Source organism: Barbus barbus (genome assembly GCF_936440315.1).
Source record: "Barbus barbus genome assembly, chromosome: 1".
Taxonomy (NCBI): domain Eukaryota; kingdom Metazoa; phylum Chordata; class Actinopteri; order Cypriniformes; family Cyprinidae; genus Barbus; species Barbus barbus.
In genome coordinates, this window is record NC_136729.1 from 35,658,993 (window position 1) to 35,803,171 (window position 144,179).

Genomic DNA, 144,179 nt, shown 5'->3' on the forward strand with positions numbered 1-144,179 from the left:
CTATTTTTCTGACAAACTATCTTTCTTTACATTAGCAATTTGGTATTGCTTCAGTGATACTTGAGAAGATGACAGAATGATTAACACTTCTAATGTGCATTCCTGAGCTTTATGGAGTCATTTATAAAGAATCATCACATGAAAATGTTTTATCAACAGATTCAACAATAACCTAATGTTTCAGTTCAGAATACGACAGGATAACTAATTTTTCTCACTTTTCTTAAATTCATTGGCATAGCAACACACCTTAATTTGAATCAACTATTGAGAATTTTTATTTTCTTTAATCTGTCTGTGAATAAAGATGTTTAAATCTTCATTCTGAATTAGTAGAGTTTGTCCTTTAATGTTTAGAAAGTGATGGCCAAACCTTGGTGAAGTAGTACGCCAGGTTTGTTAGTAAATGGACTTGGAATACCTGTCTGTGTTTGCGCCTCTCTTTCTTTCTCTCTTTCCTGCTCCCTCTCTCTCTCTCCCTCCCTCATTTGCTGTAAGTCTGTGATATCTGAACCGTGCCCGGCTCTCATGTCTATGAAACTCCCCAGTCTTTGTTTGGGGAATATAATTCCCATTTGGGCCTCCCTTCATCAACATGAGGAGCGTATGGGGGAGGGGGGCCAAAATGTGTGTGTGTGTGTGTGTTTATGGGGGGTGGAGGGGTGGTTGGTCCAAAAACCATAATCAACAATATAGAACCAATGAAAATGCAAAAAAAAAAAACGTTGTAAACCGTCCTTGCACAGAGACACCTCATTGGTTACCCACTTGTTGTACTGTTCAGGATGCCAAAAAAAAAAAAAATTCATGCTCCTGTTCTGTGCAGCTTAAAAAATTTAGGTCCTGGCCGAGGTGGGGGGGCTTTCTCTGTGTGTGTGAGTGTGTGAGGGATTCAGATCCTGATCCTGTCATTATAGGCAGCACTGGAGGCTGGAGTCATCGTTGTAGCACAGGGCTGCTTAAGTGCGTGCGTGTGTGTGCGTGCACTTTTTTTCTCCCATAATGCAGTGTGATAAGGATTGGCCTACATGGGGCTGAGAGAGTGGCGTCTGATGAAGGCTTGATTAGTGTGTTATCTACTCCTGAGCTGCTCCTGATGAAAGCTACTGACGGGAGAATGGCTGGGAAAACGGCAGACAGCTCCATCAAATGGCAGCTATGTTATGACATGACAGCCAGGACCTGGTGGATGGTAAGTTTGGTGCTTTTTGGAGTTTTTTTTTTTCTTTGCTTTTTCCCACCAATTTTTTTGAGTGACGTAACTCCTCCTTCAGTGCGATTCATAGCATGTCTTACAGAAAAGGTTTTGCAGAGTAGTCGTTTGAATTTGAATTCTTTGTTTTATCATTTGAAAAAGTTATTTAGCAATATTTACATAATTATTAACAGCTCTTTTTGTGATGTGTAAAACCATATATGTGTACGTATGTATATATTTGCTTCATTTTTTTTGCTGCTGTACTTTTATTTCTTTTACATTTATTTTAGCATATTGCTGTTTGTGATCCTGCTTTATACCCGGTCTTCTAATGTGTTTATATTTAGCAAAATGTGTGTTGGATACGGATGTCACTGGTGTCAGGTGAGGTCAGGACCCTGCGTTAAACTCTGTGTCAGGAGGTCAAGGTTTTTTTTTTTTTTTCAGAGTCCCTCTTCTGTTTGCATACTGCGATCTATACTAATTCTAGGTTTTAACTCACCTTTAATAAGGTTTAAGGGGTCAATCCCAATTCTTGCTGTTATGGAGATTTTGGAAGTATATCGGCGACGATCCATGGCCACTTAAGATGAAAATTAAAAGAAGAAATATAAGAGATAAAGTGTTATTCCAGTTGCCGTTGCTTGGTTGATTTCTGATGATGTTTTTGATGTTGCTTGGTTGATTTCGTGACTAACTCCACTAGACACTGTCGCACAAGATGTGGACTTGCCCGGCACTTGCTGACATTTTTCTCTGTGTTTGTCTATTTTTCTACTTGGCAGACAAAAGCCTCTTGTTTGAGTGTCGCTTTCAATGAAGCTACTGCTGGTTCTCATTCCACTATGAATGTAAATGTTCTTTTATTTTTTTAAGTTAAATACTTTTTCCTTTTGCGAGCCATCTTGTGAGTGAACAGTTTATCATTGTGTTTTTAATAGGGCAGTTACAACAATTAGGGTATAAAGGGATGCTTCAAAATCAGTGTTTTAATTTGTCATTTTTATTTTATTATTAGCATTATAAACATAATTAGCATGATTTAGCATTATAAACACTTTATAGCTAAAACATTGTTTAGAAAGGAAACAACTTTGTTGTCCAAAATTTTATGATAACTTGCTTCGCTTATTTGTATACTATATAACACTTTTGTGTTTTCAGTTATAGTCATTAAGTAATTAGTCATTCATTTTGTGTAAAACTGTGGCTTCTGTCTGAGCCATTTGTCTACGAGTCTATAGGGCTCATCAACAAATTAAATAACAAATAGAAATTAAATTGTATAAGGATTATAAATTATTTAAAGTTACATTATTTTTATGTGTTTATTTTGAGGACGATTGCAGTGACCATCGTTCTTTGCTTATAAGGAATGTTAACATTTGTCTTTTCTGGTTGTAGACAGGGTATTGGTTAGGGTTTACACACTCATTAGTGTTTTATTGTGCACTATTAAAATAGTAATTTTTTAAATATTATGCATGTTGTATATTTTCTTACATGAACATTTGTAAATAAAAAGGCAGTAATTAAATCTGGAACACTGACACAACATTTATAGTTAATCATTTTCAGTACAAATGTGACTCTGTTGTGAAAACCCAGCTTTTTTTTTTACATAAAATCATGCTTTATAAGGTAAAGAACATTCTGTGAAAATGTAACCTTTATATATTCAATATTGACTGAGTAAGGCTGTGTCAAAGATTGAAATAATGAAATTAATGGTTGAAATCAAACTTTAATGCTTTGTTATCTCATAATTAGATTATAGACTTTGAGACTTTAGCCTGGATTTCACAGACAGGGTCACAAATGTTACAGTAAACATGAATATCATATAGTAGATATGTATACATTAATCAAATATTAAAATATGCCATGTGTTTACAGATGCAGTGTCCAATGGAATATCTGAGTTCAGTCGAGAATTTGGAACATTTCACAATATTTCTATTTCCTGTGTTTCACATAAAGAAAAAAAAAAAAGACATGGCTTAATTTGAAACACAAACCACTCAGACACTCAAGACTAAGAAACTGGCTCAAAATGTCAGAACTGTCAGCAGATGCTGGGGTGGGCTAGGAAAGAGAGGAAAGCAGCATTTATCGCTAATCCCTGTGGCCAACAGTCGTTCATTAAGGTACACACTACGGTCCCCCATTTTTTTTGTTTATTAAGGGCCTTTTTTTTTTTTTTTTTTTGCATAAGTCCCTCTGTCTGGCTTGCTTTGTGCAGCTGGGAGACTGATGTCAGTCTGCATGCCAGCCTCCCAGCAATCTGGCCTTCAGACGATGCTCCTGCTCTCCTGCCGAATGTGGGTCGAAGATTAGCATAATACCAACTAATCGTGAACAACATTAGCATTGAGTAAGGCAGTAATTAAAAGGATTAGCAGTAGGGGAAGAAATAAATGAGGAAATTCTGTGACAACGATGTCTATGATATTGATTGGATGACCACTGGGCTCTGATGTTCAGGGCTGTTGGTCAGATGATGATCAACATGGTGACCATGGCCAGACAAAGTAAGCGGTGTTTATGTTAGGACTTGTCTGTTTTTACGCCAGGTGTGGCGACTGTAAATCTAAATATAAATGGTCTGTAAATGTCAAGTCACCTTTATTTATATAGCACTTTTTACTATACAGATTGTATCAAAGCAGCTTTACAGTATTAAACAGGAAAATAGAGTGTCGATAATGCAAGAGGACAATAGTAAACACTCTGTATTAATGTAAATTTTTGTTAAAGGACATTCCTAAAAAGAGAAGAGTCATGAGGAGCTTAAGGTTTAACCCTTCAGTAACCAGTGTGAAACTTGATCACAACATGGGATTAGTGTCAGCTGACATTATGACAGTAGTGACGTTCTAGATAGGTCACCTTGCTGCTTTTGATTTAGACTCAAATCCTCAGACTGATCTAACAACTAAATGTTTTGTTTGTCTGGAAGCGAAACTCTCTTCATAATCACAGTGTTAATTATTCCGGCTGCTGGGCACACCTCAGGTTAGTTTGATCATTATCGTAGGGATCAAGCTCAACTTCCTCTAACTTGCTCTCAGCCAGCAATGTGTATCAGAGCAGCATGTGTCACCTTCATCTCACCATCAAACTCTAGTACCACTATTACTCTACCACCACTACTGCCATAATAATTATTCTAATAGTACAGTTTGTGTCATTGTGTATAACATATTCAATGACAATACATTTTATATTATTGTTGTTGTTGTTGTCCTTGCTGTTATTTGTTTAAAGTCTTTCCAAAGCTGAAGGACATGCTGCAATCAGATTAATACAGAGAATAAAACAAAAGTAAAATACCTAGTTGTTTTACTTTACATGAAGCAGGTCACTGCATGTGGACCGCCATTTTAAGATCATGTGACACCTAAATACTACTCACTTTATCTTTTATTGGACACTTACTCTTGAGAAATAAATTAGCTGACTGTGAGTAGAGCCTTTCTACAATGACAGCGGTACTAAACAGTATTTATTTTGCATGATATTGCACCCATAGGTGTCAGTATAAATCTGAGACAACTGTCACATCAGTTAAGACAATACTATTAAATATCATAGGTATTTTTGTTGAATCATTCATTACTTTGTGGCCATTTAAAAAGTATAGCCCTATATTCGGATGGGACTGAACAACCTTTGCTGAGTTTTCTGAATGATGTTTGAGTTTCTATAATTTATTATTAAGACATTATTTAAATAAACTTAACATGGGTTTATAGAAATGGCAGCTTGTAATTAACCCATGTAACTAAGCAGATAAATCTATACATATAGCTTACCTGATGCTGATATTAAAATTTTCAGTCTTAGAAATTTAAGCGATTTGGCGCTTCATAATGTTATATTTTTAAATTTGATATGTATTTTAAACTTCTATTTTCTATTTTTGTTTCATAAGATGCTGTTCATATTGAAAGGTGTGACATACGCTAGCACACACAGTAGGTCAGGTCAGTCAAAAACACACATGGCAGACACATTCTCAGAGGACCACAGAGTTTGCTGGAAAAAGAGTAGGAAATTTGCTCTGGATTTTTTTTTTTTCAGAAGATGTGTTTGAAAAACACAGACTTGGCAGATTCCGATGGGATTAAAATCGCAAAGAAAACTAGTCCTGTCCGAATAGGATTTATGTTCTATAGTATGAATGTAATCCAGATGTACTACATTTACCATGTTGTCATGCGACCTATCTTTGTCAGTGAGCAACAGTGCCTGCACACTTTTTCAGGTGCCTTGTTTCCAGAAGTATTTTTCCCATAGGGACTTTGCTAAGTTTTCGTTAAACATATATGTCAAGAACCAAACCAAACAGCAACAAGGTTAAACATTACATTGCAATCAAAACATTACTAGCTTTGATTAGATGCCTAAAAAGTATAAAAAAACAAAAAAACAGACAAAAAGACAAAGGTACAAGACTGTACTTAGCATCTCCAACGAGGAAAATAAATCCTGTACAAACGTGTGATGCATGGCAAACTTCATAATCAAATTAAAAATGGTTTACTTGTCTCTTACTTTGGTATATGGTAAACATAGTAAGAGTATTATGCTAAGTATGGTTCTGAATTCCTCAACCGTGAATTTGGACATCCTACTCTTTTTGCATACTTTTTCTTGCCTACTATATAGTAGGGAAGTATGCATATTCGGACGCAGCCTGAGTACTTATTGAATCCTTTTGGAATACTGACACTTATAATATGTGTACATGTGAGACTTCAAAAAAGCTGTGAAAAGGCGTATTAGTATGCTTACTATCTGTTGACTTATCTTTGAGAGATCAGATGGCGAGCATTGTGAAGAAAATGATCGACCAGGGGTTCTTTAACTGTTACAGCAATGTGTAGCCATGCCTGACAAAGATCTGCTTAGGGCAATTAGGAAACAAAAGGCCTCTTTGTTCTAAACAGGGTTGGGGGGTCGATGAGGGGACGTTAAGAAAGAAAGGAGCCTTGAGAGAGGAAAAAGGGAATCATCAAGGTATGGACCAGAACTGCTGCATGGGGGAATGTATTAATGTAACCTGGCCACTTATATTAACTGTTCTCATTAAATATAGGAGAATTAAGTATACATTGAGATTATGAATTAAGGTCATCAATAATAATTGTGTAAGGCTGAGTTTATTCTTGTTTACTGCTCCTCATGTTTCTCTTTGTTTTTTTTAATCTTTTTAAAACCTCATGAAACAAAGAAAAACTGTTGATTTTGTTTAAACCTTAATTCACTCAATGCAGACTAGTTTACACCCTAAATGTCTACCAGCAGAAGCAATGAGAGACCTGCAGATAAATTATGATTATATCATTTGTTGTTTACCAGCGGCATTAGTCCTAAACTGGTGCATGAGAAGAATCATTTATAGGAAGTATTAGAACTCTAAACTACAAGGTATTAAAACGCTAGACTATTGTTAAAAAAAAGTCTTTCTTCAAACAAACTAAAAAAAAATCTGCCTTCATTGACCCACCAGGTTGTTCCAAACCTGTGCGAGTTTCTTTCTTCTGCTCAACACAAAACTGAGCAGCTGATTGTCCCCACTGAATTCCATGGTAAGGAACACATTCTAAATTATCAGTTCAACACATTCTTCGAAATATCTTCTTTTGTGTTCAGCAGAAGAAAGAGATACAGGTTTGGAGCAACCTGCTGGGTAAATGATGACTGCATTTTCATTTTTTGGGTGAACAGTAACTTTAATGCATTTTAATGATTATTAATCTCACTGTAGCTGCTTACCTTCATTTATATGCTTTAGTGCTGAAACTATCCAGTGCCAACTGATAAGACAGAATTTAAATAAAAGTCATTAGATCCACAGACAGAAGAATCAAACACTTGAATGTAAATGGACTGCCGTACTGATGCATATGTGATACAGTTACATATTAGAATTGTGGTAACTGGCAGATTCTCATCACTATTACAGGGACGTCCCTACTCTAATTTCTTGGAGTATTAATAGGACTCAACTTTGCACATCCTAATATTATCGATTCGATATCCTTCAACATACCCTTCACACATACACTTTTAATGTGATGTGATCACAAGAAAACAACTTCAGTGTTTATGCCACTGTTTGTGGCGGAAACCCCCTCTTTAGCGAAGATGAAAGATAAATATCATGCTTCTATAGTTGTGGCTAATGAAGATGCACATTGTTACAGGAACATGTGTTCTGAGACCAGACAAAGGCCTGCAGGGATGCACATTTCATGCGACATAGGTGCATGCTTGTCCTGTCAATCAAGACCTATTGAAGTGAGGAGGGAGACAGACGCACATAGAGAGAGAAAGCAAGCACACAGCCGTTTTGCCTGGCTCTTCTGTGGAGGCCTGCTGCTTTTCTCGTAGCTGAAGGATTTGCGATGCATGGACGGGTGTGTGTGTGAGAGTGTGAATGGGACGCAGTGGTTTTGGCAGGATTCCATGTTTACTATAAGCTTTCTCCTTGTTTATTTGAGCGTGCATCTCGTTGTTGCTCTTGTTCTTGGTGGCTGGTTCGTAGTAGCGAGGAACAAGGACAGGCTTTCATGGTTGTCAACAGGTGCAAAAGAGCTCCTTCTGTGTGTCATTGAGTGTGGTTTTTGATGTGTAAGTGTGTGAGAGTTTTTGTTTTGTTTTACATTTAAAGATGAATCATTGGGCAAAAAAGACAGGAAATAAAAAAAACTAACATTAAAAATAAAATGACATTGTAACAAAAACAACACATGTATGTATCTAACTTTAATTGCATTTCGCTACATTTCACTAAGTGAATGTGTAAAAGAAATAAATTATTTGACCCACCTTTGATGGTAAATTCAACACTGGTAAAACACTGGTTTGGGCCATTGTTGATGCGTTTTCATTAATAACATTAGCTACACTTTTAGTAGTCTCTACCATCCAACAGTCAGAAATATCCGTGTCCAGAATTACTACAGGTGCGGTAATCTCAACTGGACACATTAAGGTAATTAATTAGTCTTTATCTCTGCCAAGTTTTCTTAATGATCCATTTGTAGCAGTGGTTTCATTTACATGGTCGTTTGCTGCCCTCTGGTGCCTAATTCGTCTGGTGCGTAAATATTAAAAACTGAGAGTGTCTTAAAATATCCTAAAAACATACAGATCAGTCAGATGCTGGATATGCTTGTCTCCTCTCTGTCGTCACTGTATATATATATATATATATATATATATATATATATATATATATATATATATATATATATATATATAGCCTATTTTTTGAGTTACAAGAATATAAATTGAAAGTAAATGTTTCAATTAAAGAGAAGTTTAGAAGTGTAAAAAGACACTAGGCTATATGGTAGACTACAATATCACCAATAAGCCTACTTGCAGACTTTTAGGCGATTTAGATTTTTTTCTTTAGCATTTTCAGAATATGAACATATGATTTTGTCACTCAAAATAGCAGCATTACATAGGAACGTTTGCCGTGACCCGTATTCGAACCGGCTTGCTGCGGCCACAACACAGAGTACTAACCACGGCTCGCTAACAGTCAGTTCCTACCGCATCCATGTGGGCTGAATGCAGACTGCGCTGTACGAACACTGCCTCATAACTTCTGGAAGAGTAAAACACCCAAGAGGTGCTGGGGGCGCCGCACATTCTGCCTTAGAAAACGGTATTTTGAAATTATTTACATAATAATATATATATATATATATATATATATAGATTTTTTTTTGTATAGGCCTAATTAAAAGTAATAATCACAATTATTTTACTGATTAAAAGTTTGATTTTTTAAGAAACTATTTTTTTTTCTGTGGAGGTTAAGTTATTATGTCAGCTTTATTTATACCGACACTCAGTATTATTTATTACACTTATTTATACCGAGTAGCTCACCGTTTTCGAACAGTATATTATGAACTAATCAGCTAACATGCTGCTGCTGCTTAATTTCTATCAAGTCAAATCAAGTAACAACGCTAAAGTAACTCTTCTATTTTCACTGTTGTGACCCGGATTCGAACCAAAGTGGCTGCGGCCACAACGCAGTGTAGGTTACTAACCACTATACAGTCACGGCGAAGGTTCATTGATACATATCTAAGGTTTTACTATTACTGTGGCATCGCAACAGCAGTCTCCGAAAGAATGCGTAGATATGACACGTCACGACTCTTGAGTGTTTTTTTTTTTTTTTTTTACATATAGCTGGACTATATTTCATGTGGCCTATTGATTCACGGATGGCTTTAAGTGGCTAATCTGTGGGCACTCTGTGGTCCTGTTAAGTATAAAACCACAAAATTAAAGTGATTAAAGGACATCCTTTGGTTAATAGACAAAACTGTTATTTGATGTCTAAGGTAGGTTGCAGGTTTCTAAGCCATTCTTAAACGATGTGCTCTTTTGGAACTACAGTAGCCTAAATGTAGGGGACTCGAAAACGTGGTCACTCCCTTACGAAAAATAACCATAGTTTTACCACAAATCAAAACCAAAAAAATTAAAATAAAAAACTATGGTTACTATTTGTAACCATAGTTTTTAATTTTTTTTTATTTGTGGTTACTAGTTAAACCACAAATTAACCATGGTTTTGCTACACTAACCATAATTTAACCATGGTATGTGTAGTAAAACTGGTTATACAAATGGTAATCAATACACCAAAAAAACCATGGTTACTACACTTTTACGACAATAAAACCGTGATTAATTTTCATAAGGGCTGGCATTCTTTGATGCAGTCTACACACGTTCTTTTGTAAATGACCAAAATGCAAAGATCTGAGTCTCATTTAACATTACCTGCTTGCAGTCTAGGCCCGCTGATACAAACATGGCCTTGTGGCGCGATATGAAAATGCATTGGATGTAATCAGGCCACATAAGAGCAAAGACCACTTACACTGCAAAACTAGACTACATATTATTATAAAACATAATAATAGTATAATACTCGACCAGCGTGCGCCTTGTGCGCTGAACAAAAACGGACTATGATGTCTAATTGTTAAACATTTGTGTTTTAGCACAATTGATTTAGAATTTAGCACTTCACAAAGATTCCAATTATGAAGCGGAATTACACGAAATCCATCCATTTCCCAAAACGCTTTATCCTCTTTAGGGTCACGGGGGCTGAAGCCAGATTCTTGGCCCACAGACGGGGGACACCCTGACAAGGTATTGTGTGGAAAATGTAATATGAAATTATTAATATGAATTTATTTTAAACTGAATAGACAAAACACGACCACACAATAATTATTGTTTTAAAAAAAGGAAAAGTGAGCCTACGTTATTCACCTGAAAAGCAGACTGAGAATATAAAATACAAATAAATAAATAAATGATTGATCAATTTCATATTCATACGTCGACCTGTATTCATGTTCATCTAACTTGAGCATGATGATAAAATTGATAAGCTAATAAAATAAATGGAAAATACAACACAGTTTTATTAATAGCTACAATAGGCTAGCTGCAGTTTTTACATTGGTCAAAGTGGCCGCCAAGAAACACGTGTTATATTTTAACACAAAACGGACATTCAAACCCAAGGTTGCTTGGTTAAAGAGAGAGTGTTATTAAAAACAATAAATGTCCATAGTCTTTTATTGTATTTTTATCTACATAAAAAGAGAAATATCCTACCATATAAGACTTGACTTGTGTAATCTAGACTAATTCATATAGGCTTATATGTAAATATGTAATTTATATATAAAAATATTACTACAATTTATAAATTATTGATTGACAATGCGTGCTCAAACGATTCAAAGCACTAGATTTTTTTTTTTCCATTAATGATATAAATGTAGAAATCCCACTAAAACATGGTAGAGAAGCGCTTCTAGGTCTCAGAATGAAAGGTATAAATGGAAATGATGGGCTGGCAGGCTATCAGTTGCTTATAATAATAATATTAATAACAATAACTTTTTAACATCGTTTGCGGAAAAAATATAACGTATAAGGAGACATGTAGAATAGATCAGACGGTAATGAGCTATGGTAGTCTTTTTATGGTAGCACTTTTTAGACGGTCGTATGTCCCTTTGCTGCCCGGTTAACTGATTTATGGTATAGACATAAAAAGGAGTGGCAAAGGCTATTTATTCAAAAGCCCCAGGTCACTGGTTTCCATTTAATAAAAACATTTCGCCACTCAACTGTTTGCCAGCTTTATAAATCAATTTGCACGTTGCAAGGCAAAGATGTTTTTTGAAACAATATGTATCATATTTAATACTCGAGTAATGTTCACTCGTAGGACTTGACGAATGCTTACTGAACAGCGAAATACTAGGTTTGCTAACCTATGAAAACACATTTTAATCGTTCACTCCCTGCTCTTCTTTACACCATGGTCTAAAAAGAATTAGAATTTGTATCATTTCTAGAGACATTTGAAACGAAATATCATCTTAATACAGCGACCCACATATCCATTCGCTGTATATAGCCTACGTACTGCACAAGTAAAACGAGAATTTATGACTTTAAAGTTTGGCGTTGAATGTCTCGATGCGAGAGACTAGAACACCTCTGTACATGAAATGAAGTGAACTTACGGAGGCAGTACCGGCTCGCTGTGCGCACGCGACACATATCCAAACTCATGTGAAACTTGACAGACACAAGCGAGCAGAATTAACTAAACTCTTCAACTGGACATCGCTGTTTATATACGTTAATAATGGTTTCCTGTCCTCCACTCACAACTGAGCTTGCCAAAGTTTACGTCTAAGAATTTAGAGCCCTTTCGCTTCATTTCGTATCACACTCCACCTCCTCGATAATGCTCCAACAAGCCCTGTGTTTTAACTACAAGTGTGCGATGTAAACCTGAATAAACGATTCATTCTGTAAAAGTTGTTTATCTTGGCAGGTTCATTTGGTGAGGCACGAGTACAGCCGAGGTGACGACTTATGTCGTGGAGAGCAAGGATGTCCCCAAAAAACATGTGTTTATTATGTGGGTGTTCGGATCGGCACGCTTCATTGTAGGTGAAAGAGTTTTAAAGTTCTTATATCTGACAGATAAAAAAATGCTTCCTATACATAACCATAACGTGATGCAATTTCTTCTGTTGAAATTCTAAAAAAAAGTCCTAGCCTACCGAACGATTAAACAATTTGTCACATTACATAGTGTTTCAAGTGACATTTCTCGATTGATTTTGTAACAACTGACCTAACTTAAAGACTCAAGGATCACAAAATTATTTTGTTTAACATCAACACATAAATTGCATGTCTTGTGGCATATATAAAAAATAAAATTCGTCAGAATAACTAATAGCTAATTCATATGTGTTGTTTGTATTTTCTGTTATAGACCATTATCGCAGTTCTTATCTAAATACGTGACATATAATTACTCCGTTTTAATACTTCTTGTCGCATGCTTTGATGACATCGATAAACATGCTCAAATGCGCGTTTCATTCTTATGCTGTTGGACTCGTGTGTGTGTGTGTGTGTGTGTGTGTGCGTGTGTGCGTGTGCTGCGCTCTGGTGTTCTGGGCTGGATCAGTGCCATCATTGTGCTCCCGAACAGTGGTATCTTTATTTGCTATATCATAGAATATCTTAATGTTTTAGTGATATGTATATATATATATATATATAGACGGTCTGTATTATTAGAACTGGGGTGTCCAATATTACAGTGTTAAGATTATGTATCAAAATAGGACATACACCAACAAACAACAGTGTGAATGAGAGTATGAGAACCGTTATTATCAATTTAATTAAAATAAAAATTTATTTTCTTTTCTTTTCTTTTCTTTTCTTTTAATAATACTAATTGATTTAGTAGTAATTTATTTGCTTTCATGCCGGTGCACAAGGAATTCTTAATACCCAAAGCCAAAATGCTCACAGGAATTTGACCTATCTTCAGCCACTAGTCTAAATTTCTCTCGGTCTCTGTTTGATGGGACTTGGTCAGTGTTAATATGCAAATAGTGACACTGCCTGCCGAGCGGAAGTGAGGGGCCTAGGGCATGGAACGCAGAGCGGAGCTCCGCCGGTGCGCCAGCCAATCAGAAACGAGGATGTAATTCCAAATGCGCAGCTACGTTTGGCTGCTGCCTGCGAGCAACAGCGACGACAGACAGAGAAAGTGAAGGCGCAGACCTACCCACTTCCAAAAACTCAGCCCATTCTGGACCGCGTTCAACTTAACCACCAAGCTATCCAAAAAGACTGACTTGCAGAGGAAGGAAGATAAAAAAAATATCAGAGGTGCTCGCTGAGTTGATATTGCCGACTGTCTGCCAAGAATTCTCTTCCGGTGTTCATTTTTGTAAGCACTACAACGTGAAACGAAGAGAGAGAGAAAAAAAATAAAAAGCAAAATTTTGGGGCATGTGAGCGTACCGGCTTCAGTTTCATCCGGCCTCCAGGAACCCCCTTCAATTCCATGCAATACAGTGCAATGGTACGTTACGATGGAAAACACTGTCTTACTAATATTTGTGAATATTTTTCTCGAGTTGCTGTGTTGCGCGTATGTACCCTCAAAAGGGCAATAGCGTTACGTTTCACAGTTGAAATGAACAAGACACTTTAAAACTGCAGAAAAAAATGATAGTAATGTTGGATTGTTTATGTCATGCATTGGCAAACGTCCCATATGGGTCATATCATTGTGTCAGAAGTCGAGTTTGTGCCTCTTCGCTAAAACTCTCCCCCTATTGAATAGCAGTGCACTTCTGGCACGGAGCAGCAGCGCGAATACCTGGACAAGTCGTGTTGATATTTACTCACACTGTTCTGCTGTTATTTAAATGCGTGTCTCGGACTGTTTTACGCAACGGCACTTGCTGTGTCTATTTTTACATTGTATCAACTGTTTTTTCCGACAAATGATAACGTTGCTGTATGTAGGCGTCGATGTTTGTCTGCAGAATAGTTTACGTCCACGAACCGATCAATTGTTTTACTATTAACATGTTTGGAGTTTGTTGCATTGCGCTTTTGTCTTGGTCCATTGTGGTTAATCTTAGTAATTGATTCAGTCTTCATAAAGTCATTGTTGAACGTTTTGGACTTCTGAGTTGGACGGAGGGGGTGGGCTTAAGATGCCGATGTAAAGCGAAAGGAATCATTATCTGTCCAGCAAACAAACTGGCCCTGTGCTCATCTCTCACTGGTATGCGTAATAGAACCGTGCACTACCGCAGACTGTTGTCCTTTCTCCCAAAATTAAACTGTCCTACTTTTAAATCGCACTGAAATCACAGTGGATATAAGTCATTTATTCAGTTTTGACTTCTTTTGCGAGCGCTGCAGGCCCAAACTTGCATTCGCATCTGTAATAATCCGCGCATTTCCAAGCGTATGATGTAATAAAAGAGCCTTGATGTTTTAAAAGTAATGCCCTGTACTGGTTTATAATAGCTGACAGTGAAAGTAAACTTAAACCAATAAAATAGGCTAGTCAAAAATTACTTTCTTTGTGTACCCTAATATCATGATTTGATCATATAAGCAATTTTGTTTTTATTAAGACAACGCATAAAATGTAGCTAATCAAAGTCAAAGGCATATTTGTAATACAAATTCAGATATATAACTAAAGCATGTAATATATGGACGCAAAATAAGGTCAACGAATAAGCTTTGTGTATTTGTTGTTTCTTTTGTGTGAACAGATATGAATGGCCTAAATGGTTTTAATTTTTAATGGAAGAAACCAGCGAAAATCTTTACATAGGCTACTGTATTGTGCTCGTACGCTGTGTTTCATAGTTCTGCATGCCTGAAGTGCTTTCCACGGAAAACAAAGACACTTGTATAAAAAGTGGGAAATTGCTTAAATCTTTGTGAGTGTCACGGAGGTGCAGTCGAGGTGGGCTGGAAATATGGTATATGCGCTTGCTGGAAGAGGAGGAGTATGACTGTGTAATTAAAGGCGAAAAAAAAATCATCTTCAGACTGATTTGTTAGGCTCCAGCAGACTAGAGGGTGTTACCGGCCCATATTATATCAAGTTTGAAAATCAAACACATGATCAGAAATTAGGCGCCTTCAAGTTTTCTTATTGCACGTGCGATATAATATTGAAGATTCCTCTTTAAAACTCAACTCAGATTCCGGTAGCTTTTTACTCCGCGGCGGGCTGTGGATGTGTCTAGATTCACTCCGTTTACAGTCTTTTGTGCTCTTAAACAGCGGCCAGGATCGGTTAAATGCTTATCTCTCTGGTGCCGGATAAGAGCGTGTTTTTTGAATGAGGATATCAGGTCTTAGTCAAACGTGCACGGAGCAGCACGAGCTCTGAAGAATGAAGCGATAATATCAATCATCTGTGATACCCTTCAGGACTTTGAATAACAGCGCGATCCACGATGTATTCGCCGATTTGTCTCACACAGGTATATTATATATTTTTGAATTATCACTCTGTAGGTGATTTCTGATTTCTGTGAAGAACTACTGCAGTTACATAGTCTATATGCGCATTTATTGTACACTTCCCTCTTGTCTTTTGAAGTATCGTAGTTCAGCAACTTCTTCGACGTCGTGCCTTATAAAATACATTTAAATCGATGCATTGAAACATAGCATGCAACCTTTAAATAAAGATTCAAATTAGAACGAAGAAGCCGTTTTGAAGAACCTTTTTTAAATTCAGTAAATAATATTTACTCTAGTTTTTAGGAAAACCATCTACATTCTGGCACTTTAAATTACCACAAATCAGTACCCTAATCTGACAAACCTATAGGTTAATGTACACGCACTTTTTTTACCTTCACAGAGCCATATAATCAATTTACACAGCAATACATTGTGTTTCTTTGAAGAAACATTGAAGAACTCTTTTTATAAAAAAGATAAAATTATTTTAATTTGATGTCGTCCGTAAAGTACTCAATTTATTTTGCTGCAGAAATGAACTTGATTAAACAAAGCAATATTATATGAGATGAACAACAGGGAGATATCTCAATACTGTTAATCTCGAAAGCGAGGTTAGGACAGTGAGTTTGAATTCATTTATGGAGAGCTCACTGTTTGGCCTTACCTTCAACTAAAGAAAACTTGCTGTAGTTTGAACTGGGAGATCCTCTCATAGAGTGAATTAAGATTAAAACAATGATAAGGTTGATTCAGTGGTTGGACAGAGTCCGCCGGCTTTGGCTGACACAATTTTACTGTTTATATTTTCCTTGGCATCAGAGAGTGATTGACTGAGATATGGTGAGAGGACCTCGAGCCTGAGCAGCCCACAACCTCGTGTTACTCTTATCAAATCCTAACATGGACCAGTTTGCATAACAGCTATATGACAACAGATAAATGTAATGTTTTAAGTTCACATTACATTTACTATGATTTTAATTTTACATCGTTGGGATATGAGATCTTTCAAGGCCTCAGTAATGTATTTTAATGCAATATGACAAAAATAGTAATGGCTTTTTTCAGTCAAATACATTTTTTTTCTTAACATTAAGTTTATAGTAGAACAAAACGATTGAACAAAGATCCTTTTTGCATATTGTCTGAATTGTTATTTGACTGTGTATATTTTTTGTTGAGTGGACTATTCAGTGTGCATTTGGTTGTAATACAATTTTCATTACAAATTTACAACAGCTTTTCACACACACACATTTGTCTTGAGCAACACACACTATTGCACATTGTCGCGTTATAGATTTCACATGCATTTCAAAGTTGTGTAGTTTGTTTGTATTTATACAGTGGTTGAGTGTGGGCTATCTGTGTGGAGCTGTCACTGAAATACGGGCAGTGGTGTGCTGGTTGTGGTTTCCCAAAGAGCTGCTGCCCGCCTGCACACAGAACAATATGTGGTTTAACTCTTCTTAGATCTATTCACTGCAGTCCTTGTTCATATTTCAATGTGCAAGTGGAAAAAATGACAGAAGTTTGCAGAGTGTGTGCGTAAAGGTGGTCTTCTCTTTTTCATTGTGTTGAGATTCTCACACATTGCTCTCATTGTCTTTTTACGTCTTAAACCTTCTTGTCCTTTAATAAGAATTTACAAAGTTTATGGAAATTTTGACCGTAGAAGAATAGTCTTTTTTTCTTACATTAAAAATTATAATGTGGACTCAGAAAGTGGTGGTATTTGTCTTTCACTGTTTAGTGTGAAAAGTTATCCTGTTCAGTTTTATATCTTAAAACATGATTGAAATTTCTCAGTAATATTAAATCATTTTCTTTTGCTGAGAGGATGAGGAGATTATGTGTGAAAAAAAAAAAACTGAGCAAATGTTACTCAATGGTCTGTAAAATTGGCAACTGCGTTTGCTAAGTTTGTTGTGTAAAGCTATATAACAAGTTGAGGCATATGAAGACAAAAAGCCTTACGCTGAATAAGGCAAGTGTGAATTAGCTGTGCCGCTTGCTTGAGGAGTCAGGCCACTTTAGTTTTGGTTTGGCATTTTAGTGCCACACTTACCCAAACGGGTCTGAGGCCTGAAGAATGTGACTTTTGTGCCAAGATGCCATTTTCATTGTCCATCTTGGTTTGATTTTTGAGGGCCTTGGAATAATTGTGGTACATTAATGCTAGAAAATTAAGTGATTCCCAAGGACCGCAAACACCTTCTCATAGTTAAGAGTAAAAGGTGAAGGTGTAAAACAGATTTTTTTCCCCCGCCGCTTTTTCACTTTTCCATGTTTAGTTAAAAGCTTTAACCAATACTTCTGACCTTGGGTATGTTTGTACTTTCATTTTCGACAAAAGACATGTTCCCATTTTTCTTGATGTCTTTGCAAGTGTGGTGGATGATCGTGCCCTCAGTTATCCTGGTCTAAGGCATTTAGTGACACATTTTTCCTTGATTCTAAGAGGTTCTGCAGGGCTCTGTGGTAGGGGCTGTTTTAGGAATGCAGGACGCTTTGATAAGAGATCTGGAAGTATGGGGGATGCATGCTCTCCTGTGCCAACACACGGACTGGTGCTTTGAGCATGGCTGGAGAAGGAGAGTGAGTGAGTGAGAGAAGGGGGTTAGAGAGAGAGAAGGGGAGAGAGTGATTGGTGATTCTAGAACTGTCTGCTCTACGCTGGCACGGCGCGGGCAGACGCAGTAAACAGTGGCGTCCTTTTTCAGCGTGCCTTCGACACCTGCAGGCAGGCCAGTGCTGCCTGCAATCACAGTGGAGATGGTAGATAAACGTGTCAAGTTGATGCTTTAAAATCTCATTTTAAAAAACTTTAGTGCTTAAAAGTTATTTAAAAGCAGGAAATGGAATAGTAGAGTTAGAAAAATATATTTGTAACTGTAACTCTGTTTAATGATTTTTCTGGACCATTAAATGGTCACTTTTATCTACTTATAAATGATTTTTATCTGAATTGACGTTTAAACCGCTTTTTTCCTCTTTCGTTTCTGGCTGCACAGGCTGTTGGCTAATTCAGACGGGAACCCATGCCAAAAGGTCACTTCTGCTCCTGCTCAATTTTTCTCCTTTTTCTCTCCTTCTCTCTTCTCAGGATGAGTTTCATCCCTTTATCGAGGCACTGCTCCCTCATGTCCGTGCCATAGCCTACACCTGGTTCAACCTACAGGCACGAAAGCGCAAGTACTTCAAGAAGCACGAAAAGCGGATGTCCAAGGATGAGGAACGGGCCGTGAAAGATGAGCTGCTCAGCGAGAAGCCTGAAATCAAACAGAAGTGGGCATCCCGTCTCCTGGCCAAGCTGCGCAAGGACATCCGGCAAGAGTACCGGGAGGACTTTGTGCTCAGTGTAACGGGCAAGAAGCACCCGTGCTGCGTTCTCTCCAACCCCGATCAGAAGGGCAAGATCCGCCGAATCGACTGCCTGAGGCAGGCTGATAAAGTGTGGCGGCTGGACCTGGTGATGGTCATCCTGTTTAAAGGTATTCCGCTGGAGAGCACAGATGGGGAGCGGCTAGTCAAGTCCCCGCACTGCACCAACCCGGCACTTTGCGTCCAACCCCACCACATCACTGTCTCGGTGAAAGAGCTGGACTTGTTTCTGGCATACTACGTCCAGGACCAAGGTAAGTCTGATGAGAGGTTGGGAAATAATAATTACTGAATAATAATTACTGAATAATAATCTTTAATTACTGAATTTAGGTGCTACTCTTAACTAGCAGATTGAAGGGTGTAGAGACAGAATAAAATGAATGCAATTTCCAGTTGTTATGTTATGTACATAAGACTAAGGGCATACATTTCTTGTGTTGCATGCAAAGAACGTTTCAAAAAGATCTCATTTGGTACATTTAAATAGTAATAAAATAGTTGTATTAGAAGATTTTGCATTTCACAAATTTGTTGGCATATAAAAGTGACAAATATTTCAGCATAATTCATGTAAACAAATAAATTCCCCTCATTATGCTAAATATATATTCCCTAAGGTGGAGAATTTCTGCAAATGGCACAATTACACAATAACGTTCTAATATAAATCTTTTTTCTCTCTTTTCTTGTCTTCTAAAATTTCTCTCTCGTTTTTTTTTATTGCCATATTCCCAGCTAGATTTGTTCTGGTAATTTTCACAGTTATTTAACTCTCTTGTTTTTCTTCTTTTGTTTGAGTACTTGTTTATTTTAGCAAAGTAAATGGAAAATTAAGTCGGCACACTTACATGTACCTTCACATTTATTCATTTAACATGCAATATCCAATTTATCCAAAATGATTTACAAATGAGGAACGCTGCCACTTAAACTATTCCTTTTATTTATTTCGACGTCATCCATATTTTGTTATTTTAATAATATCAAAGTGTTGCTTTTGTGACTCTGAATGTTTTCACAAAGAGTTGGTTTATCGTCAGGCACGGCACCTCCATTTTGTGAAACTGATGTGCCAGGGTAAGCAGAAGGCAGAGTGGAGGGACAATAATGGTTGCCACTGGCACCATGGTTGGCATCAGAATCTCTTTTGTGTCTTTGTAAGATGGCGTGCATTCGCCTGTTGGCACTCACACGCCAACCTAAATCTCTCATGCACTTAATAGACCATAGTCTCTACTTTTGTTTATAAAAAAACAAAACCCAAAACAAATATATACAAATATATATATATATATATATATATACACACACATGATATTTTTAACATATGCAGTTTGTATATATATATATATATATATATATATATATATATAGTTTGTATATATATTCTAACAGTTTCAAATTATTTTACCCGTTTGTGTAACAATTACTCGCTGCTTGCTGACTGATGTTATAAATTTTCTCATTAAAGATATTTCTGACCTTTTTATAATCTGAAAAAAAAAGAAGAGTATGGAAGAAACTAATCATGTAAATTAGTGTCAACAAATGAATATTGGGTTCTCTGTTAAGGACTTAACCATGGCATTGAGGGGTGTTTTGCCTCTAGTATCCAGCGCCCATCTCTAGACAATGCTCTCACATTGTGCCAGTGCACCCAGGGGCGGCCATTTTGTTAGCGTTGTGCCAGGAGAGTGGTAGGGAGAGTGCCAGTGACTGAGGATTTGGTATCAAACGCTCTTTGTCTGCTTGCTGCATGCCTTTGATTCGTTAGTTGGCATCCGCAATGCAGTGGGCACGGAGGAAAGTTTCCTGATGGCAGCGGAATAGCAGTTGACATTATTCACATTTATAAAATCCAGCAAAAGAAAACCGAATGTAAAGCAAAAGGAAAATCTTTAAACACATCATAAAGGAAATTGTGGTTGTGGTCCCTGGCTGTGAACTGAAAAAGTACATTTTCATGTCTGTATGTCAGCGAAAGGTCTTTTGTAAGGTGACTGCAAACCATGTTCTATTACATTAACTGTTTTACGTTTTCACAGTATGATTTAGTATGTATTTTTATACTACAACACAGCTACTGTTGTTTGTGTACAATTTGTAATTGATTGCATTTTCTGGTTTAAATTTGAGGTGTGTTAACTGCTAGCAACAGCACCTGGCATCTGTAGGGACATCAAACAGTTTGTCTTGGGTTTAGGCTGACTCGTCTGTGTTTGTAATAGCACCTTAGTAAATGCCCAGCTGAATACTCATTGAAAAGGTGGTTGAGAGGACAGGAATGAGGGGTGGCAGGCTTGTTGGTGGGCATCGTGCCATGCCCTGCCTCTGCACTTCACCAAGTCTGGCCATGCCATTGTGCCTGCGCTTCTACGAGCGCTATTCAACTCCATTCTCTCGTGAAATAATTCTAACATTATCCAGATCAGTTATTCTCTGTGAAAACAGTTCAGCAAAATTCACTTTTGATTATTTGCATTGCTAGCAAATGAGAAAGTAATGAGAAGATATTTTGAATCTGTTTTGTGTGATTGTCCACATTGGCCCCTTCAAATCAAGTCTGTTCATGTGAAGTGATGCTCTTTTCACTTCAGAACTCATGAATCATAACTCTCACTTACCAGCCTCCTTTTAGACAGGGAAAGATTCCTAATAGTTTGTATTGTATGATGATGATGTGCTTCATTAATGTAACTTTGTTTTTGAGTCTGTTGCATTTTATACTTTAAAGGCTTTTATACTAGAACAGTGACTAGGCAGAAATAGATTTGAAAAGTGACCAGCCGGTTTATATCAAACGAGCATTTTTCATTTTAACCCAAGCTATTTATTTTCCATCCCATGGTGGAATATGTTCACAACCTTTATATCAGTGTTTACACTATCCTAAACATATGACATTACACAAAACCTCAAAAATGCCCGTGTAAGTGCTGGTTCAAACCTCTAATAAATATTTACATTGGTCTGGCAGTTGGTTTGTTTAAAACACCTAGCTGTCATTTTGTAAAGCTAAATCATTTAAGGAAATTAATTAACATTTAATATGTAGATTTTACTTTTTCTTATGGTTTCCAGTTATTGAATACAAAAACAAATGGTCATGTTTTGTGCAGGCACAGCAAGCGTTACTCAACAACTAGAAGGTGTTACACAATCACAAGAGCTCAATGTATCAATAACAATTTAAAGGTGCTGTGATTTCCTGCCTCAAACTTGCTTTATTTTGGTCCCTTGTGAAGTAGGCAGTGTTTTATTGGCTGCTTTTCTGGTGTCGGCCGGATTATTTCTCATTTGTTCTAGCATGTTAAAGAGGTCTTGTTTTACGACTGCGGGACATAGCTTTTGCCCCTCGTGTCAAGATCTCGCCAAAGATGCGGAAGGTGTCACATGAAGTTTAATTGAGCACAACAGATCTTTGAAAACAAGGTGGCGGCCTGCGGCACGTGGGGGCAGGCCAGGGGGTCATTTCAGGGGGCACCTGGACCCCCAGCTTGCTCATGACATTTGGATGCCTGGGTCAGTGGAGCGGTTGCCAACTCCTTGTGCAGAGCTGGTCATTCATCAAACTCCCTCTCTCAACTTGCCAGAACCCCCAACACAAAAATACACACACACACACACACACACACACACACACACACACACACACACACACTGAGTTCCCTATTGGGCCTTTATTAGCCGTGTGTGTGCGCTCTGTAGAAGAGCTGTTTGTGCCTAGTTTTCCAGCTGGCTGAGTATACGGCAGGGTCAGGATGAGCCACATGACCACCCCTGTCGGTGACTAAGTACAGATTGTGGTTTCTCCACTTGTCACTTTTTCTTGCTGTTTGTCTCCTCCTATATAATTCACTTTGTCCCTGATGTCCACATACATGGAAAGTTAGACCAGAATTATTCTCGAAACCACCATGTGATTTTTCTTCCTGATTAAGGGCACTAGAGAAAACTCTGATGGAGCGCTGGACAGTTTGTGTAATTTTATTGTGTAAGCGTAAGAGGTATTTAGGGTTATGGCAAGATTTTAAATGAAACTAAAATACAGCACTCTGGATTTGTATCTATTACACAACCAGTGTAGTTCTGTTCCTGAATAAAAAATTCTTCAGTTTTTTTTTATGTTTTTAAATTGAGTCAAACACCCAAAGTTTGCATCTTAAATCCATGCACTTGACTGCTTTATAACAGTGTGTAGTTAAAAGTGCACATCCTGAGTAATAGTTTATAAAAATAAATGAATAAAATATGTTACCACATTTTTGGTTGTTTAATATATAGTAAAGGACAGTATTGACATGTATTGATGGTGCCTTTAAAAAGGCTGTTTAAATGCACCTTTTGTGAGAAGTGATTTAAATGTGTTTTTATTGAAATTATCTTACAATTTCACTGTGGAATTGTATTTCTTTTTCTTTTTTTCCCCAAATATTTACTTTTTACAAGTACTAATGAATCATTAATGGAATTAACTGGAGCTGTTAACGTCTTTACAATTACCATCCCTATTCTCAACTTTTGATTTCTATGGAGCTCCGCTTTTGTAAACCCTTGTATTTTTCCTTTACGTCCATGTGACATTGTTCCCATCGGCAGTGTTTGCAGACGCAATATAAACTCCAGTGTGCTGTAATAGTGAGAATTAAAGGGGCAGCTGGCTGGGACGAAACACACACACACACACACACACACACTTACACAAACCTATTGATAATTTGGGGCCCTAGCTGAAACTTGTAGGAAAAGAGTTACGGAACTACGAGTGTATGGAATGCAACAGGGCCACAGCATTTGTTTTTGTCTAGTCATTTATTTATTTGCTGATTGTTTCCAGTGGGTCCTTGTGGCAGAGGCAGTCAAGAGTTTGTCGTTTTGGAGAGAGACAAAAAAGTGTTCAGCACATCCACTTGATGGCCCGCAGCTACTGACTCGCTCCCAAAAATCAGTACAGATGGTCTCTTTTTCCATTCCCTCTTTTTCTCTCCTTTGCGCTCGGTTTCTCCTCTGAACCACGCATTTGTTGGTGCTTTGCTTTCAAAAAAGAACTACAACGCACGACTTGGTTTCAGTTGTGGAAATGAAAGGCAATAGCTTCTGTTTGATGTTTTAGTACACTGGTGTACCGCTACATTAAACATAAAGAGGGAAAGAGAAGGAAGAAGGGGGGTAGCGGTGGAGGAGCGGTGAAAGGATTTGCCACTACGACTTCAATCCAGACGATGATCTTAGTGGCCTGTGGGTGTTGTGAGTTCTTTTCTGCTGAGTTTGCTCTGATTAAAGAGCCCGAATGACTAAAACACACATTTCTTTGCATCTCTATTTTTTCTCGGTTGAGAAATCTGTACTAAAAGGTGGATTAAGCAGGTTTTTATTCCAGAAACACCCTTTTCTTTAGCTACTAGTGCATTTCAAAGTATGTAAGCTGCAATTTTATGGTGGCATATGTGTAGAGCAGCTCATGCAGGCTGTTGAATACCAAAACAGAGATAAAGACGCTGGCCTTATTTAACCTCTGCCATCAATTTGGTTTTCTTTTGAAGGAACTTGATCCCCTTCTACTCCAAGCAGCGCAGCGGTACAAGGCCATCTGATCGCATCGCTTTGGACAAGTTTATGATGTAAGCATCACAGGAATGTTACTGGAAAACTTTGGGATCCACAACAATACTGCAGACAAATCTGCTGTACAAATCTACAGATGCTTCTATGATCTCAGAGCTGGAGCAGAGAGGGGGATGAGGTCGCTGTGCGTTTGTGCTGAGTATGCAGTCAGGTCTCTGAAGCTGAGACTGCAGCACTGATTAGTATTCTGCATGGCCCGCGGTGACTAGCTCACGCAAAAGCCATAACCTATCGAACACATTCCCTTAGTCTAATCCATTTAGAGCTCCCTCCAGCTCTCTGGCCTCCCTTATTGATTTCCCCCCCTCCCCGTGCTCAGTCTCTCCTCTCAGCCTCGGTGTTGGTTCAATTCAGCGGTGTACTGTTACTCCACATGCTGCCGCAAAGGAAATCTCCCCCCACCCTTTCATTTGTTCTCTCTCTCTTTCCTTTCTGTCATGCTGTCTTTTGCTCTGCACTTTGTTTCTCTTCTACCTTGTCGCCTGTTGCTTTTCTTTCTTTCTTACTTTTTCTTTTTGTCTTTCATCTTGTGTTTGTTCTTTTTACCTTTCATTTTTTCCTTTCTTATGTTTTTTCATTTATTATTTCTTTTTTTTTGAATGAATGAATTCTTACTTGAGTTCTTCCTTCGTTGTTTGTCTTTTTGTTTTTTTTTCTTCATTGTTTCTGTCTTTTCTTTTAAGTAATAAGTTGCTTTTGAAGAAAGTAAGTTGAGGGAAAAACAAATCTTGAATTCTTTTGCTTTTGATTGTTTTTTGCTTGGTTTCTTTTGTTTTCTTTTCTTTCTTTGTTTCTTTCTTCCTCCCTCACCACACAATTTCTGTCTAAGGTGCTGCTAGATTTTATAAACAGTTGATGTGTGTGTTGGAGACTGTGTTTGTGTACGCTATCTCTGGGACTCTTTGTTGACTGAATACCCTCAGGCTCAAGCACACTATAACCTCCCTTGTCTTTTTTCACACACTGTAATGTGTACATAAATCTCCATGGTTGCGTGGAGTGTGGAAGGGTCCGTGCTGCAGTGTGGGTGCAACTTCACCCCGTGTGTGAGTGTCTGAGTGTGTGGTCGGGAGAAGGGATATTCCCTTTGGAATGTTTTATCAAAAGTGGTGGAAACGCAGCCTATCATTTATGTTGACTTAAATGCCAGAGTCTACTATCATGAAAAAATGGGAAAGTATGTTGGAAAATGAACTCTCTTTTCAGGGGTCACAGACTTTCCTGCTTTGCCTCTTGCCTTTTTTTTTTTTTAAACAAAGACTTATCTTGCATTACTCAAAGCCGCTTCCATACATCCCCACATCATCGGTGCAGACGGAGGCTTTATGAGAACCCGGAATACATTGCTTATCCCTGGGGCCCACTTGACAAGAGAACCAGCATTGACCCCTCCTTCTCTCCAAATGAAGACGGATGGCCTCATCCTCCCTTACTGTATCTCACTGTATGGGGTGTCTGGGTCTTCCCCAACCCCAGACTGGACCAGCACCACTCCATAATGGCCTCTTCGCCATTAACCAAACGTGCTTATCTTGCAGCTGCGCCAATGGAGATCATCCAGAGAGGGCCAGACAAAAGGGAAAGACAGAGGGGGCTTAGGGTGAAGGTAGCAGAGAAACTCATATTGAGGCTTGGGGAGCTGAAGAGGGCACGAGACAGACATGAAGAGAGAGAGTCTGGATTCCTCCGTGGTGGGACATTCAGTGTCTTTCACATCTCTACACTGATGGGCATCCTTCATTAGGGGGACGGGCCCGATGAATAGCTGCCAGGGAAGGCCAGAGACAATCGAGGAGGTTGCCATGGGAGACAGTGACTTCTCCCCCCTCGGCCCACAGTTGAGGTCTTTTCATGGCAGACAGGATTCAGAGTGATGGCCATCTATTCTTTTGTGGTGTCTGGTACAGTACCCCCCGCCAATGAGACAGACGACTCGGAGGTAACAGTGTGGAAGAGTTGGGAAGCCACAGTGGGGTCAAGTCTGTCAAAAAGATGGCCCCCAAGACGTAAAATACTTTATGAATAACTTTGTGTGGGGTTAAAAGCTTCTCCAGAAGCATTATTCATAGCACAATATGTCACACACTCTTTACTGGGCTTATTGGATGCCTACATCTAGAATAACCTTCCTATACAATCAGGCATAGAATTGTAACCTGGATGATAAAAAACTGCATAAAGAAGGGACCCAAGTCATATCTAGGGTCCAGAACACCTTTTCAACCTCAGAGGAACAGAGTAAAAACCACTCAGAGGACCTCAACATGTATAACACCCTAGGATCATGGTTTCATGGGTTTTTCATGGGCAGGCACCACTCACATTTTCTTCGGATAATGTAAAACTGTCGTTTTTCTAAAGAAAATAAGTAAGCTTCTGTCCAGGTCAGCAGTTATTTCGAGTCCCTTACGTTCAGTCACACAAGTGCTCTAGTTCTCTATAGCTGAGTGCCCAGTGGGTCCTGTATGGACATCCTGTGAGGTAGATCAACATAAGAACTAACCCTCTGCAATCATGGGAACGACAGATGTCAAAACTTTGCTTTTCCAGCCGCTTTCCCCTAGTGATAATAGCATCCTGTTTTCACATGGCTTCATTGTACATGGGCAGATTTGAGTAAAAAAGAAAGAGCAGGATAGAACAAGAAGATCGTTGATAGACCTGATAGTAAAGAGAGCGAAGCTGCCTGGAAAATAAGCTAGTGAGTTCAGGTAACACAAGGTTTATTTCTGAGTCAGGTTTGAGTTAGCAGTTTCTTTCATTTCACTAGTAATCCACCCACAGAACAAATATTTGCCACAATTTAGTGTTAATCGACAAAGTTGAGCAGAGATATTATAGTCCTATTAAATCAGTGATTCTAAGTAACATTTTCTTACTTGAGTAGTTTGTGTATTAGTGTTTGCATGATACCACAATTTCAGCAGTGAGATTTCACAATTCATGAGACATGGTTCGATTTAAGGCTAGTAAACTGTACTACAGTTCCAGCTATTTTGATTGTAGATTGTAGACTTAATAATTTATCTTAAGTATAAATGTCTTTTATTTTATTAATGTCTCGGCAGTAAAATATCGCTCTTTCTTGACGTGCCCATAGTAGGGCAGGAAGAATAGGTTCCCATGCACCTGCTTGGCAGTTTTTTTGTAACCTGGTTTGTTGGAACCCTAATGGTGTCTAGTTAAGAATTTTTGATGTTGCCGACGTCAATTAATGTCCCATGGGGTTCGTTTGGTAGCCATCTTGAAATTATGTCATCTGAGTGGCGAGTGACACCAGGAATATAAAATATAACTATACAAATCTACACAAATCAAAGTAGAAATTGGCATGAACAGCATCCCAATGCTGCTACATTCTAACTCCTCATTTGGTTACTTTTAACTGCTACTTACGCATTTCGGATATCAATCGTCACCACTCAGCAAGATACAGCAAGAAGATTTTACATCTGATATGTATCATCTTCCTTTTGTACAACTGGAAATATGTCACTACTGTACATTGATAATAAGTATATAAATATTAATACCATCAAATGAACTTACCTGCTAGCCTAACACTAGGTAAAAGCTAAAAGTACTCATTGCGCAGTAAAATGGTCCCTGTCAGTGTTTTACTATGATACAGTATGATGTGTTTGGATTAATATTACTGCTGTATTAATGTGTTGCATTTTATTGCTGTAGATGTTTAAGTTTGAGCTAATTTTATCTACTTTATATGCTGTTGGGTTATTCTACAGAAATGCATCATATTCTATAAGATCATTTGTTTTTAGTGCTACTGTCCTGTGAGAACCCCGTATCTCTAAAATGTCAATTTTTCATGAGCTCAGCAAAACAGCCCTGTTTTGAGCTTTGTGACAACTCATTTTCAAGCTAATTCAAGAAGATTTTAAACAGTTTATTTAATTTTAGAAATAGGAGAATTTTCTCAACCCGAATAGGAAAACTTCAGCCTTCAGTTCATGAAACTTCATCAAACGTGGAGATACGTGGTTTTCACTGGACGCGTGGGATATCAAAAATTATAATCCGAAAAATAATACCTAAAGCTGTCAGATAACGTTAATGGAGTAAAAATTAACATACTGTATTTGTCTCTGAGATGTAGCGCAATAGACGTATGAAGTTGCATAAATAGAAATACTCAAATACAAGTACCTTGAATTTGTAATTAAGTACATTACTTGAGTAAATGTACTTAGTTACATTTCACTACTGGCTAGTAAGTACTCTACCAGAAATTACAGTTCCATGAAACAAATTTCTTGTTAATAGCCTGAAACAGGGTTTTGAAGGTTCATGCTTTCAGTTAGCTAGTATTATCAGATTGCCATCTATGTTACTTGTAGTGATTTAAATCCGAAAAACAACCTTGCAATTGACATTAGAGAAAATCTAGTGTCATCTGGCTAATGCAGGAAACTATTGCAGAAAATAGCAAAAGTTACATTGTTTTGAGCCGAAAAATATTTAATTTGTCTGTTTTTCACCAATAAAGAGTGGTTGTATCATGTCAATCTTTCCATTTGATTCCTGGTGTCAGAATTATATGAAAAAGTGGGTTCATTTGTGTTTGTATGTTGTACAGTTCAGGAGTTATCAAAATATGTGGGGGGTTTTTTGCGCGATGACACAATTTCAAGATGGCCGCCAAACGAACCCCATGGGACATTAGTTGACCTTGACAACATGGAAAAATTTTAAATGGACACCATTAGGGTTCCAAAAAACCAGGTTCCAAAATACTGCCAAGCGGGTACATGGGAACGTATTCTTCCTTCCCTACTGCCAGTGGGTATCCACCTGTCGCTGATTGCGAATTTGTTGCTGCTTTCAGCTCTTCGTTTTTGAAGAAGTCTGTTCCTGTAATTTGCCCTATCCGGTGACAGTTCAGGGCTGAGGGTTCTGGGAAGTTGGTGTGTTAAACGCAGAGCACTTCGGAACTAGCAGTTGGGCGGCTGTGATTAAACGCACTCTGCCGGCAACAGGGCTGCTAATGAATACAGGGCTTTAACGGCTACGTATGTGCCTCATTATGAAAGCCTGCACTGAAAGGATATACGCATTGGCTCCAGATTACTGGAATTTTTCTCAAATTGGCCTGCCTTTCTGCTGGCCAAGGAATCTAGCTGCTGTTTTTTCCCTCTCTCCTTCTCCCCCGTTGTGTCTCTCTGACTTTAGTAGAACATGTACCCACCTACATGCATACTCTCTCACACACACATGCAGAAACACACATGCTCGCCCACACTTCAGTTCTTGAAGCCTGCATTTAGACAAAATCGAGCGTACAGCCTTGATAACCGCAGCTCCGCCATGGCATTTGTCAGTACTGCCTGTGTATTTTTGTATGCAAGCTCTTCAGAATTGGGTCCGGAGTTCAGCTGTGGAAGTTTGTAATTAAGGTTGTTACATGTGCATAGGCCCTGAACCCACAGTTACTTTACACTTATTTCCCAAAATAATAATGTAATGATGTGGTCCAATAAGGTTTGCCATGACAGAGCATACTTACTACAGCTATGCTGGGTCAACGGCGTATGCATTGTGTTTTTACCATTCACCCATGTTAGTGTACGATCAATAAAACAGATTGTGAGGACGTCATAGGCTGTAAAGTAAAGGCATGCAGGAAGGGGACACTTTATAGGTCAAAGTAGGCTTTTTGATTACTGGGTTGGAAACTAGTCCTGGCTTCCCTTTTTTCACTTCAGTTTCCTGATACCCGCTTGACCACGTTTACCCCCGAACCTGAAAACATCCCAATCCATAACTGCCAGCTGGAATTTCCTGCAGCTCGTTCATTGGACATCAGTGGGGGATGCATTACAATACTTTGTAGTGTCTTTTCCGAGCACCAGAACAATGCCACCTTTGCTCAGAAACAGACTCTGAACTTTTGAATCTGCGTTAAGAAGGATTAGAGGAAAGTTGACCATTGTTCTCCAGAGAGGATGTATTGTATTTAGCCTTTCCCTTACATTGACAAATGCACAACTGCTAAATTTTCATTTCTAAATAGTGTATGTTTGTGTGTGAAAATGTTCATTTGAAACAGAAAGAAATGTTATTTGTATATTTATTTTACTTTATTATATTTATTTTTTATATGCACTGCTGTTAGTAGGCTACATTGCTGAAAAGTATTTTAAATGTTTGTGCTGCACTTCTTTAGACAGAAAACAGAGGCAGAGTGATGGTGTATGGAACAGAGAGAAAGCTAGATATCCTGTGCAGTAGACAGGAGAAATACTGGCTGTCTGTCTGTCAAAAATCTATTTAAAAATAGTCAAACTTAAAAAAAAAACTTTAAGTACACAAGAGCTTGTGTAAGCTAGTCTTGCGAAATGTGTCCTGTTGGGGTCAGGTGATCCCAAAAAACAGCATAATTTTTCAGGGCTTCCCTAAGACTGATTAGACGCTAATAATAATTCTGGCAAGTTGATTTTGAAAATATGTAGCTTTAAGTTAAAACTAAAGCTGACTTGCACAGAGAGGAGCTACAACAAGGAAACCTTTTAAGAAAACCTAGCAATAAAGAGTAAAATGTCCTTCAAGGACAGTGATGTGTTTTGGTATTGAAACATCTTCATTAGCTAACGGTAAAGTATTGGGCAGTATAAAAATCAGAAAGAAGCCAAGACTTTTGTGGCTTGAACCACAACCCACCATGTGTGTCTTGTTAAGGGCAGTTATGACAAATGGCAGCAGCTGTACAAACTAATCTCTCTGTAGCTTTCACACATGGCATTCAATTAACAATGGGCCACTGTCAGACTGTAATCCACAGCTTGCCAACCTGCCCCTACTCCGGCTGGCCTAGCAAACCTCTGCATGTGTATGTGTGCGAGTGTGGAGAACTTTCTTAAAGTTCTTGACGTGTTTTTATTGAGCTGACATTAGCTTGGCGGGTCTAGGTCAATCAAATGTGGGTTTGTGTAGGTCAGTCAAGTGCACTTTTGCATGATATAGCATTAGCAAATGTACAGTGTTTATGAATAGAAATAGTTAAGGTATTTAGGTCACTATACTGTAGCCCAAAGATGCTTATGCATGCACGCACACTTACACAGCTGCTGGGGCTTGCTTGTGTGTACGTGTGGCGGGAAGTGGCTTGTCAGGGGCTACATTCCCACTGGGTTTGTAATGATGAAGTGTATGTTACAGTGGTCACTGTCGGCTCAACTCCACTCAAATGAATCCCTTCAAGAGACCAATGTCCCACCATTCCACAGAGGATCAACAATTTCACTCACTTCCTCTAGCGGTAATAACACTCTAGTGTTAGTAATTTATATTTTGGCTTATATTTAATAAACACTAGTTTCACAACCAAGTGTGCCACCTATGTAGTTATGAGGTTCAACCTGTGAAGGTCCTGAAAGGTTTTGTGGACAGCTATATACTGCCCTACAAAGGCAAAAGACCTTAACTCGCTAGAGTGTGAAACTGAGAAAAATTACTTTAAAGTTTTTTACTTGTCCAGCCAAATTAATTATAGGTAGGACACTGGAAATTTGGCAATTAGATGTTTTAGTTATGAAAATGATCTACATTAAAAAAATTGTGAGGTCAAACTTGATTTTTATCCCTATTTTGAAGTTAGTGTACTCTGCCTTTGCATTGTCTGCAAAAAGTGAGAAGTCACACCAAGGCAAAAGACAGTAACTTCCATATTATCAATATTTGGTTGCTGATCACCTTTTACAAAATCTTTACTGTAACACTTGTATAAAATCTAGTGATCATGGGATCTCATAGGCTATTGCATACAGTAATGTGACTGTATTAATTAATTTTTTTGACTGTAACAAGCAGACTAAAAGTTAAACATGTGAGTGGATACCGTTTTGCAACCAATTTATTTGCTCTGCTCAGTAACGTAAAATAATGCTAGACATACCATAATTGCTTATATTGACTTGAATGAAATAGCCTAACCTAAAAGAACGACTTGTGGATTTATGCGAACGCCAGCAAGCAGACATGCTCAGAAATGTGTGTGGATTAAACATCTCAGACGACGTTCAGCACCATGGATTGATTTTATTGGGTTACAAGAAAAGGTATATGGATTTAATTGCGAACTGTTAGGCTACTGAATTTATGATTGATCATGCTACATGCCACGGCATTGAAGTACATATGCATCCAACTAGAAGTGAAAGCCTGGTGAATAACCTGCATTACAAAAAGGAAAAAAAAAATATTTATATAGGTTATTCACGATTATGTATTGCTGCAAAGGTGTCTAGTCTTTACAGTGCTTTGTTATGGAACTGTTTGGTATAACGCGATCTAATTAGTTTGTCTACACCGAAATTAAAATGCGGTGGACTTTAATGGACAGTAAAAAAAAAAAAGCAGAACACCATATAACTCCAAGCCAGCACCGTAACTTCACTTTGATGCGCAGTTAAACAAAGTGAAAACGCCGTAACTCAATTTGAGCGTTCCAAACAAAGTGAAAGAGCGGTAACTGGTGTTATACAGTGTTCTGCCTTGATTTCTTCAGGGCTTTTTGAAGTTATGGTTGAGACGACCCATTATTTTCTCGGAAAAACTACGAAATTGCCTCAAGATAGTTAGGTACATGATAAAGGATGCCTTGATTGTCCCAAAAATATAAATAACTCATTTTCGACAAAAATCGAAGTCACGGTCTTTTGCCTTTGCACGGCAGTATAGACATAGGGTTTTTTAAATTCTGTGGTACATGAAAGTTATTTAAAATATAATGCTTTTTGTTTGTAAACATTGAAAACCCTCGCTCCCTTACATGTCAGCTAACTATGTTTTGGAAAAAATACATAAGAACCATTTGTAAATTTTATGATGAGATTTATGCAGTTTTGTTAAGATCCTTGAGTAGTTGGGGTCATGTATGGAAAGTTTGTTTAGAAGCGTATTGCAGAAGTAAATAAAGAATAAAAAATTAATGACAGCATGATATAAGTGTTCCACTGTGCCAGGCATGAAATAGCTGAATAGTACCAGAATGCATGAATGAAAAACCTGAATGTGAAAAGGGCTTGACTTTTTTTCTATGCTGCATCCAAGAATAATTAAGCTCAGTCCCTCTGGCTGCGGGCAAATCCACAGACTTACTGAAGAGAGAGAGAGAGAGAAAGTCTGGAAGAGTGTGGGGGAGTTGTAACCACCCCTGACAAGAGTAGTGACCAACCCGATGCTGAAGGCACACACACACACACACACACACACACACACACATAGAGTACAGGATTCACTCATTAAAATCTTTCATTCTAGCTTTCATGTCGAGGCTTTTTTTTGACCCTTCATTTTAGTCTTTTGCTAAAGGATTAGGATAAACATTGGGCCTGTTTGATGGATCATATTTTAATGAATGGGGCTGTGGTTTTGAACATTGCCCTTTGGAATACAACTGCCCTGTAAGAAAAAACTGTAAGTTTTCTTCAAAACTACATTACAGATAGGGACCTAAATTATTTTAATTTACCTCAGAATACCCTACTAAGTGGAACATGCCAGCCAATATTACCTCCAACACACACACATTTACCTTCCGTCAGAGATAGCTCATATACATAATGTTTTTCTTGGTTTAAAAAAAGAAAACACACAGCATTTCCCTAGCAATGCATCAAAGGACACTTAGAACGTCTTAGCAACCACATAGAACTGCTTGGCAATCACTCACAACAACCTGGCATTGTGGTAGTGGGTTTTACACAGGCAAACATCACCAACATTTTCCCTAGAAAGCATTAAAAAAATCTATTTTGGCTTGTGTTTTGAAAAGTGATCCCATTAAGTTGGATATGATTGGAGAAGTTAAAGGCTTTGAATAACAATTACACAAGGATCTCCATGCGTTTGAATTTTATTCACCTTTTCATAAGAGAGCAGTACTGATTCAGAGTGTTGGCTTCATCCAGGTGCAATTTCTTTATTCCTCAACATTTAGAGGAAAGCTCTTGCTCTTGTTATTTCTCTTTTTCTCTTAAGTTATCTTGCGGGATTTAGACAGTCAGCTTTGTTTAATGTTGAGGTTTGGCTGGAAGTTGGTTAGGCTGGTGCTCTTAAAGGAGGATCTGATCTTAGATGAGTTGACGTGTGAGTGCAGCAAGCAGAACAGCACAGGCCTTTGTGACGACATGCACACACACTCGTTCTTCTCAGTACGGTATCCGCTGCACCTGCAGATTCACAAAGTATAAAGGGCCACCGCCAATCATTCTGCTGCCGCGCTTGTCTGGCATCTCCCAAGGAGATCAGATCACACTGTGGGAGAATGTGTGTGTGTGTGTGTGTGTGTGTGTGTGTGAGAAAGGCTGTTTCTACATCACTGCTATATAATATTTAATAATATCTGAAGTGTTTTCACTGCTAGGTTGTTTATTTCATAGTTTAGGAAATGTTATGCTTAAGTTAAATTGAATTGAATTGAATTTATATATATATATACAGAAATACAAAGAAAAACAAACGAGACAGTAGCGATGAGCTGTATACCTTTTAAACCTGTACTGTAGTTATTTTCAAGTGATGGTAGATAAATTAATATTAAAATTCAGTACTATTCAATTTAAATAATATTAAACTAAAAAACTAAATTTTAAATGCTACAAGTAAATTTAGACATTACAACTGTATAATAAATCAAATATTAATTTTGATATTTTCCAAAGATTGCTTAATCCACAAGTGTTCTTCACTTGTCAAGTGCACATCTCTTTCTCACAGGCAATGCTGAAAAGTTTGTAGTTTGGTCAGATATGTCAATAGCAAAGAAAGTGAAGCACATATGATTACTGTGCAGCTGCAGTGGAGCAGCTCTAAATGTGTGCTGTGCCATTAAATGAAAAATATGATAGAACAATAGAATAAACAGTGAAAGTAAAAGAAGCTCATATATACAATACATTTTAATAGGAATAATTAAGCTTGAAATAACTAAGGGAAACATTTATTTGCAAAACAAATGAAGCCAACTAATATGATTCATATTCTTTTAGTTTTAAAAATTACAAATACAGAACATACAGGTATTGGTAATTGGTATTGTTATCATATTCTTTCTGGAAAAAGTGGTATTGATTCATCCCTTGTATTTGTTTTTTTTTTTATTTAATTTTTTTTATATAAAGTTTAACTTTAAGGGATGACAAAGGTAATTTAGGTGTAAAAACTGGAAAAGAGCATGACTAAATAAATGTCCAATATCAACAAATTTCAATTAATTAAAAAATATCTAACATATCACTGATATGGTGCACCTCTAACGATTTTCAAATTAATTTAAATAGCATTTTCTGATAATTTGGTTTTGTTGTTGTAGAGAAGAGTTCATTCTATAGTGAACTCTAACTTTTGATTGAAGTCTTTATCTTGGCAAATCTGAGAACAGTTTGTTTATTTTTTTCTGTAACTCTAGAGGGGTCTTGTTCTCTAGACACAATTTGAGAATTAGAACACTTTAGCTAATTTGCTCTAAATTTCATATTGTTACTGTCTATGAGAAACAGCTGAGATCTCATTAAAAATCTCATTCATGTTTTTGACAGTAATTTATTTTTGTTATGGAATTTGACTTCCCAGTGCAAAAATGTCTCCTGTCTGGTCTGCCATGTCTTCACAAAGAAACTCCAGCTCTCACCGTAAGCCGCCATGTAGTCAAATGACACAGACAGTCTTGTTGTACTACACCAACAAAAGCTATGAATTTCTTAAGAATGGCCTTGTGTTTGTGAGCACACCCCCACGGGACCTCCGCTCTGCGTCTATACATCTTCATCGCCAGCCTTTGTCGGGGTGTGGCGGCCCTACTGCCTGAAAAGACTCTGCCGTCACCTGCCAGACTGCAGGAATGTTAATGCTGTGGCCTTGATAATTGGATTTTACTCACACAGTCTGCAAAACACACACACACACACATCTGCGGATAGACATTCTGGCCTGCTATTGTTCAGCAGCCGTCTCAATAGAGAGCTCAATAGAAGCTTGCTGTGTTTGCATAGGGCCTCATGTCCCCTTAAAGAGTGTTTACAGTTGGTGTGTGTGTGTGTGTGTGTGTGTCTGAGTGTATGTGAAACAGCTCAAGTGCCAGGCACTTGTCTGTCGGCCTGCTGGTACTTATAGGTGTGCAGAGCAACTAAAGAGAGGTTTAAGAGTGAAAGAGGGATACAAACAGAGAGAGAAATGACTTTTGGATGCACTCAAAAACAAGAAGACCAAAATAGTTAAATACACAATCATATGACTCTTTTAAGCAGTTCTTTTTTAGTGAATCAAACACATGCAGTATGACCAGTGTAGCTAGATTCTTACGAGCCGGTTCTTTGAAGAAACTATGTCCTATATATTTTAACAAATTAGTGGAGATAAAATTCCTTTCATATGTATGCCAAATTACGCTGTAACCAAAATCTTCCAATCAGAATTATATTTGAGAGCCTAAGTATTATTTACCTGTGGCTGTCACTCCCACAACTTTGCTTAGTTTTAGTGCTGGTTTTGGTTTCAGTCTTCAGACATCTTGTACTAGTTTGTTAGTATGTCTGTGGAAGTGTTAAAGCAGCATTTTGCAGTGTGTTTAAGTGAGGTAACACTCAACACAGTGAGATACATTATTACTATTATAGACTATTAGGGCTGTTCTAGGTGTATTTATGGAGTGTGGGGTGGGATCAGTGTTATGACTGTGTGTGTGAGTCTGGGTTTGTTTAGGATGCACAGGGAACATAGAGGTGTGGCATGAGCTGCTCACACATCGTCTTAGTTGTAGTGACTTAAATTATTTTCTTTTACCTTAGAAGACCAACTACCATTACCTTCCACACACACACACACCTATGTATGGTGTGTATAAAAGTTATTTTTTGTACATAAGAGGAAGTTTATTTATAAAACCTTCTCACTAGTCTACATTTTTTATTCTCTCATTCCAAACACTTTCCATTTTTACACACAAACACTAGTTCAAGTATAAAGGATGTGTTGTGTTTGGCATGCAGGCTTTATTTTGCTGTAATCTGTGACAGAGCAAAGTGTTTGGAGAAATTGCCTCAGTGAGTTTACTCACAGCTGTAGTTTTGGCTGGTTGAGGGGAACACTATGGAGGGTGGAGCCACAGCTGCATTCCACTGAATCTGAGGTGAGCTCTGCTTCTGACGGTGAATGCCTACAAAATGGCGGGAACCTATAATGTCTTTGAAGTCTTTGAAATTCCAGTGATGAAACTCAGTGATAAAAAGATGAGCTAGGCTGTCAAGTAGTGGATTATAGCTTTTTTAATATAAAACCTTTAAAAGCTCAACATTTATATAATATAAAAGAACTACATTAATGTTTTACAATAAAATAGCATGGTATTAATGCAGTTTGCAGCGAATGTTTGGCATGGTTGTTAAACTTGACAATGATAAATCCAATACTTTTATCTTGAGAGCTTTACAGATGGTACAGTAAAATAGGGCTGTCGCGATTCGTCGATTTTAGTCGACTATTCAATTTTTAAAAATTTTCTCTGGTAGACTAACCGGCAAAATACCGGAAGTGTTGCATTTCACAGACGAGAATCCATAAAACACATTATTAGACTATTTTCCAAGGCTGCATGATATATTAAACCAATTTAAAACTCATAATTAAGCAGAATTGTGAATTCACAAACGCTACGATTTAATTAAATAATTATATGCGATGCAGCTCTAACACAGTATATGCGCTTTAATTATTTACATGCGTCACACAGAGGCTCCGTTCACAGTAGTTCCACAGAAACTGTTATCATTTACATGTGAACTCCAACACTGCATGTTGTTGTGAGTTTGGGTTTATTATAACGTTCATCTGGGAACGCAACGTGCGCCATTTCATCAGATTTGTAAGGTAATTAATTTATAAATCTACACAAACTCAGGAGAATACATCACAGTTTCAAAATAAAAGCTCAAACCCTCACTCTGAGTTACACGTTGTGATGTCCACATATTCATTTAATTACAGTGGCTATAGCATAAATAAATGGCCCAATATTAAAGATTAAGTGGACATTTGAATTAAATGGTGCTTGGTCAATATTAAACAAAGATTAGATCGCACAGTAATGTGTAAAAACAATCGTCAGGCCGTCGGCGCCCCTGCAGGCCTTTGTTGTAATGCGTAATCTACATTAGCTCTATTGTTTATTATACATTATGTATTTTAACAGTTTTGATCAATAAAACCATGATTTTTTAAGTAATTTTAAAGGCAATTGTTCACTTACATCTATTTGTATTACCACAACAAAATAAAATAATAATAATAATAATTATAGGGCCCTATGAAATCCATTTTATTTCCAAATTCAGTTTTTACCATTTTCATTTTTCTATACTCTGTTTTAATGGTTCCATTAAATTTTAATAATCAAAAGCATTTCAAATTAATTGGTTTTTATTTAAAATATATATATATATATATATATATATATATATATATATATATATATTTTCAGAAATACTGCACATTTACATTTTTTCTCCTAAATAAATTCTGGTAAATAATATTTCTGTTAAATACTCCTTTAAAAAGTGTTTTTTGACTATAATTTTATTATTAGTAGACTAGAACACATGGATATGTTGTAATTCTTACACTATAATACTGAACTTTGATTTCAGTGATTTGGACTATGAGATGGACACTTGCTTCTTGAACTCTATGTTGTGCTTTAAAAAAAGGATTTCATAGAAATTTGGATTTCATTTGGTTCAATAAAATATAGTTTAATAAAATATTCTTAAGTAAAATTGTTGATTTTTTTGTGGGAAATTAATCGTTTAGATTAATTGATGAATCGATAAATTAGTCGATAGATTAATTGAAATAAAAATAGTCGTTAGTGGCAGCCCTACAGTAAAATGAGTTCCAAAAATTGCTCAAAATAAGATGCTGACTATGATTAATTATTACTGTGAGTCTTTTTCAGAGGCCTCTCAATGGTTGTTTGTATAGTGGGTTTCATGGTGGTTTGGTACTTGTTTTTGGAGCAATCTGCTTTTACTGAGCAGTAAAGGCAGCTGATTGGATGATTTCCACTCGCCCCCTCTACATGCTCCCCATCAACCCTGATCATAAGCCTGACTGCCAAGAGAACCGTCCTTCAGTCTGACCACATACACTACACATATATTAGCACAGAGTTTCAAACACCTCTGGTTAGACATAGACACTGTGCTATTCATTGACAGACCGCTTACACACTTTATAAGCAGTATATACAGTATATTGTGTAAACTGGGTCTGGCAACGTCAAAGATGCCACATATCAAAAGGTTCAAAGGTTAGTGTGTGTTATCAGCTGATAATGCTTTGGTTTACTCAGTTGAATACTAGTGACAGTGAATACAGACATGCTTATTAACTTTTTTGTCTTAGCCAAAGAATAGAAGCCACAAGATGGACAAAAATTCCACTTCTTTCTTTAATGTAGTTGCTTGTACAATGTACATCCTCAGCAACAATTAAAAGAGCTGTCATGAGCCCAATGACAATAACCATTTAGTTTTCAGTGGACATTATTTTTCTATTTGAAAGTCAAACATTTATTTTCTGTGTTTTGTGCATTTTGTGGTTTGGATGTGAGGTACGTGTATGTGCACTGCAGTATTTATAGTAAGATGCTGCGGAACGCACGGCTCAATCTGCTAAGCTCGTAAAACACCTGTGTAAACACAGGGCCTATCACTCCTCTCCTCTGAGGAAAAGATCCTGTCAGCTCTCTCTCTCTCACTCACTCTTTTGTGCTGTCTTCCATACCAGCTCGCTGTGTGGGGGTCTCTCTTGTCCCTCCCTTCTCTACATATGAGAAAATTCCTCCTTTCTTCCCCCTTCCCTTTTTCCAAGAAAGAAGAATGAAGACACACGCAGAATGACCCTAAAGCCAGTGGTCAACTGAGAAAGCACACATGTGATCTTTGGAAGGTGTGTGAGGGGGTGACTAAATGTTGCGTCAATTCAAGCTCCTCGAAACAACCCATCTCCAACTGTCACACACACACATACATACACACTTGGTCGTTTCACTTCACTAGATTAGCAGTGCAGGGGAACTCCAAACCCTCACACGCCACTCCAGGCCTCCATGTCAACAATGATAAACAACATACACAAGACAGATAAGATCATAGCACAATTGCGTTTGAGATAAGCCCTCTCAGTCTAGCTGATCGCCATCTACTGGAACTGTACACATACAGAGGGCTGCATTTGTGGGAAATGAAATTAATGCTTGTGGATACTTTTGACTCACATTGATACTTTTTTCTAATGTAAATTCACATAACATCAAAAATAAAGATCATATGTGTGTCAACACTGGCCATTTATACTACAAACCATTATTGACCTGCTTTGCAAGGTATACTACAAACACTCATTTCTCTGTATATGGAACAGAAATGTGAGGTATATTAGTGACACAAGATCTTGTGTCCGCCCTGTGCAATTCCATGTTCCACTGACCCGGCCATCTGCATTCCCGCCAAATGACATCATCTCCTCTCACCGGCCGGTTGCTCGTCCCACTCTTCCGGTGGTACAGCACAAAGCATGCACTGAGGGAGTAAACGGAGTGCACATGTATCGCATGCTGCTGGAGGGCGGAAGTACGCTAATCGGCCCTGCACTCTCCCTCCACCCCACCACAGCTCTGCAAAGTTGTGTCTGGGCTGCATGTAACAGTATCTCTAGAAAGGAACACAAAATGGAGAGCTTTGTGAGGAGAGATTAGCTCAGGAGGGGGATTGATAAGGGAAAAGCCAAACAAAAGAAAACTGAAAACTCTACAAGCAGCCAGGCACAGCCTGAACACAGGTGAAAAGTGGTGAAGAAAACGTATTTTATATATTAAGTATTGTAATTATATTGCTTTTAGTTTGAGTGAAAATAGCTCTGATGGAATCAAACAGTTCATACATTTGCTCTTTTTGAGAAATAGGAAGTGACAGCTTTGTATTTGTATATAAAATGTGGTTTGCAGTTAATTATGTCACAGAAACAGTGGAAGAAAAGTAATATTTCTTGTACAATTGACAATAGACAAAATACATTTTGCCCAAAACAGACTACACTCAGATCTGTTGCCATCCAATGATCAAGCATAGATAGAACCAAGTCTCCAATCTGCTTTTGTGTTTTTTTTATTTTTGATAATTCACAGAAGAAAAGTCTGTCACTACTTCCATTTCATCAACTTTAAATAATACATCTATAAACCTCAGTGAAAGTTGCAATTTTTTTTTTTTTTCTAGATCATCATTCCCACTACATGATGCTTAACATGTGGCTCAGTGATGTGTGCTCAGTGATTATGACCCTTCCACAAGGGATACATGTCTCATGTTCTGGTGGCTGAGGCCGTTTCACTCAAATCAGGCACTAATACAAAACAGCACTATTGTTGTAACTTTACAGAAATAAATCTCACAATCTTCTCTCACCCGAGCGTGGAAGCCACACGCTACCACACACCATATGCTTCAACCAACCGCAAAAACACGCTGGCCATTATGGCTCTCCAGACTTCAAATCGAAAGCAGAGATGAGGACAGGCAAAGACATGGTGGTCCGTTGGAGCAATACAGAATCTGATATTGTACCCGTGATGCAAGCGCATTGTGTTCTGGTCCTTTATGTCATGGTTATATTCATGGTACAAAGATCAATGTTGGAGCACTGTTTTTAACATCTCACCAAAAATGCTTCATTATTATAAATATTAAATTAAATAAAAAATAATAATACATTATAGAGCTTCTTGCATTCAGTTCCATTCCCAGTTCCATTTAACAGTTCGAGGCCAGATTATACCAAAAACTAGCCTAATTATACCAGTCCTCCAGACAGGATCAATAAGCCAACTAGTGAACTTTGAAATTAGCTAGTTTTGCACATTGCTTGTTTCTTTGCTAGTATCTTTGACAAAATTCCCAAGATTTCCTGTGATCTGTAAAATAGTGAACACACCTATATTTGACTACTGAATAGCTTATTGGAAAGCTTGTGTTTGTTCTTAGAAGATTTTAAATCCCACAAGCTCCACTGGGATGTGTGTCCATAGGGGTTGGTACTTGTGTTCCTTTAAAGCACTGAAAGCTAGGCTAATGCATAATGCCACTAACCAAACACTCCCACCATCTCACTCAACCTTTCTTTCTCTTACAGCTTCACTTGCATGTACTTGTAATCAGGAAATGAGCTGCATACCAGGCTAAAGAGTTGAGAGTCACCTGCTGAATAGCTGTAAGCTGCACTGTATACATGACTGTCAAGCTTGAGAGTCTCCTAGTGTTTAACTCTTCCTGTCCTCTCTCTCTCTTTTTATTGGTACCCTGTGGGACCACGAACTAAAGACTCAGTGACCTAACAAATGTCCACTTATTCATGTTTACAGGACATGACACTGGTTCTGTTTAAAGGAGGAGTGTAGGAATCTTTGACTGTACAAGTATTCTGTTTTATTTGGCATTTTAGTACCCAATAACCCAATATACCCAATAAGACCCAGCATGTAAAATAGCATGTACTGAACTTATTAGTTCAAGTTATTGAATTACATATACTACAGCGTGCGTGATGTGATTCTTGGCTGCGTTCGCACAGTTGGTAATGAGATGATTGAGAGCATAGTGACTCGTTTAGCCCCATTTGAGGCACCGTTGCTGTCTTATGTTAGTCAGCATGTACACACTCAGGAATTTGGTTGGCTGTCAGATGTGTGTTTATGCTAGCAAAACATGATCTGTTGCAGTGAAATGTGCATGACATAATTAAACAACATTGCACAAGTAAGAGGTCAGCTTTGCTGAATATCAGCATGGCTGTGAATTGCCTGTAGGCCAAGTGCTGGAAGTAATCACAGAAATGTTGTATAATGTTAACAAATAAAACTTATTGTAAAGCAGCGCTAGCTCTCCTCATGTCATATTTTTGTCCCTATTGTACTTACCTATTAACGTTATTTTGAGTTGATTGGAAAGTCCATAACACACATGGAAGACTGCCATTGATGCTTTTGAAAGTTACTTGTGCAGTTTCACTGTGATAAGCTTCGCATTGGGAGCTGTGCTGGTTCCTGCGCTTGAATGAGTAGACATATCTCACATACACATGGCTGACATCTGCCAGGTATAACAGAGAGCTCTTTCACCCCCCCCATCTACTGTAATAACCTCCCATCTTGACAGCATGCCTTCACCCCTTTTCCAACAGAGGCCTCTAAGACCTGATTACACAAATGTTTATGTCTTCTACAGAGTGCTGCTGGAGAGATAACGCCAGGCTGATGCTTATCCTCTTTCCACACAGTAGAAACCACTAAGGCAGAATGTAAACCGAGTCTTGCGCCATGGCTTTCATGTGCTCTAATAGAATTGATCGACAGCTTTTAAGAGTTAGCTTAGTGTTATCTGGACCGCTTATATAACCTTCTTGTACCGGTAAAAAGTGAAACTGCCATTGACATCCTAACATCAAGTGACATCAAGTCATACCATAAGGAAACACTGTTTGATGCAGCTGAGTTACAGGAAAAGAGACAGGACAATGTACAACCTTGAGAAGTGGGGAATTGATTTCCTTGTTCCAGGTTAACTGAGGGAAAGAATTGAGTTGATTGTAAAATATTGCCTGAATGTTTACTCCAGCCATCGGGTGGTCATTACCTTGATATACTTTGCCAATCATAACACTTCTTAGTTGTATCACCTATCATAGCATTCTAGCCTAATATTATCCTTGGCCCTCTTTCCTAACTAACTATGAGCACAGTGATTTAACTGCAAACTGAAGTTAGGGCTGTGCTTGCCTTCCTTAAAACCTTTATATTGTTGTTCTAAATTGTGGAGACATGGCAATCGAAAACCTACTGCAAATGTAGTAAGATATTTAAGTTGGTTTTGTCTTTAGGCTGTTAACTAACTTTAATGTTTAGATAGTGTCAACCCTGAGAACATGTTCATCACTAATCATACTGAGATGATGATATAATAATGTTTGTGTAATTTTGAACCACTTTTGATTATACAGTCCACTTAGCAGAAAGATTTGTCAGTAAAATGTTATTTTTACCCCGCCTCATTCATTAAATAATCAATAATTACAATAGCTGATAGCAGCAGCACTTGTTGAGAAGAAAACAACGGATTTGTTGTATGCTGTTAAGGCATATGATTATAAGGCCCAGCAGAAGGGTCACAGTGAGGTCTAAAATAAGCAGCTCAGCATTTAGTGTTCTTGCTACCGTTGTCACTTTTCAACATGACAGGAAACCGTTAATATGTCAAAAGCCAGATATCACCAGTCTTTAAAACACTTTACTTCAATGTGTATAGTGTTGGAGGCTGCTCAGTACCTGTTAAGTACTCTAGGGGATGTGACTTACCTGCTAAAGTCATTATTCTGTTATTTGCACAAAAAAAAGAATCTTCAAAAGAGCTCTTTGGAGAATTGATTGTCACTATTTCAAATCCTGTAGCTATGTTTTTAATTAAACTATTTTGGTCTTTTAGAGCACTCAACACTCATTCCCATGACCAAGGCCAGTGTTTTATGAAGTGCTGATTCAAGTACACAGCAGCTCAGGGATTTTACCTCATGTGCACTAAGGGTTAACACTCCAGACGTCTTCCACTGAGCTTTAGTCGCAGCTGCCAAGGTTAAATAAGGTGATAGCAAATCGTTTACTTGCTGAAATGTTCCGTAAAGTTTGGCTGGTTTGTCATTAAGCCTGCCCACTTCAGATAGTTGGGAGGGTTGTGTACGGTAAGTTGTGCTAGTGGTGTATTATCAGTCAGCCCAGCAATTGGAGTGATTACAACTTCCAATAAAAAAAAAGATTAGTTATTGCCTTTGTTTAAACCCTCCCCTTTCAGCAGAAGCACTCAAGACCTTTTAATAAGAATGGCAAATTTGTCAAAGAGCAGCCAGAGAAGACGGCTAATAAAACCACAGCTAATCCAAGGAGCAGTCACTCACAGTCTCTTGTGAAATTGAACAGTTTGAGTAAACATCTACCAGTGATATCTAATCCGTATTTGCTTCTGTGTTGCAGCGGAGGTTCCTTTAATGTATTGGAAAGCTGTTGTGCCTTGTCATGATATTTATGACCTTGTTTATCTTCTTACAGTCTCTGTTCAAAGCACCTGAAACTGTCTAAGTTTCTTTCAGTTTTGAGCTCTTATCGCAAGACCACATGAGCTGAAGACCTTTTTACCAGGTACCTGAAATTTCTTACTTCCCCATCCTTCTGCACTCTGCAAGAATTTATGACATGGTAAAATGGCATGAGCCATGATAGAGTGAACATGAATGACCTTCTCTTGAATGTCCCACTCTTCTAGTGTCTGTGGGTCTGGAGAGACCAGAGATTCCTTAGGCTGATATCAAAGAGCCCCTTTCCCACTGTGAGGTCTAGATACCTGTGGCAGATGAGTTCTTGGGCCTGGTTTTATGAAGACGGGGGTTAATCTGTAGTAAAACAGAAAAGAGCTTCTTTACGAGGTGCTAATGGTCTGTTAATGCAAAGGAACCAATTCATCTACCTGCTTGTTTATTTACTGCTTATCGAGGTATGCCTCTATTCAGACCATGAAAGAAATGTTGACAGGTTAACCACTCCCTAATGAGAGCAGGCTGACAGGAATCCCCCAGCAATTCATATACTTTGCAGTGACCAAGACAAGTAAACTGGTAATATCTTCAAATGATTTCTACTGTGGCATATTACTTTATTTAAACTTAACCTTTCTGTTTTAACTGATGATTGCTCCTTAATAAACTGAACTCGTCTGTGATTCGCCCGTCCTGGCACTGATGGTATCTTTTTTTTAATACAGATTTTTGTCTGTAGATGTCCAGGCTTTGTTTACAGCACACTGTAACTTGATACCACTGAAATAGGCCGTGGCGTTACTCAATTAGTTGCCTGGTTTTCCCGAGTGCTCTAATGGCTGTGGGCAGATACCTTTACAAGCCACTGTTGTGTTTATAATTTCCTCTTGTGAAACTTGCATGAAGAGCAGTGCATGAAACAAGATGTGTTTTAGAGACCCGGTCACAATGCAAACCGCTGTGGCTGACGTTTCCTACCTTTGTGTGAATGAGGGCCCAGGGGTGCAGCAACGGATGCTCTGCCCCGGCGCTTGCCGCTTTGAAGGGGAAGGAAGCTCTGTGTTAAAGGTAGCAGCTCAGCTATCTGGGGCAGAGACAAATCACTGCCATTATGAGGCGTCCTTTACGACAAACTAAGTGAATTCCTTCTATTTAAATCATCATGGAAATTTTAGTTTGACTGTGTGGGGCTATTCAATTTCCCATCAAGTCACAGACCATGGCAGAACTCTCTTGAAGTTTGCTTCTGCACTGTTTGTTTTTGCACTGGCTACTTGGTGTGCAGGATTTTCTTATAACCTTGAGAGGAGCCTGCGCAGGCCCCAGTTCAACGAGTGCATACGGCATATTTCTCTTCAGCGAGAAGAGACCGCTCCTGCTGGAGGCCCCCACCCCCACCCCACGTGCACTGCAAGTCACTGGAGTTTTTTTCTCTGTCCTAAAAAGTGCTCCCTGTAGACATGCTATTTGGCTTCTCACAGACTGTCTCCATGAAGGAAATGCATTATGTGTAAAAGGAATTCCATATGGTGACATATGATCTGTATAATTCCTTCAAATGATAAAAAAACCCACCTTGCATGCCCTGCTCTTTGTGTGCTTGGCATGAAAAAGCTTAAATAAAGGCCCTTCCCCCAGCATTTTCCTTCTGTATCTGCTTTAGCTTTGCAGAGGATCTGTTTTTCTGTACTTTTAGCGATGTGACACTATGGTCTCCCGGGTTTGCCATAGTAAATGTTTACAAATGGAGGCATGGGCTGTTTCAGGTGAGGCATGCCAAACTAGAGTGGCTTGGATTGTGGCCCTAGGCCACGGATGGGAAATGTTGCAACACCTCTGCCAACCGCCTGGGAATGTGGCCGAAGCCCTGCTGCCTGATGCTTGACACTGGTGTCAGCAACAAGATTGACCTCACTTCTAGGGAACATTTGGAAAAAGTAGTCCAGTATTGAAGGTTGGGGGCCTACATACATGCAAAAAGTTGCCAAGAGTGCGAATTAGTGTGTCAGAACCAATGGTGGCAATTTGATATCACCTCCAGTTCCCATGATGCAATGGCATGTCTAGGTCCGGCACAGATAACATTTTACAGCCTCAGCAGGGAAGCGCTAGGGGAGTATCACTAGAGCATCAGTCTCTATAAAGCAACAGGATTTATTGTGGGGAGAACAAATTTCTGGACTGTTATTGCTTACAGTCTAGTTAAATTTGCAAAAGCAATGCTAATTGGTTAGAAACAAGTGGGCAGTTTATTGCCAAATGTTGTCAGTTAGAAGAGCATCAAGAATTGTAGAACTTGCTGCTGAGTGTGTAAAACAAGTCCATTTCTGGTTTGGTGAATTAGTTTTGAACGTAGTAAATAAACACCCAGTGCTAAGCAAATGCATTTGTTATCATTGCCTTTTGGGTCAATGACATGACGTTCATTAAAAAAAAAAAAAAAATGTGATTCACACATAGTGTCCTGAATTCACATATATACGCAAATGTATTTAATTTCTAAATTAAAATAATTTTTGATAAGTTCAGGAGGAATCTTTTAGTCGGGAACCACATATAACATATAGCATTGTATAATTATATTACAGTTACAATGATGTATCTATTTGTGTGGTGTGCAGTTTTACTCTGTAATGAAATGAAAAGGTAGCTGATCAAATGTTTATGTGTTTATAGCAGTGCCATACAAGGCAGAAAAAAGGCAGTAAAATGTAGCTGGGGTTTTTCCTCAGACTATGGAAAATTGCTGAAGGCAATAATAATTAATGCACATGATGGTAGCATACCTGGGCTGTAAAAAAGCTTAAAAGTGTTCTGCCCATTAGAATTCTTCTTGAGGTGAAGAGAAAGGGTGTGCCTCTGAGCCCTGATCTCCCAACATGCAGCAGTAACTGAATGGAAACAATGTGTGTGTTGTCTAGAACAGTAGCAATGTGTTGGTGCACTGGAGATCTTCAGGGGTGTATTGAGAGGGGTGGCTGCTCGGTGTTGAAAAACTAGATCATATCACACCATGTACAGTGAGCGCATCAGGTTGTTTTCCTCCGCTTCCTTTTCTTCAGTTCTTTCCTTGAGCCCTGCCTCTGAATCCCACAAAACACAAAGAAGAAGGCCCTCTCTCCTTCATGTTGTTTGTCTTCCTGAGTTGTGTACGAGAAGTGCACGGCACTTCCCACGTGTGACAACGCGGTCACCTTTGACCCGTTGATCGGCATTGTTAATAAAGAGAAACTGGGACGATGGAAGGTGACAGGTTTGGCTGTTAAGAGAAAAAGATCTGCTTACGTTAGGTCAAGTAGAAAGTCGCAAACAACAGAGGAAGTGGGAGAAAAAAAACAACAGGAGAAGAAAAAATGCCGGACGGGAAATTCCTGAGTTGGCTCTTGGAAAAGTTGACTGTTGGGACTAAGAGTTCCATCCGCCACTTCATTCTTAAGAAGGAGAGGCTACAACGTTTACACAAAAGAGCTCTTATGTGATTAACATGTGAACTTGCCTTTTGAGGTCATGTGAACAAAAACCATGAACTAACATCTCAGGCCTCCTAATGCTGCTTTGAGCTCTCCCCCTTTTTCTTAAGCCTTCCTCAGCTTCCTTTCCCTCTGAGAGGTGTCTGCTAGAAGGTTTGTTAAGAAATGCCACCTTTGTAGGTGAAGGAGAATTAACAAAGCCTCCACTGAATTCATCTGCATGACAGCTTAGCATTGTTCTTTATATCATTTTATTGTTTTGGCAACCTGCCCCAAAAATGAAACCGCACACATAGACCTTTTGGATTCCATCCCCTAAAGAAAGGGAGGGTAACCGTTGCCACACTGTGCATGAACGCCTGCTGTAACTTTTATTCTAGACAAAGTATGATTTATTAAAAAAAGTTGGACACTGTTTGCTTGATGGTCTTGTAACCTCTTGCAAGCCATTACAATGCCTCCTTTTATCTTTGTATATGTTTGCTTAGAATTGATAAAACCTGAAAGAGAGCATTCAGAGGAACTGTGAAAATAAAGTCTTTTTTTTGTAATCTCTCAGGCGGCACTCTCAAATGACCTACTGAACATACTTTTAATGAGATGTTTGTTGAGACATTTTAGTAGAAGTAGATGCAGTCTCTTTTTTTGGAGAGATTTGCAGGTTACAGAAGGATGAAGACAGAGCTGTTTGCATAATAGGTTTGTTATTGGAAGCATTCCTCATTTTGCAACAGGACCCCGTTCTTTAATGCAAGGCTTTGTGTAAAATTGTTTATGGTTTTAGAACAACAGAATCTGAAATTAATTTAGCGGTTCCTCTTCTTACCATCGCCCATATAAACTGAGCACTGGAGCCAAACCACATGTTACTGTTGAAGCCCAAGGCCACCCCGGCAAGCCAAAGAAGCACATGGAGGATTTGCCTGCCTGAGCATCTGCCAGGGATGAGGGATCCTGCCACGTGAATTATGGAATTGCGTCGCTCCATTCTGGTGAGCTAGACGGACTTCTTTGAGGGTGTTGGACAGTTGCTGCAGCAAGACCGGTCAATTGGCCGATCGCCTGCTTGCTGACCTTGCAGCAGTCGTGTGCGCTCTCCAGAGTGAAAAGAGAGCCTGCTTTATTATGCTTGTATTAATCATCAACCACTGGCTTTCTGACACTCTTCACAGGAAAGGCTTTGTCAGGGGAACACCATTCTGTCTTTGCAAGCTGTTTCATGCACTTGCTACATTTGCCAGAAATAAATATTGTAAACTGAAGCTTTTTGTTTTAAATATGACAGCTTTTTCAAGAAGCTCAATTACATAACTGTCCCAGGAAAAAAAAAAAAACATTGACCACATGGTAAAAATACAGTTGGTTCTTATGATGGATTTTAAGGTAATCAGACTGATGTTTCCTTTATGTTATATCAAATACACCTACTGAAAGACAGTACCTGATCGTTACAAGAGCTGCTGGCTAAATCGTGGCTACATGCTAATCTCAATAATACATTGGTTCTTTGTGCATCTGCAGCTTGGCAATGAGGTAAGCATGTTACGGTATTTAAGAGTCTTATCTCAGGCACTACTTCGGCCTTATGTCAAAAGAGGCTCTGATTTGATTCTTGATTATGTATAATTTTTCATCATAGAGCAGGGGTTTCCAATCCTGTTCCTATCCTGCAGAGTTTACTTCCAATCCTAATCAAACACCAGCTAATTGAGGTCTTCAAGTTTACTAAAAAAAATACTTCTTGGCAGGTGTGTTGGGGCAGGTTTTTAGCTGAACTCTGCAGGACGTTGGACCTCCAGGAGCAGGATTGTACACCCCTGCCATAGAGGGCTTCAGATACATATCAACATGATGGAGAGTTAAGAGCAGTTGATACATACCTGATAGGCAGTTGGGTGTTTGTGATGGAGGGAGTCCAGGAGAAGGACTGTCATGTACTAAGGTGGAAGGGAAAATCAACATCTGCTGCAGGGAGCTCTGCTCTTTCTGATATACTACTGATAGATTCAGGCATCACCTTCTAAAGACTATTCCAGAGAAAATTGGGATATCATGATGAGACATATTAATGTAAAGAGATTCAAATCTTCAAACAATAGCTGACAGGATTACTTATTGTCAAGGACTCACCGTTTAAAGCCACAACCAACAGCGACATAATTCTAGATGCATGCTTTTTTAAATTCGATCCCTCAGCTTATGTTGGCTTATGGAAATCTTTTATTGACACCAGAAGCATGTTTCCTGTTAATCAAGGGACTATATGACTAAACTAGGGACATAAGGACTCATAATTCAGCATTTTATGTAGGTTAGAACAAGGCACTGAATGTCAAGAGTGGTTTACAGGTAATAGAGTGCTGTTGCACTGAGAGACACCTGCAGCCTCTATTTTAGCCCTGGCTGAGGTTTTTTCTGTGTGCACTGATATTAGTGGTGTCGTAGCACTATAAAAGTGCTCAGACATCTGTTGGCTATGTTGGGAGTCAGTTTTTATGTTTGTAATGACACATTAAACTCAGTGTTTCCTCCCATCTTGTTCCAGAAACGTGTGCCAGTGGAGTTGTCTTAATGAGTGTGTGCTTTGTTTCTTCTTTGTTTTGGGCCAAGATCTCGCCTTAGATGTGGCATTATATGATCCAATAATTCCCTCAACATCCTAATTAGGTTGCACGCGTGTGTGTGTGTGTGTATGGGTGCTAAACAGTGGCTGTCTGTCGCCTCTGGCCCAGCTGGAGTGAGGCCATACTTGGGTACTATGTCTCTGCTGTGCTGGCACATTGCCCCGCCTCCTCATGCTTGAGCTGACACCCCATTGGCCCTCACCACAAACGGAAGCTTGGCTATCAGCTGAGGTTGGCACTGTGATGACTTTTAGCTGAAGGAAACTTAGTTGCATAAGGGATGCTGTTCTGTGTGCTTACCCATCCTGCATCCCAGTTTGCATACTGTGCATCCTAAAAACTATGCAAGATTAGAATTAGCACAACCCGGATCATAGTATGTTAAAATTGTAAGTCAAAGGTGTGTCGATGATTTGCTATTCCATTTGATTTTAGATTTAAAGTGTGAATCCATGTATGCTGATATTGCCCACAACCCCTTATGCAATGTAAGATGACAATTTTGTGGATGTTAAATGTCAGTGAACATGTCATTTTAAGGTAACCAATTTAGCAACTCGTACATAACAACTGGATTTGAAACACAATCACCAAGATTTTTTATTTTCTACATTTGTAATCAGTTGTTCATCACTTCGATATTGGATCTACTGATACATGATATACTGGATGCCACTTGGTTAATTTTTTAACTGGTAAAGTAATTTTACATTTTAATTGAACAATAAATAAAAACTATTTCTGCACATTGGTTACTAGGTGCTTACAAATAATTAGTATAGGTGCCAATTGTAAAGAAACAATATTAGTTCATTTTTAAAACATATTTTTACACCACTAGCAAACTAGCATAACATTTGCAGTGTGGAGTGCAACTTCAGTCTGTTCTCAGCCACAAATATGTCCTCAAGTGTTTCTCAGTTTTTACAACTTTATTTTATTCAAATCTAAAGAATGCACTTTTAATTGTTGTTTTAACAAACCACAGAAACCCCTGAAGCATGCTGGTGTAGATCCTGACTAACCTACTTTGGTTTGCTGCAATATGCAAATGTTGTCACCTGGACTGCTATCATAAACTGTGCATTCTATATTGTTGAGTAATTGAGATCCTCCATAAATTCAACATTGTCTGATTCGTCATTCCTCGGCATGCACATTTATTTTGTTCATGCAAATATAGCTTTAAGGAGAGTAACTGCACATTGTGTACAAGAAAGATACACTTATTATGACATGTCCTGACAGTGGAAGCATAGAGAAGTTGTTGAACAGGATTTCTTCTCACACTGTGAGTGTCCAAGTATGCATGCATAGATGTGTGAGCAATGCTAATTTGGCTTTTAATTTTTTTTTTTTTTGAATAGCGCCCTGGTGAGCTTGTAACTGATAGAATAAGCATAAACTATTGCTTTAGATGATTGGTTTTGTTTTGAACAATAAACACTGAGAGCTGTGACCTGTGCAGCACATGAAAGGTTAATTCTTGCCAGGACTTGCACTGTGTAAGCCAAGACTCTCTGATAGAGAAACGTTTGTTCTTAGCTTGTACCCTTCCAACCGGGTAAACATGAGATGAAAACAGAAGAAACCATGGTCTGTCTTAGTTTACAGGTTTGCGTGGAGCTTTATTAGTTTTCACAATTGTCAACTTAGATATCCAACGACTGACTAGTAGATAAGTGAGGTCGTAGATTTTTTTCTTATGAATTTAGTTTTGATTTAATTACTTTTATTAATTTTTAAAATTAATAATTTAAGTCATTATTATGTTTTTATTATTATAATTTTTAGTTGTAACTTTGTTTTTACTGTCGGGTTAAAAGGGCATCTCAAGACCCCTTTCACTGCACATAGTCAACTAGCCGACTTTGAATATGTGTAGTTTTGCACATTTTCACATACATTATACTGCTTCTCATCATGAACATACTCCACGCAGGCACTGGCCTCCCATCATGTCATTCACAACTTTTTTCTGTCTGTCTTTCTTCTCCTTCATTTTGTTCAAGCCATGCCCCTCCCCATCTCTCCTCCTCTTAACTACTTGTGTGGAGTTAATGGACTGTTTTGGCTGGACTCCAACCACTGAGTGTCACCTCATTAGTGTTCCTCTCAACAGGAGCTACGTACAGCAGAATGTCATTGGTTCCCCCCTTCTGCTTCCTCTGTCCTCGTCCGTAGAAGCCTCCATGAATGGGGAAATGAAATGTGCATGCATAATTGAATCTATAGTCTCAGTCTCTCCATCCCTCCCTCCCTCTTTCTCTTCACTCCTCCCTTCCTCACGTCTGATGGCTACAAAAAGGCTTGGACATTTGCCACAGCTACGGATGGATCAAGCCAATGATGGCATCCCACGACTCCACGCACACTCATGCAAATAGCCTGTTCACTCGGCCAATCAAACAACAATACGAGCAGAAGTGATACACTATTGGGTGAGGTGGGGGGTGGGGGGGTTTGGTCGACACTTGTCAACTTTATTGATGTGCGTTATGATGACTAGAAACTAAGGTCCCTTTGGAAAGAAAGTGTGACTAAAGTTTGTAAGGCCAGACACAGCAGATGTAGATGAGTTTGATTTGACATGACCTCTATAGGCTTCCTTTGTTACTGAGGTGGAAAGTGCACACACACACACACACAGAGTGCTGTCACAGTGGTCTGGTTATTTTTAACGTGACGGATGAGCCACCCTGGGTTCAGTGTTGTGCTGACATGTGTACATCAGAGCTCTCTGCGTGATGCAGTGTGCATCTCAGCCATTGTGTAGCTTTATGGCTGTATGTCTTTATTAACTCTGTGTTATTGTGAATACGTGTGCCTGAAGTTGGACATGTGTGTGTGTAAGGTGCCCTGAGTGACTTGTTTTCCCAGACACTTCTTTTATTTGCACTTTTTGAGCCGCAGAAGGCAGTCTGAAATGCACACAATTTATCTTTTATTTCAGTCTTGCTCTCTCTCTCTCTCTCTCTCTCTGTCTAGTTTGCCCTAGCATGATCCACCCCACTCCTATTTAACAGCCCGTCCTGTCTCTACTATTGTTAGGTTCTTCTTTTCAACTCTGTCTCTCTTTCCCACCCCCTTTCTTTCTCTCTTTCTGCTCAATCATTCATCCCTGGAGATTCTGACTTTAGCCTCTCCTCTTCATGTCTGCAATCAAGTGCTTGAACTCGGGCGGGAAACTGAGGCCAACTGAGGATGTGTGGCTAGGGATAAACTTTTCTTTTTTTGGAAAGGATTGGGGGGGTAGCAGGGTGTATGTGTCTGTCATTTGGGCTTTGGTCCCACTTTCACACTGTGTCTGTGTTGTTGTGAGAGTGTGTGTGTGTGTGTGTGTGTGAGTAGATTGTGTCTCAGAGAGGGTCAGTGTATGTTTCAGACTGTGTGTGTGTAAAGTCTGATCTGTGACATGCAGATCCTTGTGAAAGGATAGTCAATATGAGAAAACTCGGGCTGTAATCTAATCAGAGCCTATAAAAAAAAAAAAGGTCCAATTATAGACCTAATGATTTTCAAATGCAGGAAACCCACTAAATAGTTACATTTATAAGTATTTACATTTACTTTACTTGTATTTTAAACAGGCCTATTTAAATAGATATTTAAATGAATATTCATTTTTATAATATACATTACCCCTTAAAAGTTTGGGGTAAGTTATTTATTTGTTTATTACTGTGCTAATAGTAAGAAATGTTTCTTTAAGAGCAAATCAGCATACTAAAGAGTCATGTGGCACTAAAGGCTGGAGAAATGGCTGCAGAACATTCAGCTTTGCCATCACAGGAATAAATTAATTTCAAAATGTACCCAAATAGCAAACAGTTATTTTGAATTGTAATAACATTTCACAGTATTGCTGTTTTAATTTAATCTTTGGTTGAATAAATGTTGATTTTTTTATCAAATGTTGGCACCCTTGGTGAGCATAAGACATTAAAAGTCTTACCAACCCTCTTAACAAACTTTTGAGTGGTAGTGTATAATATATGTATTTCTTTATTCACATTTGTGTAGCATATTTATGTTATGCCTATTTATATATTTTTTAAAGTCAGTTTGTTAAAACAGACAAACAAAACAATGCTGCAATGCAGTTTTGAGCAAAATTGCAGCAACACAGTTATCAAATCGAGTTTACATTTTTTATTATGTGAGAAGAAATATAAGAAATGTATTGGTTTGCGGACATTATAAGAAAAAAATAGGTGTTTGAAAAATAACGGTTAAGTATTCTAGTGTGTGTTGTGTAGTATTCATGCAGAACAGAGCAATTATTTATTTATTTGCTTTTAAGATTTTTGCATTATATAAATCATAAAAGCATCTAATATATAGCCCCTTTCCACCAAAATTACCTGGAACAATTTGTCCCAGAACTTTTTTCCCAGGAATTTTTTTCCCCCCCTGACCTGTTGCTGTCTGCGTTTCCATCGCAGTCTAAAGTACCGTGAAGAATAGGCAAATAGTCTGGTGATGTAGGTCTGTGCACATTTCTCAATACCAAGCACGCAAATTTCGGCCTTGCGTCCTCTGTAGTTCGGACTTCGCGAGTTCGACTCGGGAGTGTGAATTCCCACGGACAGGACGACGCAAGTCCGGTAATTCTGCAAAAAGCAGCGTACTTGATAATGTCAGTCAGCTCGCCTTGGCTACTGCAATTTTCCTCACTGTATTTACAATAAAACTAAATATGATATCAATGCCTCTATTCGTTTTCATTTAAAAATATTAATAGCCGTAGAAATGTAGTTCAGGGAACGTATAGCCTACATTACAAAAATAAATATTATCAAACAATTGCCTCTTTTCATTTTTATTTTAACATATTAATAGATTAATAGAATAATAGAACAAAAATTTTGATTACCTGTTAGATTTTCCCAAAACTAATTATATCTTATGTTTAACCTCTAAAGAGACATCAGAGCCAGCGGCAAATGTCAGAAGGACTAGTCGAGTTGAGCCTGCTCTCATCCGGAAACATGAGCACTGAGCGCCCGCTGATCGCGTGAAGCTCAGGTCTCCGAAATCAGCGACGCACATTTTTAAATAGGCTCTGTCTTTATAAATAAACCGCAGATTTGAGTTTTAAACAACAACATTCTCGCCTGAAATACATTTCATTACACAATAACAGTAATATTTTTGAAAATTATGCGAATAAATGGTGGTTAAATACAATGCTGTGTGAACTCAACCAATCAGCATGTTCAGCGCCCAAGTCCCACCCCCGAAAGTTCCAGACCTTTGAAAAAGTACTACCTCGTGAGCAGGGACTTTCTGAGGGGTACATTTTTACCAGGAACATTATTTAGATTCTGGTTCCTTCAGAGGACCGGCCCAAAGTCCCTTGTTCCTGGGTAAAGTTCCTGCGGTGGAAAATGGGCTTATATAGTATTAATTAACTAAATGTTTTGGCATAGACACATTACACTTAGCATGCATAGTATTTCTTAGAGTTGATATTTTGTTAATTAAATGGTTACTTAAATTTACAGAAGCGAAGTGGAATTAACTGCACTATGAAATGACCATCAGCTCATCTGTAGTTGTTGCTTTTAGATAAGATGCCCGATGGCACGAGTCTTATCTGACATTCACTCTCTTGAGCTCTAGAGCTGGCATGCTGCTTACTATATCTGTGTTTGGTTTATAGCAAACTTTGATAAAGAGCTGTGATTTATCAACAATTGCCGTAATGAAGAGAGGGAGAAAGTAGATAGAGCAACAGATAGAGAAAGATACACATCTGAAAGCACTTTTTGCTGTATGTGTACTAATGTCACAGCCGTAGTGTGAGGTTACAAGAGTGGACGAGAGACCAGCACACACAAAAGCACTCTCAGTCGCTGGGTGTCACTCACTCACACACAATATTTACAAGATTGCAGCTGTACCATTCAAAACATTTTGGCCATAATTAGGAGATATTTTTGCCTCTTAGTCTCCTCTGCTCTCTCTCTCTCTCTCTCTCTCTCTCTCTCTCTCTCTCTCGCTCTCCCTCCCTCTGTTTGGCTCAGGACTCAGGATAGTGTAAGAGGAGAGAGAGGGAGCATTCTTGGCTCAGGCCTGGTTTCTTTGGCAAACATAACAGTACATGTGTGCAGCCTTCTAAAATGGCTGCCAGACGCCTCCTCCTGAAATGTCGACGGTATGCACGCGTCAGGTCTGTTTGCGCGTGCGTTTACGTGCGTGGGGTGGGGGTGTGATACATTGAATTAAAGTTGCTGAAGTATGTGATAGCTCTCAATCACGCACAAAACAAAGACTGCTTAGATTACACAGGAACGGAGCCAAGTGTAAGTGTGTGCGCTTGCGGGTTTGGAGGTATTCATCCTGCATAATGACATTACCTTACGTTGCGGGTGGAAGAAGTGCAGAAGGTATAATTGTGACAGCTGTATGGATGCTATCCAACAGATAAGGTTACAACAGATACATTGACGCATCGTATTTATGAAGCTCACGCGATCTGCGATGAGCTCATCATTCATGTAGATATGATCCTAGATCAGATGTCTTCATCTTAGATTTGAAGTTGCCAAGGCAAGCGTCACTATTACATTTGCTTACACTATTTAACAAACCCATAAGTTTAAAGGGATAGTTCACCCAAGAAGGAAAATTCTGTTATCATTTACTCTCCCTTGCATAGACTTTGCTGGACACAAAATATATTTTTGAAGAAAATTGTAAACCAAACTGTTTTCATACCCATTGACTTACATTGTTTGGATAAAGAAAAGAGACTTTTATGTTCCACAAAGGACAGAAAATTATACAGGTTTGAAACGTCATGAGGGTGAGTAAGAATGACAGAATCTTTTAGCGTGGTGACACCAAGCCGATGGTTGTCAAGCCATCATTGAGGGTCTGTGATGTTGAATCGGCACAGACTGAAGAAAGTGAAGACCAACTGATGAACATGTTTCATATTCGGTCATTTAGTTTGGGGACCAATTCTCATTATTAGCTATTTACTATGATTCTTGCCTCAATAAACTCTAATTTGCTGCTCATTAATAGTTAGTGAGGTAGCTGCTTAATTGTAGGGTAGGATTAAGGGATCTAAAATAAGTTCATGCAGAATAAAGCATTAATATGTGCTTTTATAAGTACTATTAAACAGCCAATATGCTAGTATCATACATGCATTAGCAACTAGTTAAAACTGAGAATTGGTCTCTACACTGTTATCTCATATTCAAAATAATAAACAAGCGTAAGACTGTATATCCAACGTCCTAGTTCCAGTTTTCCGTTTTGAATGACAAATATAGACTACTGCCACCTGATGGTATGGAGAGTTATTTCTTCTCACACAGAATGTACAGCTGTAGGATTTCATTGCCACTAGTTCACTGTGTGTCACAGCCTTCAGCTCAGCTGCTTCTTTTCTAACCCATCAGGCTTTTAATTGTCACCTGGAGGATGATAATACAGGTGAAAAATACCATCAGGTTTTTTAGGGAACAACATCATGGTACTTGGGAGTGGACTCTTTTGACTCTTGTGGGCCAGTGAGCAATGACCTAGCAAACCTAACCACTAGGAATAGCAACCGCGTTACATGCTACAAACCACAACCTTAGAAACTGCCCTGCAATTCCCTGGAATCTATTCAGAGCACTGTACCATCATGGTGAAGAGTTTAGCACATGCAAACAGCTCACATTTTCTTTATAAAAATGCAATTATACCTTACATTTCTTATGGGTTACAGTGCAAAGAAAGAAAACATTAATTTCCCCTCCTCAGTCTGCTCTCTCTCTTCCTTGTTCTCTCCTTGGAAAGTTTATTTGTTTAAACAAATGGCAGGGCTGTTGGGTGCCAAGGGTTGTTGTGCTTGGAGAAACTTATAGTGTTTCTGGGAGCTGTGTCTCTTTTACACACATACACATAGACACACAATCAGCTTCATCCTGGCCAAACTGTTTAAATGTTGTTCAAAATCCCTTACCATGTGTAAAACACAACCGTGTGTGTGTGTGTGTGTGTGTGTTTATACTGTATATGTACAGTCATGGCCAAAGATATCGGCACCCTTGGTAAATATAATCAAAGAAGGCTGTGAAAATTAATCTGCATTGTTAATCCTTTTGATCTTGTATTAAAAAAATTAATTGGATAATAATAATTTAAAATATCATTATGAAATAAATGTTTTTCTCAAATACACGTTGGACACAATTATTGGCACCCCTAGAAATTCTTATGAGTAAAATATCTCTGAAGTATTTCCCCATTCATATTCACAATTTTGAGCACTCTAGGGTGATTATGAACATGAAATTATCCAGCCATGGCTTCCTGTTTCACATAAATATTAATAGGAGGGAAAACAAAGACCAAATTCCCTTAATCATCCATCACAATGAGAAAAAACAAAGAATATATTTCTGATGTGCAGCAAAAGATAATTGAGCGTCACAAATTAGTGAAGTGGCTTTAAGAAATGAGCAGTGAAAATTCCCATTTCCACCATCAGGGCAATAATTAAGAATTTCCAATCAACAGAAAATGTTACAAAACTGCCTGGAAGAGGATGTGTGTCTATATTGTCCTAATGCACAGTGAGAAGGAGAGTTTGAGCGGCTAAAGACTCCACTTACCACAGCTGGAGAATTGCAGAAAATAGTCTCGGGGTCAGAAAACCTTAAAAAAAAAAGGTCAAACAGCACCTACATCACCACATGTTGTTTGGGAGGGCTTCAAGAAAAATTCTCCTAGCTCATCCAAAAACAAACTTCAGCATATTCAGTTATCAGACACGACTGGAACTTCAAATGGGACTGGCTTCTATGGTCAGATGAAACCAAAAAATTAGCTTTTAGCAGCAAACACTCAAGATGGGTTTGGTGAACACAGGGATAAAAAGTACCCCATGTGTACAATGAAATATACTGCTGTATTTTTTTATGTTGTGGGCCTATATTTCTGCTGGAGGTCCTGGACATCTTGATTAGACACATGGCATCATGGATTCTATCAAATATTAACCGATAAAAAATCAATTAGTAGGGGTGTAATAAAATATCGATACACGTGAGTATCGCAATATTTTATTTGGCGATACTGTATCGATTCTCAAAAATGGAATATCGATATTTAAAAAAATTAAAAATAAGAATCATACAGGATTCATGGCAGTTGTTTCGTTTTGAGTTCATATCCCGACTGCTAGAGAGCAGTCTTCATCTCTGAAATTAAACAGTGACAGGAAATACTGGCATTAGAGCACACCACTAATGTTAGCATTAATATAGTTTGCGGCCAGTAATGGAGGATGAAAGAATTGTTCCAGCTCTCATTTCGGTGTACAAAGCTGAAGTGTGGGTGCCAACTTGGTCCCGCCGCTTGCCGTGTCCCGTGTGAAAAGCCTTCGCGTGAGGCATGGCGGTTGGTAGGTAGTGTCGCCGCGCGGCTGAAGCTTTCTCTCGTGTTGGGGGTGTTTTGTGCAGTTAGAGTGGTGCTCGTGTCGCAGTCTCGGCGATTCCATGCAGAACATAACTGAAAAAACCTGTGAAATCCAAGTTGAAAGGTTCTGAGAATGTTCAGCATCTGTATTTATTTTATTGTTTTACAGTTGTTTTGTTTTCTTTAGGAATCCTGCTAACACTTTATTTTTCATTAATACTAGGCAATGTAATTTTTTGTTCAGATCAAAATGTTATGACATTGATTGTATATTACAATTGTAAACTTAAAGTGTGTACCTTTAAAGCAGGGTCTAAAAATATATATGGTCTTTTTTATAAAATATATTTTATACATACATTTAACTAAAGAATCCTGCAAGTACTTTAATTTTTCCCCCTTGACTCGTACTGCACGAAAAGTGGTTCAATAATGTTTAAATGTTACAAGGACTGATTATTGCAAATGCAGATCCCAGTGTGTTCTGGTTAAACAATTTTTATTTGTTTATTTATTTATTGCTAAGGTTTGCATATAGTGGTGTGCTCTTAATGACAGCTTTCCTAAAAACATATCCTATTCCTAAAATAAGAAATATCCCAATATATCATCTTGCTTATAGTATCGCAAACCCTGTATCGTGATACGTATCGTATCGCCAGATTCTTGCCAATACACCGCCCTATCAATAAGTGACTGACTCTGTTAGAAATCTTATAATGGGCCATGTTTGGATCTTCCAACCGTACAATAATCCAAACACAAACCTCAAAAACAACACAAAAATGGGTCACTGAGCACAAAACCAAGCTTCTGCTATGGCCATTCCAGTCCTCTGACCTGAACCCTATAGAAAATGAGTGAGGTGAACTGAAGAGAGGAAGCACCAACATGGAGCTGGGAATCTAAAGGGTCTGGAGAGATTCTGGATGAAGGAATGGGCTCTGATCTCTTGTCAGGTGTTCTCTAATCTCATCAGGCATTATAGGAGAAAATTTAGAGCTGTTAAACTGGCAAATGGAGGTTTCAAAAAGTATTGAATAAAAAGGGTGCCATTAATTGTGGCCAATGTGTATTAGAGAAAAACATTTATTTCATAATATTTCCCCCCATTTTAAATTCTTATTATCCAATGAAAAGTTAGATTTTTGTGAATTTTTTAAATAAAAGATCAAAAGGATTAACAATGCAGATAAATTTTCACAGCCTTCTTTGATCATATTTACCAAGGATGCCGATATTTTTGGCCATGACTGATGATTTACCTGTGTGTGCCAGCTGGTACATTGTTGTGCTCGCTGTTTAATCAATCAACATCCATGCAAGTTTGTATTTAGAGATGCAAGCTATTCCTTCATCTTCCTCCATTTTTGTCCCTCTCTTGGGGCATCGGAATGGTAGGAAATGTCTTAAAGCAGACTGATGGATGGTGTAGAACTTGTATGTGAATTGGGGGGTTGGCATAGGAACGGGCACTGTCACAATAATGCTACTGACCAATCAAAGATCAACCTGCTCCTAACCAATCAAAGAAAATAAAAAATGTCAAAGCTTAATGCAGAAATAGCTCTTAAAACTTCTCACAAATGCACTAGAAAAACTAAAGTTTTCTCTGGGCTTTTTTTTTCCTTTTAATGTATGCTGTTCCCTTCCTTTCTTTGTCATTGTTGAGCTGAAGCCAAGAACATTCCGTATTTGCAGCTTGGCCTAATGGTCATTTTTGAGGGGTGGGATTTATTTCTCTCTCTATTTCTTTACCTCTCCCCTTTAACTTTCACTTCTGAAATGGAGCTCAAGGAGAAAAGGAACTAATTTTCTCTTTTGCATTTTGTATTTACTGGCCAAGCCAATATATTGGCATTTTAAGATTGCATTGGCTGATAACAGAGTCGAGATTACAAGAAACCCTCTGTGATGGGTTGTTTAGGCATTGCATTGTATTGGTAACATATCAGATATTGACTGATATTACTTTTTTAATGATTATAGAATCAGTCCATATTGGATATACACTATATTGGCAAAAGCATTGGGTCACCCCATTCTAATGAACAGGTTTGACTACTTTACTTTAGTAATTTCCATAAGTACAAATCTTAATGTTTAAGCATATAATGATATTCTAGGGAATTATGTGCTTCTAACACCAAACATCAATGATTTGTACATACACTATATGGACAAAAGTATTGGGACACCCCCTTCTTTAGAACAGAAGAAGGTTTAGAAAAACTGAAGATTTAAAAACTGTATTTCCATTTCTGTTGCAACAGTTTTGAAAGTGTCTAAAATGACTGTACCCATATACAAGTCATTGGTGTTTGGTGTTTTTGGCTCAAGGTCTGCATTTAAAGTCACATCAAAGATGTTCAGCTGAGATTAGGACTTGGCTTTATGCAGACCAGTCAAGTTCTTCCACACCGACTGAATTAATCATGTCTTTTTGAACCTTGTCTTATACACAGAGACACTGTCATGTTAGAATAGAAAAGGGTCCTGTCCAAACTGTTGCAATAAAATTAGAAGCTCACAATTCCCTAGAATATCATTATATGCTTAAACATTAAGATTTGTACTCATGGAAATTACTAAAGTAGTCAAACTTGTTCATTAGAAGGGGGTGACCCAATACTTTTGTCAATATAGTGTATATTGACTTATATTGAATAATTCATAATTAATTGTATAAGCTCATTGTATCAACCTATTTTTATGTTTAGATTATTTATGCTGTCACCTAACATTTATCTAAATTTAATTTAGATTGTAATATCAGCCACAACATGAAAATACTTCTATACTGCTATATTGCTACCAGTCAGAATTTTTATTTATTTATTTTTTATGAGAGGATCAATAATATTGTGCTTGTTGTGATCTTGAAAAAGCTAATTATTAGTCCCTGAAAAGACTGGGTGAATGTGCTCCTTTGGAGGTGTGTCATTAGCAGTAGAATCTAGGGAGGGCCCTCCTAAAGGTTCTGTAAGGTAACATTATTAATCATGTGAACATTAAAGCACACATCAGCAACAGACAGGATCCTTCTAATTTTTTCATCTTTTCCTCCCCCACTCTCTTCTTTTGCTCACACCCTACAAGGTGGTACGAGTGTTGTACATGTGTGTCTCCATTTTACTTTTGTGAGGAACATTTCAGCTTTGCCTTTGCCTTTTCTTACATTCTGCCCCCCCCCCCCCCCCCCCCCCATTTTCCCCCCTCACTGAAAGAAACAAGCATGTTTCTGCACACATCTGGCCTGTCCTGTCAGGACCAAGTAAATGTATGACCATTTTTGTTTGTGTATATGGTATTTCCCATACATGAGTATTAAATTAATAAATCAATTTTGCTCCAAATTCAAATTCTTAATCTTATACAACAAAAATATATCTTTACCAGAGAATCAAATCTTTAATTTGATAAATTTAAATATCAGATATTCAATATTAATCCAAAACATTTGTGTAAATATACAATCATAAAATAAGTGTTTTGGATTCTTCCTCTAAGTTACAAAAGATGCATGTGGTCTCCATGTCGCTAAAAAATTGTGCAACTACTTGTTTCACTGGGTAAATCAAATGAATAACTTTATATGTAACTTCTTTAACTTCTTTAACTTTAATTTAATTTTTTTTGCATCATTATTAATCAATGTAATTGGATGCCAATTTTCTAAAACAAATATCCTTATTGGGCTTTGGTAATAAAGTTATCAAATCTTGTCTCAGTGAATTAGGTAAATAACCTTGTTGTATAGCTTCTCTAAATACGGCTAACAAAAAATTTGATAATTCCCTCTAAATATATTTATAAAATTCACTAATTAAACCATCAATCCCAGGTGACTTATTATCTTTGAGTTTGTTAATACAGTGAAGTACTTCAGCTAAAGAAATTCCTTGGTCACATATTTTAATAGAGGATTCATCTATCTTTTGAATATCTTCTTTAATAGAGTTTAAAAATGACTGTGCATTACTCAATTTGTTGTCATCCGAATATAAATGCTCATAAAATTCTGCCACATATCTTGATATTTCTTTAACGTTTTCTGTTAACCTTCCATTAATATTCAATTTGACCATAGATGTAAATTCTACAGTTCTTTCTTCCATATTAAAAAAATATTTAGTACTTTTTTCTCCTTCCTCTAACCATTTTTTCCCTTGCTTTATATTCATATATTCTATCTAATTCCAATTGTAGTTGTAGTAAGTTATTTTCATTTTCTTAAATTTTAAATGTTCTTTAATTTATAATTTCACGCATGATTTTTTTCTTCTTTTTCTCTTCTAAGTTTTGCTATTTCTTTCCCCCTTCTTATGGCTAAAGTTCTAATTTTATACTTCATTAATTCCCAATTAACACCAAAAAACTTTGTTAAATTTGCCTTACTCCAACAATCTATGATAATCTTTTTTGCTTCATCTCTAAACTGCACATCTGTCAATATATTCTGGTTCATTTTCCAATACGTATTTTTTTTTTTCCTCTTTGGATATATTTGTATTTAATGATTGAAAAATAACTTTGTGGTCTGTAAGAACCACAAACCACAAGAAGACTCTGTAGAAATCTCATTAACATAGTTCAATAAATTCCTTGAAATTAACCAATAGTCTATACGTGACTGTTGAGAAAGATTTTTTTTTACACCAAGTAAATTAATTTTTTTCTGGATACTTATGTCTCCATATATCAGTCAAGTCAAAGGTAGAACATAAATTACTCAATTCTGGAAGAACAGACCTGTTATTTGGACGAGGTGGCAAGTAATCCTTTTCAAAATCCCATATTGTATTGAAATCCCCTCCAACTACTAATTTTGCATTGCTGTATAGTTCCACTGTTTTTTCAATTTGGTCTTCAAAGTTCAAAAATAAAGATTTGTTTTGTGTGCTAAAGTTACTTGCATAAATATTCCCTAAAACGAAAATTTCTGTATTCTTTTCTATTACCAATATCACCCATCGACCTGAATCATGTATTTTAGTTTGAATAATTTTTCCTTTAATTGTACCTTTCAAGATTGTAACACCGGCTACACGATTACTCCCATATGACATTCATAAATCATCCCCCCACTGACTTTTCCAAAAATTATAATCTGACAAAGATGCAAAGCTGCGGAGAATCCACTCGCCCGGAAGCTCCCGTCACTGACGTAGATTTACAGAAAATTACAGTTGTTTTCAAATAAATAATTTTACATACTTATTCCCAACACTTTATTAAGCTTTAAGTCACATCTCAAATGATAAGGTTTCAACTTATAATCATGTTTATATTAATTAGCCCGTGAACTCATTCTCTCCGACGGCCTGGGTATGCGCCGCATCCGTAGCTTATATGGACGGAACGCCACTGATGTATAGAATCCATGTTGTAAAATTTCAGTTTATTTCTAGGTTTAAATGAAAAATATCACAGTTTTAAGTGTGGTCTTTTGGACCCTATTTATTCTTTATACATTATGTATTTCTCTTGCTCTGATATAGATTTTTTTTCTGATTTGTCAATGTCTAAGGAATCAACAAAACCATAAGAGCTAAACAAACATGAGAAACACTGCAAGTGGATGATAAATTACAGTGAAGTGCAGTACTGTCATCTGTAGATCTGCTGATCATTCTGGGTTTTGTGTTTTAATCCACCACCTTTATTTGTGTTTTCAGACTCGCAACAGTCAGGAAGTCCTAGCAACAATGAGCCTGGCAAGAACCCTCCAGGTATGTCAACACAATATAGAAATGCACTAACATCTGCAGTTAACTACTGCCAGGTGCTGGTGTACCCTTAATAATGACACACTATAAAACAATTAAGGTCTCATACAGATAAATCTGCAAACCTTCCTGCATGACATCTGTGTTAGGTGGTTGTTTCAGTCTCATTATTCATTATTTCATTTTGGTTACCACAGTCCTAGAAAATCTATTTTTAAAATTGTGATTTAAAAAAATATATATTTCTAGGGGTGTGAATCCCCAGACACTCCATATTGATATTATTGCTGGGTATAGAGAAAGCATATATTGCAAAATTTTACAAATCCTTCAAATGAGGTCTCATATTTTAATTTGATTATTTAGCAGCTGCATAACAGCTAAACGTTGAACTTTGCACTGTGCCAAAACATTTAAATAAATAAATGCCCTCAAATTGAACTCTTTCAGAAAAACAGGCTTATTTGATCAGAATATGTTGGTTTTGACCATAATTCTACTTAGTTCTCAGCACAAATTCAAGTCAACTGCAAAGCCACAATGTAATGTCTGTGATTTTTACAAGAAAAAAAAGAAAGGCATTTATATAAAACAAGCCATGTCATGATATCACCAGTCCTGTCAGATCTTAGTTTGAGCAGGTTTTGCTGATGGCATGTGGAGCGAGTAGCGGTTCCCGTCTAACAGTGTCTATTTGTCATGCCAGCTAAACCTGTGTTGGTTCCCTTGGACTCACCTGTGTTTTCCTTTCCTTTTTATTTTTTGGCAGTTACTGCTATGTAATGTGTAAAGAATGAAAATAATGGAGAGTGTAATTAGTTCTTTATCTCAAGAATTGGTTGTGTATTTGCCCCTGCCAAGTAAAATAAAGCTCTCCGGCCACAACTTAGACCCAACTAGTGCTGCTACTATGGAAGCCCTGGCCCTCACTGCACTTTCTATTGGGCTTTGCGGTGCATTGTGGGAAAGACTTGGACATCCTGGCATGCTCTGTGAGGCTGACCCTGTAGGTCTGGTCTTTTTAAACATGAGTCTGGAATGCAGTGTTAAGTATTAGTTGGCTTTCTCTGAACCTAATCCATCTAGTCTGTACGTATTACAAGTCACAGTTAGTGTTGTCATGTTCCTGAAAGAAAAGATTAAATGGTGATATGGACAAAAGATTATTTGTTTAATCTAATCTGTGAAAACTAAAATATTTTCACTCAGATGCCTGCTTACCAAATACACAGAATTTGAAATGTCCTCATGTGTATGTGTTAAGGAAGGACATGTATTTGAAGAAAATTCTCTTGTCTCCCACAGTTTACTTGGAAGACAGCTTTGTTAAATCAGGGGTCTTTAGTGTTTCGGAGCTGGTTAGAGTATCCAGAAGTAAGTCTCCCTCTCTCTACACACACACACGCACACACACACACACATACTGATTTTACTACTGTATGTTAGTAAGGGCATTTCATACCCCAGCGCTGAGTGAAATATGGACAAACCCAGCGGTTGGGTTGAATGGTTAACCCAAACTTCAGGATAGTTTTATTTAACTCAAGTATTGTTTAAAAAATACTATATGGCTGGATTAAAATGAACCCATTCAAAAGGTGAACATTTAATAATAAGCACTTAAAAAATGTTTATAATTTAATTATTATTTATTGAACATATTAATAAATGTTAATATCCAACCTATTTTGGGTTAATTTTAAACAGAAAATATAGTAATTTTTAAGCAATAGTTCTGTTAAATAAAACTATCCAGAAGGTTGGGTTAAACATTTAAAATAACCCAGTTGCTGGGTTTGTCCGTATTTCACCCAGTTTTTAGAGTGCAGACACAGTTTTTTTACAGAAATGCTTTACAGATGTAAAGATAGTCAATAGATTTAATGTAAAACATGACATTCAAATAGCGTGGACCACTTCATATATGCTGACAAGCTGACATTTTTAACTATATGTGTTGGGACATTATCAAAAATGTGACTCTCACAAGTATTTAAAAAAGCATAAAAAAGCATAAAAACATAACATTGATATCCATTTTATAATTATATTTGTATGAATTTTTGTATAATTTACAAATGAATTTAGGGATGATGTCTTCAAAGGGAATTTATGTAAAATTTACAGATAGTTTTGACAGTTTCATCCCACAAGTATAGCTAAAGTAAACATACAGAGCAACACAACCAGTGTGCTTTATGCCTAAGCATTCCTGATTTAGCAAGGGAGGGACTTGCCCAGAACATTTGTGGTAAATCCAGTCTGGCGAATCGTGTGTGCTCACTAGATTTGGTGCACAAACACGCAGTAGTTTATGTGTCGACATGCCTGCCTTCATCAAAGATGATGACAGATGTTCCAGAAGGAATCTTTCTCCGATGGCTGAGGACAGTTTTGCCCTCAGGCAAGATTTGCACAAATTGCCAAAGGGGTTATCAGGACGGATACACACACACACATACACACACATGTTGTTTTTTGTGGTTTATGGGGACTCTCCATAGGCGTTATGGTTTTTATACTGAACAAACTGTGTGTGCTATTGCCCTACACCTAAACTTAGCCCTCACAGGAGACTTTGTGCATTTTTAGATTTAAAAAAAAAACACCATTTATTATGTTTTTTAAGCCTTTTGAATTACGGGGACATAGGCAGTGTCCTCATAAACCACCTTCATATTGTAATACCTCTGTCATACCCATGTCATTATACAAATTTGTGTCCTCATAAACCACATAAACATGCGCCACACACACACACACACACACACACACACACAAAAACACAAAGACACTCGTATTCACCCTTAGGGTGAATGCACTCGGTGACACTGTAACTGATCCATGTCACACCTAAATGTAACACAACGCTCATGATCTGTCCCACATACATACACACTACCATCAATGTGGCTTCAATGATTCTCTGCTGTTTGGAAAGGCTTTCATGCATTAACAGCACTATAGCCATATGACTTCGAGAATACTGCATGCACCACCAAAAATAAAATAAAAAAAATGTTGGTCTATCATCTCCTTGAGCAAATTGCCAGTTTACTCCATACTTAAGGTCTTAAATAGATAATGTAGTGACCATTGTGTCCTCCTATAATGCAGTTCAGATAAGGCTATAGTGAACACTCTGCATATTGTTGTGATTGCTCATTTTAAGTATAAATGCCATACCTGCTCTCTGCATTCATGTGGTGGCAGCAGGTCCTGGGCTCATTGCCAGCAGTGACTGACAGTAATTTCACATGTGTTTCTTTCACCTCAGACCTCAGGCCATATCATGTCATACATGAGAACACACATTCTGTTAAAACTTGATGTTATCTACCCAATCTTCTGCAAAGGGGAAAACAAACAAACAAACAAAAACTGAATATGAAACTAACACTATTACGCCAACAGTTACACAAGCCTTGGATATTAATTCAGTAAGAATGTTTTTGATTTTGCATGGATAAGTCATCATAATTGATATCTTAAGTAATTGCGATTATTTTATTTTCTGTTTTATTTTCAGGGACGGTTATATAGTATAGAGTACATTTAACATATGTTTACTTAATATTTGCATTTTAAAATACTTTTTTTTTGCAGTTGGCAAATATTTGTATTCAGAGGAACTTATGGTAACATGGTGTTATGAGCAGAACACAAAATCCACTGCTGTAATAAATAAACAAATACTGCCAATGAAAGATGTGTCAATTCTACAGTGTACACTAGCCATCTAATAAATCACTTATGCATATTTTGAAAGGTACGTACACAATTTGGTATATGCACCTTTCATAATATAGTATTGAGCTCTCTTTTCATAAAAGACTGAACTAGCTGTGTCATGCTATTGTATGTAAACAAAGAGGCTAGTGGCAGTGGTTAGACCACTGAATGGTGCTCTGGCTCTTGTGGTTTCTCTGTAGATATGATATCTCTGACACACTTCATACTGTTACAGCTCCTTTCATTCTGTTACAGGCTGTTCTCTCTTAGATTGAGTTACAGCTGCAATCATGTTTGGGTTTGCCTTCATGCAAATGTTGCCCTGAAAACAGCTTCTAACTGAGAGCAACAAAGAGTCTTAAAAGTGATTTAGCCTATTGACTCTTCATGCCAAATGTATGATGTAAGATACTCCACATTTCAACCTATTCCAAACCAGTTTTTTTTCTCTCTCACTTTTCTCACCAGCTCCTATCACACAGGGTGCGGGAGTGAACTTCCCTATGGCTGACATGCCAAGTCAGCCATATTATCAAGACCTGAACTCAGGAGTGAGTTTACACCGGTCCCTCTCGTCCCCTCATGGCAGGTTAGCATGCATGTTCAAACAACACATACATAATTAACCCCATTGTCTTCGTATCATTTTGATCCATTTTCAGTAAACGATTTTGTAACCAGACTTTGCTAAGATCAGCTAAACAAACATAACAGAAGCTATTTTTGTAAATTGAACTATTTTATAGAAATAATTATTTCTTAAAAAAAAAAAAAGATCTGTGAAAAATTGACGCACATTAAAAAAAGTTCTTATGTCCTCTGCAGTAAGCGGCCTAAGACGATCCAAGAGGACAGTATGGAGACTAGTCCCACCGGGCCAGACTTCTACCCGTCCCCTAGTTCACCGGCCAGCAGACCCTGGCATGAGAGAGACCAAGGTGAGAGAGAGACCATTTATAGTCAAGAGTTACTCCTTAGAGCTATTCAGCACTGTTTCTCTCTTAACCCTCCCCTTCTCTCTCTCCCCTCTGTGTGAAGATGTTTTCTGTGTGATTTTCCCCTCTTTTCAGATCTCGGTAAAGTGTAATGTTGATAAACTGCTCTTTACTCTTGCAGTGCTTTGTGAACTCTTTATTCAAAACTGAGCAAAACATCAGTCAGGATCAACCTGTGGCATTCACACGACCTCTGCTGTTCTTCTGAATGCTTACAAATAATGATTTCCTAAAATTTGGATTATTGAAAATAGAATATGTCACTTACAATGTCTGTGACTGCACACTGGAGTATCAACCTTAACAACTTTTAACATTAAATCCAGCCCAGCCTTATGTGTCCAGAGATTTTGGATTTAAGACAAGGAATCTTCCTCAGTGTACTTTCCAGTGAGACTGTTCTATGTTCTATGTTGTTTGTCCAGTTCTATGTTTTGAGTGAAACCTTCATTTATTAAGGAGAAGTGTCACATTTTGGGTGGATCTGTCCAGTCTTTGTTTTGTGTGGGCATGTGTGTGTCAGAATTGGTTTAATGGCTACGTTTACAGGAATGTGTTTTAGGCTCAGTTTAAGCCTAGTGTAAACAATATATGACATGACATGACAAAAGAAAATTCATAAAAAACTTTAATGTATATGTAAGAACAAATCCTTTAGAGTTAGATCAGACAAGCCTTGTTTCCTGTCTGCATGTGTTGGTAATTGATTAGCCATGTTTCCCCCCTCATAAGGGGGATTTGTCTGGCGTGTGGCAACTATTGAACTTGACCTGATCTCTAAAATGGGTGTGTCAAAGGTCAGAGCAGGGTTGTGACCTTTGAGTTTAGACACCAGATCCAGATGGGAACTGGTTTGGGGGGTGAGGGGGTTGTGGGGGTGTTTGGAGAGAACTCCTATTCTAATGTTGGGTCTGCACCATTAGTTACCCTCATTAATCACACGCTCATATACCTGTCACCTTTAAAAAAAATTTTTTTTTCATTTTTAAAGTAGGAAGTTTAGAATTTAGCCAAAGGATTGCTATAAGAAGGTTTTAATATATTAAAAACTTTACCTGGGAAACATTTGGTCAAGAGAGATGGTATTTGTATAGTGTGTGTGTTTTCTGTTAGATATGGTTTATGAGAACATGTATGTGTATTATGACTACAACATAAACATTGTTTATGAGGACACGTCCGGTGTCCCTGTAAACCAAATGGCTTAAAAAACATAAAATGGTGGTTTATTTTTTTATTTTTTTCAAATATTGCTTGTAGTTTTCTGTAAGGGGTAGGTTTAGGAGTAGGGGTAGGGTAAGGGTGTGTGTGTGCTAGAAACAGAAAGCACTCAACTATTTCAACATTTTTTCTTCACCTGCAGTTAATTCAAGTTCCATACTCTTTTCCCTGAAAACAGGACACACCCCCTCCTTGTGTGCACTAGTTTTTGTTGCTTACGTTAGGGCTGCCAATTTAACAGGTTCATTTAAGTTTGATTAATTATGAAGAAAATAAGGTGATGCAAAATTACAGCGTCCAAGTCTATTTTGGAATCATTGACATTCAATGATTCCAAAATACCCCCCCCCCCCCCCCCCCCCCCCGCCAGATATATACGTTTTCCTGACGTGTGTTCTCTCTATGTGCCACCCAGCTTCCTTCTCTTCTTCTTTTCTTCTCTCCCTCTCTTCTCAAACGCACATAAATACACTCCTGAGGGAGCACCATTTTGCCTTTTAACAGCTTATTCTTGTTCTGTTGTTACAGGTGTGACAAAAATATTATTCAAAATCTTTGTTGAATTCGAACATGTTGAGAAAAGAAAATGCGGTCAAAATATTGTTGTGGAAAAAACAAACAAACATACAATCCATACGGTTTCATAACCATTTACAGCCAACAGTGTATCCAGGCTCTTAGTTGTAGATAATGTTTAGGAAAAATTGTTTTTATTGTTTTATGTGATCATCATTTTCTAAATGGAGCAGGACATTTGTGACTCTTTTAATGTTTTTTTGTTTTTTTAATATACATTTTAAAATAAAATTATTTCAATATTTTAATTTAATTTTCTTAATTGTCTTGTCAGAGGCAGTGGTGGTAAAAAGTTAATTTTGGATCATGAAAGGACACAGCCGCATGGAATCCCCCTACATTCCAATGTCTTTGTGTTTTTTTTCATGAGATCATTTACCTTTTTCCTGCTATCACAACAACGAGACTGAGAGTGAGAGAGATGGAGCATTTATGAAGTTCAATATTTAGCATCTGCGCATGTCCAAACACACAAAAAAACATGAATAGTGCTTGCTGAAATGTCGTTAGCTCACTGTTCTATTTTCTTCTCCCTCCCTCGGTTTTTGTTTTTTCATTATTCTGATTTGACTGCGTGTGCCTCTTTTCTGTTTTCTCATCTCATCTATGATTGTTAGGGAGGAGCGCCAGAGACACACAGGCCAAGCACTATGTCTCTTTCATAATGATGAAGAGACTTTCTTGACTCTTGTTGGAAGTAGATATGAAGATAATGTTTTCCTTACACAATCAAACTAGATAGATTATACACTGCATTGCTCTACAGAGAGGGAGTGCAAAAGAGAAACGGCATGGTGAGACATAAAAATGTCAAAAGAAATTGTGTACGTATGTTGTTGACTCTGTTTACTTGGGCAATGACGTCATTTTTATGCCGATTTAGTTCACTTTTTTCTATTCTTTTTTAAGTAAATTTTAAAAATGTGTGCTTCTGCTCATCCAATAGATTTGATTTCCTACACTATTAATGCTTTGTGCAAGAAGCTTATATCTGACCTCCCTTGTCTTTTTTATTTTCAGCAGACATGTCCTCTCCCACCATAAAGAAGCCAGAGAAGCCATTATTCAGCCCCACGTCTCCACAAGACTCTTCACCTCGGCTCAGCACCTTCCCCCAACACCACCACCCAGGACTGACCACCGTTGGCCATAGCGGTACGACTTCTATAAATACTTCTCACAATCTTTCCTTGATCCAAACAAATTCTGCTCAACATTCTGAATGCTTAAGCTGTGTTCACACTTGGCGTCTTTTTTTAAGCTTCCAGCGTCTGTTTTACATTATAATCCTATGGAGTAAACCGAGTTTTCAAAAAAGGCGTCTTCTTCTGCAGCTCAGAGCATCTTTTCAAGTTGAAAAAACCGTGTTTTTGACAGCTGACCAATGACAAGCGAGTGGCGAGTCGTTTCCATAACAACAAAAACAACAAGAAAAAAGAAGATAGCCGTACACAGATCGTACTAGTTTCTGAGCACAAGGAGTTTTATGAAACCGTGCATCATCCAACCAGAGCTCCTGGACTAAATTGTTGGAAGCACCATACAGTTTCCTTCCCCGTATAATGTCACGCTCCCACAAACGTCGTTGTGAACCTTCGTTTGAGCTTTCCTGTAGCTCAAATTGTAGAGCATGGCGCTAGCAACGCCAAGGTCATGGGTTTGATTCCCAGGGAAAGCAAGAGCTGATAAAATGTAAAAACTGTAACTTGAATGCAATGTAAGTCGCTTTGGATAAAAGCGTCTGCTAAATGCATAAATGAAATTAAATGAAGTGACGTGACATATGGCCAAGTATGGTGACCCACACTCGGAATTTGTGCTCTGCATTTACCCATCCAAAGTGCACACACACAGCAGTGAACACACACCCGGAGCAATGAACCGACATATCCTCCCCGTTAACTTCAAAAGCCAACGCTAGGCTACCTTTGCAGCTGTTGTTATAGCAACAAAAGACGCCCTCCGCTACTATTTGTTACCAAAACGCTGCCAGCTTTTTATTTGACTAAAAAAGCACTCTTGTCAACTTTTTCTAGTCAAAAAAGATGCCAAGTGTGAACACGCCCTTATTCTGCCTTACAATACCAAAAGAGTTTGGAAATTCATTTTAATGTAATCTTGGATAGTTCACCCAAAAATTTAAATTCATAATTTACTCACCTTCAAGTTGTTCCTAACCTGTATGAATTTCTGTTGAATGCAAAAGAAGATATTTTGAAAAATGCTGGTAAACAAACAGTTGCTGGTAGCCATTATAGTATGGAAAATAATACTATGGAAGTCAATGGATATCAGTAATTGCTGGGTTACCAACATTCTTCAAATAATGTTTTATTTTGTGTTGAACAGAAAAAATAAATTCATACAGGTTTAAACCAACACAAGGGTGAGTAAATAATGACAGAATTTCCTTTTAAATTTGCAATTCTTATTTTTTACTTCTTGACAAATCAGGAAGTATTTTAGGGCTAGATCAACACAAGGATGCTTTTATCATTATCGTACTGCCACTAGAAAAAAAATACGACAAAGTACGTGGTGAAGAGAGTTTCTCACTAGCTGTACAAAAGCATACAAAAAGAAGTAACTGTTGACTGGCACTCTCTGCAGTCTAAGGGTGTCTAACAACCCTTCTTTTTTATGGAATCCAAAATACTCCCACTTTGTTGAACTCCCACATTTTTGGGTTCAGGAAGAGTTTTCCCTTTTGTCTGCCAAATTTCTTCTGATATGATTTTTTTTTTTTAGTGCTGTCAAATGATTAATCGCGGTTTTTGGTTACATAATATATGTGTGTGTAAAGTGTATATTTATTATGTATATATAAATACACACTCATACATATATTTTGGAAATATTTACATCTATTTTAATGTATTTAATATACAAATATAACATATTTTTCTTAAATATATACATGCATATGTGTAAATTTATATATACATAATAAATATACACAGTACACACATATATTATGTAAACAAAAACTTTTATTTTGGATGCGATTAATCGCAATTAATCGTTTGACAGCACTAGTTTTTTTCATTGAGTTTACATGTTGTCTAATTAAAATCTGTTAGTAAAGTAGCTGTTCTCACTGCGTGTGCAGTAATTTCCACCAGGAGTCCACCTCCGCTGCAGTTCTCGGGCCCTGCCATCCTTCCCCCAGCCCCCTCGCCCTACATCTCTCATGGCGCCATCCGCTACCCGCCACACCTCAACCCACCCGACTCCCTCAAAAACTACATGCAGCCTTATGACCCATCCAGCCCACAGAGCAGCCAGGTAAGACTAACGTACATGTGCATTAACCCCGACCCTAACAAAATCATACATAATTAGTACAGTTTATCTGTACTGGAATGGAGCCTTTAATTCTTGTGACTGTGTCCACAAAACATAATAGATGCCAGCTGTTAAAATAGGGTTTTGGTTTAATGCCTCAGAAGAGCAGACTCACATGTATAGCATACTTGTGTCACGTGTGCCGTACGTTCTCCAATAATGATCATCATGTTGTCACATGTGTTAACCATACTGCAAGCTAAAGCCGCTTTACCCCCTAAAACTAATGAGACCCTCATTGTAAGAGCACATGCTGTAAACACAAAGGTGCTTTAGCACCATTTCTTTCTTTTTCTGCCTCTAGCTCTGGCTGCTTGTCTGTCTTGGTGTTTTTGGTTGTTCCCACTGCATCAGGCTCAAGTTTGATTAACAGGCCACATTGTTTCAGCACGGTAATTGACCCAGTTTAGCTAACGAACACAAAATCATTAGTGGTTTTCTCTGTCGGCGCCTTGTCTAAATCAGCTCTGAGCTGAGTGTAGAGCCAAATGACGGCTCTCCATCGCTGTGGTGACTCTGTTTACCAGTAGCGGCGTAAATGAACCGAAGGGGAACGAAAAGAAAGAGGGGAAAAAAACGCAACAACAAAAGCAAGTCAATAAACACTCCAACCAGGGCAGCCACTGCGCATTAGCACAAACACATATGCGTTCAATGTGTCTCCAACTCTATGAAAACTACTGTTACTGAACGTTTTAATGGAGTTGAGATTCCCTAAAGTATGAATTAATAAAAAACAAGTGGGAATAGTTATTATATTTACTTTTATATATTATATATTTATATATTATATATTAATACTATTATATAGGCCATTATTTCTTCATAATGAAGAATGAAAAAAAAAAGTAAAACGCAAGCTTTTACCTCATTCCTGTTAATTGAAGGACTTCAAACATGCTCAGTTTTTTTTGACTCTGCTGTGGTCATGGTGGCTAACTCCTCCTCTTAGCAGGAGATTGATTGGGCGCTTGGTGAGGCTACATTTTAAAGAACTTTCTGTATCTCTGCCAAGCAACTCAGACTGTCCCACTCATCTTAATCAGTACCACAAAATATTTAAAAAGGCCAAGCCTCTCCAAACATTTTGTTAAGGGGAAATTTAAACTCCTTTAATTTTGGATGATATTGCGGATGGTTAATACTTACAGTTCTCTTTTGCTTGAAAGCAGCTGATGCATATTTTGTGTGAAAAAGTGTGGAGCGTCAACAAAAACTTTATTACTTTATTATGGGTAATGCAGTAAAATTATCTTATTTACTTGTAGTATCACCATTAACACATCACTGTCCCACTCTCCCATTGGTCTTCCAAAATAATTCTGTTTTAAACAAATATATTTATTAGGATTTATAATCAAAGTAGAGTAAGAAATACCTGCTGATTTGACTTGTCGGGAAACACGACACTTATTGTCTGAGGGATTTCTTCAGGGATTGAAGCAAGGTCGTGATACTACTGAGTTTTATATCCCCGCCGCTCGAACTGTAAACAAAGAGCTCATAGACTGGACGAGTCATAGCGCGCTGGAACTGTTACTCGGGAGAAACCACAGGGAACGATAAAGGTTGTAAATATTTGCCGTTGCCGGGGTCCGGAGCTTGGTGGGGGGAGATCGCTCTGCAAATAACATGGGGCATATAATCGGGTGGATGGGAGCCAGGATGTTTTTATGCTTGCTTTAACGCAGATTATATTACACCCTAATTAAAAATTCTATTCACATTGGGGAACCCCATGGACACCATTCTCTTTCATAAAGGCCTGTTTGAGTTTTGAACTTAGGGCCCCGTAATGTGAATTCAGTCAAGTCTGTCTCCTGCAGTCAGGAGTGGAAGGAGGTAGACGCTCACTCTGTGTCTGCCTCTCCATCCTGTGTTCCCTCAACCCCCTCTGTTTCTGGTTTTTGTATAAACTTGAAATGAGTCATGAAAAATGCACACTCAACTGTCTAGCGTCTATGCCGGAAGTCAAGTCAAGTCAAGTCACTATTATTTGTATAGCGCTTTTAGCAATACAAATTGTGTCAAAGCAGCTTTACATCAGCTTGATATAAAGCTGGGTGGCTTTATATCAGCTTTGCAGTACTTAGACGGGGAAATAGGGTGTCAAAATAGTGTCATTCTCCTCTGGCCAGACAAAATCAGCAGTTTAAATCTAGGCTAAAGCAGAGTTTTGATGTTCAGAGGAAGATGGGAGAACATCAAAAGATTGCATTAATGCATTAACATGATCATTAGCTTCATTTAAAAACATCTCACCGTTTGCTCTGGTGTGTTAACGGGCTGCTTTTTCTTTGAATGCCACAGCCGAACAGCAGTGGCCAGGTACTGGGGAAAGTGCCCGGTCACTTCACGCCGGTACTGGCCCCCTCGCCCCACCACGGCACTGTCAGACCAGTGTCTCTCTCGATGGCTGACACCAAGCCAATCACCACATCCTCAGAAGGTAAGTTAGCTTCTGCAGTACCGTTAGGAATGTTATGAGAAACATTTCTTTTCACATTTGAAAACAGTGTTCTGCATAGTATTTTTGTGGAAATTGTAATACAATTGTAAAAAAATAAATAAAATACAGGCAACAAACTTTTGAACACTGATGTATTACTTTTCAACATAAGCTGTATTAATATATTTAATACTGATTAAACGTGTGGTATATTTAGGTTATTCAACTCCAGGCACTCCAACTGCCAACCGTTTTGTGGGACTGAGCTCCAGAGACCCAGCCTTTCTTCACCAGCAACAGGTGAGACATGACCCATCCCCTTTACCTTTCTCTTTTTTACTCCCTTCCCCTGTTCTCTCTCAAATCCCGATCCAACTGTTCTGTATTCCCAACAGGGGTCAGAGCTGTCAGACAGGTAGCCCATCAAATAATCTGGTCATGAAGTTTAGGCACTATCGTGGCCCTGTAAAGAGACAGGGCTGTTGAGAAAGAATGAGGAGGAAACTCCTGCTTTCTGAAAGTTTGTTTTGTGTCAGCATTTGTTAATGTCTGCTGGGCAAATTTAGCATATTTTGAGATGCTGCGTAGAAAGTGTTTAATGCCATAGACATTCCTGGCAAGATTTTCTGTTAGTCACTGTTATTGAGCATGTCTTTCCACTTTCTCTGTAACCACAGTCACGTTTAGAGGTTTATGGTTGTGGGTTAATGTCACTTTTACGAGGAATCTGTTGGTTTCCATAAATTCATAGATACAGAGTCCAAATTCTCAGAAATAAGCTAGGGCTAAACCTTTTATAATGTATTTCCATGTTAAATACCCAAAATACTAAATATCAAACCAAAAAATTCAAAAATCAAACCAATTTTTTTTGTGATTAACCAACTGGTTTCAGTCTGATTTTAGTGGATGTATGAGGTCACTTGCCCTCAGGTACACACAGGTGTCCTAGCAGAGTAACCACAGGTGCCTCACGTTAGCTATGGACATGCTCCACCATCATTTGACAACCAGAAAGTGTTCAAAGTGTCAAAATACTTTTTGGGGCTGCTGTAAAAATGTAGAAATGACATACATAATATGCAGTACATAATGCTTATACTCAGTATAAAGTAGTTTCAGACAGTCCAATTTCATTCCATTTTCAACCATTTAGTTTATGTTAAAAAGTAATTGATGGATTTATACACAGCAGGGGACGTTTGCTGAACTTTAATTTGTATTGCGATCACCTCCCTTGAGATCCATTCCAACATAAAATTTATCTTGTCTTGCAGTGTTAAAACTACTGTGGAACAATAGCTAGCATTGTCTTCAGATGGACATATTGATATACGACTAAATACAGTACTTAACTTGAGCGATTCGGTTTATGTCGGGCCTGGCTTATAAGGCATTTAGTGTTTTTAGTTTTTAGTTTTTTTTGGCAAAACATTTAGTATTGTAAAAAGAGTAATAATGTAGTGTATGTGTGTGCGTGTGCAACAGTCTTCTGCAGCATGAAAGGGCTGGTTTGAGGCCAGTATTTTCCACCCTCCTCTAATTGAATTCATCTGCACGCGGCGACATCATAATTAGTGGTTTTCTCTTGCCCTGCTCCTGAGTTACAGTAATGGCAAGCCTTGCTTTTATTGCTCTCTGTTTTGCCATCCTTGGACAGGGCTAAGAAATGCACAGCTCACCAACAGTGACAATGCTGCAGGCCTTATTTAAAAAAAAAACAAAAAAAACATGGGGATATTTTCTTCATTGAGAATCACTTTATAAAAATGCAGAAGTTCAAAGCGATGGACAGAAGGAGGAATTGATATTGATAAAAGCGATTCAGTGCATGAGCTGGATGAGTGAGTGATTAGAATATCTTCTAGCAGGTATCGCAAACAGGCAACGCAGCTGCTGTAGTGTCTCATACGGCTTGTTTAATGCCTTTTGTTTTAACTGTAGTTCACTTGACCGGGAGAGGGATCAGATGTAGACAGGATGATATATCAACCATCCATCATGTTTATATAAGCCGGAGCTTTTGTTTGTCCTTGAAAATGAGAATTGTATAGTCAGTCCCGACCCGAGTTAACCTGCAGCCATTGAGCAGGCGCTTTCGTTAGGTAAATAATGTCTCCCGTACACAGCAGCCTTTATTCTGGGTGATTTATCATAGGATATTATGAGATGTATTGACACCTGTGTTCCCCTGCTGGGCTTTTGTCAGAGCATGCAGTGTGACACGTGGGGCGTATGGATTACAGCCGTCACTGTGGCGTCACCTTACAGACCCGTAGCGATCCTTTCCCAGCATGCTGTGGGGCAGGGTGCTGCCTACAGCTCAGCTAGGCCGTCTGGAAACTGGGAAAGCTCCAGACGCTCAGCGGGACAATTTCTTTCTTTCTCTCTGTTGCCTAATGCCTCCTCTCATTCTCTGACTGTTCATTGAAATCCAAGGTTTTTTCTCTCTCTTTACCTTATTTTTTGTTCTTACTTTCCTTTCTGTCCATTTTTCTTTTTCTCCCCTCCTCTATCCCTGTATTTCTCTTCTAGCATAGAGAGGGTCTCTGTATATGCTCAAACACACCATCACTGTAATGACTCCATTACATAAACAACATCCATGCCTTGTCTTTAGCCTCCATATACTGGAGTCAGTAAATCAATCGGGTGTGTTCATACATAAATAATCACTCCTCCTATTGGTCCCATAGCAACTCTTTGAGCTTATTTCATTTACAAGAACCATCTGTATGCTTATAGCCCCTATGTGAGATGTTGAGATGTTTCTCCTTCATATGATGTGCTTGTTGTCTGTTGTCACAGCACACATGATGTATGACGCTGTATGGTATGACTGTGAAGTGGCAGCTTTCGAATGGTGGCCATTAGAGTAATGGACAGTTTCCTGTGATAAGCCATAAAGAAATTTAATCCAAAGTAGTGACATTGTTGCAGAAAGCTGTGGATGTGTGTTCATTGAACCTAAAAAAAGAAAGCTTTATGTCAACCGACATTGGTTTTTCAAAGGCTGAAACCGATATCTAGAAAGTAGGATGCAGAACTTAATTTAAGGCCAAACGAGACCTAAAAAGAAATTTATGCCCCAAACCCCAAATTTATGACAGGCCAATATTTGGCCATTTTGAGAATATCAGCTTCAGATTATAACTGGAACCAACTGTCTGATCAACATAAACGCTGGGTATGTAGAATATATATTGCTTACTTAAAGGGATACTCCACCCCAAAATGCAAATTTTGTCATTAATCCATAGAAGTATGAAAAGCATCGTCAGAATAATCCATCTGCCATCAGTGGTTCAACCTGACGATGCTTTTCATACTTTTATGGACCTTGTCAGTGCAATTTACTATGCAGTCAATGGGACCGTCACAAGCCTCCTGGTTTTTATCCAAAATATCTTAAATTGTGTTCCGAAGACGAACAAAGGGAACGACATGGGGGTAAGTGATTAATGACAAAATTTGTATTTTGGGGTGGTATCCCTTTAAAGTTTTTTTTTATATATAATAATTTTAATAATACTTACTACTCTAAATTACAAATTATAGAAATTTTAGAAGATAATAATTTAAAAAAGCAAAATGTATGCCTATATATCTTTCCATCCAATCTTTCAGTATTTTTATCGTTTTTTTTTGGCTGCAGAAAGAAATTAATATGCAGCATATAAATGTAACAGTTTAAAGATAAATAGATAGCAAGTGCAGTTAATGAATGGACATGGGTTTTGTCTAATGATTTGGTGGTTTGTAGATCTAGATGTGCATATTTATATCTATAATGCATCATACAGATAGCAGACCATTTATTGACAGATGCCCTTATAGTGTGAACATCACGATAGCACTGTTGTTAAATCAAATTCATTCACAACTTACTCCAAACCCAAACACACAGGGGAGAATGACAAATGAGCATTCATGCACATAACCAAGCAACACCTGCTCTAGACTGATACCCCTGTGTATTGTGTTTGTGAAAACACCAATGAGGAGAAGATTTCATTAGCCGCTTTCCCCAGGGGTTCTTTCCTTTCTCTTTCAGCGTTTCCCTTCCGTCTCACTCTCGACAAGTGATCACAATCTTATTTGGTTTTATCAAATGCAAACATGCTAAAGCAGCCATCACTAACAGATGTGAAGGTGCTGGCTGTGCCGTGGTGTACCTTTGTGATACTCTTGTGCCAGTGACAGATGGCACCTGTGATGAGAACACCACCGACCTCAAGTCTAGAGCCTATTAAGAATTTAATACCAACAGACTATGGCATTTTATGCGTCACTGTGGTGTTTTAGATGTTCCATTGTGCGTGAGCCTGTCAAGTTCAGCTAATAGCTGTACTCTACTAAAATAAAAGAGAAATCAGAAACTTTAAACTTGTGCTTAGGCTAAAATTCAAGGTATATTTGCGGAGGAGAAACTTTTTAACAAGTAACTTTTTTTTTCTAGTTTTTCTTACACTTTCTAGTGTATATGTGGTTTGTGTTTTCGACCTGTTCAAACAAATCTGAAAACCTGAAATCACCCCTCTTAATTCCCACTCTTAATACACTCAGTAAAATTGTACACTGAGGATACACGCAATACAACACATCTAGGAGCCTTTCAGCACATATTGTATTAGTGAGTGTTTTTTCAATGTGTGAGGTCGACCAAAACAGGATGAAGGAATGTGCACTACCAAAACAGTCTGATAGCTGACCTCAGACTTTGCCCCAGTGCCATTGTTTTCTGGCTTCAGGTCACTCGAGAACGCTCTCTCTCTCTCATACACACACACGCTTATTGCTAGAGTTCGTTAAAGTTGGGTTGGCAGTAGGCTACTGACGGAGGTGGATATCCGCATTTAGCAATGTGAAAATACCTCACATATTCTTCTATTGTCACTCTTCAGAACAAATCAAGATTTAATGTCACTTAACTTTTTTTCAAAAGTTTAAGTCCAGAGAATCTAATTCGCTCCATCAGAGAATATATTGATAATATAATGCATGTGACCCGTGCTGGCAAATTTACTCTGAATTTACTCTAATTTTGAGCTATTTAATGTGCAGATTAAAAAAGGGAAAAAATTTTGGTTGAATTTCAGGTTTTCACAATAAATGAGTTCATTAAGCCCTCGTCTAGCAATCTCAAGGCCCCAAATAGTAATTAAACATCTAAAATTGTCTTTATTTGTACGTTTTCTGAGAGGAGTACCTTTTTCTCTGCTCACTTCTCGCTGGGGTTGTTCCGATTCCGATACTAGTATAGGAAATTCCACCGATACCACAAAAAATGTTGGCATTGGTATCGGCGAGTACTTGAACCCATGTACCGATCCGATACCTTTTTCTTAAACAAGACCTAGTTATGCCCACTAGCTTTGCTTAACGCTGCAAATCGGAAATCAATTCTTCTTCGAAGAAGTCGCTTGAAAAACATTTAAAACATAAATGAAAACCGACGCACAGCTTACAGTGTAGGTCTGACGCAGAAGTATAAATTAGTCTTTAGTATGCGAGTGATTTACTGGCACTGTTCAGAGTGTGTGTGTGTTTGTTAACTTCTCATTACTGTGTGTGCACTTGGATGGGTTAAAAAAGCAGAGTACAAATTCCGAGTATGGGACACCATACTTGTGCCACACGTCACGTCCTTTCCTTTCCTTTCCTTTTCCTTTCCTTTCCTTTCCTTTCCTTTCCTTTCCTTTCCTTTCCTTTCCTTTCCTTTCCTTTCCTTTCCTTTCCTTTCCTTTTGTTTTGTCCAGCTGAAATACACAAGGCCTTGCTTGAAATAGAAATCGTCTGGAGGGCAGCATATGTTGCTCTAAAACCTTTTATATACCTTTCAGCATTCAAAGGGCCTTCCAAAACATGCAAGCTGCCCATACCTTATACACTTATGCACCCCCATACCATCAGAGATACTGGCTTTTGAACTGAACGCTGATAACACGCTGGAAAGTCTCCCTCCTCTTTAGCCCAGAGGACACAGCGTCCATGATTTCCAACAAGAATGTAAAATTTGGACTCATCTGACCATAGAACACTTTTCCATTTTGAAACAGTACATTTTAAATGAGCCTTGGCCCACAGTACATGACAGTGCTTCTGGACCATGTTCACATATTGCTTCCTTTTTGTATGATAGAGCTTTAGTTGGCATCTGTAGATGGCTCGGCAGATTGCGTTTACTGATAGTGGTTTCTGGAAGTATTCCTGGGCCCATTTAGTAATGTAAATGACAGAATCATGCCGATGAGTAATGCAGTGTCATCTGAGTGCCTGAAGACCATGGGCATCCAACAAAGATTTTCGGCCTTGTCCCTTATGCACAGAGATTTCTCCAGTTTCTCTGAATCTTTTGATGATGTTATGCACTGTAGATGATGAAATTTGCAAAGCCTTTGCAATTTGACGTTGAGGAACGTTGTTTATAAAGTATTCCACAATCTTTTTACGCACTCTTTCACAGATTGGAGAGCCTCTGCCCATCTTTACTTTGAGAGACTCTGCCTCTCTAAGACATCCCTTTTATAGCTAATCATGTTACAGACCTGATGTCAATTAAGTTAATTAGTTGCTAGATGTTCTCCAGGCTGAATCTTTTCAAAATGTCTTGCTTTTTCAGCCCTTTGTTGCCCTCATGCCAACTTTTTTTGAGACCTGTAGCAGGTATCAAATTTTAAATTTATTTAATTTTCAAATTATTTAGTGGATAAAAGTGTAAAATTTCTCAGTTGTTATGTTCTATTGTGAATAAAATATTGGCTCATGTGATTTGCAAGCCTTTTCGTTTTCATTGTATTCAAAAAAAAATTAAAATTATTCGGGTTGTATTATTAATATTTTATATTTTTGCCTTCTCAATGTACCAAAGTGATCATTTCCGATTTTGTCATACGATAATAAATCGATAATAAATCACAAATCCGTTAGTCTTGACTGGAAGCGCTGCGTTATTGGAATCAGCACGCGTCGGTTCCAAACAGAGTTGATGCACGGGACTCGATGAAGGAGGGAAAGCGGCCAGAAGAAGCAGTGAAATGTAGCAACATCACTGACCTGTTCAGGGCTTCAGGTGCAGGTCAGTTTAATCTGTAAATACGCTAAAGGGTTTTGTCTTTATTAACCTAGTTGAGTATTAAACTGCTAGCACCTGTTAGGCTATCTGGGCATCCCATTCTTATCATCATTCAGAATACTGTTCTAAAGGACATCATTATCGATTAGAAAGTTACATTAATAAATTTAGCAGATAGATATTCACATGGACTTATTGTATAGGAAGGGAGGGAGCTTGAGCAGACATCAACACAAAAATGTTACAGCCTATAATGCAATAGTGTGTTAGTATTAGGATTTTTCAAAAAAGATTTTGTACTGATTTTGACATTTAGGCCCTATAGAAAATGTGTTTTGATATATTTGTATGAAATATAGTATGAAATATAGCCTATAGGTTTGTTAAATCTTGGGTGTTTAAGTCATTTTAAGATAAATAACATTCTGTGATAACAAATTGCAATGAGGTGGTCGTTTTGCAACAAGGTGGACACATTTCCGTTCATAATAGTTTCATTTATTCTTACAATAACTCTACAATTTTTTCCCTCAGAAATTCTGTGTTGTGTATTGTAATTTTTAAGGCATAAAACATTTTACATTTAATTTATCCTTTAATTAATGAAAATTAAACAAATTTAAAAGGGGATTTAATATTACAATTAAAAACATTGAAGAAATATTGTATGATTATCCCTTAAAAATGAGGTTTTAATAATTTTAGTAGTAGCCTATTACATACATTCTGCTGAACAATAGTAATATTGGCTATTTCTGCCACAATGACTTCAACGTAAACCGAACTTTTATTTTGACAGGTTGCCCTGAATACCTTTACATTTCTGTGTATATGATATGATGAGGATAGTTTTACTCAAATGAAACGGTCAGAGAGCGAGAGAACATGTAATGTAGAGACCGAAATGACATGCCTTTGTGTAAACAAGATAAATAACATAAGGCTATTTAGTTTGTTTAATAAAAGAACAAGGTACTGATACCCCAATAGGTACCATTTTGGCCTCTTTTTTTCTGTGTGGCCTGGATGAGTGTGAGATTTCCCGGCCTGAAATTGCGTCCCAGTCCGGCCCTGCCCCAAGCTACAATTGAAGTTCCTGTTCAGTGTTAGAGTTGTTCACCTGATTTATGTTTCTTTCACCCTGGGAAATATCAGATTATCAGACTAAATATATTAGACTATGTGTAGGCTATTTCAGCCACCCAAAACTCTTTGGGTGAGCATTCATCTTTGAAGTAAATATAGAAAATCAATTCACCTTCCTAGTTTCATTGCAACAGAATACGGATTTGATTTGGGAGTGTATAGGTTAATATTAAGAGAGTGGCTGCACCCGATGAAGGCTCGTTTACCACTTTTGCATGTGATGGGGTGGCATTAGCAAATGGAATGTTCCACTAAGTGTCAGGATTTACTCTGATATTGTTTTTTTGTGGAGGGCTTCTCACACTTTCATGCATACAGCTTATTGCATGCTTGTGTGTAAATATGACCATTTACCCCCCCCCCCCCCCCCCCCCCCATCCACATTGACATTTAACAAAATCTGTGTTTTATTCAATTGTGACCAAAAACAATCTGACTCTACTGACCAAGATCAGTCTCTCACATAGCATGTTTGAAGGTATGCTTCAGTGAAAACAGGTTGCTTTGACAATTTTTAACAGCAATTAAGTGATTGTAACTGCATGTACCACTTGGAATGCATGTGCCTCCTCCCATTCCAGTGCATTCTGGGATAAACGAATAGCTTCCATGTAACCCAGCCCCCATTTTTGTATACTAACCTCTTCTTTTGCTTTCAGGATGGTTAATAATTAGACCACTAATGGTATTGCATGACACATGTGACTATTGCCTTTTGTTTATTTACATTTTGATGGCAACTTTCTTTAATGGAATTTAACTGTAATTTAAATTAGGCCCAGAACATAAGATTTAAGATTTAATTTAGAATTATTAATCCTGACCATTAGTGATGGTGTTTTCTTAATCTATTCATGTAAGATTATCATCAGATTAATGTAAAAATATGTGTTGAGATGAGCTTAGGTCTTGCTCCAGGTCTTATTGCATGCTAAATGTGTGTTAGTGCCGTTGTGCTAGCCCAGTTGTCTGACTGAGAGGTGTTTGATTGACAGCTGAGGATTTGTGACTGGCCCGTGAATCAAAACATCAGGTCATATGGCTCAGAGGAGGCTTTGGGGATTTCTTGGCAAAGGTAAAAGTTTCCTTTATTTTCAATCCACCTCTCCATTAAATATTATGTACAACCTATATCTGCAATTGTCCACCAACACTTCAAGTCCAGTTCACATCAAGCCCTCCTTTTTCTGTTTTTATGCTCATCACAAAAAAAAAGAAAAAGAAAAATACAGACAAAAGCAGAAGTGTATTTGTTTTAGCCCATTAATGCATCACTCATTTATATAATGGCAGAAATTTTCATAAAATTGTCAAGATAAAGATATGCAAACAACATGATAGAAAATTGAATGTGCTTATTTGCTTTTTGACTTCTAACTATATTTCCAAATGTTTTAGGTCCATCTCATTTGCCCTTCGTTAACTTTGGTTTCTCAAAGTGTTATAAAGTTAACTGCACAAACCTTTTTCAGGCTGTTGCAAGACTGTGAACATCTGGATGAGCAATCTGCGGCCAAATTCATAGGAACTTCACAGTGAAATAACATGAGACAATTATTCGCTGAAATTGGTGGATTTGACGGTTGTAGGTGCTACATGTGGATGCATTTAGAGATGCAGCTTCTCAGAGGCTTTGATATACTGGCATAAAGCAGTTATTGTTAGCATGCTAAAGCACAGCACACTAGAGCTATCTTCAAGTTAAATCTACTGATTCATTCAAAAAATGCTGCTAAAAATATTTGAACAAAAGCTATACTATGATAAACTTATGAGACAAAAACAAAATTACTGAGATTGGATAACTATAGCCAGTCATCCTGATCTATTGTTACCTGTTTCGTAATAGTCATAAGATATAAACTTCACTAAGAGATGAATTTATCCTGTGTTAAAAACTATTATATATACAGTCATGGCCAAAAATATCGGCACCCTTGGTAAATATGATCAAAGAAGGCAATGGAAATTAATATGCATTGTTAATCCTTTTGGTCTTTTATTTTAAAAAATCACAAAAATCTTTCGTTGGATAATAATAATTTAAAATGGGGGGGAAATACCATTATGAAATAAATGTTTTTCTCAAATACATGTTGGACACAATTATTGGCACCCCCTAGAAATTCTTATGAGTAAAATATCTCTGAAATATATTCCCATTCATATCCACAATTTTGAGCACTCCAGGGGGGTTATGAACATGAAATTATCCAGCCATGGCTTCATGTTTCACAGAAATATAAATAGGAGGGCAAACAAAGCCCAAATTCCCTTAATCATTCATCACAATGAGAAAAACCAAATAATATATTTCTGATGTGCAGCAAAAGATAATTGAGCTTCACAAATTAGTGAAGTGGCTTTAAGAAAAGAAGTAGAGCAGTGAAAATTCCCATTTCCACCATCAGGGCAATAATTAAGAATTTCAAATCAACAGAAAATGTTACGAAACTACCTGGAAGAGGACGTGTGTCTATATCATCCTAATGCACGGTGAGAAGGAGAATTTGAGTGGCTAAAGACTCCAAGGACCACAGCTGGAGAATTGCAGAAAATAGTTGAGTCTTGGGGTCAGAAAACCTTTTAAAAAAATTGTCAAACAGCACCTACAACACCACATGTTGTTTGGGAGGGCTTCAAGAAAAATTCTCCTAGCTCATCCAAAAACAAACTTCAGCATATTCAGTTATCAGACAAGACTGGAACTTCAAATGGGACTGGCTTCTATGGTCAGATGAAACAAAAAAATTAGCTTTTTAGCAGCAAACACTCAAGATGGGTTTGGTGAACACAGGGATAAAAAGTACACATGGCATCATGGATTCTATCAAGTACCAACAGATAAAAAATCAATAAGTGACTGACTCTGTTAGAAATCTTATAATGGTCCATGTTTGGATCTTCCAGCAGTACAATAATCCAAACACAAACCTCAAAACAACACAAAAATGGGTCACTGAGCACAAAACCAAGCTTCTGCTATGGCCATTCCAGTCCTCTGACCTGAACCCTATAGAAAATGAGTGAGGTGAACTGAAGAGAAGAAGCACCAACATGGAGCTAGGAATCTAAAGGATCTGGAGAGATTCTGGATGAAGGAATGGTCTCTGATCTCTTGTCAGGTTTTCTCTAACCTCATCAGGCATTATAGGAGAAAATTTAGAGCTGATAAACTGGCAAATGGAAGTTTCAAAAAGTATTGAATAAAAGGGTGTCTTTAATTGTGGCCAATGTGTATTAGAGAAAAACATTTATTTCATAATGATATTTCCTTCCATTTTAAATTCTTATTATCCAATGAAAGGTTAGATTTTGTGATTTTTTTAAATAAAATAACAAAAGGATTAACAATGCAAATTAATTTTCACAGCCTTCTTTGATCATATTTACCAAGGGTGCCAATATTTTTGGTCCTGACAGTATATCTATCTACTGTAGTTATAAAGAAGTATAGTTGATGAATTCATTAATCAGAGAAATTAATGTTTAACATCCTTACCTTCCTGAAAGTCAGGAAGTTAGAAAGATGATTACCGCTGGGAAAGAGCAGAACTCCAGCATTGGTGCAGCAGCATCTGTCACTGACAGGAGAGAGCTGCATATTTGCAAAGGTCACCGCTAAGCTTGGGATTTCAAAGCTGAGGCAGTCAAGACTGTTTACTGTGGTTAATAACCTCATCTGGCCTTCTGCATTAAAGCATTGCACTGTTCTTATTTTATTTATTTTTGTAATAAATGCCTAACAGTGAAAGAATTTTAAATTGAAATCAAGATCAATTCAAGAAAAATCTATTTCTTGAATTCCCTCTTCAGATGATAATGCATCATACTGGGCTTACACATTTTATTTTGCTGACTTAGGCTAAAATGTTTTTTATTAAAAAAATTTCTCTCCACATCTACACTCTCCAAATCAAAAAACAGATTTGTGATAACTTCTTGTGTTCTTAGGGTGAATATCAGTAGGATGATGAACCTCGGAATACTTTCTGAATCCACTGTAAGCGTTACAACATGCAGTATATGTATATACAGAAATATATTGTGCCTATAAATTTTGTTATTCATATATTATAGTCTATATCATTGCCACAAATTTATGGTATTTTAAGGGAAAGCCATGTATTCTTAGAGTAGTCACTGCTGCTATATGCAATCACATCTTAGTGTAAGGTGGTCTTAGTGTGAGCAATATGACCTTGAACTATTTCCTCTTTCTTCCACTTTTGTAGTCTCTCCAGGTCTCTGCAGTGGGAAAGGGCTTGCTCAGCACTTCCTCACTGCAGTAACTCTGTGGAAAAGCAAAGTCACACTGCACATACTCTCACTTCCTTCTGTAGGCATCAGGGTTACAGGCCCCTGCTTTCTTTCCAGCCCCTTTTCTGGCCTCCTAATAGACCTCACGGAGTATGAGGGAAAAATGTTCCCTAGCACTGGCTCACCCTTTTACGTTTTTTATTTTTATTTTTTTTATGGCTAACATTATTGAGTATTGAAAAACAATGCACAGATGCTACATTTAAAATACTCATTAAAAGTTTACTAATGATCATGTTTCTGTCAACTGCAAAAAAAAAAAAAAAACTTGCAACACGGTTGATAGAGGCAGAATGTGTGCTGTGTGCTTCAGATGAAGACTAATGCAGTTGAAGAGTTGACTTCAGGCCATTGACATTGGAAATGTGATTTGTTGGTTGCATGTACTAGCAAAGCTGCAGTGCCGCAGTGTGATGCATGCCAGTCCACAGCTCAACACAAATTGAATTCAAGCCAGACTTGCTTGTTTCCATCCTGTAGGAATTGGGTCAGCAATCCATTAAAATGGCATTAGATAATCTAATTTAGCATCTGATTTCAAAATGTAGCAGGCCTATGCTTGCTCCTGCACGAGGGTGGACTTTTGAGATGAGACACCCATAAGTGACTCGTGAAAAAGCAAGAATCTGATAAGGGAGGAAAGTTGTTTGTTCTCCCTTTTATCCCACATAACACCCATCTCCCATGTGAAAGGGGCCCATCACATCTGCGCTTGTCTGGCAGCCAGGGAAACCAGACAGTAGGTAACACCAGACTGAACCCTGAACTTGGGAAACAAGGGGTAGTACCCCACTCCATGGCAATCCATCAGACACTGTTTATTGATGCTCTGCAAAGGCAAAGTTTAGGGCAGTAGTACATGAGACAGTTTACGAGCTTGATGGGTGGTAGTCTTTTTTTCTGGCCCATGAGTGATCCTTTTCCCAGATGCTTTCATTTCTTTGTGCTCACTTTCCCTGTCTAAGAGACCACTATGTTGTGTTTGGGATTCTGGTATATATGAAACAGCTTCTTAACTAATCTGACCAGCAAGACTTTGTCAGAATTCTTTAAAAAAAAAATAAAAAAAAAAATATATATATATATATATATATTTTTGTTTAAACTGGTTGATTGAATTTTTTGCAGATGAAAATGATAGTCTTTTTAGCAGAGTTGATTAGCAAGACACCTTTAAATGTAATAAATATTGTAAGGAAGAAAGAAAGAAAGAAAAATAAAAAATTAAATACTACATATTTAACGTAATGTTTTAACAGACAGAAAACTCTTATGCTCAAAAAGGCTGTACTTTATTTCTGTGATGGCAAAGATGAATTTTCATTACTCTAGTCTTCAGTGTAACTTGATCCTTCAGAAATGTAATATTCTGATTTGGTGCTCATTTCAATTATCAGTGCTGATAACGTGCTGCATAATATTTTCGCAGAAACGGCGTAATAGTCAGAGCACAGTGAAGTGCATACACGTACATACATTGCCTAAGGTTCAAGAGATTTAGTTTGGGAAAAGATTACTTGGTGGTAGATATTGGTAGATAATATCACTACCTGGAACATACTGCTTGATTTTTCAGTCTGGAAGAAATGAAAAAAGAAGAAAAAAAAAGATTTGAAAAAAAAAAATGCAGTGCGTAATTGTAAAAGCCATTGGATTTTTCATAGGAAATGACGAGACTCTAGTCATCAGCTCAAGTCACAGGTAATTGCAACAAAGTCAAAATCAAGCCTTAAGTACTTTAATACTTAGCAAGTCAAGTCATAAATCCTGTGTGATTTAAGTCTGATTTGAGCCTGACACTCCCATCCACATTTCTAAAACACTTAACTCGTTTCCTGTTGGATGATTTTTAGCAAGCCAGGACAGCAGAGGGGCTACAGGAAAGAAGAGAGACAGAACCCAGTTAGTCCTTCTTGTAATATATTTAACTGTTTTTAAAGATAGTTTAGTCCATATTTGATTTAGTTTCCGTTGATACAACAATTTGACTCTCTTTGTGACTCTTTCTCCTTAAAGTCTGACACAGTGTGTGCTGAAATCATAATTTGCGGCTCTTTTGTTTAAACAAGATTTCAGGCATTGGCTGCAAGTGATTTGTGTAAATCTCAGACTGAAGCCTTAGCTGCATTCAGAGTGACAGGCAGCCGTATAACCCCAGGCTACCTCAGGAAGAATAAAGTCACTGTTCCACATCCGCTGGGTCCCTGTCCTTCACCAGCCACTGGCTTTAGCCCTTGTCTCCCCCTCAGAAAACAAACAACAAACTCCCAAAGAAAAGCCCACTAAAGCTTTGCACCTGCATCCAAAGCAGTGAACCCAGGGAAAAGTCTTTGCACAGAACAGTCTCCTTCCTTCTCCACGAATGCCCTCCACCCCTCCCCGGGCCTGTCCCTTTTCTTTTTCAGGGGCAAAAAAGAAACGAGTGGGGGGAAAAACAAAGAGGTGGCTGTGTGCGCCGGGCACTGTTGACAGACCAGGAGTACAGCCTGTAATCTGTGAGCAGAAAGATTGTGTTAGGCGATTGGTTGAGACAGGTATTTCAGACCAGGGCTGGGGAAAAGAAGGGGGGCATACTGGGGCTCTGGTTTCTGGCCTGTCTAATTATTCGACACATGTACGCACTATTCAGCTCCCCTGTCCTCCCCCCAGGGAACAACATGCTGTTTGTCCACCCCAGTGCTTTTGCAGACGAGATTCGCACCACGGCTCGTAATTAACAGTCTCGTGTTGTTGTGCCATTAACGTGCTGAATGCAGATAGGAAAGTTCTGTAGACAGTCCCTCTGACTTAACCCTATTGATCTGAAAGTGGGTGTCCGCTACAGGGGGCTGAGATGGCTGTGCGTTCTTGGGGAAACTTCCCCCATGCATTTGCATTATGGGTGCTTTGTTTCTCTGGGATATCCTGTTCCCTGACACAATCCCGAACTCATATTATTTTTGTGTATGTGTTTAATGGAAACGGGTATTTTTCAGAAGAGGGTGGAAAAAAGTCTAGACCTGACATGGCTCTTTCATTAACTGTTTCAGATTCAAATAATTTAATGATGTTTAATGAAAAAATTATGTAAACATGTAATGTAGTACTGTAACTCTATTTTAAAACTGTGTGTGTGTGTGTGTGTCATGCCCACAGTAAGGCATCTAGAGTTACTTTGTAAACAGTATTTGTAATAAATACTGGAGTATTATTTGTGATTAGTTGTGATCAGTCTAATGCATTTATCTTGTGCAATATATTAGATTATTTTTTTTCTTTTAAGTTGACTTTAATAACTCTCATAATCTGTCTTTCCCCTGTGTGTCTGCAGTCCTGGTACCTGGGCGAGCTTAATTCCATTCCAAGTGTCGAACGGGACTCCGATTCTGCCAACAAATGTCCAGAATTACAGCATAAACATCATTGGTGAGCCCCTCCTTCAGGCAGAATCAAGCAATTAAAGGGGGCCTAAAACTGGACCCAGGAGAGACAGGTCCTCGGACAAACCAGCAAGCAGCACTTATACAATCGACATGGACCTTTGTCCCAGCCTCTCAAGGACATTGTCTTAGCGCAGTAGAGTGAATTGGGTCAAAGTGTTCTCTTCTGATGTGAGCCACTCCATGCCAGTCAGTCATTGTGTAAGAAAGTCCTTGAACTGAGATACTGTGATCTTTACCATACAAACTTTAGATGCCTTACTGTATATGCATGACATGCTAGTCTCTTGTTAGTGTTTCTCTTGTTCTCATGTCATGATTACTAGTTTTGGTTTACAAAACGATTTAGAAGGGGGCAATCACACAAGGTCTGGCTGATTGGATGGTTTGTAAAGCAGGCTGCAATTGGAACGAACTATCATCAAACAAAGGTTCATCGTATTCATTGCATAACCATAGGAACAATTTTCAATGAACTGAATGTTTCTATTTTCATATTACCCTCAACATTTAATTTGCCCATGGTGCAAAATCTTTTGAATATGTAATCATGTCAATCCTGTACTAATTTTTGTTTTAAGGTAAAGGTTGGAATTTACTATACAGAGTTAAGAACTCTGAAAACTTTTTTTCCTTCAAGGAAAGAAAAAGCCTGAATTACTAGGTAAGAAATACTACCCTTTTTTTTATTTCCTTCGAAAACGATTTTGAGAAAAATAAGACAATATCTCACAAGAGGCAAGTGCAATTTAAATGATTTTACTGAAGGGAAGCTGTCACAGTCTGTCTGCCCTAAGACTCTAAAGGAACAGGGAGTAAATGTTAACTCAACAAAATAATAAAAAATTAAAATTAAAAAAGTGAACATAAATCATAAAAAATTAAAATTGCATCCTTGATTCGCGATACTAGGGAAAGCTAAGGGTGGAAGAGAAAAGTGGGATTGACAGCGAACGTTTACGTGAGCATAACTGAACATGAACAAGATAGCACTTACTTTGAGCCGTACCCAAACATGCGGGTAGTTTTTCTTTTTTATTTATTAAAATGAAAACGTTAAGTCGATGAAAAAAGACTCAGACACATAGCGTGTATAAAATGGCTTTTTTGACATATTACTCACCGATCTAGTATGCATGTTTAGTCAGATGTTGGCTTGTAAAGCTACTGTTTACATTTGATATCATGAGAAACAAGAAGAATGCAGGCTGGTGATGTGTATGTGTAAAGCTGTACTCATTTCAACACTAACCTGCAGGTTGAGGCGAGGTCTCAAGGTGCTTATTTCAAACCCACTTTGGTAGTTTCAACTGTCGCAGTCCCAGAAATCGACGATTGCTTCTTGGCATTTGCAATGCCATTGCCTCTCCAATCAGACATATTTATATAAATAATCTTTCCAATAATCTTAATTTGCACGAAAATATATAGTCCACATTACGTGCCTTGCCTTCGACTATAGAAAACATCACTACACTTGTTTTTGCTGCATTTATTACCGTTTTAGGGGGAAAAGTAACATTTTTATGATAAGAAATATTTTGTACTCTGAATGAAATTGTGACATTGATTTTTAGCTTCATTTACTACTTTATCTCACATTTACAGTGTGTATCAAGGCTGTGTATAGTTGCCGTTCTAAAGTTTATAATCAACCAGCATTATTATTATATTTTTTTCAGTATTTTGGTGGTTGTCATTTTTTTATTTTGTTTGAATCATGTGGTATTTTTTTGTTTTTCCATCTTCCAGTCGTTATAGGGGAGGGCGGGTCCAGATTTATAAGAATTATGCAATACCAAGTTTTGCCTATGTAGGTAGTGCTTTTAGCTACGTGGATTATTAGAAGCTAGTACAGAAATACACATAGTTTAAACATTTATTTTCTTTCTATGTTGTTGTTGATGATGATGATGTTGACATTGTTGTTATTTTCCTTTCTTCTTCTTTTTTTTTTTTGGTAATTGACCAAAGTGGGAACTGCTTTCTATGCAGTGTGCGAGAAGGTCTTTTTTCCCTTGAGTGTACCTAAAGGCAGAGAGGTGCATGAGAGAGACGTTTGTTTTGTATTCTCTGTAAGGGGAGGACTTTTTTCTACACTCTGAAGCATGTCTGCAAAGAAAGTACCATTTGGTCTAATATGGCTGCAAAGTCACTGATTTGTCAACTGTGACTAACAAACTCCTTCAAACTTCCCACCTGGGGTGCTAGTTTGACCTTCAGAAGAACATGACTTTCATAGGGGAGACAGCTTGACTTGAGAGTGACAATCACTGGCGAATTATGCACACTAGGGCAAAGTGTTAAATGCTGGCATTTTTTTTTTTAAATCAGATATCTTCCCTACCCTGTTCACCTTGTCCGGTTAACAATGTAGCTATATGCAATTCCCAAGTAAATGCCTTAAATTTTTATAAACAAGTTACTTGTTATAAAATGCGCTACAATCACTGTCACGCAAGTTACTGCGTGTTAGATCTGTCACAATCAGTAAATTTCACTGTTTTTTATTCTTCCCTTTGAAGTGTTAAAATTTACAGCCTTATTGAGATCATATTCTGTAGACAAATACCCCATGGGGAGAATCGGTTTTTATATTTATCTCAAGTTATATATGGTTATCAATATTCGGTGAAAGGGAATAACTTAATGCTCTTATGGTCTTGAGGATCACAAAAAAAAAAATGGTTTTGCACCTAAAGTATATAGGCAATCATCCACCCACAATGTCTTTCAGTTAAACACAGAAGAAGAAGAAAAACAAACAAACAAACTCAGGCATTTGCTTAACAGGGCATTATCAGCATCAATTAATGGATGGCCTCTTTATAATAATACTTTTTAATCACCATGGTTTTAAATTGTAGCCCTTAAATCACTGTTCAGTCTGTTTCTGAGACCTCAAGTCAAGCTGAATCTCTTCTCCTTCACCGACATGTTTTTTTTTTGTCATATATGTGATTAAGCTAGAAAAAAAGTCACCCCGTTCAATGTGCACTGTTTCGTCTTTTTGTTGTTGTTCATATGTGAAAAATAAGTGCTTTGCAGCCTTCTGGCCGTTGGCAGTGCCACTGAAGTGCATTTCCTCCTGGAGTGGTGGGAGTGTCAGGGTCATAGAGTCGTTCTCATGCTGGAAGCCGTGAAGGAGGCCATAGGTAGGGGTCATCTTGATGACCATTGTAATAGTTTGGCAATAGCAATAGTTTTCAGTAGTAGTCGGTATGAGTTGAAAATCTGCTCTGGCAGCTTTGTGCACCGTGTTTGCAGATGAATACATCAGTGTGTGTTTCAAGAAGATTCTGACCCTATGAAAGGAGAGTACATGAGGCTCTTTCTATTGAAATGCCTGCCTTGTTGACAAAAGTGTGTACACTGTAAATTTCTCTTTCCCCGTTTGTAAAAAGAAAAACATTTGACATGTATTTGTGAATTTAAGCGATGTCCATATTTTTTAGTGAAACACAAAAGCATTCAAAAAATACAAAACTGTTTTGACTTTAGATTTGTGTTACGACTTAACAACTGTTCGATACAGTACAAAAAAAGGTTGAATATGTAATTCTTTATTTTTGTTGGTTTCCTGTACTTATAAAGTGGAGTGAATTCCTGTATGGGACTGTAAATGTTTTAAACAAAATGATGAAGGTCTTTTGTTGTTTTTCGTGTTGAGTAACTTGGATCCTTGAGACATTTCATAAATGTTTGAAGTGTTGTTTGTTAGTGTGGCCATAGAGTGTGTGTGATGTGATTATGTGATATTGAAAACAGGACAAGACGAATAATGTTGAAATTTGTAGGGTCATTATTATTTTTTTATCTTTTTTTTTTTCTTTTTTTTTAATCCGTTGGGGAACTCCTAGTCACTTTAGCATAAAGGCACCTAATTTGAGTCTCCCAACAAAAAATACCAGGGTAATGTCGCCACACATCACAGATTGTTCCGCTGTCTTGTGCAAAATAAAACGAGAATTATTTCCCCTGTCAATAGAGGCTGACCCACCATATCATGTACAGAGATTTTTCTGCTGTGCCGACACCGGCACGTAGGCACCTCCATTCTGCAGTGTTTACATTTGTCTGCGTGGGCAGCGATGAACATGTTAGAATGAATGCTGCATAGTTTTCAGGGCAGGCTCGGTACTCCCAGAAGCCTTTGTGTGGACCCACAGATGTCTTTTTCATGTTGCCATCATGGGAGAAAAACAGTTGAGCATTTGCACTTTCTGCAGTTCCCAGTACCCCTTTCATTGGCACATTGTTTGTTGTTTGGATTACGTCTAGCTAGTGATGATGCTCTGATTAGCCTGAGTGTTAGTATCTAGTAGGACTGAATGTTATCAAAGTAGCTTGGAGCACTTCCCCTCACCATAGTAGCTATATACAGCAGTTTCTTTTTTCAAAGGGCTGATCTTTTAGAAAATAGTCTTTGTTGCAGAATTCAGTTGTTAAAAGCAGTAAGGTGATGGCCTGGTAAAGCTGTAAAAGCCAAGGTCATGTCTTTTGAGAAGCCACATGGAAGTAACGTATGCAAGGAGGACTAGTGGAACTCATGCAATGTGTATTTTCAGCTCTTCTGTGCGTCAGTGCAGGGAAACAACATATTCTCATATTTCCATTTCTAGGGCATTTACAACAAGCATGAGTGATCATTGACATAACAGTAACATAAAAACCAGCATATTATGAGATGTTTACCAGAGAAAAAAAAAAAGCAGTGCCTGTTTCAGCTCAAAGTCTCAGTGGACTTTCCATTGTAAATATGAAAACATGGAATTTTCTTTAGGGAATGAAAAAAACAAACTAAACAAACAGTCAACACAGAATCTATGGGATGCCTCTTCCCATGTTTTAATCCCCCCAAACGTTTCTGCTTTTATTATTTTTAATTTTTTTGGTCTTCGTTTTGTTGTTTTTTTTTGTTTTGTTTTTTTGTGCTTTGTTCAATTTTGCATAATTTTGTCAAATGGAATACCCCACTCTCTATTTAACAGAGACCCAGTAATAGTTTGGCAGTGTGTTTCTCTAGACTACACTTAGTACTATAGTAGATGACAAAAATGTCAGGTGAAAAAAAATAAATAAAGATTGCCAGCTCCACAGCAGAGTTGTTTTCTTTTTTTCTTTTGCTTTTTGAAGGGGGGAGGGTGTCTTGTGGCACTTTTATGCCCGTTTCAAATTCAGTGGTATTATGGTAGGTGGGCTTATAACATGACAACAACACTAACACCAACAAATGTTATAAAGTCATAACGGTTATTAGTAGTGATTGTGGAAACACAGCATTGTATGCAAATATTAATGTATGTTCTGAATGTACATTTATAGAATCACTTTATCAAGTTTTTGTGCTTTTACTCACAGTTTAAGAAAAACAGGTGTCCTTCAAGAAGCTGTATAGTGAAGGCCTTGTTTTATTTTCTTCTGTTGATTTCAAGCTTTTCTGTTTTCACAGCTATAAACAGTAGGCACTGCCTTGCCTTCGAGCTGGTTGCAGTTGTTGCAGGGGCTAAAAATGCCACAAGATTACAAATGAGTGTAAATAACGCTTGACTTTTTTGTGATTGTTACTGTTATATCCAGCCTATACTGCTAGCAGCTGTTTTTACTGCAGTCAATTACTGGAAGTGGATATATTTCCTATGCAAAACTGTTTAAACAATAAAATGAGCTATGCTACAAAGCAACTGTTGTTTGGACTCATTGCTTTTTCATTGCTGTGCTTCGGTATGTTTTTCTTGAAGAAGTATTGTATCAATGACCAGACATGAAACTAGAGTATTGTTTGTAGGTGAAATAAAATGTCCCATATTGTTTCAAGTGGGAAATATAATCACACTGAAATAATTTATTCTGTGGTTTTCTTTAAACCAAACGTTGCCAAAGCATCAAACAACTGGATGGTAGCCTCAGGCAAATCTCAATATTTTGGGCAAAGACTACAGTATATCTGCAGGAAAAATGCTTTTTGCTTAACCAGTGTTCAAGTTTTTATGGATAGGAAGATGTGCGCACAAAAGCTAGACTGATTACACCCAGTAAAACAGCAAATACGCACCACTGGGTCCCCTAGATAAGCTGTAAGCACGTTGTATCATAGCACAGCATCTCTTATGCTGTTGTTCACTGAGGCCTGAGAATAAGACAGTTTAGGCCTTAGTGGATATCATGTTGGAAGAACATGAAAACCATGGTCCTGCTGTCTTCTTATCAATTAGGTTGAAACAAGCACCTGGCCGTGGGCACAGAGTTTGTTTGGCTGCAAATGAAAAACAATGTGGTGCTGTGCTGATATAAAATTACCCCAATGCATAATGGTTATCATTACACCATTTATCAAAATTGGCCAGTTAAGTAAACATCTGGCTTCAATAGTGCGGCTGAAGTCTGTAGGGTTTTGGCTCTCAGAGTGTCCCACATATTTTCCAAGGCTTTCTTTTTTCTATCAAGGCCTGCTGTTGGTGATCTGATGATGTTGATGACTGATAATCTTTGGTGGGGCATAGGCACAGCAGAATTCTTGGTGATTGGCTTTGCAGAGAGAGGGGCAGCTGAAGGTTGGGTGTAGTGAGCCCCGTCATGAAACACAGAAGGTACAGAATGGCCATGAAGACATTCAGGGGACCAGGTGCATAAACTGCTAAAACATGTCTTTTAAGTTAGTCTTTTTCTTTTGTTTTTAAATTTTGTTTTGTTTTGTTTGTTTTTTTACAACTGCTGGTTCGTCATACGAGTCAACGTAATTCTCAACACAATTTGTATTGTTATTATTATTATTCCGTAAGAATGCATTAAATTGATAAAAAATTACAACATAAAGACTTTTACATTGTTACGAAAAAATCTATTTAAAATAAATAAATGTCGTTCTTTTGAACTTTCTATTCATCAAAGAATCACAATTTCCACAAACTATTATGCAGAACAACTTTTTTTCAACATTGATAATAATAAGGAATGTTACTTAAGCACCAAATCAGCATATTAGAATGATTTATGAAGAATCATTTGACATTGAAAACTGAAGTAATGGCTGCTGAATATTCCACTTTGCCATCACAGGAAATTTTAATGTTATTTATAATTTTCTTTTTTAAACAGGGCACTATAAATTATTAACTTAAAGAAAAAACTAAAGTTGATCACTCTCCTTTCAAAATTAGCTTCATGCTAAATTATCTTTTGTCACATACAATGCAATATATATACACATATTTATTAAATAATTTCAGAAATACATAAGATTCTGTAGTGCGACACTTTTGATTGCAAGTGTGAGATACATATTAGATGCCAGACTAACTTGAATATTTTAGTAATTAATGTGCTGAATAACTTGTCTGTTTTGTGAGTGGTCCTTGGTATATGGGAGCGTGGGATTTTATCATGTCTCCGCATCAGCGGGATGTGTGTGTACAGAAACAGGTGTTCAGCATTAAAGTGTTTGTGTGTGTACAGGGGGGTGGGGTGAGAGGGGACTTTGATACGAAGAGAAAACACAACGTCCTTGTCTTGAGAAGTGGCATGCAGTGAGTTGTAGTGGTGGGGTGGGCTCTTGGGAGGGGCAGGTGACTGAATGGTCCTCTCCACCCCTGTGAAACACTCAGGATTAGCTCCTTCACTTTCCCACAGACCGACACCACTAAACACACACACACGCACCCCTCCCACTCCAACGATTTGCATATGCCACAGACAAGGGAGGCAACAAACAAACTTCATATTGAGCCGTGACTGGCTGTTCAATAGATTTCACCCACTCCCACAGCATCATTCTCACACAGCCTTGGGTTTCTCCTGCAACAAGCAGGGATGCTTTGTTGGGAAGGGGATTTCTATATGCCATGTGTCTGCTTGAGGTGTAGCACAGCAAGTGATCTGCAGATGAAAGGCAGCAGATGCTGACACGGAAAGATGTGTGCATCCCCGCGATGATCTCAGTAATCATCTACTTCCGGAATGTGGACCAGCTCTCTGGATTGCAGTGACAAGAAAGAGGGACGTTCTCAAATTATCACTTAATAAAAATTGTCCCTCCCCCTTAAAAAGTCTATCGCTGAACTATTTAGTAACTTATAAACAAAGCCACTTTACTGTAAAGTCCACTGCCAAGTTTCTATCAAGGCCTTGATTTATGATTCCTAAGACATTCCGCAGCCTCAGTTTAAAACATTTTGCTGTTAGTGGAGCAAGTGTATTGCTCTCGATACCAACAGCTAGATTCACTTATGCAGCTGTCATGAGCCACTGTAAATATACAAGGGGCCTTATGCTGATCCAGATCTCTGAGATTTCATCTGAGCAGGGAATAATTCCTGTTGAAAATTGATAAATATTACCATCACAAGGAGGAGAGAAATTTGAGGTAAATTGATAGATTTTGAGGTTTTTACCAGATAATTGTGTTGGCTCTCTATAGTACCTCAACATCTGCAGTGAAAAAAATGGAAGATTAATACATCTGTTGGGAGCAGGTTCCAAATGCACACCTTGTTTTGTTGTTACTGTCTCTATCAGACAATTAAACTGCAACCAAACTACTAATTACATTAGGTAAGTTAACTATAAGCCCCCAGAGACCTTGCTTTCAGGTGACTTCCATTGTATGGACATTTCAGTGAGTCATAATGGTTTATCAGCTTGAGGGTGAGTAAATGATGACAGAATTTACATTTTTGGGTGAACTATCCCTGAACTATGAACTATCCCCTAATAAAAAGCATTAGTATAATAAAGAACATTAATTCAGTAACAAAATTAAATACACAATGGTGCAGTTTACATTTCTACAGTGCAAGTCACTGCCCAATCTACTTAATGCTTTGCTAGTCACAAAAACCCAGGACATGCTAGATTTACAGTCGCAAATTAGAGCGGCCATTTTAGGTCATAAATCACATTCCAAATGGACCCTGACTGGGCTCATTGTGATAGGAAGGGGAAAGCATGCAGCTGGGGTGTGCTGGGAAATGGCTATGGATTAGGTTACCTGTGTGGAGTCACGGTGATGTCTCAAGTAAGGAGCTGATGGGGCTTATGGCCTTGTGTCTCAGTGCAAAAGGATTAGGACTCCTTGCCAAAAGAAAAATATTACATTTCAATGCAAATTAAGCTTCTTGCCAATAATGAATACCTTACAAAAACAAAAATGTTTCAGACTGCACTGTACCTCTCTTCTTCAGGGAAACATTATTTTGACATGAAGACATTGCTAAAAAGTCTATAAGAAATTATTTTAAAGACGTAGTTCGCTAAAAATTAATATCCTATAATCATGTTCTCACCACCATGTGCCTTTAAACCTTTCTTGCTAAATTCTTACTTCTGTGGAAAGATATATAAAAAAATATAAAACTAAAATTAGAAAATGGCTTGGTGTAATACTTTGTATGGACAAAAACTATCAATCAATCAATCAATCAATCAATCAATCAATCAATCAATCAATCAATCAATCAATCAATCAATCAATCAATCAATCAAATGTTTGGGGTCAGTAAGAACTTTTTTTTTAAATCTTTTTTTTTTAACCTTCCGGTTACAGGTTGTTTGTGTGTGTATATATATTTACGCACACACAACTGGAAACCATAAAGTTTGTAAAACATTTACAACTGATGAGTAGTTTACACTTTAGATTAGGGGATGCAGAAAGTGTTGTAAATGCTCTATATATACCTACAGATCATTTGTAACAGGTAAACAAGATCTACAAATGATGTGTAACACATTTATAAGTGATGAGTAGTTTAGACTTTAGATTAGGGGATGCAGAAAGCTTTGTAAATTATTTATAATGTTTATTGAGATAATATTACAATGTTGACATTTCAATTATTTATAAGTGATTAATAATATATTAACTAGTAACTATTAACCATTAAGGATCTGTTTGATTATTTCATGATGCTATTTTTAAAGATAACTTATGACAGATTTGTAAATCGTTAGCATATTACTTAATCATTTGTGAATGTATAATCATGTTTTGTAAATGATTAGTTCATTATCATATAATCACTTGTAAATGATTTATAACTTAATCTACAAAACATAGATAAAAATATTAACATATCACTTTTAATCATCTATGAACGCATAGTCACGTTTTGTAAATGATTAGTTCATCATAAACTAATTACTTGTAAATGGTTTGTAAATGAATTAACAAAACACACAAATTATTAGTATATCACTTATTAATTTCTTATGAATGTTTTGTAAACGATTAGTTCATCATTAAATAATCACTTAAAAATGATTTACAACTGAACGTTATTATAAAGTGTTACCTAATAATATATTATGGTAAAATATATTAATAGTAGATATTATTATTATTAATAATAATAATCATAGAAATGAATCATTTCAAACTAAAGTGATATTTCACAACGTTATTGTTTTACTGTATTTTTGATCAAATAAGAGATTTCTTTTAAAACAAGAACAAATCCACCCACCACTCATAAAGGAGCCAATGGGATTGGAGCGTTCTGCGGCAATCTACGAAATGTAGCGCAAATAAAGTTAGGGTCACAAACAAGTAGAGGCAATGATAATCAAGTGTGTAATCTACTAGCAACAAATGAATTGGTTAAGACAGGTTTTTTGGGTGTTAAATAATGGCACAAACATCAGTAGATTGACTAAACCTTTGTAAATAACCATAGCGATATATGATGGAAACATGACAAGAACCGGATCCGGTTCTTGTCATGTTTCCACCATATATTGCTACAGTACATCTTAGCGATTTAGCCAGGCTAAATAAGACTAGATCAGCAATATCAATTCTGTGTTTAGAACTCCAAAACAAATGTATGTGAGAGCCAAAACCATACAACCACCTGCTTGGGTCTGCAACGGCAGGCATACATGGCTGATCTTTCAATTATGTTTGTGTGTGGGATGAGTAGGAAAGGGCTTTTTGTCTAGGGCTATTTTGATTTGTTGTAGATTCTCATCTACCAACAAATGTAAAACAGGCAGCACTGTGACTCTCACTCTTCTTTCCCACATTTAAGATATTTTCTTCAAGGCAGTTCACATGGTGAAGAAAGAAGGAATTCCTCCCCCACTCCTTCCAACAGACATTCATTTTCTCATCCCCAATACAACACTGCTGCTGCTTTATTAAGTGCTGGGCTGTTTGGGTCTAAGTTAAAGCAGATGTCACCACAAAATCTGTTATTACAGTGCTGAAGAGCAGTGATTGTCTGGAAGCTTATTGTTCTGGTTTTGTGGCTCACTGCGTCTTTAGTGAAAAAATATGGAGCACATACAAGGCAGGCAGCAAATGATTGCTTTTTTATCATTGTAATGCTGACGTGATGACCACTTCGGCAGAAGTGCACATTAACTTTTGCTGTTGTGGATGTTGCATTTTATTAGCACCGCTGTGTATCATCAAACAATCCAAAACCTTTCAAACAATTAACTGATTTTATGATTTAAGAAATATTTTGTCTCACTTTAGCAATGTCATTAACAGTAATGCATCCTGGATATGTACTCATTAACATTAAGTAGGCTTTTAACCAAGGCAACTGGTTGGTAAGTATTGTTTAATTCAAATTTACAAACAACAGTATTTTTGCTTACAGTTTAGCAAAAATAGGGATCAGTAAATGTTATTTCTTTATATAGGGTATATAGTGTAACTCTATAATTTTTATTCCATCTCCTGTCCTGAAAACTCTCCCTAGTGAAAAAATAGTACACTTAAGTACAATTTATTCGAATGTACTTTAGTATAACTAAATATATTTGTGGCATACTATAAATTGGTATACTTAAAATCTGCTAAATTGGAAAAACTAATTTTGTACTTTAGTTGTGCAAAAGGAGTGCTGAAGTTCAACTAAAGTTGTATTAAATATACATGTTTGTCCTAAAGTGGAACTATTCCAAGTATACTTAAGTACACTTTCAATATCCACTCTTTTATTTAATTTTTGAAATGCAGAATTCATTCACTATAAACTTTGAATGTATTTTGGTGACATTGCAACAGCAATTCAATTACACTGTAATAGTGTTGAACATACATTGATATTATACTAATAACAAACTGAGGTCATACAATCCCTTACTTTTAGTGACATTAAAGTGCATTGCAATGACATTCTAAGTATATTTGAAGTGTGCTAATGGCACAATTATTGTGTGCTTCAAAAATGAACCATTATAAATAACAGCACAGCTTAAGAAATTGCCTTTTACTAACACCCTCAGCATACCAGCCAACTGTTATCCAGAGAACATCAGTGGAACATTGGACTCAGACATTTGAACATTAGCTGAAGGAAACACCGGGGACTGAATTCGAACCCGGGTCGCTGCCACACACGTGCACTCGCCAGATGCGCCACCAAAGCAGCAGTGTTGGGCTAGTTACTCAAATAATGTAATATATTACTCATTACTAGTTACTCCTTTCAAAAGTAATATTGTTACTTTACTTATAACTTTCTGGCAACAGTAATTAATTACACTACTAGTTACATTACTTTTTCTTCACGCCCCACAGAAGTTGTAACTGTGTATCTTCCACATATAATTTGTCTAGAATGTTACTAACAACATATTTCTGCCTCAAAATTTGACCAAAATCCTCACTGGATCGCAGTCAGAAGTTATTACAAACACTAAATAATGATTAATAGGGACATTCAAGTAGAAGTGTTGTATTAATCTCATTAATTGTCATGTGTAGCTTGAAGTCATTTTTCCGTTACCCATATACGATTATATTTAGTTATGTATTTTATCAAATCACATGAGTTTGTAAGAAACTGTTTAATTTTCCAAACGATGTTTAATTATAGTGATATAATGTACATGTTGATGGGAGGGATGTGGGTGGGATGTTATGCCAGAGTAAAGTAAAGCCACAACATACACAACAGTGTTCAGAGCATCTTTTTTCCTGACAAAATCAATATAATGCAATATTTCTATCTGCTGAATGTAAGCTTCTCCATATTCCAAGCTTGCCTGCTGCACTGGAGACATCACATGCATGTGCGAGTCATGAAAATTATGAAAATAAATCTAGGAATTATTTGATTGTTAGATTTTAAATCAGCGGGGTTGAGGCATCAAAAGTAACTAAGTAACTAAGCTGATTTATGGATAGTAACTGTACTATTATTACTGAAATCTTATTAGTAATTAGTTACACTACTAGTTACTGCAAAAAGTAATATTATTAATTACAGTAACTAAATTACTAGTAACTAGTTACTGCCCAACACTGCAAAGCAGACATGCGCTGCGATAAATGTGGTTACTTTGTAGTTTTTCTATACTGTTACAAATACTACTATAAGTAAACTGTTTTTTGTTGTTGTTGTTTTTTTTTTTCCATCAATGACAGCACAAATTATATGAAAAGTCTTAATACAGGCACAGCAAGCGGTGCGTGAAAATAAACGTGCCTGTATAGAACACGAAAGTGTCTGAAACTTGAAGCTGTTGAAGTCAGCGGACACAACATTAAATATCATCTGCAGAATGTTTTGCTTCCCTTTTATCTGCCATGATCTGTCATTAACGCTGCAGGAAACAATTGCATAAACCAGAATGACATTAGTTTTATTCTTGCGCATGCACTAAAACAGACAGTTCGTTGGTGGAAGAATGTGAACGTACTGCTTATGTTTCAGTGCATGCGGAAGGAATAAAACCATCCGGTAACATCTTGCACGCTTCAACTCTCAATGCATTGCACAAATGTGATTGTAAAATGCAATTAAATTTTTTTGCATATTTTTTTTTTTTTTTTTTTTTTTATTAATCAATAGCATTTGTTATGAAGAAACAACCACCTGCACATTTAGAACCAATTGCTTCAACATGCCACAGTTGTAATATAAATCTATAGGGAAACATATATTCCCTTAACAGATTATCTAATATAAATTCTACAACAAGTTAGACTAAATTTTACACAATAAATAAGCCTTCAGTAAAAATAATAACAATACATTCTAGTAAAGGTGATAAATTCTAGTAAATTCTAGTAAAGGTGGTAATGAGTAGTTTAAAAAGATTTTAATATATGTTAGTGCTGGTTCAAGACTCTTTTGTACTTTTTTGTCAGTCTTTTTAGTTTATTTGCCTTTTTTAGATACTGTTCGACTTTCTCCATAGCATTTTAAAGTGGCTGTTTCTTAAAATAATTCAAATAGATCACATATTTGAACAATGGCTAGCACAAATCTAATCACACTTCAGAGTATATAGTGATTCGCGCTCCAATCATGAAATGATCTTCAGTCATATTGTGCTGATAACTGCTCCGTTCAGTTCGTAAATAAAGTTAGTGCTTATAAAAGCGCAGAAGGCGTGATTCAAATAATTAATTAATAGCCTGATTCTACATTTCCATTAACCATGGTATAAATATTAGTGGTGGTGGGGGGTTGGGCTGTTGGCTTGTAGGCCTACCTGCTAGTTATTTTGGTTATTGGGGGTGGGTTATATCCCCCCATCCCCTCTGTAATATATGCAACTGCACAAATCACCCTGTAGCAGATCTATACAGATGAAGCTGGGGAAGGTGGAGGGTTCCTGAAGCATGCTGCAACTGCTACAGCAAGCACTAGTCATATATTTGAATGTTGAACAGTGAGTTCATTGGCTACTGATACAGGAGAGAACCAATCAGCTGTACCATGTCATAATAATGTCATTATGTCAGATTGAGTTAGACCTATCGCCTGCACCATTTAGAGTTTCATGCCAGAACTTTGTATTTATGCATCAATGTTATCGTTCGTTCAAAGTTCTTAACGTAAAAACAAGTGAAGTATAAGTCTAGTGAAATTCACTGAAATACGTTAAAAAAAACAGGACAAGCTCAAGACAGGATTAGTGATTAAAATTTGGACTGTTCGGTGGTCTGCAGTGTTGGTTTTATTTGTGCAGTAGCCTGTCACCTGAAAAGCTTAAGACATATTCTGCATGAAAGAAGGGTGTGAGACTGTGCACATTACTGTGGTGCCATCAGCCATTTAGCGCTATCATGGCATAATTTTACTGCAGCTCTAGAGTGATACACATGACATTTGGCTGAAAACAACAGAACCAAGCTGTCATGAGCAACAAGCAGATTTCACACCACATTCTTTAGTTGAGATGAATGTGTATGACAAAGAAAGAGTTTTAGTCTGTTTAGCAGGTTGAAATATGATGGTAGAACTGTCATTTAGTAGTAGGCCATTGGCCTATCAGTGGCCTTAAGCACAATGAACATCCTTCTTGTTAAAGCTGTGTTTCAGTCCCAGCTGGTCCTGGCATGGCGCGTTCAAACCTGGCTGTAGGAATCTGTACCCTGGATGGATGTTTTTGGTCCAAAAAATAAAATCTCTGTTTTAAGGGTAGTAGTAGTCATACTAGTAGTTATTAGTCATGCAATTTTTTTATATGAACTGTAACAAATTAGCCCAAATTAAATAGGGTATGATTTATTACAATCAATAAAAGCATTTGGATTGAGTAAATGAGTCAGTCTTTGCTGTTCCACTAAATCTCGTCCAGCTAATGTTTAGTGAGAACGTCTATTGACTATGTTAGGATATAGGATATTAGTATACTCTCTTTGTCATAGATAATATAATACTGATCAAACACTTATTAGAGCATGTACCTCTGATTGTCATGATTAGGGACTCCATTTATGAGCAACACACTAAACAACCTGTGTGATACAAACAAAACTTTATTAATTAAACACTTAAACTATTCTAATACATGCACACAGGAGCGGACTGGCCATATGCCATCCGGCCCATTTTCCCGCTGGGCCGACGTACTTTTTGGGCCGGGCCGATACATCTTCTCATACCATATTTGTCTGATCGGCCCATAAAACTCTTAGCAGCCTATAGTTTTTCTGCCTAAATAGTTGACGGCGCTGTGGTCTTTGCGGCTGTTTAATGTATTTGTCAAAAAAAGTTGGTTTAGGATTTTTTCCCCCCCAGACAGATCGGCCCATGAGACATTTTCATCAGCAGCCCATTGGTTATTTTCTTAATTGACATTGGGCTGACCTAATCACATCTTTAAACAACTCCCCAGATAGCACACGTACATCTGCAAGATGTGTTAAAGATCTCTTGATCTGGAAAGTATCTGCTGTCTACAAACATCTGACAGACGTCTTTCAGATGTCAGTTTTACATACATTCTAAATCATAAACATCTTAAAGACATCTAATAGACGTCTATTTGACATCTAAAATGAAACGTCCTATAGACACATTGCAGATGAGCAAACACTCTAAAAAAAAATGGGTCACACTTTATATTAGGTGGCCTTAACTACTATGTACTTACATCAAAAAATAAGTACAATGTACTTATTGTGGTCATATTGTATTGCAAAACACTTTTGCTGCTATTGAGATGGGATATGGGTAAGGTTAGGGGTAGGTTTTGTGGTATGGGTAGGGTTAAGGTGTAAGGGATGGGTCAACAGTGTAATTATAAATGTAATTACAGAAATTAATTACAGATATAACTACATGTAGGTATTTTAAAAAATATAAGTACAATGTAAAAACATGTATGTCCACAATAAGTGCATTGTATCAAATGATTACTTAAAATGTAAGTACATAGTAGTTAAGACCACCTAATATAAAGTGGGACCAAAAAATGTCTTGCAGATGTAAATGCAGATGTCAAATAGACGTCTCCGAGATGTACTTGTGCTATCAGGGTCCCCTTTTGGGCTCTCTCTTTCACTCTCTCTCTCTCTGTCTCTCTCTCTCTCTCTCTCTCTCACACACACACACACACACACACAATGGTGTATTGTAACGAAGTAATAATACTTTGTTACAGTACTTAAGTATTTTTTGGGAGTATCTGTAGCCTACTTGAGTTTTTATATTTCAGCCAACTTTTACTTTTACTCTGATACATTTCCCCGAAGCATATTCGTTACTTTCAACTAAATAGTCAGAAGAACACAGACTGCAGGAAAGCAGATTTGACGAATCAGTGGTCTGACGTTTGTAAGTTAGAACAGCTTTGCTCATGTGCAAACCGTGCAAACAAGTGTGCACACAATCGCCGATGATTCATTTTCCACTCAAAGTCGAGTCTGGGGTGTGTGATATACAGTATATCTTCTGCAATAATAGGGTAAGTGTTGTTGTAATGATGTGTGATCTGACATTATCAAGTAGGCTATATCATCAAATCACACACAGAGTGCACGCACGTTGATTTATTAATGCATGAAAAAATTCCAGGCATTCTAAATTGTAGACGGCAAAAATGCTTCTGTATGCTTTTTATAGTTATATAATATAGTTAACTTCAAAATTTTACACATATCACCTGGACTATATCTATATCACACAAAGAGTACTGTTTTTCTGCAGATATCAGCATGAACACATTTAATAATCATTTCATACAAGTCCAGTAAGTGACTTACATTTTAGACTTATTGCTTGTTTTTGCTCAATTTTGCCAACGAAAATAGTTCCAAACAAAGATCACAGCACTGTTTTGCATCTCTGAGCAACGGAAGGTGTAATTATTGAATGAATCTGCTTTTTGAACGAATTGGTTGAATAAATGATTCAGTGATTCACTCATTAACACAGTCAAATGCTCTGTACCAGAATGAATCAGCCGTTTGAATGAATCGGTTGAATCTCAATGACTCACTCATTAATGGTCACTTGCTGTCACCAAAGTCTTTGCTGTCACCTACTAGCGGTTTTAATTTCACATTTTGACCATTTTTTTCATGCTTTAAATTATTTCAAATATCAGTATTCGATGTTTTATGCTAAAAACACAACATTAGGTCTATTTATGCATCTGTAACTGCAGTTTAAATACATCCATGTCCCCTGTGAGATACATTAAACTGTGTAAATAAATACATCTTAATGCTATTTCAGATGCAGATTCCAGAAATGTTTTCTTATGTTGGAATGAAAGACACTAAGTATCGGATGAAGTGTTTCTTATTCTTACCCAAAAATACAAAATGGAAGAAAGAGTTCAAACTGAACACAATCTTGCTACTAAAGCTGTATGAATATATATATATATATATATATATATATATATATATATATATATATATATATATATTTGCTTCTTTTCCATTTTGCATTTACTTGTACTTTTACTTTCAATACTTAAGTACGTTTAAGATTTTAAAAAATACTTTTCCTACTTAAGTACAATAAATATCACATACTTTAAGACATTTACTCAAGTAATATTCTAAATGAAGACTTCAACTTCTACCTAAGTCATTTTTTGGTAAGATACCTGTATTTTTACTTGAGTATGGCTTTCGGGTACTTTATACACCACTGCACGCACGCACGCACACACACACACACACACACACACACACACACACACACACGCCTTCTTATGCTTTTAAAGGTTCATCAAAGGAGTTTACAGATTTGACTAAGTAAGTTTACAGTTTATTTAATGCTATACTATGGGAAACAGTGATCATCTGATCAACAATTTATCATGTCTCTTCCCTTTCTCCCTCAAACACACAGGCACATACACAGGATGTCATAACTTTATGGGCCTATAGTTTTAGGATTCATCAGTGTGGATTATAGTTTTATTATATTAATAAATTACACTTTTTAGAAGTTTTTAATGTGTCAACTCTCACTCTTTCCTACCTATTATTATATGGCTTTAGTGCTTTTATGGAATAGGAGCTGGTATACATTCAAGAGCGTGCAAAGATGGGTAGTATTTTGATCGTATGTAGTGGGCCGGTCTGGGCCAAAATGCCAGGGCCGATTTTTTGTCCCAGTCCAGCTCTGCACACACATACAGTTTAGTATAGAAAAAGGGTTAAAGGGGGTCATCGGATGCCCATTTTCCACAAGTTGATATGATTGTTTAGGGTCTTAATGAAAAGTATATAACATACTTTGGTTAAAATTTCTCAATGGTAGTGTAAATCAACACCCTTTTTCTCTTGTCAAAATCAGCTCTGTTTTCAGCAATCCATTTTAGTGCATGTTCCTTTAAATGCTAATGAGCTCTGCTCACCCTGCCCCTCTCTTTCGTGGGATGACGAACCGTTCTCATGAGACCATTTACTTTAGCCGCAGAACTTGCTAACTTGCATGTTATTAAGAAAGGCAATTTGCGAAGATTCAAAAAAATAACCTTATATTCACTTCTTCTGTAGGCTGGATCACGAACAATTCACATGAACAAACGCATTTAAGTAGATCGGGAGGCGCATTCCCTTCAAAAACAAATGTAATCCACTGCATCTTCAGATGTCGGGAGTAAATGACGACTGCTATGTTCATTATTACATCCAACAATAGAAAATCTCAATCGCTTAGGAAACATTCTTGTCTACACCTGTTCCAGTGTTGAAACAATGGCAGACTGATGACAGCTCACTCGGGGTGGGTCTAAGGTAAAACGCTAGTGTCAATCAACAATCGTGGGAGGGGCCTGGGTTTGTGTGACGTCACACGGACAGGCATCTGAGAATGGCTTGATATAAGAAAGGAGAAATGATTTAACAAGATAAAAAAAAAAAAATGGGTGGATCTTTATCATTATAGGGTGGTTGTGTACACACACTGCCAACACACATTTCAGTTCAAACAACTTGTCTCATCCGATGACCCCTTTAAATAAAATCATGAAGTTATGGCAGTATTTAATATTCAGCAGATCTACAGGGGCTTTCACAGCCGAGGAATGTTTTCATAGTTCTTATATAGTAGTGCAACCCTCCTCACTCTCCAAGAACTGTACTTATCCAGAGTGATCAAAAGGGCATGCAAAATCACTCTGGACCCCTGACATCCATTACACTCCATCTTTGAACTGTTGCCGTCTAGTCGACGCTACAGAGCTCTTAGCACCAGAACAGCCAGGCACAGGAACAGTTTCTTCCCTCAGGCAATCCATCTCATGAACACCTAACAATAATTAAGGAACACACACTATTTATACACTTATCTAACACACATACTTATAGTCTACAATTCAATTGCACATAATATACATGCATTTTAATAGACAAAACTGTCTATTGTTATATACCTGTACACACAATTGTCAATTTGTATATTGTTATTCCTTATTTACTTGTTCTTTTTTTTAATTCTTTTTATTATCTGTGTTTTTTGTTCTGTCACTGTCCTTCTGTTGCACTGTGGAAGCTTTTGTCACGAAAACAAATTCCTTGTATGTGTAAACATACCTGGCAATAAAGCTCATTCTGATTCTGATATAAAAGTCAGTATCTCTCCTACTTCAGAGTAGGGTCTAAGCCAGCACAATAGGAACGACCAGTGACGTAAGTGTGCGTTGAATGATCGAACGCATGTGCACAGTAATAGGTGGACCACCACCAAAGTTCAGGCATTTCTCCATCCTCGGTCTGAAAGCCCCTAGTTTCTTAGTTCAATACAATAGCACTTTCAACAGGCTTTTTAGTGGTGTCGTCACTGAGTGGGAAGAACCTGTTTGAGGTTTTAGTCTGAATGGACATGCGATGCTTGTCCTGAAAATATGCCACCCATAGACTGTAAAAAAAAAAAAAAAAAAAAATAAATAAATAAATGGACGATGCATCTCCACTTCCTTCTACTGTAGAAAATTGAAGCCAACATATCTCAAAATGTCCACCTTGCGCAGATGACGTCAGTAACAAACAGAATATGGGCAGTATGGGCAGTAGTGATTTATTTGTCTGTGCTGTAATGATCGTGATGTGGAACCATGGTATCAAGGTCCTGCCCAAACTCCCATAGACCTAATAACAGGCACACAATCATGACGTGTCTATAGCACCCGTTTTTATAGCATTAAATAAACTAAAAAAACCAAACTTTTCAGAAAAAGTGAACACTTGAACATACCCCAGCTTGATATTAACAACGTAAAATGACAGAAACCATCTTTGGGTAACTTAATTTTTAGTTTGGCTTACATCCATTTCTTTTACATCGAGATCAATGTATTTATGCCCTCAACAGACATGTCTGCCATCTGTTACAATGCTCGTCGCTGCAGCCTTAAAAAAAAAATAATATATATATAAATAAATATCTATCTATCTCGACAGCTGTATTAGGACAAAATGTGACATATGTAATACTTATATCATATGCAAATATATTACCTAGTCATAGCAGTGGGAATTCATACTGAAGTCTTCAAGGAGACACGGCCCTTTAAATTAAGTGTTGAAGGCCTTTTATTTCTCCTTTTGTTTTTTTATGTAAAAAAATTACTAACATTATAAAAGTACCTCTGGACGTCAGCAGATAGACAGAGGTAAGTGCAATACAATCAACAGGTTTATCGAGTAGCAGCAGAGGGGAATGAGATGAGCAGAATGTCCAGGTAAGCAGGCGGGGAATGGGACTGTCTCTAGGGGCTTATCGGAGCGTGGACGTCCTTTTTCCTTTTCCAGGGGACCTGGAGGTAATAGAAGAGCGTCGAGACCTGAAGCGGTGAAGAACAGGGATAGAACACTGGAGCAACTGGTAAGACAAAAGGTAAGTGGGTCAGGTTAGTCAACATGGAATATTTGAGACAGACAGTGAGTGAATGGGAGAAGTGCAGGGATACAGTGCTGTTGATGAGTGCTGACAGGGCCACAGAGGAGCTTTCCTTCGGCCCGTATCCCTCCCAGTCAATAAGATATTCCAGGTGGCCAGCCCATTGTCGAGAGTCCAAGATGTCCTGCACCCTGTAGACTAGGGGCTCCTCGATCTTGGGAGGAGGAGGTACTGCAGGCTCGTCGGGTTCTGTGACAGAGGGAGAGACAGGCTTGAGGAGTGAGACATTGAATGCTGGATGGATACGATACCGTGCAGGGAGTTGGAGATGGAAGGTGACCTAATTTATCTGCCTCTCTATGGTAAAGGGACTGATATAGCAGGGACTCAGTTTCCGGCAGAGCAGTTGGAGATCTGTGACGATGTCGACTCTGACGTGCGACCAGGGGCGACGTGGAATGGGTAATGGGACTAATTTTCTGGTGGGTAAGTGATGTGGAGTCTTTGGGATGGCGTAGACTGAGCATCCACAAACGTACTGGGAGACATCCCGGGTCATACTGGGCCACCAGTACCGAACTTGGAGCAAGAGAGTTCGCTGGCTGCCAGGGTGTCCAGAGCCCGGGGATGCATGCAGGGAGCCCAGAAGGGAAGTCATCAAGCAAGTGGGCACGTAGGTTTTGCCCTCTTGGTGATGGAGGCGATGTTCATCCAGGGCCCACCGGATGGGGCTCACGAGGACGGTTGGAGGGAGTATGGGTTCAGGTGTGGAGGGTTCGTCGAGATACATGAGGGAATCCGCCTTGACATTCTTATCTCCGGGTCAATACGTAATGGAAAACTGGAACCGAGTGAAGAAGAGGGCCCAGCGAGCCTGCCGGGGTTTTAACCTCTTAGCACTTTGGAGATATTCCAGGTTTTTGTGGTCAGTGATGACCGTAAAGGAGTGTTGAGCTCCCTCCAGGCAGAGTCTCCATTCCTCCAGCATCAGTTTAATGGTGAGCAGCTCCCGATTTCCAATATCGTAGTTCCACTCCGCTGGGGAAAGCTTCCTGGAGAAGTAAGCGCAAGGGTGGGGTAGGAGAGGCTCTCTGTGGTATTGAGACAGCACTGCTCCCACGCCGGTGGTGGAGGAATCCACTTCCACTATGAATGGGAGTTGGGGTTTGGGATGTGAGAGGATAGGAGCAGTGCAGAAGGCCTCCTGGAGTTTCTTGTAGGCCTTCTTGCCCACGAAGAAGCACCTCGAGGCCGCCGGAGAGGTGGAAGGACAAGTTAACTGTTGTTGGAGAGCCTCTTGATGTAATACTCCATCACCTTGCGCTCCGGGATGGACAGGGGTTATACTCGACCCTTGGGGAGTATAGCTGCTGGCAGCAGGTCAATGACACAATCCCATGGCCAGTGCGGTGGTAACTTCGTGGCTACCTGTTTGCTGAACACATCTTGGAACACCATGTAGTCAGATGGGATCGTCGGAACCTCACAGGGTTCGGGGCTCTCCACTAGGGTGGAATGAACTTGGAGCTTCGGGTTACTAACCAGGGGTACAGGGATGTTGGAGAGACAGTTTTGGATGCAGGTTTTACTCCATCAGAGGATCTTGCTGGTATCCCACCTGAATTCAGGGGAATGTTGAGATAGCCAGGGGCGTCCCAGGATGATATCGACGGTGGGTCTCTCCAGTACTAGAAAGGAAATTCTCTCCAGCCTACTTGCAGAGTGATCGGCGGAGACTGGAACTTGATGTGCCCACGCCCGAGCGCTTTTCCCTGTATGGTCTCGATCTTCAGCTCGTCCTGTTTCTGGCGGGGTAAATCAAGCTGTTTTAGGAGGGCTTGTGAGATGAAATTGCCTGAGGATCCAGAGTCCACGAGGGCGGGTACTGAAATGAAGTGGGGTGAGCAGTTGTACCATTAGCAGTGGTAGGGTAGAGATAGCAGGCTCCAATTGGAGGGTACTCACCGCTGGGCGTGGGGGACGAGAGGGGCACACCCGAATAAAGTGCCCCGGAACTTTGCAGTATAGGCACAGCCCCGTGGTGAGACGTCAATCACACTCAGTGCGTGAGAGGCGATTAATATCCATTTGCATAGGTCCTGGTACCGGAGAACAGGCCGCTGGTGAGGACGGAGAATGAACAGTTATGTCTGGCTGACAAGCCATGAGACGTTGGGAGATCTTCACGGCCTTCTGCATAAAGCTCTCCAGACCGACAGTGTCATCATAGATTGCCATCTGAACTCTGATCTGTGGATCCAAGCCCTGACAGTAAGCAGTGAGTAGCGCTGCCTCTTTCCATCCACACGAGGCCGCCAGAGTCCAGAACTGCAGGGTATAGTCACTGACCGAAGATTCTCCCTGCCGGAGGCGGATGAGTTGGTCGGCAATGGAGGGCGAGCCGGTGGATAGGCCGAAGACCTCCTTGAAGTGGGAAGAGAAAACGTCTAAGGAGTTGATTATAGTGGTCTGTGAATTCCAGATGGCTCGTGCCCAGAGCACTGCCCGTCCGGTTAGCAGGGAGATCAGGAAGGCAGCTTTAGCCTGTTTGCTGGAAAATTTATGGGATTGCATCTCTATGTAGGGTGAAACTTGGAGTAAAAAAAACCGCCTCACCCTAATAGTTAGCAGGGATGGCCATGGGACTGGCAGAGGCAGACTGAGGGTGTGTGACCGAAGAGAGAGCTGTTCAAAGAGCGCTCACCAGCTCTTCAAGGGTATCCGCAGCGGCGGGGTTCAGAAACTCCATCTCCAGTCGTCGGTTCTGGTCTGGTCTTCTGTCAGGACACAGAGGTAAGTGCAATATAATCAACAGGTTTATTGATTAGCAGCAGAGGGGAATGAGAGGAACAGAATGTCCGGGTAAGCAGGCGGGGAATGGGAATGTCTCTAGGGGCTTATCTGAGTGTGAACGTCCTTTTTCCTTTTCCAGGGGATCCAGAGGTAACAGCGGAGCATGGAGACGGTGGAGAACTGAAGCGGTGGAGAACAGGGATAGGAACATTGGAACAACTTGTAAGTAGACAAAAGGTAAGTGGGTCAGGTTAGTCAACAATGAATGTTTGAGACCAGACAGTGAGTGAATGGGAGAAGTGCAGGGATATAGTGCTGTTGATGAGTGCTGACAGGTGGCGGTGATTAGAAATCAGGGGCTTGGGATCTGGTGAGTGTTGTTAGTGGAGACTGCGGTGACTCTCTGACACAGGAAGCATAAAAAAAAAAAAAAATATGCTATTTGATAGTGTATGGTCCACAGTATTTACACTTTATATGGCAATCAACTTACAAATGGCCTACTTAAGATTTCTGATTCTCCACAATTGTTTCACGATGCCAGTCTTTCGTCTGGGACAGCCGAAAATCGTGCAGTGTGTTTAGGGCAGGCATCCTCAAATCTGGCCCACTCCTGCAGAGTTTAGCTCTAACCCTAATCAAACACACCTGAGCATGCTAATCAGAGTCTTCAAGATCATTAGAAAATCACAGGTAGGTGAGTTTGATCAGGGTTGGAGCTAAACTCTGCAGCAGATAGGCCCTCCAGGGAAAGATTTGAGGAACCCTGGTTTAGGGCTTTACAGAATATCTGTCTATGCACAATAAACTGAGATACTGGAGTATGTTTTTTATTTATTTTATTTTTTAACACAGTAGTTTAAAAAACAACAACATATTTAAGCACATATCATTGTCTAGCAGTGAAAAGAAAGAAACAATAGAGCAACTAATTGTTTTCTGCTTCAGCTCGGTTGAATATGACTATAGGTGCTCCAGCTGAGATTGCTGGTTACATAAGTGCCAAATGTACTCCCAGATCACCTAGCTGAACTTTGCTCAGGCCTGTAGTAAGAATCGGGGAAAACAAGCTGCACTGAATGAGCATGTGTGAGTATGTGAGAGCTATTATTTCAATGAGGAGCACATCATTTGTTCACCCCTATTTGTTAATTGGGCCACTTTGGACGTGGCTGAATTAAAACCATTACTATGTAGTCTAGTTGAGGTGTAAAATAAAGGATATGTGAGAGACATGCTTCATATATGTTGTTAACAGTTGTGTGTGCATTTGTGTTCTGAACATGATATTTGGTGTGTAAAGACAGGACGGTGCGTTTAAAGGCACAAGGTTCTCTGTGCTGAATAGTGTTTCAATTACCCTGTATGTCGGACAATGTGTCGACAAGTGTGTATTTGTTATGTGAATTTGTGCTTTCTCCCAGGCCTCTGCCTGCAACACTTTCCCACCTGTGCTGCATTAAGTACCTTGGGTAGCATAATGAGTTGCAGGTGTGCGTGCTGGTCAGAGATGAGTGGCGCGCAGGTCACCTGCTGTTTGCCATTTGGCGTCAGTGAAAGCGGGCAGGACGTGAGTTAGGACTGGTAACAGCTCAGCACTTGGCATGCTTTTACTGTCTATCCTCCAAAACAATAAGATCCCCATTGCAATGAATGAATGAATGAATGAAGTAATGGCACTTTTCTCCTTTTTTCATTGGCATGCACCCTGATTATTGTTCATTATTATTCTGCTTTAATTGCCGTATTGGCGTTTCACAGCAGGAAAATGACTAAAGAGATGCGCTTTTAGACGAAACGCAGTAAGAGTAAATGTGGCAGTTGGTAAAGAGGAAATTGACATTCTTGTCCACCTAATTGCGTGATGAATAACTTGAGTTATAGACACTGTCACCCACACATTGCGTTTACCTCTGTTTGCCTCGATGATGAAGAATCTGTTCAGTAATTATGGTTTATGTTAGGCGGCCAACTTATGCTTTAATACAATTAAGCCATTCAGCAAGCAAAGTGGAGTGTTACGTTATGGAAAATTATAATTGCTTATTGCCTAAGTACTAGAGTTTAGATTCAAATTTAGGTTGAAGTCTGTTTTCATCATGGTAAAAATTATTTCTACAGATGCTTGAGGCACAATTTGGAGTTCTTCAGATTTCCATTCTGGTGAAACAGCCTGAAGAACCCCAAATTGTGCCTCAAGTGTTTTTCCTTCATGTTTATCATTCCGGATAAAAAGGGGCATCAAAACTATTACATTAAATCTATTACATTTGCATTTTGGGAACTTTTCTGTTATTTATTATCTTTTTAGTTTCAAAACTGAGACTAAAATATTTCCTTCTAAATAGGGAGTTATAAGTCCTTTTGTTTGGGTGGACATAAGACTTAGATCACTTAGACATAATGTATTTTAAAGATAAAGATGTCTTTTAAAATATACTCATTGGGTAAGATGTTCCTCTGTACAAAACAACCACCAGTATAATACTCTGAGCTCTATGCCAAATATTAACTGCCCATATGAGGGGAAGGACAAAAAGATCATGATCAAGAGGCTGGATACAATAAGGTTAGATAAATTAGATATTTATGATTAATATCACCTTATAATATATAAGGAATAATGTACATAACAGACATTTAAGGGAGACAGTACAGGTATACCACTTATTAAACGACACTTCACCACATAAATAATTATGGCAATAAATTATATTGATTTAAGATTAAACTGTTTTAAAATCTTACCAGTTTGTTAGTTATGTTATAATCCATTACAATGTACAAAACAGTTGTTGCAAAATGGCTGCAGCTGTATTTGTATGAAACGAGAGAGCGAGTCAGTCGGCGATACCAGGATGACACAATTAAATAATTGTACACATAATACTGATTTGAGTTTTAATATATTATTAGCTAACCAAGCACAAAACTTCCACAAAGAAAATTGGGTTACTAGCAAGCATATAACGCAGACATCAGCTAACTGGATGAGCCTGTGGTATCAGCTTTTACTGGTTCTTATAGAGGAATAACACACCTTGGAATGTCACGATTGACCAGTCAGAATCAAATATTCCACAAAGCCGTGTAATAACATAATATATTCCAAAGCCATGTTTCCTTAAGTGGCCTTGGGTATGCAGCACCCATTACAGTGTCACTATAGATCAAGACTTTCTGTTGCCTCTTTTTCTCTTTATATGTAATAGGCCTGTTGAACTCTTTGGAATGTAATTATCATTTGATGCCTGACATGCATAATAGGGGAAATAGATAGTCATCATGCATCTTAAACATTCAGTAGCAAATCTGAGCTCTCAGGGTGTTGTCTAATATGGAGACTGAAAGTCCAGGCGGAGTATTTTAATCTACTCATGCACAATTGGAAGCCCATGTGTGAAAGCACTTGACAGTTTTCCAGTTTTCTGCCTTCCAACACATAAACCCATAAATCTCTGTCTCTGAAGAGAATCTGACACTTGATTGCTGCTCCGGTGTCCCTGATGTATGCAAAGGCATCGTTGGCTCTAATAGTACAACCCTGTGCCAGATGTCAATCCCATTCATTTGCGGGGCAGAACATGCACCTGTGATCAGTCTCTGTCTGTTGACTGACATTGTCATAGTGATGTGTGAAATAACAGAGAAATAATTGCTGGTCTTGCATTGGATTAGCATTATTATTTTTGAAGGTGAAATTAGTGATATTTGTAGTGAAAATGTTTGGTTAGGTTAAGGACTTGATACACATTGACCTATGATGACATTATGGCTGTTAATGCCACGGAAGAAGACATGTACTAGCTAACCTGGATTTATTTTTTTCCCCTTCCAGTTTAATAAAATTTCAGACAGTATACTGATGTCTTAAAACATACGTTTTTTAGTAACATAAATCTAAAAATAACAATTCACATGAAGACACATAGCAATCTAATAACTTCAGGGCTGTTATAGGGCTATTTAATCATCTGTCAGCTTGTGCTGAAATGCTTGCGATCATTTTCATATCATGTAAACTGAATCCCAGGTGTCCTTACGGCCATGTGTGAAACAGAAAATTGAAGAGGCATTCCATATTCTAGTGGGTTAACAAAAGGACGTGTTTTCAATAAGCCAATTTTTCAGCAGGTTATAACATCAATACAATACATCTATGGTCAGAGCAGAATGAGTGCCAGAGTGCATATGCACACCAAGACATTTTCTAGAGGGTACATAGAAATTGGTCAAAACAGTGATTAACACTTGTTAAAGGTTTCCTCAAAACCTTATTTGGCTTTGGTACAATGACATAATAAAAGGGTCATTAACATCTCATGATGTCTCATGAATGTGCTGTAACCACACATAACTATTAATGTAATCTGTGTGACATTACAAAGCTTTAAACAGCTTTTTAGTCTTTCATGACTCTTTTAGTCTCTATAATATTCCCTTGATGTGAAATTTTTTAGAATGAAATTATATTGAGCAGTGATAACCTGTTTAGTTAAATGACTATATTATTTTATGATTGGTATAATCTACATTGTAAGTTGTTTTTTGAAAATAAAATATGTCCAAGGACAAAGTTCAGTTTATTGTGATTTTTCCTACCATGTTGTCATTGATGTTGCATTTTTGTTTGTAAGAATTTATAATAATTTATATACAGTATATATATATATATATATATATATATACAGGTGCATCTAAAAAATTAGAATATCATGGAAAAGTTCTTTATTTTTTGTAATTTTCTGATATATTATTTTCTTATATTCTAGTTTCTTATATTCAAACTTTCTTATAGTCTAGATTCATTGCACACAAACTGAAATATTTTACTTTTTGTTTTAATTCTGATGGTTACAACTTGCAGTTTAGCAAAATTAAAAAAATCAGTATCTTTAAATAAATTCTTTAAATAAATTAAAGAAAATTTAAATATTCCATTTTGTGCTTGATTAATTTTGTGTATAAATACTGGTTACCATTCAACCACAATTATGGGGAAGGCTACTGACTTGACAGTTGTCTAGAAGGCAATATTCGACACTCTCCACATAACACAGTCTCATCCCAACTTGTCACATATTGACGCTTGGTTTTTGCGTCGCTTTTTGACGCTCAAGGTACCCCTTTAGCGTCACTTTTCGACGTGAAGGGAAGGTAATTTTTTTAAATAGGAAACACTTAGCGTATATTAATCATTTTTAAATAAATTATGCCAGTACTTGCATCTGCCTCCTATATCTTGCGTTTTCTTCACAGATGGTAGGTTTAGGGGCAGGGGTTGGGTAAGTCACTATTTTGACTGTTTACATTCAAAAATCACACCCCTACATATATGCAATAATGGCAACCTTATTATGACGATAAAATTCCCAATAGCGCGTTAGCATATCGACGCCGAAAAGTTACGCTTCCCTTCACGCCGAAAAGTTACGCTAAAGGGGTACCTTGAGCGTCAAAAAGCGACGCAAAAACCAAGCGTCAATATGTGACGACTTGGGATGAGACCGGGTTGTAACACAAGGAGGGTAAGCCACAGAAGGTCATCGCTGAAAGGGCTGGCTGTTCACAGAGTGCTGTATCAAAATGTATTCATAGAAAGTTGACTGGAAGGAAAAAGTGTGGTAGGAAAAGGTGCATAAGCAACAGGTATGACGGTAGCCTTGGGAAGATTGTCAGGAAAAGCAGATTCAAGAACTTGGGAGAGCTACACAAGGAGTGGACTGAAGCCGGACTCAGCACATCAAGAGCCACCACACACAGACGTCTTCAGGAAATGCGTCACATTCCTAGATCCAAGCTACTCGTGAACCAGAAACAACGTCAGAACAATTCTATGTACCCTCAGCAACATTAGCGTCTTACCTGGGCTAAGGAGAAAAAGAACTGGACTGTTGCTCAGTGGTCCACAGTCCTCTTTTCAGTTGAAAGTAAATTTTGCATTTCATTTGGAAATAAAGGTCCCAGAGTCTGGAAGAAGAGTGGAGAGGCACAGAATCCATGTTGCTTGAAGTCCAGTGTGAAGTTTCAACAGTCTGTGATGATTTGGGGTGCCATGTCATCTGCTGGTGTTGGTCCACTGTGTTTTATCAAGTCCAAAATCAATGCAGCTATCTACCAGAAGATTTTAGAGTACTTCATGCTTCCTTCTGCCGACAAACTTTTTGGAGATGCTGATTTCATTTTGCAGCAGGACTTAGCACCTGCTCACAGTGCCAAAACTACTTCTAAGTGGTTTGCTGACCATGATATGACCATGATATATTGAGTGCATAATTAAACCTACTTTGGAGATCTTGAACATTTCTGTTTTGTAAATCTTTTTTTGATTGATGTTTGAGAAAATATAAAAAAAATTTGAGATACTGAATTTTTCTAAGCTGTAAATTGTAACCATCAGAATAAAAAACTAAACAAAAACAAAAAACTCTTGAAATATTTCAGTTTGTGTGCAATGAATCTAGAATATAAGAAAGTTTGCTTTTTTAAATTAAATGACAATATATGTATATAAATATATAAATTCTTACAAACATAAAAAAATGCAACCGCTTAACTGTTTGTATCATGTATCACTCCGCTTGCCGTATTTCATGGCGGAAACCCAAATACACTATAATTTAAGAATAATACTGTTTTTGTGTTACAGAATGTAGTTTTAAAGGAGACCTATTATTTCCCTTTTTACAAGATGTTAAATAAGTCTCTGATGTCCCCAGAGCGTATACGTGAAGTTTTAGCTCAATATACCCCACAGATAAATTTTTACAGCTTGTTAAAATTGTCACTTTTAGGGTATGAGCCAAAACGTGCTGTTTTGAGTATGTTGCTCCCGGAGAAGAGGACAGAGCTTCAAGAGCTTAAGCTCCGCATTATTTTTTTTTAATTTATTTATTTATTTTTTTGTCGTGACGTATTGTCAAGTATGGTGACCCATACTCGAAATTGGTGCTCTGCGTTTAACCCATCCAAGTGCACACACACAGCAGTGAGTAGTGAACAAATGAACACACACACACACACACACACACACACACACACACCCGGAGCAGTGGGCAGCCATTTACGCTGCGGCGCCCGGGGAGCAGTTGGGGGTTTGGTGTCTTGCTCAAGGGCACCTCAGTCGTGGTATTGAGGGTGGAGAGAGCGCTGTACATTCATTCCCCCCACCTACAATCCCTGCCGGCCGGGGACTCGAACCCCGCAACCTTTCGATTACGAGTCCGACTCTCTAACCATTAGGCCACGACTTCCCCTTTAGCTAGCATTAGTAGTGCTAGCCTTTGCAAATAAACATTCCACTATTAATACAAGCCTGTTATCTTTACAGAAAACTACTCGGTTTCAAAGTCAGTCATCTGATTATACTGTGCATAATAAATTTGCGTTTATGAATTACATAGACGGGGAGCACGGCGGGATAAAAATAACAACATAGCTGGTCTCATGCTATCACAAACTTTATAAGTCCCACTTCTGATTATGAGCTTGACAACTACAAGCGATCGACTCACATTACTTTCATACGCAACTTTTAACTAACACTACCACATTCCTATTCACGATCATTCTGGCAGCACTTGAAGGCACCATCAGTGAAAACACACAAAGGACAATGATAGCTTTAGCAATTAGCCTTACAGAGTGCCCAGAAGCTCTTTCAGAAAGGCAATTTGGAAAACAAATGCATGATATTTACTTTGTCTGGAGCTGACGTTCATGCACAAAGCATTGGTATTAATTCCTAAACATATAGGGGATGTTACCGATTTTTTACTGGGATATTTCCTTCAAAAATGAAATTTAACCACAGTGTCCTCGGCTCAGATGAGGGGAGATTATGGCGACTCCTATGTTCATTAGTGCATCCCAAAACACAACACTTGTAAAGCCTCTTTGGCGCTGATATTGTATATATCTCCAGTAATGGCGGACTGCAGCTTCTCACTCAGCGCTGTGTTTATGCTAATAGGGCAGAGAGAGTCACAAATGGGTGGGACTTTTTCCCCTCTGTGACTTGGACAGAGGGAGAATCTGAAACAGCTCGTTTGGAGAGACTGTTCATGATTTATTGGTTTTATAAAAAAATTAGTTGGTGGATTTTTAACATTATAGGCTGGTTGTTTTCACACACTGCGGCCACACAACTGTGTTCAAACAGCTTAGAAAAGTGATTTTTGCATAATAGGTCCCCTTTAAGAGAATTTTTGGCGAGAATGTACTTGTTTGGACTTCAGATATCTGGTCTGTTAGTAAAGATAACGTCTATTTGAAAATTTGCTTAAATGTTTTCGGAGATGTGAGCCCCAGGACATCATCGCCGAGAGCGCCTCACCTCAGCCAGATCTTCTGTAATTTACCGCTTGCTCTGATGTCTCTATAGTGGTTAAACACGAGATATATTTCATTTTGGGTAAATCTAATGGACAGTCTTTGGTCTCATTAACCTATTATTTGTTCCAGAGCAAATAGTTTTGGCAAAATCTCACCATGTTTATGTAACTTCAATTCTGTATATCAGAGCACTGCCTTTGTACTTTTGACTGAATTGCCTAACAAATTTTATGATGGCTGTTGTTGTTGAAACAGTGTGTGTGTGTGTGTTCGTGATGGGGATTTTAGTTACATTGTTCCGCCATTAGATGGTGACAAGAGACTGTTTTACGAGTCAGCAGTAAAGACATTTAAATTGAAAAAAAATGCTGAAGCCCAAAACACACTGCACGATTTCAGCAATCCTATAAGATCACTGCACACTGTGCGACATGGATCTAAAAAACTTGGCTAAGACGTGTGTAGATTGTACGATGATGACACCTATTGACTTGTACGTTACGACTCTTGTTACTATAAAAGAATAAAACATCATCAGCATGCCGGCTATTTTTGGTCGCAAGATCACGATCACAGAAATTGCCACGATTGTTTCTCGATGCCAATCTTTCGTCTGGGACAGCCGAAAATTGTGCATTGTGTTTAGGGCTTAAAGCGAAGTTTTGAACAAGGAAGTTATTTTTTCTTTCAAAAAGCTTGTACGCAGCCAACCAATGCACCGAGCAGTGCTGTCATCAGGAATAACCCTTAACAGATGTAAGGATAGTACGAGCCTATAGGACATTCAAACTAATGTTTTAATGAGAATATGAGATTGATCTGAAGAATGAGTGCTGGATCAGATGCAGGTAATCACACTCACCGAGTCAATCTCTCTCTCATAATTCTCTATACATAATACACTGCTTTTACTACAGTAATACAATAAGCGTTAAATGAAGCAACTCAACGTTCCTTAGTTACTAGTTCTAAAGTGTCGTTTTGGAATTAGTAATGGAGTCTTAGGCTCTGTTAAACTGTCAACTTTGGATTTGAATCCACGGCAGAAGGAAGTAGTTCTGCACAAAAGAGGGCTTTTAACGACACGCCGTTGTTATTTTTATGTATTTACACACTCGTGCTGTCGAACTGTTGTATAAATGCAATATCACACTCGTAGACATGAGATATGGCTGTATATCGGCAGGCTGTGATATCTACGGTTGAATCACAGCCGTGCCAATATACAGCAATATCTCATGCCTACGAGTGTGATATTGCACACACACACACACACACACACACACACACACACACACACACACACACACACACACACACACACACACACACAGAGAGCTCTGGAAACAATTAAGAGACCACTCCAAATTTTTAATCAGCATCTCTACATGTATGGCAGCCATTCCATTCCAGTGTCTGTTGAATTCTAACACAGGCACACCTTATTCTGCTTAATGAAGTGCTGATTACGTGATCACCTAAACCAAATCTTATTTAACAAGGAAAAGTATAAAAACTGCTGTGGTCATCACTATCCTCTTGCAATAGGACCAGCTGGATGGCAAAAACAGTGTTAGTAGTACCTCAATAGTAATTTAAATGAAAAAAATAAAAGTAACTAGATTTGAATGAACAAGATTTTAAAATAAAAGTTTTGATTGAGGAGAAGTGATTGAGTGAGTGTCAGGATGCTTCCATCCTTTAAATTTCAAAGACAGCAGTTAATGAGAAGGAGGTTAGGCTGCAGACATTGGGGACAAGGACAATAAAGCTACAGACAGGCAAAAATCTGAAAATGACTCTTGAAAACGATTCTCCACTGACTGGAATGACCGCCAACTCATTTGAATGTCACTCAACAACTTTAGGATGACATCAAGAGACCTACAAAAAATGGCACGGGGTGAAGTGCACGGCAAGGATGACTTGAAACAAGCTCCTAGGGGAAGGGCTGAAGTCATGCAAAGCTAGAAAAAAACACCATTCATCAATGAGAAGAAGCCAGAAGAAGAGCCAGGCTGAGGTTTGCAAAAGACCGTAAGTAATGTACTGTGGACGGCTGGAGTAAGGTTATCTTCTCTGATGAGTTCAGTTATCAGCTTTGCCCAGCACCTGGTCATCTAATGGTTATGGAGACCAGGAGAGGCCTACAAACCTCGGTGTCTTGCACACACTGAGAAATTTGGTGAAGGATCTGTGATGATCTGGGGGTGCTTCAGCAAGGCTGATATCGTGCACAATCGCCTTTGTGAAGAAAACTTGCTTCCTACTTCTCTGACAATGTTTCCCAACTCTGAGGATTAGTTTTGTCCAGCACAATGCTCTATGCCACCCAGCCAGGTCAATCGAGGTGTGGATGAAGGGCTATCTCAAGACCTGAACCCCTTTGAAAACCTCTGGAATGTGATCAAGAGGAAGATGGATGGTCAATATCCATCAAGCAAAGCTGCTTGAATTTTTGCACCAGGATTGGCATAAAGTCAGCCAAAAGCAATGTGAAACACTGGTGGAGAGCATGCCAAGATGCATGAAAGTGGAGATTGAAAATCAGGTGTTTTTTTTAAAAATGATTATGAACTTGTTTTCTTAGCATGATTTGAGATCTGAAAACACTGCATGTTTTTTTTATTATTATTATTTTGACCAATTGTCATTTTCTGCAAATATAATAATAAATAAAAAATGTACTGAAAATTAACTAATACAAATCAGACATTGCTTTTAAATTGTGGTTCAAAAGAAGTATTTAAAAAACAAACAAACTAATGGAACTGACCTGGACAAAAATGATGGTATCCTTAACTTAATATTTTGTTGCACAACCTTTTGAGGCAATCATTGCAATCAAGTGATTTATGTAACTCTCAATGAGACCTCTGCACCTGTTTCCAGGTATTCTGGCCCATTCCTCATGAGCAAACTGCTCCAGCTGTCTCAGGTTTGAAGGGTGCCGTCTCCAGACTGCATGTTTCAGCTCTTTCCACAGATGTTTAATATGATTTAGATCAGGGCTTATAGAAGGTAATTTCAGAATAGTCCAAATGTTTTCTTCTTAGCCATTCTTGGGTGTTTTTAGCTGTGTTTTTTGGGTCATTATCCTGTTGGAGGACCCATGACCTACGACTGAGACCAAGCTTTCTGACACTGGGCAGCACATTTCACTCCAGAATGCCTTGATAGTCTTAAGATTTCATTGTACCATGCACAGATTCAAAACACCCTGTGCCAGATGCAGCAAAGCAGCCCCAGAACATAACCGAACCTCCCCCGTGTTTCACAGTAGGTACAATGTTATTTTCTTTGTATGCTTAATTTTTGCATATGTGAACACAGAGCTTGTAACTTCCCAAAAAGCTCCAGTTTTGTCTCATCTGTCCAAAGGACATTCTCCCAGAAGCTTTGTGGACCTTAAACTTCTGGATAATATGTGCAACTGTAGTCACAGGAGCATCAAGCTGCTTGGAGATGGTCTTATAGCCTTTACCTTTAACATGCATGTCTATCAGTTTATTTCTAATCTCTCGAGACAACTCTCTCCTTAGCTTTCTGTGGTCCATGTTCAGTGTGGTGAAGACACATGTGATGCTAATTACAGAACACTATGGAGCTAGATTGATCTCAATAATAATGCACGCAAAAGACATTGCACACATGCGTGTCCCATTTCACATTCATGAAACCTAATTCACACGCACGAAAAAATATATATATTCACAAAAACCAATTAACGTGCATAAAATAAGAATAAATATTCATAAATTATGTTTCACAAATAAAAAACGCAATTCACAGGTGTACAACTGTGTAGAAAAATTTTGAATGTTTAAAATTCAGTAGTTTATTATGGACTGTGCATGTGAATCACCTTGGATTTGTGTGGATTTGGATTATATTTTACCCTCATTTGTAGTTTCCATATTTCAGGTTTGGAACCACTCTTGAACAAGTACCTTTAACCATTCAATACTGGAATAGAAAAACAAATTCATACCATTTGAACAGGGGAAAAAGTACTGTTAGTGCCAGAAACTGGTTATAGGTCTGCTGTAAGCAATGCCATTTGTTCCATGCTTGTTTTGTCTGTGCTGTAATTAAAAACAGGGAGCAGAGAGCCAAACACATGGCAAAAATACGGTGAGTGTGGTAGCCAGCGGTCGGGCCTCTCTGGCTGGCCTGTAGTGTTGGCTGTCTGTTCCCATCATGGCCCTGCTGTGTGGTATCATTCATCATGATGCCCATGTTACTGAAAATATGTGGAAGAAAACACATATTGCTTTTATACACACAACCTTCTGCTGTACCACCATGTCCTCTCTTTGACTGCCCTCTCCAATAAAACAAAACAACACAAGCTTGAATAATAACATGATGGCTGTACCCAATTTTAAAGTCCAGTTCTACCATTTTATGGACACGGCACACTGTGTCACTAGATACCCTTTGAATTACAGTAAAGTTTGTGTAACAGCACAAGAAAAGCCACTCACTTGCATATTGTGTAGCTGTGGAAGATGTCAAACCCCCTATTATGGTTATTTCAAAATGGTTGTTGTATTTTATTCCTCCCTTTTCTCTTGGAAACCTCAAAAAATCCCATGGAGCTAAGCCACACTTTGCTTTCCCCTATAGCATAGGTGATTTCATAATGGTCTGCATCAATCCTACATATAGACGTAGGGAGAAAGAGGAATGGAGAAAAGAAGCAAAAAAAAAAAAAAAAGAAAAACGGGAATGGAGCACGCCTGCAAACGCAGCCACATGTTGGACCTCGAAGACACCCGCATTATAGCTGTCAGGTTGTGGGGTTCACAGGATGGCGTTCTGTTCCCACAGTGCGAAAGGGGAAGAGGGCGAGAGATGCTTGAAGAGATTTGTCCAGCTTGGTGCATGTGGTATTAATACTGAACCACGAGGGGTTGATGCGTTAGGACGACTGCACACCCATGCCTAGAAAAACCACAAACAGAAAACCACTGATTACATACTCTCCAAAAGAAACCTCAGGGCGAGAGATAGATATCACTGTGTTTACTCTTCTTGGAAGTGTTAGAGAGTTTCTGAGCTGTACTGCATGTGTTCCATAGAATCTGTAACTTTTTTTTTTTTTTGTAGTTTGCAGCCTGTCGGTTCTGAAGGAATTCTTATAACTGCTAGATCCACCTAAGACAACTCCTATAATTCTCTGTGCTGCAAAGCTACTCTTATCTATCACAGTTCACCTTAAACCAACTCTGACTCTTTTTCGCTCTCTCCTTCTTTTTGGCTCATAATTGGTTCCAGAGACCTAGAACAGTCTCCAGCGAGCTGCACTGCATCATAACGTTCTGAAGGTCAGTGGTTCTTCCCTTCAGATGACTGACTTCATAATTTAAATACCAGTGCTGGAGAAAGTTACTTAAAAGTAACTGAACTTCAACAGCCATCCAAATATACGCACTTAACTAACATAATATATTTTTTCTCGTAACAACACTTGTATCGCATGCCATATTGTATATTGCACTTGGGTTTTTCATAACATTACAAGTCTGTGTTCCATCCTCCACGTGGACAGCTGAGCATATACAACCCACTCAAGACACAATTTCTAAAATAAAAAGATAATGCAGTGCAGCGGTGCTCTGAGGCAGCTGTGGAGTGTAACCTTGGCTTTCACGAGCTCACGGCAGAACCAGAGCCAGACCAGAGGGATCTTGGCTCATGCCTGGGCTCCTGGATGGAGTGTTCAGAATGCGTTAGGAGCTTCCACACTCTCACCCACTCCCATATGGTGTGTGAATCTGGCCTAAGCGCATGTTTGAAGACTAAAAAAAAACGTCCCATATGTGTATCTGTTTCTTTTCATTTACTCCCAAACCCAACAGAAGCCTGTCTTCTGTGAATTTAATGTCTTCTGTTTTCCCCCTCTCTATTACCATAAAGAAAATATAGATGAAAATAGACATTTAGAGTAATAGATTACATTTCTTCAGTACACAATCAAAGAACAATCAGTTAAGTTTATAATAGCTTTTTTTTTAAAATTTTTTTACATGGACAGGTGAATTAAGTGGGCCAATTTATCTGAAGTAAGTTACCTAAATATACATATAATCCAAATTTGTTTTAAAAATATTGTGGTCAGGTGAGATATATGTACACACAGGCATACACACGGCGCACGCGCGCACACACACACACACACAAACATGAGCAGTACATCACCAACTATTATATGCTCTCTAACAATAAATTAATAACAATAAATGCCTTTTTAAACCCCACAACAAATGTTGGTCAATGCAAAATAAAAGCTTTTTACTGATGCTGCAATCACAGTAGGTATCAGTATAAAGTCCAAGACAACTGTCATAATAGCCAGTAAAATGAAGGATGTATATAATACCTGGAGGAAACTATTAATTAGTATTCTCATTTATACCATAGTATTCTAATTTATACTATTTATATAAATGTCAGAGCTAATTTTGAAATAATATCAATAGTGAAAGAAGCAGAATCATGCAGTAATGACATCTACCAGGGTTAGCAGGTGTCAACTGGACCATGGTAACCAGTTTTACCCTTTGAGTGAAACATATAACAATTACTTGGTGTTGTGTTAAATATTCTTCAGCACAATTCAGCATTTAATAACGCAAGTAAAATGGCATTTTTTTTGTCATCTCAGTTAAGAGAAGAATGGTCTCATTCACCCTGTGCTCAAGTTCATGGAGAGCCAGTACCCATAAACGTAGTCAAACATTCTTTGATATTCACTGAACTGTACAGTTTGACCTTTCTTCCTTACGATAACACTTAATCCGTAAATAGTTAGATATGCCCTCTGACCGTTGCCAGACCACAAACAATTAGCCCTTCCTCATATGACCACATCTCCAATCACATTCTGCAAAATTCCCTAAGGGGCTCTTTAAAAACCACATAGTGGAGGACAAAAGGCACTGCTCAATCTGTCACCACACACTTACTGAAAGATTTCTGTGGTCAGGAGGCTCATAAATCTGCTAATACAAGGCCAAAATTCAAGTGGAACTTCTAAAGTGCTAGCAGCCATTTTGTTCTGCTCATTGTATTTACCTAATCTGCAGCATGAACGAAAAGCGTGATGTTGGATGTGAGCTCTTGGTAGCACTATAATGTGGAGCCTGTGCAGATTATACATCGATCCTGTCAGAACAGTAGTTTTGGTCACAGAAAATTGGTAATAAGAAAGTAAATCAGTAAAAGGAAAGACTTTTCTTGTCTTGACCATACCTTTGGTGCAGCTGTGCTGTCTTGTTTTCTTCTACTTCCTTCTTCTTTGTGTGTGCACTTTTTCCTTGTATGTAACATAAAGAGGACATCAGTGTGGAATAGGTCAAACTGTTCAGGGTTTTATGGCATATATGATGATCCTCTTGTGGAACCGTATCTGATTTATAAAGGTAGCTACATATTTTCATGTATAAAGATGTGCTTGTGAGAGAAACTTATTAAAATGTAATATTATAAAGACATATTAACACATTATTTCCTATATTAAATAATTGCCATTTATACACTCACTGTACTGAAGCCAAATACATATATGATTCAAATATTAAAATAATAAATCTGGAAAGTGATTTTCTTTATATTAATAGATTTTCTACTTAAAATATGTTTCTATAACACTATTCATAATAAGTATATTTTAAGCAGTTTCAGAGAGAGCAAGTTTATAAGTCCCTAAAGGACTGAAACATACATACTATATACAGACAACAAAAGCAAATATTCTTGAACTTACCTATGTAGAACGGAAGATTAGAAAGGATATAAACACTTTATTAAGATTACATTAAATATTTTAATCAATTTGAGTTTTTTTTTTCCCACAAAGCAATATTTGTTTTTATTTATTTCAATGCAATGATATAATCACAATTATTTAACCCCATTGTCTAATGCTTAATTAGTTTACTGACCACTCTTTCAAAGTTAGAATGAAGAATGAAAAAGTTTTTGATAATTAAATTTTTTATTTTTTTGTAAAAACATCAACAAAAACACCCTCAACATTGTAATTAACAGTTTAAGATCGCAAGTTGTTAACTCTGACAGCCCTAAACAATTCTGTTGACCTTCTTGCACCCCCTAGCACACCTGGTGCTTGGTGCTTGCCAATCGCTAACACGGCATGGATACAAAAAAAACACTTGTATTTTTTTTTGTATCCATGTAATGTAACAGTGATTGGATCATAAAAGGGTTGCTTTACATAAATGCATCACAAAGAAGCTGGGTGACTGAATGGCAGGGGTTGAAAAAGTGATTAGTAACATTAGCTGAAGAGGGATTTTTTTCATGCAGAGTAAGTTAGTACATTTTCATAAACGAAGATAAATGCATTATGAAGACAAAGCCTATTTGAATCAACATTCACTAATAAATGTGTACAATAAGAACAAGAAGATGCATTAAAAAAGTAAATAGGGTTGATTTTGTTTCTATGTTGACTTAGAGCACAATGCCTTTGGAATGAAGGAAACAAAAAAATGTGAAACACAAGGATGTCTGCATGTCTAGCCATATTTAGGAGGATGATTCTGTTTCTATTTGTGGTAGATTCAAAGCTTTTCCAGGAAATGTTGGTCATCCTTTGGTTAAAGGGAACCCACGGGATCAGTAGTCACACATTAAGCAACACATTTACACACCAACATCTCCCATCTCGACCTGGCCCGTGTCCGGGCTCAGTCAGGAATGGCCCCCTTTAAGCCAAAAGCTACATGAGTGTTGTGCCAAAACCAATGGTTTGAGCCAAGGAGTGCTGTTCCATTACAGTGACTCCGCACTGCTGCATCACACAGGCAGATCTGAGCTGTGAGCAGGGCTAGAAATATGGATAGAAACAAAACTCCTAAACTCCTAAAACTCCCAGGCCATGTAAATTTAACATAAAAACAGAACTGAAGCAGGTAGAAATTTGCAAGATTAGACTGCATGTACTGTCCCTTTTGTTGATGTATAACACAAAATATTTTTATGGAAACAAAATATTTTAGAATATCCATGTCCGAATTCTCAATTTTATTAAATGAAGTAAGATTTGTGTTACAGTTTTTTACAATCATTTTTGGACTAATAACAGAACCTTCATGTCATTTTTCAAAACTCTAGACACAAAACTCAAAACAGTCATTATTTGTAACACAGGCTGTCCAATGTTCAAAACTTTGCATATTGCGTTCATATCTTTAAAGAAGCCTTGCATTTGCAGAAGCATTGGTTCAAAATACTAATTTATTATGAAATATCATAGGAACATTACTTTAGATCACCCACACACAAGATACTCATAGTTTCAATGTGTAGTTGTTTGTACAATCATTAAATATAGTTGTTCAAAACATATGATGCAGATTTAATTATGGTTCAACACATTCATACATCATTGTAATAGACTAGAGAGAAAAGTACAGACACTGGAATCATTAAACAAAATTTGAAAATTATTGATGAAATAATCAACTCGCAACAGGTTTAAAAAAAAACAAAAACAAAAAAACTTTAAATAAGAAGAAGAGAGAGAGAGAAAAAAAGGATAAAACTACAGTAGGCCTACAGTAAAATGTCAACTGGACTGTCCCTCACTGCACTTCTATGTTTTTATCAACCCTGTCTTGTGGATTTGGCCACAGGTTCTCCTCCACATCATCATGGATGTTTTCATTAGCTAAAGATCTTGGAAAAAAATCTTCTGGTATGGCAAATACAGGCCTGACAGTGGTCTCCAGTGATGTCATTGCACACATCATCTATGGTCTGGAGAAGAGGGACTTGTTTGTGAAGGGGCCTATTGTGAACCTTTCACCTCCATGTGGAGAAAAACTCTTCAGTCGGGTTACAGTAAGGAAAGGAGAGTATGGGGGTAAATACAAGGTGATAAACTGTGGATGAGCCTGAAACTGTGATTGCTCTCAGTGCTGTCGCTATGAATTCTGGGCCCATTGCACTGATTTTGCTATGGGGCCCCTCAAAATCACATTCAGTGGGGGCTGGTCGGGCCCCACAGTGAACATTGTTCTGAGTGCCTCTCAACCGATGGGCTCTCAAACTTTCCTCCATCTCTTGGCCTGCCAAAACTATGAATGGTTTTCATCAGCTTCCAGCTCTATCACCCTCTAAAAAGACATTTACTGTAGGAAAAACAAATACTGATAACAATGATATAGAATTTTGGGGATTTTTTTTCTCTCCCAAAATGAGGCATCTTGAAACTGATCATACCTGAACATACCCAGTCCTCAGTTGCTTCACTTTTGTAATGTTGTTCAAAATTTTCCATAAAATTATGCTTCAAGAGTAATGCAACAGTTACATAGCATTTTGAGCATTTGTAGCAATCTATAGTTAGATCATTATAATGAAATGAATAGACAATCAATTCAGATGTAATGCGTGAGTTGCATTTTGAAACAGTAATACTTTGATGTTAAGTTGTGTTATTTTGAACCAGTGATTTTAAATGAACAAAAGATCTTTGGCTCATGTGTATTGTATCCAAGCATTTGGAAAAAGTGTTAAGTGTTTTTAAAAATGCATTTTGATCTTCAGTTGTGAATTATGTGTCTAGAGTTTTGAAAAATTACATGAAGTTTCTGTCATTAGTGCAAAAATGATTGTAAAAAACTATCACATAAGGCTGGGCACAATAACATGGCACAGACACTCCACAAGCTAATAAAGAGAATTAACTTTTTTTCTAAATATTTCGATTTTATTATTTCTTTTAGTTCATTAAATTTTGGCTCACTTAGCATATAATCACCAATGCATGTACATACAGTTAAAAAAAATATATATGTATATTCTTTCATTTATGTATAAACATCTGTCCCAGAGCTGATTCACACATACATTTCTTGCGCGCGCTCTCTCTCTCTCTCTCTCTTTGACTGGGACAGCCAACAACTGTCCCATATCTGGTTATGTCAGAAAAAAGATAGCTATATTAAAAGTAATAATAAAAATATGTAAAGAGTTGGGGATCTCCTTTTTTTTTACATTAGCTTATTAATCGTTTTATAAATTTAAGACAGCTATTATATGTGCTTGTGGTTTTTGATGTTGTTGCTCCTGAACATGCTGGACATTTTGTAAAGGCCTTTTAGAATAGCATTAAGAGGATCAGCTGATTGGTCAGTGCATAGCGTGAACAGACGGAATGTTCCTTTCTCCTTTCAGGCTTCCTGATTTAAATGCCGCAGCACAGCGGTGAGTAAAAACAGATCACGCACATATGAAAGTCAGAATCAGCCTGCATATCCACTGCGTTGCTGCCTCAGTCTGAACGCAACTAGTCTATAAAGGCTGATTTTAATACCCCCTCCCAACTTGCACACAAACGCCCATGCCATATGAGGTGAGGTAGTGTACGAGGGTGGAACTCCCATCTGCTGAAGGCCTGTTGTGGCAGAAGGTGCTGCTAATGAGGCCTGATCTGCTGCTGCACCTGCCACTGATTTAAACAGACTCACATACATGCGCACACACCCTCACTCTCCCCTCCAGGTGTAATCATTGTTTATCTTAACGGGAGAGCCCAGGATTCCGACCTGGGGAATTCATTACCGGACGAAGAAGGCTTCCAGTGATGGCAAACTCTGACCTACCTAAACCACCCCCTTCCACTGCTACTATCCCCTGAGAGAGAGAGAGAGAGAGAGAGAGGGCCAAGAGACATACACAAACTCAGACATGTTGGGACATCTTTTTGTGTACCAACGTTTTGATGTATTTTTCACTTCTCATAAGCAAGTCCAGATGGAATCTGTGGCTGATTTTTTGGAAAATGAGTAGAATGTATTTAAGCATTGTAAAATGTGTTAAATGGAGCTGAGAGTACTACATTTTTAGTGATACAAAGCTAAACACATATTCAAATTAGCCAAAATATTGAATAAAAAAAAAATTGTTATGAATGTTGCACCTCTTTCATATTTTCATTTTCTGTGGCCAGTGGGTGTTGCTATGTAAAGTGAAATATTTTTATTAGACTTTATTTATTCGTATTTATGTAAACCATTTATCAGACCACCCTCAAACAACAAAATAAGAACATTAAATATTAACATAAATGGCATTAATAAGCATTTTTATTCTGATCAGAGCCTGCAAGTTGATAATGTTGAACTCATGACTTAAGCCAAGGTATTTAATTAAGCACCAAGCTTGCACATGTAACAGTTTATCTTTTTTGCTGTGCATATCTACTAACTGTACAAATGAACATAGATTTACTCATCTACTTTATTCATAAATTAGCTTTTTTTTTTATTTACTGGAGAACTAGTGGTTTTCTAAAGACAAAAGTCCCCCTATAGTAACTGACCACTGTATGACTTCAAATTATATCTTGGCATGCAAATTCTTGGAAAAAGAGAGATTTAATCTATAGACAAAAATGAATTCTGAATTCTTCCACTAAAAATGAGTAATTGGAAAATGACCATATATCAAAAAAGATGTTCTGACCTCATAATATTATCAGTTTATTAATCAAACACCTCGACCTATGGTACACACAAGCTGTGCTGATACCACAGCTTAGGATCAGGACAGAAAAAAGACAGCAGGCCTCAGATCAGCTTATTAGCTCTTAGTATTTTAATTTCTCCCCCTCTTGCCCCTACCGACTAGACAAAAACAATGTCGGCGAGTAGTGCTAGTAGTAGTGCAAAAAAATAAAATAAAATAAATAAAAAAATAAGTAGCAGTGCCAAGCCGATTTTGTATGTAGAGATGGGGACTGCCCTCTGCTGGAAAGAAGTATGTAGAATACTTGTGATGTCTGCACTGGAAATTTAGAGAGGATTATGTAAATTACAATCTAGAGAGCTCTCTCTCAGAGACCTGTGAAGGTTATGGGATATTTTTGCATTTATATATTAATCTGTACCATACCACAAAACACAACTGTAAAATCTCAATCTATTGCACAACAGTAAACAGATTTACTCTCATGAGAAGTATTCATCTACAGAAATATATTGCATAGTGCACACTAAACATTGAACCATGCAGGACATGAGGGAAATATTTCTATTATGTCATATCATGTTCACATTTATGATACACTTTTAATACTTTGCCCTTGTTCAAACAGTGTTTCAAGCATTGCAACTGTATACACAGTAAGTTTGTTATATTTATGAGGTGAGCTCATATTTTGGCATGCTGTGGTTTGGCTCCTGGGCGCAGAGTGAGAGATGCTGACAGTGTGACTGAGCACTTCTCAAGGACAGAGAGGACAGACATGCTAGAACTGGCATAAATCTGGTCATTCAGGTCTCTACACCTTTCTCTCTGTCTACCCTAAAACTAAGGGCACATTTAAAATTAAAGAGAAAAATAAATATTCATAAACACTGGTTTGTGTTAGAGACAGTTACCTTTTAATCAGTTGTATCAACTGAATCCATTTATGGATCATTACAATGGCTAGTTTACTGTCCAAAAATCTAATTTTGGTTTAATTTAAATCAACCTCATTTCAATCTAAAACTTTATGACTTTATTAACTTCATTTACAGTGTTTTTCAGTTAAAATGTTTTGCTCTAGCACACTCATGACACAAGTAGATTTCTGATTTGTCAACAAATTGTTTATTTGAGTAGAATCTTCTCAATGAATGATTCGCTTACTAATCATTTTGATCCAGTCAGTTTAACTGCCTCATGATTCAGTCACAATGGCAGCCCACTGTATTAAGTTTTTTTTTTTTTTTCATTGATTATTTTATGGGTTTTTTTGCATCTTTTTTTTTAATAAAATTAATAAAATTACTTTTTTTAAAATAATTTTTTTTATTACAGGTTCACCAGCATTCAGAATGAGAAGGCAAAAGACTATGTAGCATTAAGTCGATGTACACTAAATTATTTCTGTAATCAAAACAAATGAGATAAGAATTACACAAAGTACTTTAGTCAAATGTAGAGGAAAGAGAAACAAGTTAGTACCATCGGTAATAATACTACACATTGAACCATGCACGAAATGGGGGAAATATTTATATAATGTCATATCATGTTCATATCTACGACACATTTTAATGCATTGCCCTTGTTAAAATTACTTTTGCATCTTGTTTTTTAAATGACATCAAATTAAATTTTTTCTTTTTTTAATTACAGGTTCACCAGCATTCAGAATGAGAAGGAAAAGCACAATGTAGCATTAGGTACACTAAATTATGTCTATTTAACCAAAACAAATGAGATAAGAATTGCACAAAGTACTTTAGTCAAATGTAGAGGAAAGAGAAACAAGTTAGTAATATCAGTTTTAAATAATTGGCTACTGAATAATACATTTTTGTTTGAACAACCCAGATATTAATATAATATTGCCATCAGGCTCCTGTAGATTTCCACCCCTCACCAAACCCTCCTAAATGGCTTTGTATTATTAAGCATGTGATCCTGAGCTATGGTGAAGGGACGAGCTGTGGAAAGCACTAAAACACCAGCCCATGGCATAGCACATCCCCTTGCCAAAGAGCCCTTCAATTAGAACCCCAAGCCTACATTCATAATCACCTGCCATTTGGGGAAGGGGAAAGAGAGAGACAGAGAAGGAGGGGGACCAGCTAACGAGCCCTTTGTGGAGACTGATCTGTTCACAATAAAACAAGAGAGAAACGTATGACTTCTCAGGGCCCAAGTCCTCTATCCAGCGCTAATGTGCCTCCAGGCAGGCGCTCGAAGAACAATCAGGCCTGATTTCCAATTCTATGCTCATTAAGATGAGAGTGTGTTCGCACAGAGGGGAGGACCGAGGGGGAGTATCCGTGTGTGTGGGACAGCGGCTGCGTTTGGGACTCATGAAGGCCTGGGAATTTTGACTCTCACAAGGTTGAGTGATTAGTCTTAGACCTCAATGCCTGGGAGCAAATGGGTACTCTGAACCCATAACATTTCCCAATATTCCCATCAGCTGTCATCTTCGCCCAGCCTGGAGAATGAACTTAATAAACTCAGTGGTTTAGTGCCTTAAGTGGTTTGCAAAAAAAAAAAAAAATTGAGAGTGGGTTTGAGTATTAAAAATTAAAATTGTATACAGTGAGCTACAGAAGTTAATTTTTGTCTATTCATTTAAATCAAATAATAGAGACTTAAAAAAATGTGCTGAACCCTGATATACTGCACGCCATTATTCAATAATCTTCAACTAACTGTGTTTAGCCTAACATTACTGTTTACTGGTAATGGTTGATGGTGACATCTTAGACTGTAACCAAGGTCCAAAATCGTTGCCAGGCAACATTACAAGTCACACACAGATGCTGGTGCTGTCCGGAGCGAGCAGAGTGGGCACCCATTCCCAGCTCAGTGTCTAATGACACAATGTGATTAGATTATTTAAGACCAGCAAGACATTAGCAGCAAGTCACAACACAACTATTAAATATTCAGAAGTATTCAGCTACAGAAAAATGTTGCATAGCGCACACTAAACACTGAATCATGCAGAAAATGGGGGACAAATATTTATATTATGTCATATCATGCTCATACATTATACTCCCACACTTTATTTGAATGTATTGGCCTTATTGTCCAAATAAATTGTGTTTCAAGCAACTTGTTTGGTCCAGGACATACCATATGCTCAATCTGACTGAGATCTGGGGAAATTGGTTGCCAGCATACCTTAAATTTTAATTACTTTCTTTTTTCGCTTTCTTTCTCTCTCTCTTTCTTTCTCTCTTTCTTTATTTCTCTCTTTATTTCTCTCTTTCTTTCTTTTACTTCAACCTACCAGAGGACAGCCAAAGCCATTAGAAGGCAAGCCTACAACCATTAGTCGAAAAAGCATAACAGCTAAAGCTAACACCTCTGGTCTGGCAGTATGTGGGAAAGGAGACCAGAGGTCTCCTTTTTTTTTCTTTTTTTTTTCAATGGATGTCAATGAAGGCTTTACTACTTTACTACTTTTTAGATGAAATGGCTTATCATTTAATGAATCGACAGCCTATCTGCTAATCTTCAACATGTTTTACACTAAACAATACTTTTGGATTGAACAATTTTTAGAGTTTACACAAAAAAAAAATATGTTTTGTAAGAGAAGTCACTGACTTTTTTTTAACATATAACATTTTACATGGACTATATAGTACTATTATAGCAGTAGTTATAGTGTTTTATCATGAAAACCAGTTAATACTAACCCAGAC

The 144,179-nt window shown here is 37.9% G+C and overlaps 1 protein-coding gene across 8 annotated transcripts; it reads left to right on the top strand.

Annotated features, from left to right (window-relative positions):
• Window positions 1–1,096: 1,096 nt before the first annotated feature.
• Window positions 1,097–97,967, top strand: LOC306885752 (nuclear factor 1 B-type-like; the record flags this gene model as incomplete). Of its 8 annotated transcripts, none has more annotated exons than XM_079442519.1 (12): window positions 1,097–1,192; window positions 18,711–19,242; window positions 66,965–67,018; window positions 68,321–68,389; window positions 71,216–71,336; window positions 71,573–71,685; window positions 74,563–74,694; window positions 76,649–76,824; window positions 79,195–79,333; window positions 79,551–79,633; window positions 88,550–88,629; window positions 95,185–96,122. In XM_079442519.1, the coding sequence occupies 12 exons, from the start codon at window positions 1,097–1,099 to the stop codon at window positions 95,312–95,314; spliced, it is 1,725 nt and encodes a 574-aa protein (XP_079298645.1). In that variant the 3' UTR covers window positions 95,315–96,122. The 8 variants fall into 8 exon arrangements, with proteins under 8 accessions (XP_079298645.1, XP_079298643.1, XP_079298640.1 ...); XM_079442514.1 differs by lacking the exon at window positions 1,097–1,192 and adding an exon at window positions 13,330–13,676 and having other exon boundaries at window positions 74,560–74,694; XM_079442515.1 differs by lacking the exon at window positions 1,097–1,192 and adding an exon at window positions 13,348–13,676.
• Window positions 97,968–144,179: the final 46,212 nt, after the last annotated feature.